The sequence below is a fragment of the Ursus americanus genome, chromosome 15 (assembly GCF_024610735.1).
Source record: "Ursus americanus isolate L20-20 chromosome 15, mUrsAme1.1.p, whole genome shotgun sequence".
Classification (NCBI taxonomy): Eukaryota; Metazoa; Chordata; class Mammalia; order Carnivora; family Ursidae; genus Ursus; species Ursus americanus.
The window spans coordinates 5,789,120-5,911,015 of NC_142141.1; the positions used below are offsets into that span (position 1 = coordinate 5,789,120).

Consider the following 121,896-nt stretch of genomic DNA (forward strand, 5'->3'; position numbering starts at 1 on the left):
AGGCAGCGTGGTTCCCTTATGATGAGAGCTGCCAACACTGACCACGTGCTCACTGTGCGTCATGCACTGTCCTGTTGTAGGGGCGTTCCCCAAACTAACTCACTTAACCCTCATGATACCCCCTGAAGTAAATGCTACTTGTATTCCCAGTGTATGTGAGAGGCACGGGGGGTTAAGGAAACTACCCAGGGTCACACAGAGATAAGCCTGTGCATGTAACCTGCTTACTCGGCTGCCTCTCGCTGCCACGTTCAACCATGCTGGGGCCACAGCTCCTGACTCCCATTCCAGAGATGAATCTGTGGACAGGAGGGTTCGCGCACCTTTCTTCACTCTCCCTGCTCCCTCATGCTCTGATCCAAGCCTTTAGCCAGCCCCGCTGCCTCCACTGGAATTCAGTTCCTTTCAGAAGGTGACAGCCGAGCCCCAGCCAGAGCCAGGGTGGGGCGGGCTGGGTCCATGAGCCAGCTCTGGACCTGAAGGTTCCCCCTTTCCCTCCATCCCCCCAGGACGCATCTTCAACGAGGCACCCCCATCCTGTCTTGAACAATGGCACTTCCTCCTTGCCAGTCTCCTTAGCACCTCTTGCCCCACTCTGGCCTGCTTTCCATCCCACAGCTGCAGAAAGGCAGAACTAAGTATGCCTCCCTGCACAGCGCCCTCGGGGGCCCACGGCGGCCTTGGGTTGCGGCTCGCGCCGCTTCAGCGGCCCCCGCAAGCCTCACGGTCCCTCGTTCTCATGCTCTGGCCAGGCTGGACATCCCTCACGGTTAGCAGGCAGGCTGCACTTTGCATCCAGACAGCACGGCGGCTAAGAGTGCAGTTCTAAGCCAGACCACCCCCTTCAAGTCCCAGCTCTGCCACTTACCAGCTGTGTGACCTTAGCCCAGTTATCGAACCTTCCTGGGCCTCATTGTCCTCATCTTTAAAATAAGGACAACAGTGCATTGGTCACAGGGTTGTTTAGGATGATACGTGCCCAACACTTAGTATAAGGCCTGGCTCCTGGAAGATGCTAGGGAAATGCTAGTTATTGTTATTTTAATTAAATTTCAGTTCCACTGTTACTGGTTATGGTGAAGATAGGATGACTCATCAAACATTCCATTTGCTTCCTTATATTCCTCAGCCCCCTGCCGTGAGGCAGAGTCACATGACCAGTCTGGCCTGCAACATATGAATGGAAATGTCAGAGGTAACCTTCAGACCAAAGCAGTGAAAAGCACATAGGCGATTCTCTCGATGCCCCCTTCCCTTCCAGGGCCACCAACGAAGCCTCACGTGGGCATTAAAAAAAGCCTTAGGATCTAATTTGCTGGATCCCTGAGCCCCCACATGGAGAAGAGCAGCCCTGGAGACTTGCTGAGGTTCACGGCCAGCCTTACGTGAGTGAGAAAGGAATTCTTGTCCGGGAGATCCAGGGTTGATCGTTACCACCGCATCGCTCGGCCCATTCTGACCAGTGCGCTGCTGAGCAGGTGGAATAACCTTTGGGAGTCACTCACCATTCCCTCATCTGTAACAGGGAATCCCGGTCGTTTGCCACGGCCGCGGCAGCAAACCACCACAAACGTGGTGACATGGAACACAGGAACGCTAGGCCGGCCCACCTCGTGGAGCTGAGACCCCGCACACACTGGACGACAGGTACCGGCAGAGAAATTGAGAAGAGCACAGCATTAAACAGTTTGGGGAGATTGTCTTTCCTTCTCCCCCCAGATTTATCGAGATATAATTGACATATAACATGGTGTGAGTTTAGGGTGTATGAAGTGTTGATTTGGTGTATGTGTGTATTGCGAAATGATTACCACGGTAAGGTTAGTTCACACATGGCCTGATGTAGGTACCATTTGTGTGTGTGTGTGTGTGTGTGTGTGTGTGTGTGTGTGCGCGCACGCGCTAAGGACTTTTAAGATCTACTCTCTTAGCAGCTTCCAAGCAGACAAAACAGTACCGTTAACTATAGTCCTGTTAACTAGATAGGCTGTACATTACATCCCCAGAACTTATTCATCTTAGAACTGGAACTGTGTCCCCCTATACCCATCTCCCCCACCTGCAAGCTCCTGGCAATCGCCAATCTATTCTCTGATTCTATGAGTTCGGGTTTTTAGAATCCATGCACAAGTGAGATCATACAGTATTTGTCTTTCTCTGTCTGACTTACTTCACCTAGCATAATGCCCTCAGATTCCATTCACACTATCTCAAAGGGCAAGATTTCCTTCTTTTTTATGGCTTAATGATATTCCTGTTTGTGTGTGTGTGTGTGTGTGTGTGTGTGTGTACCTCATTTGTACACCATATATATATATAGAGAGAGAGAAATATATAATCACATTTTCTTTTTCCACTCATCCATCTCAATAAGCAGGTGGTTTCCATGTCTTGGCTACTGTGAATAATGCCGCAGTAAACACGGGGGTACAGAGATCTCCTCAAGAGAGCGATTACATTTCCTTTGGCTATACGCACAGTAGTGGAATTGCTAGGTCATATGGTTGTTCTAGTTTTAATTTTTTGAGGAACCTCTATACTCTTTCCCAGAGTGGCTGCATGAGTCTGCATTCCCACCAACAGTGCACAAGGGTTTCCTTTTCTCCACATCCTCACCAACACCTGTTATAGCTTGTCTTTTGGATAATGGACATTCTAACAAGTGTGAGGTGATACCTCATTGTGGTTTTGATTTGCATTTCCCTGGTGATCAGTGATGTGAAGCACGTCTTCGTTGGCCATTTGCATGTCTTCTGTGGGAAAATGCCTATTCAGGTCCTTTGCCCATTTTTAAATTGGATTATTTGTTTCTGGCTGTTGAGCTGTATGAGTTCCTTATATATTTTGGATATTAACCCCTTATCAGGGAAATGGTTTGCAAATATTTTCTCCCATTCTGTAGGTTGCTTTTTCATTCTGTTGATTATTTTTTCTGTTATGCAGAAGATTTTTAGTTTGACGTAGCCCCACCTGTTTATTTTTGGTTTTCGTACATATGCTTTTAGTGTCATATCCAAAAGCTTATTGCCAAGACCAATGTCAAAGACGTTTCTCCTTATGTTTTCTTCTAGGAGTTTTACAATTTCAGGTCTTACACATAAGTCTTTAATCTATTTTGAGTAATTTTTGTGGGTGATAAGATAGGCATCCAGTTTCATTCTTTTGCGTGTGACTATCCAGTTTTCCCAACACCTTTTACTGAAGAGACTATCTTTTCTCCATTGAGTATTCTTGGTTCCCTTGTCAAATATTAGCTGACTATATGCATGGATTTACTTCTAAGCTCTCAATTCTGTCCCGTTGGTCTATGTGTCTGTTTTTATGCCAGTACCATACTGTTTCAACTACTATAGCTTTGTCATATAGTTTGAAATCAGGGTGGTGCCTTCAGCTTTGTTCTTCTTTCTCAAGATTGCTTTCGTTATTTGGGGTCGTTTGTGGTTCCACACAAATTTTAGGATTGTCTTTGCTGTTTCTTTAAATAAAAGATCTTGGCTAGACCTAACCAGAGTCCCCAGGCCAAAGTTGCCCAGTGGGGATATCCCACGGAAGGCAAGAAAAGTCCGGTTCTCAGCCCCCCACTGTGTTCTGTCCTGGCTGGTAGCAGCCCAGGTTAAGCGTGGCCTGAGTGGACCAGTGGTGGGTCCGAAGGTGTGGCACCTGAGGCTGTCAGCCAGATATGCCCCCCACAGGGGGTCCTCTTGAAGAGAGATCTGAACAGGGCAAACTCAATGGCTGTCATACTCAGTGAAGGGAATGTCTGCCAGATTGCTCCAGTGTACCCCGTTCCTGTAATTGGTAAGTAACATGTGGAGCAGTGAATATTCTGCTCAACGACCTATTGGTTTTAGTATTCACTCGTGATCTTTGCCTGAATCCATTATCGGTTACAAAATGGTGGCTTTCTACTTCTTTCATCCCTTCTAAATTTATTATGAGACACTCTGTTGTAAAAGAGAACTCTCTTCTTCTTCAGTATCATTATAAACTCATGAACTTTTTAAATTCAATATATTATAAGCCATTCCCATTGATCCTCTTTTGATGTCTAAACCATCCCCAATTGGCCAGTGGGAGCCCCTTCAAGCAGACCCACATGCCCTCCTTGTCCTTCATTTTTGTCCCCATCAGTCCTTGAGCACTTCCCTGTGCCCCAGACTCGCCTCGTACTCTCCCTGCCCCAACCCTGGAATCAGCCATTCCATCCAGGAGCAACTTGTGGTGTATTTAGAAACCAAGGTCTGGGGGATAGTGGTGCTCGCTGCTGCTTTAGTTCAGTGTTAGTTATTAGTTTATGATTGTTCTGATTCAAGTTCAACACCGTAGGTTTCTTTTGCACTTCCCCCACCTCCATATCATATCTTCCTTCTTCCAGAGGGAGAACGCTGGCTTGCAATAACATCAGTATATTAACTTCATTCCACAGTACACACAAATTACCACCCCAATGGTACACACAACACCAACACAGAAGCCCTACTGAGTAAAGTTCGTGATCTGTTTGAGTTCCTTTCATCCTTTCACTGTATCCGACTAAGAGTATGGAGTCACAGCAAGAGAGAGAGAGAGAGAGAGAGAGAGAGAGAGGGAGAACAAGCAGGGGGAGTGGCAGAGGGAGAAGCAGGCTCCCCGCTGAGCAGGGAGCCTGATGCGGGGCTCGATCCCAGGACCCTGGGATCATGACCTGAGCCAAACGCAGACGCTTAACGACTGAGCCACCCAGGCGCCCCTGGAATTGCTTTCATTGTCTGTATGGTTATCACCAATTTGACAGGTTCATTTGCTTCTCTCTGCGTCAGTTTTAAGTTTGCTTTCCCCAACATTGTTATTTAATTTTTTTTTTGATCAGGTAAACTACATACATGGCTGTAAAGTAAGTAACTATAAAAAGATAGTGACTCTTTCATCCTTATCGTCCCTGCCCTATTCACACTTACTCCCAAAGGTGATCATTTTCATTATTTGGGGGGTTTTTCTTTTTTTTTTTCATTTTCATTATTTCTGCTTTAGACTTCCCATGTTCCATTTTTACAAAACAAATAAGTACAAGTACCTATAGATATGTATGCATGCTCTTATTTCTCTTTCTTACAAAAAGATCACATACTGTACGTACTTCTTTGCAATTTGTGTTTTTTTATTCACTTAAAAATACATCTTAGAAACTACTCCATATGAGTTCCTAGAGATCCTCCTCAATCTATTCGAAAAATTAATTTTTAATTAAACAAGCAATAATAGCTCTCTTCTTGTTCTTTAAAAAGCAAAGCCTGGGTGCACCTGGGTGCTCAGTTGGTTAAGCGTCTGCCTTCAGCTCAGGTCATGATCCCAGGGTCCTGGGATGGAGCCCCGAGTTGGGCTCCTTGCTCAGCGGGAGTCTGCTTCTCCCTCTGCCTCTCCCTCCACCACTCATGCTCTCTCTCTCTCTCTCTCTCTTCCTCAAATAAATAAATAAAATCTAGAAAGAAAGAAAGAAAGAAAGAAAGAAAGAAAGAAAGAAAGAAAGAAAGAAAGAAAGAAGGGAAGGAAGGAAGGAAGGAAGGAAGGAAGGAAGGAAGAAAGAAAGAAAGAAAGAAAGAAAGAAAGAAAGAAAGAAAGAAAGAAAGAAAGAAGGGTCAAGAGTCGTCCCTGGACATTTCCCCAGTCTCCCACGCCCTCATGCAGCCGTCCCCAGAGTTTGCTGTTCCTCCCGCCAGACCCTTCCCCGTGCATGCATGCAGCATATGCACACTTGGAAAATGTTTCTTGACATAGACGGTATCGCATTATAAACATGACTCTGTAGACCAACTTTCCTGACTGAACAATGCATGGGTATCCAGCCATGTCTCCAGGTAGCATCCCCCCTTCCCAGCTGAAGAAATCCCTCACCTCCTGAAGGCCCAGCTCAAACGTCACCCCCTCTGAAAGCCTGCCATGGGCATTACAGGACTGAAGTCATCCTTCCTAATCCTGCACTCCCACTGCCAGTGACTTATCCGTAACTATAGCCTTTATCCTGACGTATTAATTATAACAGGAGTACTCTATAAGGTATGTGTGGTGTCTGTGACACACACCAAGCCCTTAGCATAACCCTAGGACGGGCACGTGCTGGGTGAGTATGGGTCCTTTAAGAACAGGGCCCATGTGTTCATTTCACGTTCTTTGAACAAACTTTAACAGCAGACCTACTACAGACCTTAGACTATGCCAGGCTTGGGCGAGACACTGAGCATAGAGCGGAGGAGAAGGCAGCTGTGGCCCGCTGGTCGGTGCTGAATGCAGTGCGGGGTAGTAAATAGCATGAACTCGGCAGCCAGCTGTCTGGTTCAGATCCTCGCTCTGCTTCTTAGGTACTGTGCGACCTTGCGGATCCTGCCTTTATTGAAGATTCTGGTACTTCTGTCATATTTTTTGCATTAATTTTGTTTGTTAATAATACTTCATGAACATATTATTTACCTTTATTACTGAGTGTTTTCGGCACCCCCCTTTCAATTTTGTGGGTGCTTCACTCAGCTCACCATAGTCCTGGCCTCGCCTTGTGAAACTATTTAATCCCTCTGTGCTTCAGTTTTCTCATCTCCAAAACGGGAAGAACAACAGCACCTCCCTCTCACTGTTGCTGCAAGGATTAAATCAACTAATATATGTACGGAGATTAGACCAGAGCTCAGAAGGTGTAAGGTAAGTATTAGCTGTCCTTATGACCGTAGCGCCTGGGACGTGGGGAGCACGCAGTTAATGTTGGCTATTAAATGAATACTACAATAGTCACTGCGTGCTTGGCATTTAATGTGGCACCTCTCACCATCTTCATATCCAGCAGGATTTTTCCACAATCGTCTGGAAAATGTAATGGGCTTGGTGGTGCTCTTTGCCCTGCAATGATTTGTTTTAAATGTATCTCACAGTTCTTTTTCTAAAAAAGATTTTGTTTTTTTATTTGAGAGAGAGAAAACAAGAGAGAGCATGAGTGAGGGAGGGGAACAAGCAGGCTCCCTGCTGAGCAGGGAGCTCGGTCCCAGGACCTCAAGATCATGACCTGAGCCGAAGGCAGACGTTCAACCGACTGGGCCACCCAGGCGCCCCTAATCTCACAATTCTTTTATGAAGGATGAAAAGTTCCTCACTCAGACCATTCTGCCTTCTTGCAAAACTCCGTTCATCTTTGTCCGTGATCACTTCTTACCTTTTCCCCCGGCACACTCGCCAAGGCTCAGGACCCCTCCCTGGACCAGTAACAAATGCATCTCAGTCACCTGTCACCATTGCCTTCATTACCTTGCTTCCTTTTCACATTCAGGCTACTAATTCACGAAGGACATCTACAAAAAACGGTCTTGCATTGTCCAGTCTTCTGTCAGAGCAGAAACCTTAGGAGTGCCGGGAAGATCCACCCCCCCTCCTGACTTAATATCTTCCAACCTAGAGCCATCCGTCTTGGAGCTCTTCCTTCCATTCATTCCAGCCCCTCCCTGCACCAGCTGGCTTTTAAGTACAGCTCGGTTATTAATCTTTCTCTCATCGAATTGTTCCTTTTTCCTTTTTTACTCTGTAACGTATTAATTCTTTTCTTCCATTTCCTGTATTATTTTTATTTGTTTTCCATTCAGGGTCTTGATATTCTATACTCAAGCTTCTTTGCCTGTTTAGTTCAGAGCAACAAATATTGACCTCCATTCCTTGCGGTACTTCCCAATTGTCCCCCATGCCATTTAATGCATCCATTTGTAAATCCCTTGTGATTAACTTCACGCCCAGGGCCATTGCCACAGTCAAAGTCATCATGGGTCCTGGCTCCACTCCCAGGCGGCTCATCTACCCTGGCCTCGGCCCCCAGGTCCTCCCGCACTGCTCAGTGCCTACGGGAACCTCCACACCCTGTCCCCAGCTCTGCTGTGAAAAGAACATGGCCCTGGGGGCTGCCAGACACCAGGAAACTGAGGTACCCCAGGCAGAAACACCAACAGCTTCTCAATCACAGTAAGGGCACATTTCGTTCGTTTTCTCCTGGGTCCGAGATCTATTCAGGAGAACGGCTTTTGTTTTTGTTTTTCCTATTTCTTAGCAGTTTGAGTTTTTTTCTTTTAGCTTATATTAGTGTTCTTTATGTCTTTGTTTTATTGCCTCGTGGGTAAGCAATACGGACAATATGCTTTCTGCCTTTTGTGTTTAACTGTTCTTAGCGGCTTCGGGTAGGATCCATTTTTGCAGTTGGTGCATGGACAGCATAAAGAAGGTATATTCTTTATTTGCAAAGTAGAAAGTTCCATGTATGTCCATGATACCCGTAGTAAGAGTCACCCTCCATTGAGCGCTTGCCATGGGACAGGCTCTGTGCCACGCCCTTTCCACCTGTTTGCTCATGTAAACCCCCCTGCAAGAAATCTCTATTGTGATCTTCAGGTACTGATGGGAAAATTAGGGCTTAGAGGGGTTCAGTAACGTGTTTAAGGTCACACAATGAGAAGCATGGAGCTGATATTCAAATTGAAGTCTGATTGCTAAACTCAGGCTGGTTTATGATTGAAGTCTCCCCTATCAGGGACTCATGGAGCTCCTAGGGGACGTAAAGAGCCCCCAAGTTATGTGAAAAATACTGGCATACCTGCGGAAGCACGTTTTTCTGAAGCAAGCGTTCATTGAGCTCATTAGATTCTCCTAAAAGGTCAAGAATCGCTGCTCTGTGTCCGTATATATCTTTTGTCTATTTGATCTATCAAAGATGGAGATGGGTGTTGTAACACACCCTCCTGTTCTGGGTTTCTTTCTATTTCTTTCTATTCTGCTTTATCTCTTTTGCTGCAATGTTTTCCAGCACATCAAGGCCCAGGACTCATATCATCAATGCAAACTGTACCTCTTTCTCAACATAAAAACCTGTCCACAACTAAATAACTACTTTTTAGAATCCAGGTTTACTACGCCTTGCTGGCTATATACCCTAGACCCCACATTTTCCTTCTCTGAACTTTAGTTCTCTAAAGCACAAGTCCCCTTCCTGACATCAGGACCCTGGTTAGACTCAGTAGAAACCTCAAGCTCATGAGGCCAGAAACACATGTCTACAATGAATTCCTACTTCCTCCCTATAGACATGCTTCCTCTCTCCAATTCAAGCAAGTAGGAGGCTCCGGGTTCCTTGTCTCTTAGGAGATTTGGGACAAGGCGTTTTCCTTCCCAAACCCAAGGAAGAACAGAGTTTCCCTAATGAGAACAGGCTTGAAGAAGAGGATGAAAAAGAAAGAAGTGGTTCTGATGGTCCCCTGCTCCCAGCCAGGCTGTGCTGGTCCACCCTGAACACACACAGCCTCCCAGGACGCCAGTGTCAGATGAGGATGTTCTGTATGGTGATGGAATGGAACCAAAAGGGCCACTTCTTAGTCACACCCAAGCAGAGATAAAAACAGACTCTCAAGCAATCCTTTAAATGAGCAAACATCCCCTCCCACCTCACCTGAGCGACTATTGCCTCCCGGGCACAAAGGATTACCCAATCACCTAATTACTCCACTTTCTGATGGCACCCAATCCAGAACAAATCCCCACAGCCCCTAACACAGACCCCAGGTCTCTAATAAGCCCCCCTAACCTGTCTTACCCAGATGCCACAGCTCCCCATGGTGTGTGTCCCGCTCGATGTACCAGGTGATACATCCAGCTCTGTTTGCCCACAGGTATGTGCCTGGGCTCTCTGGCTGGTGGGCATCACCAAGGGATTTCCCCCAGGACAAAAAGAGCCCTCCTCTCCAGGCTTGGGAGGAGTGAGAGGGTCTGTAGAAGAGATCTGTCCCCTCTCGAGCTGCACCTTGAGGAGGGATGGGTGTTCTGCAGAGAACCTGGGGATGACAAGAGAGGCTGGACCCCGGCCTGCAGCGTCCTCTAAGCGCCCCCAGAGTTCCGGCACCCCTAGCAGAGTGTGGACGTGCTGAGCAGGGGACATGAAAGGACCATGTGGGCTAGAGCTATGGGCAGATTCACAAAAATGGCTGGATACGATGGCTGGAAAGAAGCTGCCCTGTTAGAGCCTAGGGGAGGGGTTGCCTCGAGAGTGGCTGAGATTAATTTCCCCAACAACCCCCCAGGTGAGAGACTGTCAACAATTAGTCGATTTAAGGAAATTAAGAAATCAGTTCTCTCTTGGATACCTACATCTGTGGCCTCAGTTTCATACCTACTACATTGGATTAAGTACAAAGGGGGACTAAGGGAACACTGGGTGTCTTGATCAAGTACAGGACAGAGATAAGTCAGGCCTCCAGAAGACTCTGAACCCAGGCTTGAGAGGAAGCCAGGACTCTGTGTCCACTCCCATCCCTGCTTCTTTCGGGAGGTCTGTCTGACCCTTTTCTGCAATTTCACGTGATCTGCCGATGAGTGCCCCAGCAGGAGAGGCCGCCTCACAGCTCCAGAGTGGACGCCTTTGTCCAGCCTGGGGTCCTAGGAAAGTGGACCTTGAGGCCAAGGAGGCACTTGGCTGGAGACTGAGATTGAGGGAGTAGGAGGGAGGGACAGGAGGGGAGCCGTTCAAAGATGTGTCACCAAGTGGCCAGAGCTTCGGGTGACTGGTTGCTTGATCCCACAGGCCCAACTGAGGAGTCATCCTTCTGGGAGAAGGGAGGGAAAGCATCTCAAACGCCTTCCCACCATTCCTTGAATGTTCCGTCTCTGGACCTGTGGTCTGCCACCCAATCCTCGGATCGGTGAGTCCTACTTATCCATCAGTTCTCCGCTTAAACATGACCTTTTCAGGGCAGCCAGCAGAAGACTGGCCCACCATTGTGGCCACAAATTCACATGCAGCCATGGACATGATCACAGGAACTCTGCAGACAGATGGCTTCAGTTCAAATTCTGGGTCTGCCCCTCATCAGCTGTGAGACCTTGAACAAATCATTGAATCTCTCTGTACTTCAATTTCTTTGTCTGCAATATGGGAACAAAAATAGTATCTATCCCATAGTCCTGCTGTAAGGATTGAGTTGTTATAGAGAGTGCTTAGAAGTGCCTGGCCCAAGGTAAGTGCAATATAATACTTGTGTAAATAAGCAAATTAAGAAAAATACAAATGTGATATTAATGGTAGGTTAATAGTACTGTAAGTTTTTTTAAGCTGGACATATTTTTAAATCTCTCAAAAAACATCAAAGATATAATAATATATGTGTCCTGGGCCAGGAACCCAGATTGGTGACCAAAGAACTCAGGGCCAGTCTTATTCTGGAGGTATTTGCCAATGTGACCAATTGCCCTTTTGTCAGGTTCAAGGTGCTAGCTGGGCACAGCTTAGAATCCCTGCCAGAGGTAGGGACCTTCATAAAGTCCCTACTTTGGGCTGGGACTCTGTAGGCTCCCTTCTAGGAATAAGCATGAATCAGAAGGAAGCCAGCCATGGATTGACTGCAGGCTGACTTGGCAGGACTAAGCCTGGAACCCCAAAATCGTTTATGAAGGAAGCTAATATCATGTTAGGCCTCAAACTATTTCTACAAATACTTTCTCAAATAAAATGTCTAGGGGAAAAAAATTGAAGACATGAGGAGACAAGACAAAAATAAACTAGAAACAGCAGAAACAAAAGACCACAGAAATAGACCCATAGGATTCCAGGTGTTGCAATCCTCAGACACGGACCATGAAATGTTATATTTTATCAACTCCAAAATGCCATTAGTTACTACAGACAGCATTATTTGATGTCTTACCAAAAGGAGAAAATTAGGCTGCCAAGAGGTCACATGAGCCTCTCATTGCTTTGAAATTGATTTCAACCATGTGAAGAGATCAGGCAATTTCTCTTGCCTTCAGTAGCATTGTTTCATGAATGATGGGCAATCCTTTGCATGGTTTCAGTATCAAAATGCAATACAGGGCTTCTGGTCAAGATGAACTAACAGAGACCAGATTTACCCTCCCATCTGCAATAACTAAAAAGTGGGATAAGATGTATGACGCCATGGCAGTTGAGATATTGGACATCAACAACAAAGACAGTGACTCCAGAGAGGGAGGAAACAATTAAGGGGAGCCCTATGATGCCCCAACCACAGCTGACAGAGAAAACTTGGGAGCCTCCCTGAGTTTCAGAGAAGCTGGGAGTGTAGGGAAGCCAAGGCCGCTAGAGTTTACAGGACAAAGTATTAGAAGAAAGATTCTTAGAGAAAATTCCAGAGATCTAGAGGGTCCCCTTTGAGTATTCAGATGATAATTTATCAGCATATGCACATGAGGAAACTACTCAAGCTCAGGCAAAGAACCACCTTTAAAAATAGAGGAAAAGGTACACAGAGCTCACACAGGGGTAGGGAGAGTGACTTTCTCGAACAGCAAGAGCAGCAAACTCCACAATGAGGTTCCCACCCATTTCTAAATGCCCTCAGGATCATTTAGGTACCTAAGAAGGATCTTGCCTCAGTCGTGGAGAAAAATTAACCCTAGATTAAATGCAGCTCATAAAGATCAGAAAGAATCAAACTATTTCCAAATAACGGTGTTTATATGAATATAAAAATATCCAGCACCCAACAGGATAAAATTCACCGTATCCAGAATCCACCATCCTCAGCAACTCCACTGCCAATATTCCGGTCTGAGCTGCCATCATCTCATCTGGATGATTCCAGTAACCTCCTAGCGGGTCTTCCCCATCACTCCTTGCTTCTAGCAGCAGTCAGGATAGACCAAGTTATGCTGCAGTAACAAATAAACCAAAAAGCCCAGCCACTTAACCAGCAATGGTTTTGCTCCACACTCACATTCAGCACAGACCTGGAGAAGGGCTCTGCTCGTCTGTCTTGGCCCATTTGGCTACTATAACAAAACACAATAGATAGGGTGGCTTATAAACAACAGAAATTTATTTCTCACAGTTCTGGAGGCTGAGAGGTCTGAGATCAGCGTGCCAACATGGTTGGAGTCTTCTCATTGTGTCTTCACATGGTGGAAGGGACAAGGGAGCTCTCTCGGGCCTCTTCCGCAAGGGCACTAACCCCATTCATGAAAGCTCTGCTTCCCAAAGGCCCCCGTTCCTAATATCATCACCTTGGGGGCTGGTTTTCAGCCTATGAATGTGGGGGGTGGGGGTCACCTTCAGACCGTAGCATCATCATAATCTCTCCGGGAGCCAGGCTGGCAGAGCAGCCGCCGTCTGGAGCATTGCCAGGCACAGAGTACGGGTGAATTTGCCTATTGGCCCTTCTGCCTGGAAGTGATACACTATGCTTCTGTTCACATTTCAATGCCCAAGCAAGTCTCATAACCCTCTCTGAATAGGGGGTGGAAGACTGCGATCCAAGCATGTGTCCCGGAGAGCTAGAATCTATTCTCATTCTAGCAGACGGAGCCATCAGATACATACATCAGATCGCACTGCCCCTCAGGGTCAAAGCCAGCATTCCATGGTCCCTACAAGGCCCTCTGGAAGTCAGTACCCTATTACCTCTTTGACCCCATGTGTCCTGCTTCTCTTCCCTTTCCCTGCTTCCTTCCAAGCACACTAACTTCCATTCTGTTCCTAGACATGCCAGTCATGCTCCTGCCTTTGCACTGGCTGTTCCCTCCTACTGGAAGGTTCTTCCCCCAGGCACAGGCATGGCTCACTGCCTCACCTTCAAGTCTGTTCTCAAAGTCACCTCCTCAATGAAGCTTACCTGTTCCACCCTATTGAAAATTGCTTCCTGCTCTCCTGACCCTCAGCCTCCGAGTCCCCACTAGCCTGCATTACTTTTATTTTCCTCCTAACACTTTTTACCTTCTAACGTGCTATACAATTTCCCTATTTCTTATGTTTATTGCGAGAATGTGAGTGTTACAAGAAAAAGGATCTTTTCCTGTTTAGTTCAATGAGGTATCCTAAGCACTTCAGGCAATGCCGGGCACATATTAGGAATCCAATAAGTACTGTGTATGCAAGTGATAAATACTTGTATACAAGCGGTAAATAAATACTAGTGAATGCATAACTAGGCTCCCTGGTCTACCTGCACTTCGGGATCATGCTCTGACACACCTCATCTGAAAAGGCAAGGCTGAACTATAACCTCATATTCAATTCCAGAAACTTATAGGGTAACCAAGCAGTTAGACTCACCTGGCAATGTGGGGTGTGGGAAGCACTGGGGATGATCAAACAGTAATTTTTGCACCTGGGGCCAGAGTGTGGGGGAGGGGGTGCCCTGGCAGCAGTGACAAGCTGGCTGCCACCCTGTGGCTGAATGAGGAAACGCACCCAGTCTGATTTGGGGACGCTTTTCAAGGACAGGTGACCTCTACGTTTTAATATCTTTCTGCAAGTTTCTCTAGGCTCTGTGAACAAGACGAGAGTCACCAGGCTTGGTCCCCTCAGAGGTCTCCGGCATAGGTGCCCATTAACCTGAAATGTAGCCCAAACCCTTTCTACGATCAACGTGATTGCTCACACATTCACACATCCATTTGTTCATCCGTCCATTCTCTCAACAAACATTTGCTGAGCAGTTGCCAGAGGTCCAGACACTGTGGGGAAAAAGAGGCCCTGCTTTTCTCGTGGAGAGGAAAGCCATCCATTCATTCAACAGCTATTTACTTACCACGAGCTCATGAGCACTGTGCTGGCGTTGCAGAGAACGACTGAGATGGACCGAACTGACCTCATGAAGCTGACGCTCTGTTGAGAGACCAATAAGAGCACGCAGCAGCCGCCAGTGCCGTGAAGGAAATGCACGTGGGAGAGAGAGGAGGGGGCTACTTTAGGGACGGTCTCCGAAGAGATGACATTTAAACTGAGGCCTGAAGGACAGGAATGGGCCAGTTGAGGGGAAAGCCTTCCAGGAGGAGGGAACAGCGTGTGCTCCGTGGTGGATATTCTAGGAATGGAGAGAAGGCCAGAGCGGCTTGAGGGGAGTGTGTCAGGGGGAGGGGGTGAAATGGGGCCCAGAGGACAGCAGAAGCCAGACCCTGCGGGGGCCTGACTATGATGAGGCCTTGGCCTTTATAGATATTATTGAACTTGCCTTTTCTTTTTTTTTTTTTTAAGATTTTATTTATTTATTCGACAGAGAGAGAGACAGCCAGTGAGAGAGGGAACACAAGCAGGGGGAGTGGGAGAGGAAGAAGCAGGCTCCCAGCGAAGGAGCCTGACGTGGGGCTCGATCCTGGAACGCCGGGATCACACCCTGAGCCGAAGGCAGATGCCTAATGACTAAGCCACCCAGGCGCCCCATGAACCTGCCTTTTCTAAAGACCCATCTAGCTGGAGACAGAGAATGACTTTGGCAGTGTCAGTCCATTTGGGCTACAATAACAATATCGTAGACTGGCTGACTTATAAACAACAGAAAGTTATTTCTCACAGTTCCGGGAGCCTGGAATTCCAAGCCAACGTGCTGATTTGGAGTGTGGTAAAAGCCCACTTCCTAGTTCACAAAACAGCTGCCTTCTCACTGTGTCCTCACATGGCAGAAGGGGTGGGGGAGCTCTCTGGAATCTCTTTTATAAGGATATTAAGTGGGTCTGAGTTCAGATGCCTGCTTCATCACTTTTCTGTGCTATGAGGCCGGGCAACTTCTCTGAGCTTTGCTTTTCTCACTTGAAAATGGGAAAAATAATACTCACTGCAGGTTTCTTGGGCAAATTAGCTAGAGAAATGGATGTGGAATGTCTGGCGCTATACGTAGCACCTGGTAGGTGATCAGACACACACATTCCTTCACAAAGTGGGGAAAAGACAGATATAGGCACAATTTATAAACACAAAGCAGGTAGGGCTGAAAGCAGCATTTAAGGATCCAGATCGCGGAGGCCTTGAATGCCAACCTCTAGCACATGAACATCGATGAGCAGTGGGAGCCAGTGAGGGTTTCTGCGCAGGGGAAGATTATGGGAAGAGCTTCCTTTTAGGAGGAAGATAATTATGGCAGCGAGGCAAAGGGAGAAGATGGAAGGAAGCTGTGCTTTCCTTCTTCCAGCCCCTGAAATGTAACTTTACTCAAGCTTCTCCCCACCCCCAAAGCTCTACCCTGAAGCCTGGGTACCTGGAACTTTGCTCTAAGGCCCACTTCCTTAAGCCCATGATCTATTTCACAGGACCACACGTGCCCGGCCACTGACCATTTATAGGTTCAGCTGTGTTCATCGCGAGCATCTTGCTGTGCCAGTCAATCAGACCACAGTCTTGGAGGGAAGAATCTTTTCAAAGTCCCCTGCCTTTGTTCTGGAAAGAGACCTGATTGCATCTCAGACAGTTGATGAAGAGAGGAAGAAAATGTGCAGGACCTCAGCTCCCTGGGTCTGGCTGTCCATCCTGGGGACTTAGGATTTGGGAGAAGTACAGCCTGACAGTCAGGCAGACATCAAAAATCACAAAAAGACCAGAACCTAATCCAGGCTGATAGACTCAATGCCCCTGGAATGTGTAGCCCCCCTCCCAGATAAACCTGCCATATGGAATTCTGCGGTCTGTCGGCTTCAGCATTGATTTTCTATGGTCTGCAGCTCTCGAGCTTGCAAAATGCACTTCTAGAACAGAAATTCAGAAGAATGAAGTCAGCTAACGCAGCAAATTTACCTTTTTCTCTGCCCTGTTCTCTTCACACCCCGATCAGGGAAAATGCCAGTGTTCCCAGGAGTGTGGACACAGTGAAGCTTGGTGTGAAGAGGTCCCTGGGGAATGGGTAGGGACAAAAGCAAGCCCAGCCCTGGAGAGAACTTAGGTTAGAATTAAGGAGATGGAGATGGATTCATTCATCCCATAGGCATTTCCTCAGGGCCTCTCAATGCTAGTCTGTGCCAGATGCTGGGGGACTTGAGACAAATAAGACTCATTCCAGCTCCTTGGGGGCTCAGAGTCTGGCAAAGGAATCAGATCTATAAGAAGGTAATAATAGCTTTGACAAGGCATGGTGACAGCTGGGCGGGGGGGGGCAATTATATATCTAGGATGGAAGTCTTCCTGGAGGAAGTGACATTCAAGCTGGGCTTTGAAGGCTGAATAAGAGGTTACTGGCAGACAGGGTGGGGAAATGAATCGCTTACCCTAGGATATACGGATAGGATAAAGCAGAATATATTTCCTTCCGGAGATAACAAGTCATTTCTATTTTGGGGATGTGGGAAGAACAGAGGCAACTGGTGGGAGCTGAGACTGGACACAAAATCAGGGGCTAAAAAGAGGATCAGGGTTGGGAAAGAGTGGATGTAGTTCATGGCAGGGTTAGTATTAAAATTAGGTTTGAGATTTGGATGCACTTAAAGGGAGATGTTTAGCTGTCTCAGATCAGCTAATAGCAAAACAACGAAAATACATGTACTCTACACGTATTATCTCATTTAGACTCCAGAACAAGCCAATGAGGCCAGTGGCTATTCCTTTCCCATCTTACACATCAGAAGATAGGGGGAAGTACTGCATCTTCTGCTACGGGCAGGTGAGAGGAAAGTCTGACTTCCGGCCACGCCTGCCACAGCAGAGGAGGTGAGCCCAGCAGGGCTGAGGACCCAACTTTGCCGCTTCGTGTACAACGCGGCCAGGTCGCATTGCCCTTCTGGGAAAACCGAGGAAGCTGGCTGATTCACAGATTTCCTCTGGCGTCTGCCTTCTGTGGTTCTGCCTTATTAGGAAGGCTTGGCTCATTCAGAGGATGAGGTAAAAAGAACAGAAAAGCCAGGCCTTCCACATACTGGACATTTCCAAGTCACTTGACTGGCGATTGCGCTTCAAAAGAATGTGCCTTGCAGAAATGCTATTAGTGAGGGTCCTGGCATGAGACAGATGTCTCCCTCAAACACGGTCACCAGAGAAGTTTACTGAAGAGCCCACTTACAAAGGTGTGGGCAGGGCTTGGGGAACCCAGAGGGCATGGTGCAGTACCCAAGACTTTCAACAGTGAAACTGTTAACACCCTTAATGGAAAAAAGTGGTTCCGGGAACCCTGAGGGAGAAGGTGTGTGGAAGGCCACCTTTGATAAGCACAACCCCGCAGGGAGAGAACTCAGGAAATTATACCTAGACCTCTCTCTTCTTGTGCCCTCAGTCTCCTGCCAGGGCCTCCCACTGGCCAAGCCCAACAAGAAGCTGAGTACAGGGAGCCCATTTGTGAAATCCATACAGGCCATCCTTTGAGGCCAGAGCAGGGTGGTAAAACCTGGCAAGGAAGTTGGAGGGGCAAATGGAGGGGTGGGTCCAAGTGCATCTATCCAGGATCCTGGCCCGGGACGCTGGGAAGCATCGTCCCCTGGATGACTGGGACTGTATTTTGAAGGCTGACCTTGGATCCGGGGTGGGAAGGAGCACGGGGCTCTTTCAGGCCTAGACCGGAGCAATGCAGTTTGTTGGGAAGAGCCCCTGCTTCCTAGCGGGACGACATTGGCCAGGCTCCCATCCATGCGCTGATGTGTACGTTCATTCAGACGTTTGTTCGCCCACCACCTGAAAATGACTCTGAGCCAAGCCAGGGCTAGGAGGCACTAGATGAAGAAGTGTGAAACAGCCCCAGCACCTTAGCTTGTGAAATATGCCTAGAGCCAGACAGCGATGGGTTCTTTCTACCAGTTCTGGGAGTCTGGCGTCTGCTCTCAGTCACCCCTCTGTAGTATGGGCCAACTGCCTTTTCCTCCCAGAGTTGTCTTGAGCATTCAAGAGGAGCATTTCAGAAAAGCAGAAGGCACTGCACCTGGCATGGAGGAAGTGCTCCACATTTGGGAATCAGTGGCCTCTGTTCCAAGCACGCATCTGCCCTACACTCATCTCCACCACCCTAGTACGCCGCTCTGCTACTATTGTTGCAATTATACTGTACTTGCATTTGTTGCGACTTTTATCTCCCTCTCTCCTCATCTCTCAGAGTGTACACCTAGGAAAACAAGCTGCTGGCCTCTCACTACTCCCTGAATCCCCAAGGCTTGGGTCTGGGTTTAAAATTGCCAATACTTTATACCGTGGCCAGACATTGCCAATGGCTTCACATGCATCTTCCCATGAGGAAGACAGCCCTGGTTGGCAGGCGGTCGTAGCAGGCCCATTTTACAGATGAAGGAACTGAGCCCAGAGACGGTAAGCAACTCGCCCAAGGCCACGGGATAGATAGCGGCAGAGTCGGAATTTGAACCCGGGAGCCTGGCCCTCAGATCCCGCGCTGGACCGCGGCTCCTGCGCCGAGCGAGTGCGGGAATGAATTGACCGGTCAGTCAGTGACTGGCCGGCGGATGCGCGCCCGTCCCCTCCCCTGGACGCCGGCGCAGGGCGCCGGGACAAAGGCGCGGCGGAGGCCGGACGTGGGCTAGCCGGGTCCGCGCGCCGGGGGCGGGAACGGGGCCGGGCCCTTTAAGGGGGGCGGGGCGGTGGCGCGGGGGGCGGGCCGGGGGGCGGGCCAGGGGCGGGGGACGGCGGCGGGCCGGGCCCGAGGGCGCGCGGAGCGAAGGGCGGCGGCGGCGGCGGCTCGTGCTCGGCCCGTGATCTGCCGGGGCTCCGGATAGAGCTCGGCACGCCGCTTTCCGCCCGTGGCAGCGCGCCCCCCGCACCCGCGTCCCCCGCACCGGCGCTTGGTCCCGCGGAGGACGGCCATGCCGCCACGGCGCAGCATCGTGGAGGTGAAGGTGCTGGACGTGCAGAAGCGGCGGGTGCCCAACAAGCATTATGTGAGTGCCGCGCGGCCCCCACGCCCCCTCGAGTCCGTGCCCCGCCGGGGGCGACCGAGAGCCCCCAGGCTCTGAAAACTTCCGAACCGTCTGCTCTCTCCCCACCCTCCCCTTCTCTCCCCCCTCTGCCCTGCTGCTGCGTGCCCGGGTCTCTCCCAGCTCCTCCCCCTCCCCCTCCTCTCTTTTGCCCGGTTCTCCTCCCCTCTTTCCCGTCCTCCCGCCTCGCCCCCCTGCTCGCCCCTCTGCAGCTCCTCTCCTCCTTTCCGTCTCCCCCTTGTCTCCCCCCCCCCACTCCTCCTGTCCATCTGTGGAAAAGTCTGGCCCCAGCCAGTGTAAGGGACAGAGAGACAGAAAGAGGGGGAGGGGGAAAAGAGACAGAGAGAGAAGCTCCTGTTCTCTGGCGCCTGCCCTGTTCCTCCTTGTCCGGAGGCACCCAGACCCTCAGTGCCTAGCCACAGGTAGCCCCTCTAGGGATCGCCAGGTTTGGCTCCGTCCTTTTGGAGGATCCGGCCGGAGCCGTCTCTGAGAATGGATCCTTTCAGTGCCTGCACCGTGAAAAGGTTAAAAAAAAAAAAAAGTCCCTGCCCTCTTTCTCCAATAACTTCTGTTTAAAAATGTAGGAAAGTTTTCTCCTGGTACCTCCCTCTGTAAAATGAGAATCTTGTTTAGAGCTGGTGAGGACTTGAGAAAATGGGCCGATAGCGTCATTTTGCAGATGGGAAGGCTGAGGCTCAAAGAAGCTGCAGGTTCTAGAACATGGAGCTGCATTCAGGCCTTCCCTGCCTCTGGAAGGTGTGCCAGGGCAGGCGGTGACCCCCAGATGGGGAATGGATTCTGCAGCAGTCTAGGACCTGAATCTGGGCTCAAGGGGCCCTGGGACCACCTCAGAGGTTTTGGGTGGAGGGGTAATGGGTCTGTGGGAGGTTGGGCCCAGGTAAGGCCTTGGGGAGGCCTTCTTACTGGAGGGAAGGGGGCTGTGGTGTCTCTGGTGGTGAGAAGGGGGCAGTGGCAGCGCCTAGCTGCAGAGAAGTTAACCAGGAAGGAAAAAAGAGCAAGAGGGAGGGAAAAAATCCTAACAAAGAAGTGTAGAACAATGAATAGCAAAGGGCGTTGGCTGGCTAAACTCAGCTCCTTGGCCTCCCTGCAAGTCTTCTCTGGGTCTATTTTCCTAAGAGGCTCTTTCTTATAAAGCAGATCTACATGACCTCCGTGAATAGCCTGTAAAATCCTGAAAGGAGATAGCCGGAATCCACTCTGCACTCTCCACGAGAAAGGGTGTGCTGTGTGAGTCCGTATTGTTATTGGCCGGGCAGCCAGTTATTCAGCCCTTAGCCAGGCGGTGGGAAGCTATTTCCTGGACCTGTGACATCTTTAGAGTGAAGTTTCCTTTGATTCCAGAGCGGAGCTGAATTGTCCTTTTTTTTTTTTCCTTTTTGTTCACTTGTTTCAAATGCTGCCAAATCTTGATTTCTTGTTTGAGCTTGTTGAGTGTGTAACTGAGTTGCCTTTTTGGTATGAAGACAGTGTTCACCAACATGGCAACCAGAGGAAGTCTAAAATTCTCCATGCTCCCACCCCATCCTCCCACCCAATCCGTGAGCTGGCAGAACGAGAATAAATGCAGCCACACTAACGGGGTGTCACCATCCACTCGCCCTCTCCTGTCCGCTCCCAGCACATGCATATGAGGCAGAGGTTCTTGAGCCCATTTGACAGATGAGGAGACTAAGGCTCAGAAAAGTGAGGTCCTAGGCCTGAGGTCACAGACACGGGCAGAGCCAAGATGTCAGTCCAAGTCTGTGGGACCCCAAAAAGTGGTGTTCCACCTAGAACCCACCACTTCCTAGATCCCATAGTTTCAGAGTTTCCTTAAGCACCGTCCCCTTAAGGACCGGGAGGCCTGCCTTCATTTGCGATCCCCCTGTGGCTTTTCCTTCTCTGCTTAGTCAGATCCATCCCCGCCAGCTTTCTGAAGCTTCTGCAGCTTTTAGGGGGCATCCTGCTTAGCTTTCCATCACTTTTTAGGGCCCCTTGGAGACGAGTTAAAATACAGATTTGGGTTCAAATTTTGGCCTCCACTTAGTGGCTGTGTAGCCTGTCTGAGACTCAGTTTTCTCATCTGTACCTGGGGGATGATGGTGCCCACTTCCTAGGGGGAGGGACCACGTGACACCAGGGCTGTCATGCTGTAGCTGTTAGAGCCTGCCTCCCTGCTCCATGGTGTCCATGTCACTCTGATTGGGAATGTGCCAAAGTCATGTGTGGAGGGATTTCACCAAAAACTTGTTTTTCTGCATGTGGGTTTAGTCACTGTTGTGACTCAGGAGGGCCTCCTCCCTTGTATCCAGGCTTTTGGGTTCATCAGATGAAGAGGGGCGATGGGTTAAACTGAAGCCTGAGGCATCCGTAGGAACAGGACAGATGGAGTGCCATGATGGCAGGGGACCTGAACCCACCAGGAACTACCGGCACCTCCCTCTCCTGTTCTCAAGACATGTCCACCCCATCACTCTGGAAGAAATGGGCACAGAGGCTGCTATTGGTATGGGCCTAGACTTTCATCCCATTTGGTATATCCTCCTCTCTGAACCTGACCCAGCCACCCTGAAGAGAAAGCATGGCAAGGGGAGTTGGACAATCCTGAGCTTTGCCATTTCCTGCTGTGTGACCTTAGGCTGGTCGATTTATCTCTCTGAACTCCATCTTCTATAATCTGCAAGTTGTAAATGCTGTTCCTTCCCTCTGGGGCAGAATTTCTCAACCTCAACACCCTTGACAATTTGAGCCAGATCCTTCTTTGTTGGGGGGGGGGGGGCTGGTCCTGAGTATTGTAGTATGTTTAGCAACATCTCTGGCTTCTACCCACTAGGTGCCAGTAGCGTCCCCCTCCCAAATTGTGACAACCCAAAATATCCCCAGACATGTCCCCCAGGAGTTTAAAACCACACCGCCCTACCCCCCACCCCCTGCCTCAACCACTGTGTCAGAATATACAAATCAGTTACGGAGAATTCTGTTAGCCATGCCCCCTCATTTTCCACCACCCCTCTCCCCATTTGCAGCTACCTTGGCCACCACCTCTTCATCACTCAGTTGCCTTAGAAGGAACAGGTCACAGGTACTGTGGATGTCATGGAGAACTGCGCCTGAGCTTAGGGCTGGGTCACCTGTTCCACCTGAAATGACATCTCCGTGATCAGGGCAGCATCCTCTCCATGCCCAGCCCCACCCTCCTTCACTTCTGGGCACAGGCAATCATCAGTGGACCCGGGGCCAGAGCCACAGGCCAGGTCTGGAGAATGCAGGGGCAGAAGCTCCCAGGACCTTTGAGATCCCAACAGTTGGGCAGGGATTATTATGGATGATATCAACGATATTGTGATTTAGAGAGGCTCCCCTGGAGCTGCCCCCCTCTGTCAGAAGCAGGGAGATTGAAGGTTCAGGGAGCTGCCCCCCTTCTGTGCTAGCACCTTTCCTTCCCCAGAGCGCAGGGCTTTCAGAATGAATGGAAAGGGGCTTTCTTTCAAAGGTGATGCCCTGGGGAGACCCTCCCTGGCTGGGTCATCTTCTGGCTTGAGGGGAGGAGGAAGTGCTCCCTGGAGGGTTTACAGGATCACCCCCTTTCCTGCAGTGAAATGGGATATACAGAAACCTTGGGTTCAGAAGAGAGTCCCTGTCTGCAGGAGCCAAGAGATGCTGGCTTGCTCTGTCTTGAGATCTTTAGATGTTAAGAGGAGCAAGATGGTGGTGGTAGCAGTTATAACAGCAGTCATCGTGATCGCTGAAATTCAGTCAGTTGTTGTGGGCCAGGCACTGGATTAGGCTCTGTTTAATTAGTCATCACAACACTATTTCAAATATACAAATGCATAAAATGAAATAACTCTCCACCATGCAGCTCTGTCACAGCTTCGTATTTGGCTATGTTTCAGATCATTATTTTTGGTTTTTAAGAAACATAGCAGATGCAAAACCCCTATGTACCCTCCCTAACTCTCCCCCTCCCCAAAATGAACTGGTGTCCTGCATTTGGTGTTTGTCATCCCCATGTACTTTTTAAAAATAGACTATTAGAGGGGCGCCTGGGTGGCTCAGTCAGTTAAGCATCTGCCTTCGGCTCAGGTCATGATCCCGGGGTCCTGGGATCGAGCCCCGCATCAGGCTCCTTGCTCAGCGGAGAGTCTGCTTCTCCCTCTCCCTCTGCTCGTTCCCCCTGCTCATGCTCTCTCTCTCTCAAATAAATAAATAAAATCTTTTTTTAAAAAATAGACTATTAGATCTATTAGGATTTTCTTCCTCTCACAGCTTTATTGAGGAATAATTTACAAGCCATAAAATTCACTCATTTTAAGTGTGTGGTTTGCTGATTGTTTTAGTGAATTTATAAAGCTGCGTGACCACCACTACAATCCAGTTTTATAACATTTGCATCACCCCCCAAAAAATCCCTGGGACTTGTCTGCAATCAGGCCCCTTCCTGCCCCAGCCCTATGCACCTTTCAGTGTTTTTACCTCTTTAACACTGCCCCAAATCTTTTATTGAATGTTTTAAAACTATATAAAAACATTGCCCTTTTGAGATCTGTGCTGATACATGTGTCCCGGGTCATTTTAACTGCTGTTTAATACTCCATTGGAATGACCACTCTTTCTTCTAGCCCGTGTTGGGAACTTCTGGGGTGTCCCAGCAGTTCAGGTCTGCGCAGCTGCTTCCTGCACGTGTACCTGAGGTGGGGTCGCTGGGTCTAGAGGCTCGTGCATTGTCACCTTTTACATTTCTCTCTCCTGGAGCAGTGTCTGTGCCTCCCTTTGCTGTGTGTCCTTGCCAACACCGCGAATGGTCGGATTTTGTAGTTGGAGCCAGTCCACTGAGTGCAGAACAGGATCGTGCAGTGGCGTTCGCCTCTCCCTGCTCGCTCGCTGGTTGAGCATCTTTTCCTACCTCCATCAGCCATTGACATTTCCTCTTCTGTGAATTACCTGTTGTAGCTTTTGCCCCTTTCTCAGTATATTGAATTATTTGTCTTCTAGTAATTGGTACGATTTCTTTACACAGGCAGGATTCTAATCTTTCTAGTAGTTACCTTAGCATTCCCACTCTCCCCTTGAGACTAGAGGCTCAGAGAGGGGAAGGCGTGTACCTGAGATCACACAGCAAGGAGTGGCAGCATGGGGAGGGTGCCGGATGGATATGTGGTGTGGGCCAGGTGGTAGCACTATGATCCCACCCCTATGCCAGGTGACCTCGGGTGTGTCACCTACCTTCTGGACCCCGGTTACCCCCTCCTGACCCTTCCCTCATCTCACTGCTCCCTCAGCCTGGAGGGATGCAGCACAGGCAGCTGCCAGCCGTCATCATTCTCGCCCCAGGAAGCTTTGGGTTGATTGCGCCCCTGGAGTGATGGGGTGGCAGATCCAATGCCACCAGCCTTGAAACCTCCCTTCTCCATTTGCCAGGTTCTAAGAGCCTGGGGGTCACTGTTCTGAGCTGTTGAGTTTTGCAGGGTAGATCACACCCTAATTAGGTATTACTAGCATTCTGGTCTCAGTCTATAGGAGGCCTCTGGCTGGCGAGCTCAGTGGTCTGGAACAAGGTGTGAGCCTGCCGCCCAAATTAGCTGCATTCTGTGTCCAGCCACCAGTTACGTGGCACCCCTTCTTTTGCAGACACATGCAGGGCAGGGCAGCAAACTTGGGTGTTGGAGATAAACATGGCCTTGGCTGGGGCGCCTGGGTGGCACAGCGGTTAAGCGTCTGCCTTCGGCTCAGGGCGTGATCCCGGTGATCCGGGATCGAGCCCCACATCAGGCTCTTCCGCTATGAGCCTGCTTCTTCCTCTCCCACTCCCCCTGCTTGTATTCCCTCTCTCGCTGGCTGTCTCTATCTCTGTTGAATAAATAAATAAATAAAATCTTTAAAAAAAAAAAAAAAAAAAACATGGCCTTGGCTGACGCAACCGCCAGCCTTAGTTTCTGCATCTGTGGAATGAGCACAGTGTCTTCCTCCTAAGAGGAAGTCATTGTTGTGTGCTTTGTGGGTAATGTATACACTCGATCTATACTCCGTGCCTTCTGCCAGAGGGGTAAATGCCAGCTACTAGCACGTTTCTTTCATGATGAAAACAACTGGCTTTGAGTCCTTCTGAAGCACTTTTGGGCTGGGTGACCTTGTAGACGAGCTACCCGCAGGTTTATAAAATGAGGGCAGGAGGGTGTAATAGGACTTATCTACAAGTATAGGGTGATTGTGAAGAATAGCTTGTGTTGCACAATATTCAGCCTGACGCATCATGTATAAAAGGCACTTAATCAATGGTAGTAGTCATGAAAAATAATATTGACAACCATAATAGCCGGGACCCAAATCTGCGTCTCTTCCTGCCTGCTGCTGCGAGGCCACGCTACGTGTTCTCCATGCTCTTTCATTCAAGAGGCGTATATGGGGTGCCAGCCCCAGACTGGACACCCTGCAGCTGCCGGCATAGGCCCTCAGCAAGACTGAGCCTTCCAACCCACCCTGGAGGTGGGCGCTTGTCATGCGTCCTGGCCGTGTCTCGGAGAGTAGTGCATTAGGTAGGCATTAAGGCCCCTCAAGTATGTTGTTGGTGGTGGTTTTTAACGGCTGTTGCTTTCTTCTGGTTGAAAAACATTGGGCCTCATCAGGTGCATTGCACCACCCTGATCCCTCTGGCCCCTGGATGCAAGGAGATCCCAGCTTGCTCCTTACACTCGGGGCCTCTGCAGTTGGCCCAAGATCAAGGCGGATGGAGCTATCGTATCTTCAGATTACTTACACGCCACTTTAGTTCAGACTTTGAATCTGTGTCCCTCCATGCTTCTGGTGAGCACAGAAAGTACACCAGACAATCTGGGTTCAAATCCCTGCTCTGCCACCTACCAGTAGTATGACGTCAGAGAAATGACGTATCCTCTCTGCACCTCTATAAAATGGGCATAGTAACAGTTCCAATGTCCTAGGACTGATGGGGGGATTAAATGGGCCCAGCATATAGTCAGGGCTCCATCGTTCTGAGCTATATTAGGAACGTACAAACATAGTAACGTTTATGATAGTAAGAAGTCTGTAACCACTTAAACGCCCATCAGTGGAGAACAAGATAAATAAAATGTACTATATCCACATGCGAGGATACCATCAAGATGGTAAAAATGTATTCTGTCTTCCGTCATGGGAATATTAAATAGTAAAAGCTGCTTGCAAAACAACACGCTAGGGCTGATTCCCACCTGATTACAAATGAAGGATGAAAATATGTGTCTGTGTAAGCACAGAAATATAGCTGATAAAATATGTCACTTTTTTTTTTTTGCTCGTCTGCGCTTTTCTGTTTTCCAAATGTTCTGCAGTGAACACATATTCCTGTTTTTAGTGAAAATAAAAAAAACAGCAAATGCTCATTTTCAAAAAGAAGCCGTGCCAAGCTGCGGGTGGCTCCAGCCAGGTTCCCACATCCTGCTGCCCCATCCTGTCCCGAAGCAGTGGGATTCTCCAGCTCCTCAGAGAGCCTGTCCTCCCGAGGTAGGCGTTGGCCTCCGAGCCTCTTCCCCCACTCCCGCTGCAGAGGGGGAGGTCTCTGCATGTGGCTTTCCAGTGCGAGAGCCCACGGAGTGGAAAGAAATGAGTTTAAAATACCTCGAGGGAAGGCCCGAGCAGATGCTTTTCCGAGTTCAAATGCTGCTTGCTCAGCGGGTCCAGATTCTCCTCCCCCAACGCCCGCAGCTGAGGAGGGTTGGAAAGAACGGCAGGCCTGAGTTCTGTGCTCTGCGCCGAGGTCATAGGGCACGAGAAGGTCGTCCAGATTAGAGCTATGCCCCTCACCCTGCTCCCTGGGTGTTCTGGATTCACTGTTAGCCCACCCGCAGGTGCCCGGGGGTCAGCATGGTGTCCAGTTGGCTGTCACACTGCCAGAAAAGTACTAGGGGACCGCACCATTCATGGTACTTCTGAATATCTAGGATACTCATTTCCTGACTGCAAATGGGGCATGCTTTCTCCCTGGGAGAACGGGCTGTGCTAGGGGGAACAGTCTTGCTTTGCATGACTCAGTTTTCTCCTTCCCCTTGGAGATGAAGGCCAGCTGTGGGTCACTGCGGCTGCAAGCAGGAGAGCCACTGGCCGAGTAGCCTGTCAGCCTGGTGGGTGCAGGCAGTGAGTCGTGGGCACCCATCGCTGGCCATAGGAGAGAAGATGAGGCTTAGTAAGAAGGCCATGTGGCTGGAGGGTTGTGAGTGTGGCTTCCGCACTCAGAGACCGAGTTCTAGTCTGATTCTGTCATTCACTCGCTGTTGGCCCTGAGCCTTCTCCTCTGGGAAGCGAGTGGCTTTGGTGGCTTTGCAAATTAAAGGAGCCTTTGTGCAGAATGCCTGAGGACAGTGCTGCTGGGACAGTTGTGCTTGGAGCTTCCCGGCCTGGGGTAATGCCCAGAAACTGGGGCCCTGTGGTCCCTTCCCCACAGCCCTTGTCAGCAGGGTTAGCCGGACGCTGGGTGGAGCAGGCCTCACTGCCCCCTGCTGTGACATGGGGACTGGCTGATGTAATAGGGCTCAGGAAGCTGTGTCTCACAGTGGGGCCCTGTGGGCAGGGGTTAGTGGGGCTCACTCCTCTGGTCCAGCCTTTGTCACGTGTCCTTCGTTCCTCCGCCCCCTTCTCCAAACTCTGGGGTGTTTTCCTCCCGTACTTGCTGGCTCCGATGCAAACCTGCAGGCGGGCCGTGAGCCCAGGGCCTTCTTCGGGAGGTGAAGGGAAAGGGACCTAGTGGCGCATCTCTTGTGTGCAGGTGGGCAGAGCTCCACCCCCTGCTTCTGCAGGCCTGTTTCAGGCCGTCCCAGGGCTTAGGGTTGCCAGATTTACCAAATTTAATAGGATGCCCAGTGAAATTGGAATTTCAGATACACACGTGATATTTGGAACATACTTCGACTACAAAATTATTCATTGTTTATTTGAAATTCGGATCTTACCAGGCACCCTGTACTTTGGCAATTCTACAAAAACCACCACTTTCAAAAAAAAAAAAAAAACTAAGAAGGCTTTGGACTTCATAATAGTGACAGTGTTTGTTGAGAATTCACTGAGCAAATATAAATCCCTCCAGGGGCCAGGCACTTGGAAGTGCAGGGACGATCTACAGACACACAGACCAGGAATTCAGACTTCAGCGAGGCCAGTGTCCTGAGAGAGACAGGCAGACAGGGTGTTTCCGAGCTGGTCTGGAACTTAGGGGGATAAGCGGAAGCCCGTGCACTTGGGTTCTGGGGAAGTTGAGCATGGACAGAGCAGCATGGAGGAGGTGACCCGAGGCTGATCACAAAGCCAGGGAGGGATGCTGCAAGTGGAGAAAGGGAAGGGATTTCAGGCAAAGAACAGGAAGGCAAAGAAGCGGAAACCCGGGTATGTGGTGCGTTTGAAAGAAGCAGGAGAGATTTGAGTGATGGAGATGAAGCCTGACAGGTGGGGGCCGGAAGGACCCAGGGGCTCCTGAGTGGGCCAACAGCCACAAAAGAATAGAAGGTACGAGCCCCGCCCTCAAGAAGGGCACAGCCCTAGTACACACGGGCCAGGGCCAGGGCTTGGGCCCAGAGGGGTCCAGGAGGAAGTAAGTGGAATAGTTGGGGAGCTGATACCCAGGGGCCCTCCCGTGGGCTGGATGGGTAGAAAGGCCTTCCACAGGAGAAGGGAGGGGGCAGAGCAGAGACAAGAACGTGGGAGGCTGCAGGGAGAGAGCACCTGTCCACAGGAGGGCTGTCGGTAGACCACGAAGATGAAGTCGGGCGGGAGGGCCGGGAGGGAAATACTAGAAGGGACTGTGAGCGCCAGTAGGAATTCCGAAGTTTGGGAAGGATTAAATAAGTCCAGACTTGCTTTGTTCTCAAGCCTTAATAATAATTTTTTATCCTTATTACGGAATGGGTGTTACGTATCTGAGTCTTCTTACGTGCTCAAGGCTTTTCATGCTTTATATCACTGAATCCACTCAGCACCTCTGGGAGATGCAAGTAATAGACACGAAGCTGGCTAACTTAGGCTGTAGGGAATGTATGGCAAGATGGCTCTGGCAGAAGGGGGTGGGGGGAGGACCTGGCCAGCTGGAGCCACCCCGGGAGGAGGAGCTGCCAGGGGACATCAGAGCATCACCAGAGGCAGGCAGCTGCTCCATCCCTCAGTCCTTTGGCCACTCAAGAGTCCAGTTCCAGGAAGAGAGAGTCCGACTGGCCCAGCCAGATCACCTGACCATCCTTTGGCCAGGCAAGGGCCAGATATTGGGATAGATAGTCCCCCTGAATTGCAAGTAGCGGGAGAGAGAGTCATTGGAGGAGATTCAGGGTACTGTTCCTGGAGGAAGGGACAGGTGGAAACAATTGATGTCTGCTATGTGGGTACTGTTATTAGCCCATTTCACAAATGTGGAAACTGAGGCTTGGGAAGGTGGGATAGTTTGCCCAGGATCGCATTCAGCTCGGTGCCTATCATTGACTATAAGGGTATAGTCATTTCTCTCCCCAGAGATGAAGGGAAACATTGCCTTAAAGCACATAAGGATAATATTTTCTGGTCTGCTTAATTAAGCAGAATTGCATGGACCCCCTGCCCACTGCATTGGCAAAGAAAGCTAGAAACCCACGCAGTGGCGTCACCATTTCCTCCTCCTCAGCCAAGGTGTGAATCAGCAGCCTTTGGCTTCGGGCCACCCTTGGCCGGCAGTCCGTTGCACAGATGTGGGTTTATTGTCTGCCCTGGGCCAAGCCTGGCCCCAAGCCGGAGAGAGGCTAAGATAGCCAGGCAGCCTTTGTCCCCATGGAGGTCACCATCTCTTTGGAACACATCATCACAGCTTTAGGACGGTGATGGGGCCTGGCGTGGGGCTGTGGGACCAGGAAGGGGTCTGAGGCCTGGGCGGCCCCTTCCTCACTGGGACAGAGAGGTGTGCTCCGGAGGGGGAAGGCTGACTAGCAGAGGAGTTCTCAATGCGGGTAGAATTCAGAGGGTCCTGAACTTGGAAGGGGAAAAGTTCATCTTTATTTTCATCAACCTCTGACCCTAATTTAGCAATGCCTTCCACTGTGAATGAAGGCAACACCCCTCAGTGATATTAGTGGTACCGGGGACTCCGTCACCCGTAGAAATTTCCCTCTGTTGCCGGAGGGGAGAGGAGTGGGCAATGGTCATTAAGGAGGGCACTTGATATAATGAGCACTGGGTGTTATATGCAACTGATGAATCACTGAACTCTGCCTCTGAAACTAATAATACACTATATGTTACCTAAATTGAATTTAAATAAAAAATTAAAGGGGCGCCTGGATGGTGCAGTCATTAAGCGTCTGCCTTCGGCTCAGGGCGTGATCCCGGCGTTCTGGGATCGAGCCCCACATCAGGCTCCTCCACTGGGAGCCTGCTTCTTCCTCTCCCACTCCCCCTGCTTGTGTTCCCTCTCTCGCTGGCTGTCTCTCTCTGTCAAATAAATAAATAAAATCTTTAAAAAAAAATTAAAAAAAAAAAAAAGAAATTCCCCTCTATTTTCATATCACCTTACAGCTGTTGCATGGATCCCAAAGATCATTTATCATCTGCTAGTAGTAAGTAGATCAATTACTAGTTCAGAATTGTGGTGTTTCAACCTACTGCTAGATTTCATTATTACGTTAATAGAAGGGTACATATAGTCACCATTTTGTTTTTTGAAACATTTTTATTAGAATTCAGTATGATGTTTCATTTGGAATCCTGCATTCTTTATTTTATTTTAAATCATTCCGAGAAGTGGCCCATAGGTTTCGTGAGATTGTCAAAGGGGTCTGTGGCACAAAAAAAAAAAAAAAGAAGAAGAAGAGAGAGAGAGAGAGAGAAAGACAAAGACTTCTGGGTAGAAGTTTCCAACTTTGGGTTTGGAAGACAGGTGGCATGGGTTTGACCAGCTCTGCTGGTTACCAGCCGTGTGACCTGGAGTAAGCATCTTAACTTCTCAGTGCCTCAGTTTCTTCATCTATAAAAATGAGAGTAAGAAGAGTACCTACGGTGGGTTGTTTCACGTAAAGGGTTTAGAGCAGAGCCGAGCATGTGAAAATGCTGGGTAGTTACCCATTAGTGTTATCTTTACCGTCGTCCCTATCACCATTGCTAGCCATGATAAGCACCTCACAATGATAGGACTCAGGTGTTCTGGCACGATCACACATCCAGAAACATCCTCTAAATGGACTAGCCCCGGGTGCACCCCCTGTGATTTAAAACACTTTTCCCGGAAGATTGATATATTTGGGTATTTAGCAGTGCGGTAATTAAAACGCTGTTGAAAATAACCTTGATGTTTCTCATGGAGGTGTGATTAGATAAAGGATCCATGGCCTTCAGTGGACTATTAAGGGTCTTCTAAAAATGGCTTTTTCAAAGAATTTTTAATGAATGGGAAATGCTCACCATATAATGTAAGTGAAAAAGACAAGTTATGTGTACAATGTGATCTCGATTTCAGAAAGTACTTCAGTGTATGGAAAAAGGTCTAGGGAAGAGCCCAAAACATCGTTTCTGGTGGTGGACATGTGGACAGTTTTAAGACCTCAGACTCTGCCATCAGCTGGCGTAGTGCCAGCTGGACGGAACTGGCTACTTAACCTCCCTCGGCCTTACTGTTCCGTCCGCTGCAGAGTGGAAACAGCGGTAGAGTGCGGCCTCGTAGGAGGTACCTCGAGACTGTCGGGTGCTGTGAGGAGTTACGGTCTCTTTTATACTGCATTACATTTTTGTGTATTACCCCCCGTTTCTCTAGAGGGGAGAGAACAGTGTAGTATGGTGGACGCAGGAAGGCTCCCAGGAGGGAGGGAGAAGGAGGGGAGCCTGCTTCCCTTGCTGTCTTTTTTCCTATCTCATGGACTTATACGCGAAGCACAGGAAGCCAGCAGAAAAGTCCACAGAGGAGCTCAAATTGAGGCTGGGCGGAATAGTCTCTCCCAGATGAGGAGCCCAGCAGGGCGTGGGCACAGGGTTGGCCAAGGGTACGCTCAGAACCTGACCATTAAGAATCGCATACAGTTTTTGCAGGAAAAGGGGTTCCTTGGCTGTACAAAGCTTGGAACCCCCTTCTGCAGCTGCCCTACTTTACTGGTGCAGGAATCCCTCTCCCTTTATGACACCTTTCATAGGTGGCCGTCCCGAGGGTCTGAGAGCTCAGTCCTTCCACATTCTCATCAAGTTCTTTCCTCCTCCATGGCCCCAAGCCCAGGAGGACGAGATGAGGCTGGACTTAGGGGTAGGGACAGCTGTTGGGGAGGATCCTAGATTAGTTTGCCTCTTTCTGCCTGTCACCCAGCCAGGGCACCCAGCTTTGACGCAGAACCTCCCAGTGGACCAGCCGCATTGCAGTGCCCATATGTGGGGGCTAGTCGTCTGTTGAGACGTCTTCTTTTCTCCCACTAGCTCTGAATCCTTCATAGTCCAGAACCTGACTCAGAACAGGTGCCAAGTGTGTTCCTTGAATGAAGCCATGACTGCCTAAGCCCCCTCAATTCCAAGGTCCCATGATTCTAGGGTGAGGGACACAGACATCGTTGAGCTGACACAGATTCCTCGTGATGACCTCCTGTTGGCACCAGACTGAGCATTGTGTCATAGTTGTTAAGGCACACACTTTGAAGGCAGCCAGACCTGGATGCGAATCTTAGATGTGTCACTTTCTAGTTATGCAATTTTGGGTGGGTTACTTAACTTCTCAGAACCTCCGTATCTTCTTCATCTATAAATGGAAGACTCATCCCAGTACATGACACGTAGTAAACACTCACGAGAAAAGTAACTGTAATTCTTAGTCTCGTGCACTGGAAGCAGAAGGAATCTTCCAGCCCTCTGGGATGCTATCAGGTTGAACCATATGAAATTGTCAATTTTTTACCCATACAAATAAGTTTCACTTGGTTCACCCTGATGATCTGGATTTGATTTTGGCCTCAGGAACCCCACGTGCTTACATGGAAGGAGGTTAATGTCCACCGCTAGACCAAGCGTCTTACGGACATTAGCCCAATCATACATTTCAACAGCCCTGAGAGACAGGAAATACTATTGTTAGCATCCCTGTTTTACAGATGGGGAAAATGAAGCTGCCAGGTAGCTTGCTCGAGGACATGGTATGGCCAGGATTGGAACCCATGTCTGTCAAACTCAGAGTCTGTGAGGTTGACAGTGTTGCTGTCTTGAGTCTGGGCTGCCTGTTCTGTGTGGCATGGCCTTGCCTTGTGGCTGGGAGACTCCCGGCCTTCCCTGGGCCCCCCTGGCCCAGCAGCTGGCAGTTGCAGAGTGAGACTCCCTGGGAGGCTCTTTGGAACCCCACATTTCTGACCCTCATTTAGACAGTCTCAGCTTCTAGAGTTTTCTGCTACCGTGTCTTTGGCTTTGGTTGGGGGACTGGAGGGTGACAGGAATGATTTGTGTCAGTTATCCTTCCAAATTATGGGAGTGTTCTTCCCGAGCCCTCCTGTTCATTTGTTGAATCCAGGGCCTGGTATCTAGACTCTGGATCCGGGCCCAGTGTCCTCTGGTCCAGCTCTTGTCCACAGCCCCACCAAGGCAGAGCCAAAATGGCTGCTAGAAGCAGGAGGTCAGACAGGGAGCTGTTGCAGAAACCCAGGCTGGCGACTGTGTTGGTCTGAACTAAATAAGGCCATTGGCTTCTCCCGACTCAGTTACCCCATCTATAAAATGGGGGTGATAATAAGTCCTTCCTTGTTAGGGAATAAGGACCCGTAGCATGGCCAGGAGGAAGGAAGTGCTCATTAAATGTGAATTGGTGGTGGTGTTCTGCTGTTTTTCATTAAGAGGGAACCACTGAGAGACTCTAAGGAGGAGGGGAATCCAGTCAGATGCTGTGTTCTAGAAATACCCTGCTGGGGTGAGCAGAGAGGCAGGAGGACCTTGCAGGAACAGCCACTGGCATCCAAAGTGAGGTGACCTGGGCCTGAGCTAAGCCTGTGTGGTGGAGGAGATAGCCAGTAAGGAGGCAACATGACCAACAGGGAAGGGAGGACCCAGGACAAGAGCTGGCTACGGGACTCCTTGCCCTGTCCTGTCTCCTATATCTTTCCGGCCACCCTTGCTCCCACCTCCTTCTCTACTGAGCTCCCTCCCATCCTGGAGGTCCCAGGTCCATTTGACCTTGTTTTAGAAAGTCCCAGACTTCCAGGGTCCTCTGATGTCTGCCTGGTGGGATCAAGAATAGCCAGGCTTCTGCATACATTTCATTGTCTTTGTGCCACTGACTCTGGGTTGGGGGAGAAGTAACAGTGACCATTCTTTATTGAGTAGCTACTATGTACCTGGCGCTGTGCTTGGAGCTTTGCATGCATTGAATTGTCTGATCCTTACTGTCACCCCATGAGGTAGGCACCACCATTACCTCCATTTTACAGATGGAGAAGCAGGCTGAGCTAGGACTCGCCCTGGCCCATGCAGCTAGGAAATCACAGGGCCAAGGTTTGAACACAGGCAGTGGGAGGGGCTGGCTAGGGTCAAACTCTGATGTTTTAACAAGCACCCCCAAGCGTACGGTGCAACCAGGTTTGAGAAGCTGTCAGGGACAGTCAGTGTGGTTGGGGCCACGCACTGGTTTACGAGCTCATTTCATCTATACATTAGAGAGGACCTGCTGCTCGCAGCGCTGTCTTTGGCTTCCCACGTGTGGCCTCATTTACTTTTCAGAATGGAGCCTTGTTGCCCGAAGTCACCTGGCTAGTAAGTGGTCGAGGCAGGATTCTCCTCCGCTGTTCTTGGGAGCCAGGGGAGGTGAACACAGCTGCTTGTGGTTCGCATGACTCACTTTTCACCTGCTCTCCCTGGTTAGGAATGGGCATTCTGAAGTAAAACAAATCTGGGTTCCAATCCCGGCATCTGTAACCAGCTGCATGGCTTTGGGCCAGTGACCTAACCTGTCTGAATGTCAGTTTTCTCTGCTGTGACATGGGCTGGAGAGCAGGGTTCACTCCATAGGGTTTCCTGACAGCAGAGTGCCGGGGGTTTAGTAAGTGGTCATTAGGTGTTGGTCCTCATTCAGAAAACTCCTACTCAGCCCTCAAGATCCAGAGCAGTTGTTTTTTTTTCATCTGGGGAGCCTAAGCTCCCCCTGCAGAATGAGTCCTCATCCTCTCTATGCCCCCGCAGTGGCTAGGGAGTGCTTCTTAGGGGGTCTGTGGCCGTGAGAGGTTTCTACTAATGTCTTCTCTGTTGAGACCCCCTATGTGCCAGGCACTGTGCCGGACCCTTTAGGTAAGAGCTGAGACCCATCTGACCACATATGCTGAGCTTTTCCCACCATATCACACAGCTGGGGTTTAGATCTAGGCTCTGTCGCATGGTGGCTCTGCGACCTTGGGTCAGCCAGTTACCCTTTGTTAGTCTCCAGATCTCACGACATAACATAAATGAAGTACTTGGCCTAGTCCCTGATCAGCCCAGTAAGTGTGGCCCTTTTTGATTGTTTTTCATTAGCTGGGCAGCTTTAGCCCTACTGTCGGTATGCCTTGCACATCGTGGGTGCCCCTGTTGGCTGCCCAGTTCTCTTTAGACAGCCCTGTTCACACAGGAGAAGCCCCAGCTTAAAATCTCTCAGCTGTTTCCTGCATGGCCCCGGGCTGCTCTGAGGCCTGGCAGCCGTGGAGATCCCCACAAGCCCTAAGTGCCTGTCCTGGAGGCTTTCCTAGAAAGCCAGCCTTCAGGTTGATTTCAGCAAGCCTGGCTCCAGCTGCCAGCACCTCTGCTTGCCATTGGAAAGTTCCCCGTGCTGCTTCGGGCCAGATGTGTGCGAGGATGTGTGTTGGCAGCCGAGGCCCAGGCTGGAGCTGCGCCCCCGGACCAGCGAGTGTTTCCACCAGTTCCGTGTCTCAGTCGAGAAGAATTGAGGTAGCCTGGCCAGCTTGGAAGTGGTTCCTGCTGCCCACCATCTGGATGAGACTCTGGCAGTGACGGAAAGATAGGCTCCAAGGGTGGGCAGCTCTGTGTGTGGGCACACAAGGAGGGGGCAGTTGATGGGGCTTCACAGCATGACATTCCTGACTTTTCCTTTCAACATAGCTTCCCTCGAAAGAGTGGAGTTGGCCCCGGGGGAGACAGGCTGTCTGAGCCTCCAGTGCCTCATCTCTGTAATGGGGTTATCAGTGGTAGTGCGTGAAGCTGTCTGTAGTCACACAGTGTGCCAAGCACCTGTCACGCATTAGTTCCTGTCATCCTTAGCCAACCTTCAAAAGTGGATACTATCCTCTCCATTTTCCAGATGAGAAAGTGGAGGCTCGGAGCCATGCGTTGACTTACAAAGTCATGCAGCAGCTTCAAGCCAGAGAGCCAAGATTCATACCTGGGTACTCTAAAGCCAGTGCCCGTCTGATTTTTAATAACATTAAGGAGTGATTGATGTGAGTGTATTTATTATTTTTAAATTTTAGTTGTGTGCAGTAAAATTCCCTTTTTTGGTATAGCATTCTGGGTTTTTATGCATGTGTGGGTTCTTGTGACCACCACCACAGACAGGATACAGAACACTTCATCTCCCCTCCCCGCGCCCGCCCCACAGAGAATTCCCTCAGGCTGGCCTGACTCTCAGTGCAGTGGGATGGTGCTTCCCCTTGTAGTTGAACTTGCTCCTGTGGTGTTCTCTTTCTCTCTGTCGCCTGTTGTGAGAGGCCTGGGGCTGAGATGTGGACTTCTCCTCCGGGGCGGGCCCCATGCCTGCATTCTCCCCTGTCACAAAGCTGGTTCTGTTTCCAGTACCCTTGGCAGTTGAACTTTCCATTCAGCCATTTCAAGAGCATTGTTACTCTCCAGACACAGAGAGCCTTGAGTGAGGTCACCTTAATTTATGACTATGTGGCCCTGTCTTGGCTTTTTGTCTCTCTGCCTGCCTGCCTGTCTGTCCGTCTGCCTTTTTGTCTTTCACCAGACATTTCCCAAGAGCCTAATGTCACCAGGCAGTGGCAGAAGCATGGTGCCCCAGACAGACGTGGCCCCTGCCCCTTCAGGGCTCCCAGGGGAGAGGGGGTGACAGAACAGCACATCAGAAGCATGTGTACTGAGAGACGGCAGCCCCAGTGGCTGTGGGAACCCAGAGAATGGGAACAGAGCCAGATCTGGGGTCTCCAAAGGCTTCCCAAGCTGACATATGAGAAATAAAGAGGTGCTAGCCAAGCAAAGGGAGAGACGTTCCTGCCGAAGGCCGTGGCACGTGCAGGACCAGGAAGCAAGGGAGAGCCTGGCTGGGTCAGAACGGGAGGAGGCCCCCTAAGCCCCATAGCATGCTGTTGTTGCCTTCCTTGACAAGGTGGAAAGCTCCAGAAGGGCAGGGGCTTCTGTCTCCTTCATGGCTTCATGGCCATGGCTCTAGCCCTTGGAAGGGAGCCTGGTACACAGTAGGCACTCTGTCTTATTTGCTGAATGCATGAGTGGGTGAATGAACTCAAGTGTTTGAAGCAGAGGAGAGAGACACAAAGAGATTTGCACTTGAGAGAGAGCGCTCCTCTGCCCCGCCTCCCAGCCTGGCCCCCCTCTGCCCACAGGGAGTCAGAGACCCCCGGCTCCATCTGCGCGGCCACAGCTACCCAGTGGACACGGAGCGGTGCGAACAGAGTCCTAAGCCGGAGCCCTTACCTGCAGCCGGTGCCTCCAGCGCTTGTCTTTGGGCCCCTTTCCAAGCATTCACTTAATTGAAAAGATTGAGGAAAAAAGGGAGATTGGCAGCCGGCCACCCCCAGTGCGTCACTTAGCTGTGGAGCCCGAGCTTGGTGCTTCCTGACGCTGATGTGAGGACGGGAAAGTTCTGGCCCGGGGCCAGGACACCTGAGGCCTGGCCTTGGGAAGCTAGGAGGACACGGGACCTCAGAGGCTGAAGGGGCTGGGATTCAGGCTGATGTCACCTGCTCTTCCCAGCTGTGTGACCTCAGGCGGCCACGTCACCACTCTGGGCCTGGGTTTCCTCCTCTGCCCCCACCCTCCCGGCCTGCAGCTGCTGAGGATTGCACACCGTTCATGAAGCACTCAGCACAGGGCCGGGGCGCAGCAGCACCGCCCCCAGCGCGGTCGGTGATCTTGTCTTGGGCCCCCACTCACCCTGGTCCCGCCCCACCGTGACACCCTGCCATCGCCTCCTGGGTCTCTGGGGCATCGCGACACTTGGCAGCATTTCTCCAGGAATAAACTTAATGTACTTTCTCTGAAAAGATAAATACACCGTCTTCAGCCCTTCCGGCGGCGATGCTGCTCTGGGGTGTTGGGCAATCAGACAAACTGCAGGGTGTTGCAATTGCAAAAGGAGGTTGGGAGCGCTGACCTACATAGGCCAGATGTTGGGCAGACAGCTGGGGAGAGCCGACAGCTCGGAACCGGAGGGAACTCGTGGTCTCCACGGGGAGCAGCAGTATCATGTTTCCCATTAGTTAAGCCCTCGGAGCCTGTCCAACTGCCTGTGCTCCCTCCCTCCCTCCTCCGCCCTTCTCTTTCTCCCTCCCTGCCTCCCACCCCCCTCCCACTCGGCTCCTCCACCTCAGGCGGGGCAGCATATTGCCAGAGGTGGATCTGGGACCCAGCCAGTCATTACCAGGCTGTCCCCAGGACCCGCCAACCCAGAAGCCCAGTTAGCGTGGGAGCTTAAGGGGGGACAGGGTGGCACCCATCTTTTAAAGTTGGTTTCTTTTTTTTTTTTTTTTAAAGATTTTATTTATTTATTTGACAGAGATAGAGACGGCCAACGAGAGAGGGAACACAAGCAGGGGGAGTGGGAGAGGAAGAAGCAGGCTCATAGCAGAGGAGCCCGATGTGGGGCTCGATCCCAGAACGCCGGGATCACGCTCTGAGCCTAAGGCAGACGCTCAGCCACTGTGCCACCCAGGCGCCCCTAAAGCTGGTTTCTTAAACCAGGGTCTGCTGTCTCCTGGGTGCCCTTAGATGTGTTCCCGGGAGCCTTCTCCACAGGAAGTGGGTTCATCTGGATCTAGAAACTAACGCCGCTGCTTGATGTCAGGGTTGCACGTGCTTTTGTATTTAAGGTTGCGGCACAGGACTGCTTCCATTATCCCAGGCTAAGGCCTCGCTGCAGAAACTACGTGGCCCGTGAGCAGAAGCCCGAGCCCCTCAGTATGCTGCATAAGAGATGGGTTTTCTTCCCTTCATCTAAAAAGCAGCTCTGCTGCTCTTCAGATCTGAGAAATAGCATTTTGGAACAGAACTCCTGCATCCTCAGCACCTCCCAAGAGGACCTCTGGGTCTGGGTCCAACCCTCCTGTCTGCTCTCTGCGTGGTCTGGGCAAGTCCCTTCCCCCCTCTGACCTCATAACCCCAACTATAAAATAAGGGATGGTCTGGAGTGAAGTTTTCAAATATTTTCAAGTCTTAGGACCCCCTGCTGTCAGCCTGAAGCAGGCAAAGGAGGGCTGTGGGCAGCAGGAGAGCCCAGGCCCTGTTGGAACCTGCACCAGTGGTTGTCTGGTGGTCGCGTGGACCCCCAGGTTCTGGCAGCTGGGCCGGCCGGCTGCTGGGTTCCACCCTGCTCCATATGTAGAAGAGCTTGGTGCTGCCTAATGGAAACCAGGGTGGAGAGCCCAGAGACCCAGCCACCTTACCAGAATCCAGGGACTTCTTACAGGCCCATCTAACCACTAGCTTAATCAGTTCTAGAGTTCTCTGGACAAGTCATTGTGCAGGAGGCCTAGAGGGGCCAGAGGATCTTGCATAGAAATTTGGACACTGTCATGGAAGTGGAAAGAGTGCACGGCTGAGAGTGTAACCCTTGGCAGGTTGCTGTACCTCTTGGCCCATCCATATCCCCATTTGTAAATGGAGGGGTTGATCCAGATTAGGTACGCTGAGTATGCAGTACGCATCCTACAATCCCCGTGCCCATGGCAGACATTGCTAATGGATCACAGATCTCTGTCTTGCTAATGTGCCTCTTGTCACAGCCTCTGCGGGAAAACAGCCTCAGTCCCCTCTGCCCCACTGGCGCCCTCTCTTCAGGTATTTTCTTCCGTCTCCCAGGTCATTCTGGACAGCCCACCCGCATTGTGGAGCCAGGAGAGGGCTTCCCACTTGAGAAGTGTAGGCTCATTGGCCTGCAAACAACAGAAGTCTAGGTAGAGTGAGAATGGCAGGGGATTCCACTGAAACAGTGCTGCCCTCCTTCTCCGTCCTGCGGGCACCGTCACCGTGTCCAACATATCCACAGACCCCTGTGCTACGTGTTCTTAATTCGGTAGTCTTCTCCATTTTTTAACTTAAATTATTTTTAAAGGTGACGTTTTCGCTGTCTCCCATAAATGGAAAACCAGTAGCACTTGCTAGAAATAGAAGGAAACTAAATAGAAAGGAAAAGGAAAATCAATGTGTTCAAATTCTTCCTGGCTAGTGTTGCCTGCCCTGAGGTCTTCTGTCTCTTCCTTAAGAAAAGAGACCAGCAAATGTTGGAGAGAGTGTTCAAAAGCCATTACTGCCCAGCTTCCAAAGGGAAGGGAATGGCAGAGACTAACTTACTGGGATTCCCTGCAGTTTAGTGCTGAGATCGTGTATTCGCTAACACCAGCTTGCGTACCCCGAATTCCTGTGTACCTTGAGACACAGTGATCTTAGGAAAGACTGTCACTTTGAAAAGCCCACCGACACCCGCAGTCGTTCCTCCAAAATTAAAGCTCTGGCCATTGCAACCCGGACCAAAATGTAATCCCTTTGTCTTGACTAGTGCAGGAGCCCCACCCGTTCTAAATAGTATCAGCTGGGACTCTTCAGCTGGGTTCTTTGCCAACTCTAGAAAACCCCACTAAATAGATTTGCAAAGCAAAGTGGTATTGAAGGACATTCCCCTGTGCCTCAGAGATTTTATTCACAGGGCAGAAACACCTTCTCGTGTTTTCGAGTTCATACGATGAGAATGTATGAGATCACAGCACTCGTGAGGCGGGGCGGCAGCTGTCTCATATCCTGCTGCGCCGGGGACGGCATACGCTTAACGGATGGAGCGCTGGGGCCCCTCCAGGAGCTGCGGCCCTGGGCAGAGGTCTGGCCAGTGGGTCTGCAGGGATAGGGATGTCAGTTTACCAGGGCTGCTGGGGGCTACGGAGGTGCTTGGCCTGTTCAGGCCCACCACTTAGCTTTGCCCAGACCCAGCTCCTGGCATGTTTCAGGGGCCTCTAAGCTTTGTTCCGATTTAAATCTTTATTCACGGACAAACTGACCCCTTGGCTGTTGTCACTTGGAAATGAGACCTAAATTTCTGCGTGCTAGATGGGGCCCTCCAGGCACTGGGAGCCTCCGCCCCCATGGGCCAGCGGTGCCAGGGGAGGTGAGGGCGGAGGGCTTAGGAAGCACACATCGAACACCCTCCCTCAAGCGCCGGCCACAGCTGAGATTCCAACCAACATAGATTCCATTTCTGGAACTGAAAAAAAAAAAAACTCATTCGCTCTTACAGTGCCCATAAGGTTGGAAAGAGAAGCATTTTTATCCCCATTTTTCAGAGAACAAAGGCTCAAAGAGGCAGAGGACTTACCCTAACTCACAGAGCTAAGGCCCCATTTGCCAAGTCCCAGCTTCCTCCCACCCCACACTCCCACCTGGGCCATCAGCTGTACCTGGACCCAGAGAAGATGCTGTCCTAGGGCCTGAGACTCTTAGAACATGGGCCACAGACCCTTTTCTTCTGTTCTCCTGGGATAATGGCATCTTTTTTTCTGATTATGAAAGAAAATCTGAAAAATACAAGAAGGCCTCAAAAACAGAATTTAAGAAGTCCTACATATTCCTGCCAACCCAAAGCAAACCCTATGTATGATATATATTCTGTCTATCTCACTGGTTTCTACACGCAACACACACATTTATACACTGTACAGCGAGTCTGCAATATTTATAAATTCCGTATTTGGGCATTCGCCTGCTTGCTAAAGTTTATCTGTGATCCAACTTCGATACTCGTGGAGGTCCATGGTCACTGGTAGACACGGGCGTGTGCAGAGCAGCAAAATGCATATGTCCCCCGCTGTGTGCATTACAGCTGAGGCTGGGCAAGGCCATACTCTGCCTTCTGCTTTCAGCTCTGATACTCAGAACAAGTGTCTTTTTCATGATCCCTTCAATGCCACTTTTCTCTTTCTCTTTTTTCTTTTTTTTGTTTTTACACGTTTGTAATTTCTGTTGGTTCTTTCACTGTTTGAAATGACCCCACACATCGTGCCGAAGTGCCGTCTGGCGTTGCTAAGCTCAGGAAGGCCGTGATGTGTCTTCATGGGGAAAACACGTAGATAAGCTCCGTTTAGGCGTGAGGTACAGTGTCCCTGGCCCGGAGTTCAGTGTTAATGCATTTACAATACGCATCGAATAAGGTGTCTTTAAACAGAAGCAACCAAGCTATGTATGGGTCCATTCATGAAAATGTCGTGACCAGAGGCTTGCAGGACCCTGACCCTGTGTTTCCCCCAGGAGCAGTGGTTCGGTATTTCCTAAATCTGCTCACAGAGACCTTCTAGAGCATAACTATCAGAAATGACGTATGTGCATCACGCACGTACATTTAGATACAGAATAACTTTTTTGAGATTGAGATTACATTTTTTCCAGCCTATTCTTTTTACCTAAAATAGTGCCCAAACTTTCCTCTCTATATCATAGAATTGTTTTGGTTGCGTTAAAACCCTCTATGCCAAGAAGGCCCAGGTCCCTGTCACGCATCATAAAAGCCACGGGTGGGCAGCCACGGGTCCTGGAAGCAGGAATCGGAGTGCGGGCAGGAGCCAAGCAGGGCTCTCTGTGCCTCTCCTTCATTTGTCCCTTTCTGCACACCAGATGTCTGTCACAGAGCGTGGAAGTGGCTCTGGCTGGAGCTGACAGCTGGTCTGATTCCGGATTCCTGAGAGAAGCTGATTGGGCCGCCCTGAGCAGTCAGTTGTGGCCGTGCGACAGGGAGGACAGGTGGCACTTCTCAAGTAGGGGGTCCAAGAAGGACTCAGCATCTGCCAGAGGGCTTTTTTTCCCCTTCTCTGTCCTCTGAAAGCAGTCCAAGTTGAGGAAAAGTTGCTTCTGGAGGCCTCAGGACAGGGTAGTTGTCAGAGGACGCGGTCACTGTGGCCGAGGCCACACCCCACCCGTCCGTAAGTAGCTTGGTTCTTTGTCCTTTGTGGGGCACCTCCGGGCGAAGGTCACACTGACCTAGGACTCGAAGAATCTTCAGCCCTTGATAGAGGAGGAAAGGCCAGCAGAGGTGAAGCCCCAGCACCAAGCAGACTCCCGGGTATGCGGTGACATTCATGCAGAGGGACAGGGCCCTGACTCCTCTGACAGCTAGGAGATGAGTGCCCCAGGCTCAGGTGGGCTGGGGCTGTGTTCCCGGGCCATGCAGGGGCAGTCTCTCTGACCCCCTCGGGGCCTGGAGAAGCCCATGAAAGAGGCAGGGCCCTGGGGATGGGGGAATGGGGGCAGGTGAGTGGGCTGTGGGAGGAGCGTCTACACAGGCAGTGAGCAGAGACCATGTCTCCGTCAGCTTTCCGCCCGTGTTCTGCTCAGAGTGATGATGGTAATGATCGCTTTTACCCCATGCAGGCCCCGTGCGAGGCGCTCCGCATGCACATTCTCATGTGATCGTCACCCCAGCTCTGAGGTTGATACTAGTATGATCCCTGTTTTTCACAGGGAGGAAGCTGAGTCACAGAGGGTTTAAACCACTTTCCCGAGACCAGGCAGCTAGTTGAGACGAAAGCAGAGGTGAATCAAGGCCGTCTGGAGCCCTGAGGTTAACTCCTCAGCCTCCTGGTGGGCTCTCGAAGACAGGAGAATGCGCGTGCCTCGGCCTGCAGCCCCGCAGGCCAGCTGTAACGCAGCTGCTGGGGTGGAGGCAGGGTTCCCTGCTGCAGCAAGGCCGTCGGGGTCGGAGGGGGCCTGGAGCAGAGTCCGCATTCTGAGCTTCAGAGCTTGTGACCTCAGGCGGGTCACTGCACTTCTGCGCCAACATTCCTGGCTAGGAGAATGTGAGCTGTGTTAGCCTCGCCCGCAGGCTCCTGGAAATTTGGGAGACAGCACAGCCCAGCCATCTGCCCACCTCTACCCCGAGCACCCTGGTCATAGTAAACCCCACCCCACAGCCCTTCCGTCCACCCATTCATCTCTGTACTGATTTAGAGGAAGTGAGGAAATGCAGTACTTCTGGCCCTGATGACACAGCCTGAGGGGAAGCCAGGCCTTGGGAGTCTGGGCTTCGCAAGCAAATCCCGCAGGCCTGGCTGCCGAGGTTGAGTAAGAAGGGATTTCCATGGTGGCTAATTCCAGTTCAAGGCCTCCTGTGAGGGAGCAGGAGGAAACCCTCCAGGGCCTTCAGACACCAGTGTAGTCTCTGTTTCCTCATTCCCAGAGGGAAGGAGTCCCAGCTGCTCTCTGAGACTGTCTGCTTCCAGCGGACATGCCGGTGGGAGGGGTTGCAAAGCAGGGCATGGAGCAGAGAGGAGAGGCAAGCCTGTGGGACCATCTGAGAGATACAACTGAGCTAGGCACCCCTCCCATAGACCTCAGACCTGCCTGGGATAGGCATTGCCATCTGTGAGGGCTTGACCTCCTAGCATCTCAGTTTTTTTCTAATTTTTTCACGAAGCATAGATTTTCCATCGTGCTCAGCACTGGACATACAGCACTCAGTGAACAAGATAGGCACTGTCCCTCCTCTCGTGAAACTTAGAACCTAGTGGGAAAGCAGATACCTAGCAATTGCAGTAAAGTATAATTGACTTTGTGATGGGGAAGTGGGTACCAAGGAGACCTGCAGCTGGAGACCCAACCTAGTATTGGTAGGAAGGGAGCAGTCAGAGAGGACTTTCTGGAAGAAGTAGCATTTGAACTATGCCGTTAGTAGACTAATAGAATATCCCACATTCTGAATTCATCTGATTGTTTCCTTATGGTGTCATTTAGCTTGTTCCTCTTCCTCCTTTACTTTCCACAGGTTGGAACTTAGGTCAAGAGGTTAAACATTTTTGGCAACAATACGCGACAGAAGATTTTGTATATTTCATATTGTATCACCTCGGGGTGTCTGCGTGTCCCTCTATTGGTAATACTAGGTTTGATCGCCTCATTACAGTTTAACCACCAGACCTGCATTGAAAAGGTGCGTTTCTCCCTTTGCTGGGAAAGTAATCCATAGGGTGATACTCTCACACTGTGTGACTCTCCTTATCCACAACCTTTCACCTGGTAGTTCCGCATCCCTCCAGAGTGACAGTGCCATCTTGCTTTTCCACCGATGGATGAGAGTTCCGGTGAGCCCACATTTTTGTCAGCACTTGTTTTTGTTGGTTTGGCAGTATTTTCTGTTCTAGCAGTTCTAATAGATATGTGGTGATACCTCATTGCGGCTTCAGTTTGTCTTTCTCTAATGGCTGATGATGTCAGATGTCCGTCTGTCCTCTTTGGTGAAGAGTCTCTTCACATCTCTTGTCCATCTTGCGATCATGTTGGTTGTTTCCTTACTGTTGAGTTTTGAGAGGTTTTTTTTTAAAAAAAAATGCGTTCTGGATAGAAGTCTTTTCTTGGATGTGCGGCACGAGTTTTGAGGGCTATTCCATGGACAAGGTCACAGTGTCATTTCCAGGAGAACATGATATGGCCTACATCGACCTCTGCAGGAAAGCTACTTTTGCTAAAAATTATTTTTTTAACTGTGATAAAATATACATAACATAAGTGTTACCATTGCCACCATTTTTAAGGGTACAGGTCAGTGGCATTAAGTACCTTCACACTGTTGTGCAGTCACCACCAACTGTCTCCACCACTTTCATTATCTTTTCAGACTGAAACCCCATACCCGTTAAACACTAACTCCCCATCCCCCTCGCCATCCCCTGGTAACCACCCCTTGACTTTCTGTTCCTATGAGTTTGACTCTTTTAGGTACCTCATATAAGTGGACTCATACAGTATTTGTTCTTTGTGACTGGCTTATTTCACTTAGCCTCATATCCTCCGGGTTCATCCATGTCATAGCATGAGTCAGAAAGCCCTTCCTTTTTAAGGCTGTGTAATATTCCGTTGTGTGCCTACAGCACATTTTGTCCATCATTTGGCTGTTGTGAATGATGTTGCCATGAAGAAGTCTGCTTTTAACTCCTTAACAGCAGGACACTGAGTATTAACTGGGTTTGGGATAAAATCTAAAAGTCAAGGTCAGATGTGTTCAGACAGCATTGGTTGCAAGCAACAGAAACTAAAACTGGCTTAAACAAGATTGGGGAGGTTTTGGCTTGTGGCCGTGAAATGTCCAGGATGCTGGATCTGGGGGTTCAAATGATGTCATAGGACTCGGGCCCTCTCTCTTCCTCTTGGTTGCTTGCTTCTCTGTGACAGATGCTTTCCACACAGTTCTCCTTGCAGTTAGCCATCGCGGTGGGGAAAAGGGGCTCTTCCGTGACCATGCCATCCCAGACTGTCCCAGAATTGAGTCTCCTTGGCCTGGCTTGGGTCACCTGCCTGTCCCTGAACCATCGTTGTGGCCAGGGACAGGCAACAGTCTGGTTGGCCAGGCCCGGGAGGCACACCTACTCCCTATGACAAAGACTAGGGAAGGGAGAGGGGTGACATTCCAAAGAAATGTAGGTGCTGTTACCAAGACAAGAAAGGGAATACCAGATAAGCAAGCGTATTGGACAATTGCTGTGCGGGGAAAGCTGGCTTTGCACACTTCCCGTGTGCCAGGCATTGGGCAAGACCCCACATACATTAGCGATTGCAGTGAATCCTCAAGGGAAAGTACTCACCCTGTTTTAGAGAGAAGGACACTGTAGCCAGAGAGGTTGGTGCCTGTGGGTGTCCCCCAGCAGCAGGGCTGGCGTCAGAACCCAGTGGGTGTGCCCTTTCACCCGCCCCTAAACCCTGCGCAAGGCCAAAGTCCTGCGTTGGGACAATTCTCATTAAAAAGTTTGATCTGTGCCTAAAAATTTAGGCATCAAATTGTGTTCAGAGGTTGATTCCAATAAACTAATTAGGACTGCTGCAGAGTCCTTGTACCATATGTACAGAACTTTAAAAACTGTAAACAAGAGATCGAGAATGAATTGTGTAAGCAGAATTTTTTTTTTCCATTTATGGCAATGCTTTTTTTGTTGGTTTTAGGAAAACAATGGAACTTTGACGATCAGTCATTTTTTTTCTTTGTTTCTTAATCCACATTAGCATTGTTCCTGACAGGCGATCATCCAAACTTCGCTTGAGCATCCACCAGTGACAGGACTGCTGTTCTGGTCTTCTCTGGGCCTCAGTTTACCCATCTGGAGGTTGGGGCCATTGGATTGGCCGAGTCCCTTTCAGTGACGGAAATGCCTCCTTAGTGGTGTCCCTGCTCCTTGTCAAACCATTTTTCACACAGTGGCCAGAAGGATGTATAGGAAAAATTTGAAACACATACATTAAATTGTGTCCCACACCTCCACCCCTTGAAACTCTTTAATAGAACAAAATCCCATCTCCTCCCTGTGGCCTGCAAGCCCCCCGTAATGCCACCACTGCCTGCCTCCCAGCTCCTGCCTCCCTCCTCCCCCGGCGCTGCTTGCCATGACGGTCTTCCTGCACATCAGACATGTCTGGCATTTCCTGGCCTCTGTATCCTTACTCGTCCTTCTCTCTCTGCCTGGAGTACTCTGTTCTCAGCTCTTCTCCTGGCCAGCTCCTCATCCTTCAGGTCTCTGTTCACTGCTTGCTTCCTCAGATAGGCCTTCCCGTCCAAGGACACCCCACTGCCCCGTCTTACCGCTCGTGCGCTCCCAACAGGCACTGGGGCCTTCCTAAGCACTGAGTGTAACTTACAATTACATACATACTTGCTTGTCTGCTGGTCTACTGCCCATCTTCCCACTCTCCAAGGCCAAGGTCTTGGTCTCTCCTGCTCCTCACTGTGTCCCAGCACCCAGCAGAGCACCTGGCACACAAGAGGTACTTAATAAATGTACAGTGAATGAATGAATGACAAATGGGAGAATTCTCTCATTCAGAATCTCTATGCTGGAGTCTTGATGAAGCAGAATTGAAGTCTTTTTAATAAAACTGACTACTCCGGTGGCTTTCGAGACAGAGATCTTTTTTGTCAGAAAATCATCTTTCCAAGGTGATTCCTAAAGGATGCCTTGACCTGTTCTTTGGCTGCATGAGGGCCCCGGGATTGGGAGCACAAACAAGGGAGGGGGTGGGCCAGGATGCCCAAATCTGTGATGCTGAATTAGCCTGTTTTTATGAACGGGGGTGGGGCAGGCATTGGAGAAGCAGCACGCAGGGCACTAAAAGTTCTTGACCTTTTCCTTTCTGCCAGGCAAAGAGCTCAGAGCTTGACCTCTAATAATCATCACAACTCTGTGTGAGATAGACTTGCTGACCCCGTTTTACAGTTAAGGAAGCTGTGGCTCTGAAGGTTAGGAAACTGTGTGAGTCTAAAGCTTGACTCTAGAGCCCGCGTTTCTTCCTCTCTGTCACGCTTCTTTGAAATTAAATGTGTGTTGGATTTGGAAAGGTCATTCCTGGTGGACTTAGTTTGGCACTCAAGGGCACTTTGCATCTTGTCCTGATTTATCTTTCCATTATTCATCTGTTCTCACCTGGAGAACCTTCTTCTGCAAGTCCCTGGCGTTCACACTGGTCTCTGGCCCCAGCCCCCCACAGTTGCTCCACCTTGTCGCATTTCAAATGAAAATTTCCTAGCAAAGTTTCCAGGTCCTTCAAAGTGCACCATGATGACTCCAGGCTTCAGAGAGCTCTCTCCTGCCTCCCATCCTGCATCAGTCAAGACTAGATTACATGTGTCAGAAACCCAACTTAAAGTGGCTTCAGAAATAATTTGAGAAGGCAGGTTTGGCCCAAGGTGTATTGGCTCAGGAAACTTGACAGACCAGCAGTAGATAGAGCTTCGAGCAGAGCTGGGTCTCAGGATCGGACCGTGTTACAGGAATCTACGGATGCTGGCCTCATTCTCAGGCTCCTTCCAAGCAGTGTTGAGATGGCCCCCCGGCAGCCCCAGGTCCATGTCCTAATAGCCCAGCAACTTCGAAGTAAAGAGAGCTTGACTTTCTCAAGGGTTGGAGCAAAAGTCCCAGAGCTGACTCTTTTTAAGAATGCCTGGAAAAATAGGCAGCTCTGGGACTCTCTGGATTGAGTGGAAAGCAAGAAATCCCAAGAGTGCTGAAAAGAACACCATCTCCTGAGATGAGCTGGGTGCTAACGCTTTCCCATTCTTGATTTCACTTAGTCCTTTGTCGCGCTCTCAGAGGTGGGGGTTATACCCCTATTATTGTGGAGGAAGCTGAGGCCCAGAGACAGCGAGTGACTTGTCCAAAGCCATACGGTTTGGCTGGCGGCAGAGCCGAGGTTCAAACCCGGGTCTTTCTGACTCGGTGCTGTGCTTTGCTCCAGAGCCCTGGAGCTGGAACGGCTCCCTCGGTGTTAACGCCCGTCTTCTCTGTCCCTCTCTGTAGGTCTATATCATCCGGGTTACGTGGTCCAGCGGCAACACGGAGGCCATTTACCGGCGCTACAGCAAGTTCTTTGACCTCCAGGTAAGGATTTGGAGTGTGCAGTGAGCCGCGGTGTAGGAAGAAGTTCAGCTGAACTAACTTTCCATTTTGACATCAGAGCCTAGACCCTCCCCCGTAACGGACGCATAGTGTTCTTTGTTATTTCCTAGACTTAAAAATGTCCATGTGCTTACTTGAGCAGCACGGGTACTGAAATTAAAATGATACAGAAGTTAACGTGGTCCCTATGTAAGAATGACACACAAATCTGTGGAGCACACGTTTGACTCTCCCAGGAGGAAAAAAACCTTCCTGGTTTCAGGCACAGCTTGATCCAGGGTTTTCATGGTACCATCTCACCCAGCTGCTTTCTCTCCTCCTGCATTCCTACTTTCATGGTGTTGGCTTTATCCTCAGATCCCACAGGGTTACAAAATGCTCTGGGCTCATACTCAGCAGTAAAGAGTGAAAGGTCACTTCCCAGAAGTCGCAGTGAACACAGTGTCCTCTGCATACCATCCCCGTGTCTTGACCTCACACGTTCTCTCGGAAGGTTGGGTGATGTTAACCACAGGCAGCCTGGGTCGTATGGACCTAATCCATTCCTAAAAATGTTGAATAAAGGATTTTCAGAATCTGTATTTCATTATTTTAAAGGGGGAGGCGAGATACTAACGTGCTCCTAACCAGTTTCCCCAGTATCACTAAAACAATCTCCAGCGCCTACAGAACAAGCTGCCAGGAGTCATTGCGTAATGTAAACCAACTGAGACACCAGTTACCTAATTATTAAAATGCACTGAACTCGTTAGTGGTATTTTGTGTTCGCAAAATGCAACCAAATCAAACAGTACCATCTGTAAACTATACTTTCCTTCTGGTCCGCAGCAAACATGTAAATACACAAAGAGGCTATCTAGAACAGACTTGGCAGGAGCAGCATGGGGGCCAGGAAGGGGCTGAACCCTGGCGGAAAGGCAAGGAAGGTGACCCCCAGTACCTTTGAACGCCATGAGCAGGAGGTGTAGTCCTGTCTGAGAATGACCGAGACCCACACCCTCTTACCCAGATGCGGGGTGATCTGTGTGGATCTATTAGGGCAGGTCTTCAGTTCAGAGACTGAATGTTGGGTAAACACTTTTGCAAGTTGCTAGACCATCCACACACAGCAGGTCTGTGTAGGGAGGACTACCCGTACTTTGCTTCCAGAAGTCTTTTGCCTGCCTAATACCTCCAAAAGGATAACAGGGGGCAGAGAACAGCGAAACGATAGAACTGTTGCGGTGAGGATCGCTCTCCTGGGGATTTTGGACATCCACAGAGCAAACACCCGCTGAGCAGCTTAGGTGGGAAGAGAGGAGTTGGGTAGATTTACGGGAGGAGGCAGCTGTGCCCCACGGAGCCCAGAGCAGGAAATGCAGCTGGCCTCCCAGGGCCCCAGCACCAGCAACTGAATGGCCCTCGGAGGCCTAGCAGCTCCCTGGCCATCTGTCACTGTGGCTACAGGGCCTCCCATCGAGCCTACTTGGTTTTCCTGCTAGCCTCTCTGGACCAGCTTCCTCCCCGGACGCATTGGCCCATGTACCCCAGGCAGCACCGCAGTCCCCCAGGTGAAATGTCCTTCCCTTTTGTCAGCACACTGGCATTTCTAGATGCTGAGTCCCGTGTCCAGGAGAGAGAGAATCTGATTGTCCCGAGGGTGCTGGGCCCGCCTGTGAGCCTGTTGGCTGTGGCCAGAGAGGTCGGGGCATTTGGTACGGCATTGTCTGGAGGAGGAGGTTGGGTGAGGACGGGGTGGGGGACAAGCCCTGGAAGCACACATGGAGACGTCACAGGCTGCCAGCGAGGCAGCATCCCCAGGGCTTTAGACCTTCACTTCTGGGACTAGACAGACTGGGTTCAAATCTCAGCTCTGCCTGTCAGATCTCAGCTTGGTGTCACCTCTCTATGTTTCTGAGACTCCCTCTCCCCACCTGCATGGTAAGAGTGGAAGCACGGTCCTCGTGCATTCATCGTGACAGTTCATCGAGGTGTGCCTCGTTCAGTAAGCACATTAGCTGTCATTAGCTGTCCCTTGGTTCCAATGAGACTTGCCCGACGTGACATCATTTGGGAATGCTTGAGCCAGGGTGGGATCACGAGTCTCCCTGGACCAAAGCCTGTCCTCCCTCAACTCTCCTGTTCTGACTCAACTTTCTTATTTCTACCAGAACTTCAAAGTGAGGTTTTCTTCCCCACTCAGCATAATTGGCAATAATTGGGGGTTTGCTATAACATAAACAGCTGCCTCAGATCCCCTCCCTGGTAGTCTAAAGGCAGTGCTTGAGCCAGCTTTAAAGAGTCCCAGATGGGTGGCTGGAGTGGGAAAGTCATGGAATTCCCGAGGGTCCTGCTGCCCTAGAAATGGCCTGCTCCCCACCCCTCACATCCCAAAAGGGGAAAGTAGAGGAGAGTAGGGTAGGACCCCACCAGCCAAAGTCAGCTGTTCCCAAGGACCAGACAAGGAGGCCAGCCTGCATGGGGCTGTGACCCCCTAAAGTAAGATGATTTCATGATCCCACCCTCCCCTTCCTCCTGTCTGGCGAGTAGCCTTGGCTTTTTCAAAAGTAACTTGGCACAAAAGAGTATGGGGAGGGCCAAGCTTTCGTGAAGGAACAGCTAGGCCAGTGTGGCGTAATGGAAAACGCAGAGGACTCAGTCAGGAGACTTGGGGCCCAGCCACCTGTGCTGTGTGGCCTTCAGCACACCCCTTAACCCCTTTGTTGCCTGAATGTCCTCATCAGTAACATGAGGTAATGACAATAGAGATAGCTGGCATTTCTGGAGCACTGACTGCTAAGCATCTAGATATAATGACTCATTTAATCCTCATGTTAAGCTTATTAAATTACATAGATGAAGAATCTTAGGCTCAGAGAGGTTAAGTCATTTGCACAAGGTCACACAGCTAGTGAACATCAGAACTTGGATTTGAAACTGGGCAGGTGACACTGGATACCACACTCTTAGCCACGGTGCTTCTAGCACCCCTCTCCCGTGACTGCTTCACAGGGTTTACATGGAGTTACAAGTGGTGATGTGTGTCCAGAAGACGTAGATCTGCAGAGATGGCAGATTAGTGGTTGCCAGGAGCTGGGGGGAGGGGGGAGGGAGAAGAGGCTGTTTGTGGGTACTGGGTTTCTTTTGGGGGTGATGAAAATGTTCTGGAACTGGGTGATGGTCGTGGTTGCACAGCCTTGTGGATATACTAAAAACCACTGAATTGTACACTTTAAAAAGGGTGAATTTTATCGTATATGAAATATATCTCAATTGCTTTTTTTAAAAAGTGATGATATGTGTGAGCAGTTTCTGGGCTGTCAAGCCCTGAGCAAATGTCAGCTGTTGGGATTATTGATGGGCGTGGGTTGCTGCTAGGAACTGGCGTAAAGATTAGAGGGAGAGACGATGCCAGTTTAATAGAGTGGTTAAGATCCTGGGCTTCGACCCAAATGCTGCCACTTACTGGCTGTGAGATTTTGTTTTAGTCAGAACTGTCTTAGTTGCAGATGACAGAACCCCAGTCAAAATGGATTACTCAAAAAGAACATTGATTAGTTAAATGTAGCTGAGACGTGAAAGCATTCTTGGCTTCAGGTGTGGCTGGATCCAGGGGCAAAAATGTCAGTGAGGACCTGCCTTTCTCCAGTTCTTAGCGTTCTTCGTGCCCAAGCATGGTGGTGTGTGGTACAGTGGCGGCCACAGCTCCCAGCTGTATCCAACAGGTCAGCTCAGTGGCTTCAGGAAAAAGAACATCCCCAACAATTAAAGCAAAAGTCTCATTGGTTCATCTTGGGTCGGTGGCTGGACCAGTCAGGGCCAGTCGAGGGACTGGAGTAGAATGAGTGTAGACTAACCAAGGAGTAGAAGATTCCCCAGAAGGAATCAGACAACTGCCACCAGAGAGGGGGAAGTAGCCTGTAGATGACAGAAAACGGCAAATGCTTCTCCTGGTTGGGGCAGGACATTCAGGCAGAGAAAATAGTCTGCAGAGAGGCTGCCTGGGGTAGAAAGGAGGAACATGCCTCAGGCTCCTTTGTGGGATAAGAGACTCACAGTCACCAGCGAGAAGGTCCCCTTTGACAGTTCACCTTCCAGTGTGATTTCGTAGCCCTCTTATGCTTAGAACAGCCAGACCCTGGTCATCAGTCCTGCCACTTTTGGCGCACATCTGACCACGTGTCTCATTCACACAAGGGTGCAGGCGATAGAGCCCTGGGCTTGGAATGGGAAGACCTGGTGTCAGGTTCCAGCTCTGTGTTACCAGCTGTGTGGCCTTGGGCAGGCCACTCAGCCTCTCTGAACCTCCCTTTCTGCCCTCGCCAGAGCCCATGCTGGAGAGTCCATCTCAGTGTGCCAGAGGGAGCTGGCCTCTGAGCAGGGCTTGGGGATCGCCAGAATGCGAGAGCGTCGAGGGCAGTGCCTAGAGGAAAGGGGGTTTGGTTGAGTGATGCAGTGACGGGGTCAGCGAGCGTTTACTGAAATATGCCAGATGCCCACTTTCTGTGCCGTCTCATTTCATCCTCACTTACAAGCTGGAAGTCACAGGCAGGGAAGCGGAAGCTCAAGAGACACAGAGTCATGTGCCCAGAAACAGCACGGCTGGGATTCAGGCTGTGCTGCTAGCCACTGAGCCCCCCAGCCTCCCTGAGGCCCAGCACTGCTTTCACATGTCTGTTCGAAGATAGATTTGCCTCAGAGTTCTGCCCAGAGCTGGCCTTCAGAGGCCCATTGGGCGCTCCCACTCAGAGCAGTCCTGCAGAGAGCTGCTCCGAGCACAACACAGGCCCTTTGCAAACAGGCCTCAGACGTGTGAGGGGTCTTTACGCCGGGCCGTGCGACCTTTGCCCTCTAGTTTTCCCACTGGCTCAGTGTGTCCCCAGGCTGGCGTCATCTTCAACGGAGCCAGGGCTTCCCCTAGGGAAGGCACGCTTAAATATGTGCTGAGCCAGACCCCAGGTGTTCAGAGAAGACCTCTGTCCCAGCCCAGGAGCCTAGGCAGAGCTTGCTTCCAGAAGGAGCTGACATCTGAGCAGGGCCTTGACAAGAAGTAAGGAGTTGACCCACCAGCGGGATAGGGGAGGGCTTTCCTGAAGAGGGAATTAGTGTGCAAAGGTGTAGAGGCAGGATTTTTGGCTGGGCATCTGGCAGAATGCCAGTGGCAGGGGACATAGAGTGACCCAGAGCAAGCTGGGTCACTCTGTCCGGCAGGGAGCTCGTGGGAGAAGTGCCATCACACGTGTCCTGTACACAGGAACACTCCATCTGTGGGGACCCAGAGAGGGCTGTTCTACGGACAGGGGCTTGCAGGGAGAGCTCTTTCCTAGACAGAGCACATCCCAGAGCCAAAGGCAAACCGGAGGCAGCATCTGGTCTGCACCTTCGTTTCTCCCCAGAGAAACTAAGATCCAGAGACGGGAGAGGCTATCTCAGTGCACACAGCAAAAGTCATTTGCTTCCAATCACAATTGAGACCAGACCGACCTGTCCCTTCTCTGGGAGTTTGACAGCCCCAGGTGCATTTCTGAGCTTTGGCGCGTGTTTGCCCAAAGCCCCCGTGCTCCACCCCAGAGGCCAAAGGGAAGGGAATGTCTTCTCATCTTTCCTGGGGGCAGGTATAGGGGTGGCAGAACCGAAGGATTCCCACTCCGCAGGCGGGCCTGGCCCAGCCGGGACGGCTGCCCGGCGAGATCCTAGTCAACAGCTGGCCTCGGAGTCCTCTGGCCGTATTTACCCAAGCACTGCCTTTGCTGGGTCCTCAGACACAGACACGATCTTCTGAAATTGCGGTGCCTCCCACATGGTATATACGCTTGATGGAGTCTTCTTCCCTTCCATCTGAAAAGCTCTGGGCGTCTCGGTGGTGTGTAGCTGAGACAGTACCGTAGCTGCCCTTTCCCACACAGTCAGCAGTTCTCGATTTCTAGAGAAAGGAGCAAGATCGCGTTGGTCAGTTGCCTCTGAATCCCAGTCTAGGTCCTGTTGCTGCCGCCTAGAACCTAATTTCTCCTCTCCTAGACAGCAGAATAGGGGAGGGCTTTCCATGGCTGACCAAACCAGATAACCACTTTTTTTTTTTTTTATTCATTCATTCATTCATTGCACAATTGTATGCCAGGGACCTAGCACATACTGGTGAGGAGGTGCTGGGGCAGGCCAGAGGGCAGGCAGACCAGTAAGGAAGTCAGACTGAGGACATGCTGACCTGGACTGGAGGGGCAGCAGGAAGAAGAGCAAGGTGGATAGATGGGAGGGGAGGCAGGCCCCACGTGGCATGTCCACCAGGACAGCAGAGCGTGCTAACATTCAGCCAGACCAGCTCCTCGAAGGGACAGAATCTCCAAAGACAGCAAGCCATGTCAAGCGGGTCTAGGTATGTCGTTGTGTCCTGCTCTGAAAACCGTGAGGCTTCCCAGCGACCCTGTTGGCAGCTGCGCGTGACGGTCTCCACGGCCTGCTCCGGCACTTCTGGGACGTAAGGTTTTATGATACTGAGGGAGTAAGCCCCTCCAAGTCCAGTCTGCCACTAACACAAACCACGTGTGGCCCTCCACGCCAGCTTCCACACTGTTTTCCTTGGACAGCATGTCTCCTTTCTCTCTACCACAAGCTGATGTCTTGAAAACTGCTGATGGAGTGTTCTCTTATTCCCCTTGGAGGCCTGCAATGTGGCCACTTGACGTGGCTCACCCTCTCCCTTCCCGCCCCCCAGACTGACTCACTTTCCTCCTCGGTTTCCAGTCCTCCTCACCCCGAGCACCACTTCCTTTTATTATCTGGGGGGAAGGGTATGGCTTTCCTAGTTTCCAAGGAGAGCAGTCTACAGTTGGTCTTAGCCCGGCATGCCTCTGGTCTTGCTGCTGCAGACAGCCTGGGTCCGGGGGTCCCCACAGAGTGTCTGGAATGTGGCCTGTGGGTGCCAAGCATGACGGCTCTCTGGTTAGAAGCAGCTTGTGGCCTGTGAACCTGGACACACTCAGACCAAAAGCAAACCAGCTCATAGGCCTCTGATCTCCTGTCCTTACAAATAGTCATCTTAGATTGTTGTTACCAATGGCGGGGTGATAAAGAAAGCGAAATAAAACTGGATACAGCTAAATGAGGAGACTGGGTGTTATAGTCCAGCCCTGCACTGTCTGTGATGATAGCACTAGTCATGTGAGGCTATTTAAATGAATAAGAATTAAATAAAAATAAAAGTTCCATTCTTCAGTCTCCCGAGCCATGTTTCAAGTGCTCAGCCTTGGAGCCCCGTCTAGGGCTAGTGGCTACAGTAAGGGACCACGCAGATAGAGAAAGTGGCCATTATTGCAGAAAGTTCTGTTGGACAACCAAGCTCTGGCTCCTGAGGGGACTTGGATAGTCTGAGGAGTTCTGCTGACCTTAAAACACGGCCCTGTGGGGCGCCAGGGGGGCTCAGTCGGTGAAGCGTCTGCCTTTGGCTCAGGTCATGATCCCAGGATCCTGGGATCGAGCCCCACGTCAGGCTCCCTGCTCAGCAGAGGAGTCTGCTTCTCCCTCTCCCTCTGCTACTCCCCCTGCTTGTGCTCTTTCTCTCTCTGTCAAATAAATAAGTAAAATCTTTAAAACCAAAAACAAACACAGCCTTGCGATGGACTGTTATTCGGCCTTCAGAAGGAAGGACGTTCTGACAGCTGCTGCAACACGGATGGACCTCGAGGACGTGGTGCCGAGCAGAATGAGCCAGACACCAAAGGACAAATACCGTACGATTCCCTGACATGCAGAACCTAGAACCAGGAGATTTGTACAGATGGAAGGTGGAACGGTGGTTGCCAGGGGCTCGGAGAGGAGAATAAGGAGTTCGTGTTCCATGGGGACAGAGTTTCGGCTTATGATGAAGAGGTTCTGGAGATGGTTGGCAGTGATGGTTGTACGGCCGTGCGAATGTGCTTAATGCCACTCATTCTATGTTCAGAACGGTCAAGATGGTCAAGTTTATGTGTGGTATATTTAACACGATTTCTAAAAACACACAGCCTCACAAACTGCTAAAAATCATTCCCAGATAACTTTCAGAATCACGTCTTCTTTATGGGCAGAGTGCCAGGAGAGGGGATCCGTTGTTGAGCGCCTGTATGTCCCCAAAGGGCTCATGTTCAGTGTCTGCAGACACAGAGACCCTGCCAGGCAGGCTGTGGTCCTCATTCCCCGGATGGTAACTCAGGCTCCCTGGACGAGGAGTCCGGCCCCCGACACACAGTGGGGCTAGGGAAGCATCAGGATGTAACCCCGGGACTGTCCGGTTAGGCTTCGCGGCATGAAACCCGGGTCTGCTGCCTCAAATGAATAAGTAACATTTGGGGAGACACTTTGGCTCTCCGGGCCACGCAAAAGCAAGTCAGGACAAAGGCCTAAGACACAGTGTCGGAGACCACAGGCAGCTCTGGGGGAGGCCTGTTCCGCTGGCCTCCTTCAGGCAGGGCTCAGGAGGAAGCCAGGAGACTGGAGAATGGGCATGGTCGGGTGGATGGATTACTGGTGCATACCTTTTTTTTTTCTCCTGAGTTCCCTTTAGCAGTGTTCCAGCATTATCCTAACAAATAAAATTGAGAAGGACCAAGAAAGACGGTGTTAGGCAAAACCTATCCTCTCTAAAAGGCTCTGTAGCTGAGACTGATCGATCACCCCGCTTTTCAAAAGAAAGCATGCTGTTCACCTGTGCAGAGAATATAAACTTACTTCATCTCACACTGATTTTTCACGCTTGCATGACACTCCAAAGCCACCTTTGAGAGTGATCTTAGGGAAGGAGTGTGGGAATTCGATTAAGGTACTTGAACTGGCTGGACCACCACTCAGCTGGGTGACCTCTGGCAGCTGTCCCTCTCTGCCCCCAAGTTTCTCCATCTGGGGACATGGTTGGGGGGGGCATACATTTGTATCACAGAGTCACTGTGAAGGTCATATCAAACCACGCACGGAAAGGCTTGCTAAGCGTAAACTGCCAAACAACTGTTGGTGGTGGTGACTGTTGTTTAGTATTAATGCTATGAAGAGTATTAACTAGGGCACTTAGCGAACACGTGAAGCTGTCTCCCGTAGTGTTCCACTTAGTGGCCTTTGTTGCTTTGGTCAGTTTTTGTGGAGTGCCTGCTTTGTGCCAGCATCGAAAAGCTCCTGGATTCAAAGAAAGCAGCCTGCCTTTGCCAGCAGGCCTGCTGTGGGCTCTCCAGTTGCCGAATGACGGTGGACCAAGCATGTCACGTCGCCATGCAGCACAGAGTAGGGCCAACGGGAAACCAGAGATCAGACTGTGGCCTCTGCAAGCCCTTCCGGGTGCCGGCCAAGCGGAGGCGGACCCGCCTACCCACGGGCATCACAGAAGACAGCCCCAACAGGGCAGGGAGCCCCAGCCTGTTTCCCAGGCCCGTGCAGCAATCCGTTCTCGTTGTCCCCGCTGCTTCGTCGAGGCAGGCGCAGTGACGGCAGAGAAGCCACGGGCTTCCATCTCTGGCCGCGTCGCTGGCTGGCTGCAGGCCCGTGGCTGACTTCTTCCGTCTCTGGGCTCCAGTTTCCTGGCTAATCGTGTCCACCTCGGAGTATTCGGGAGATTGAGGGGGAGCACGTGTCTAAAGAATCTAGCCCGTGCTTGGCACGGATAACCTGTTTCTCTTGCCTCTCCAGCCTCCCCTCTCTCCCCCCAGGCATCAGCCATGCTTATTGCCCCAAGGTTCTTCAGACCTGCTTTCCTTCTACCAGACGGGCATCTTTAATGCCAGGGTGACTTTCTCCTGGAGGAGAAATGATGAGCAGCTTTTCACATTCCAGCCCTCACGTGGGAGGCTCGAGACTGCCTTCGCCTCTGTTTGAATCCTGCCCAGGTGCCAGTAGGGTGGCTCCGCTGCTAGGACAGAGAGTCTCTGTACGACAAGGGTTCGTCTCTCACTCGGGCTGCGTGTCGCTCGGAGGTTGCTGGGAGCTCTGGGCCCTCAGTGGCAGAGAAGCCACTGTCTGCAGTGTGGCCGGTCACACGGCAGAAAGAAGTGGGGGTGAATCACAGACCACTCATAACTCTCCCACCCCAGAGTGACACGTGTCTTCCGCTCCCCTTTAAGTGGCCACACCCCACTGCAAGGGGGTGGGGACATCTACCGCGCGCTCAGCAGAAGAGCAGAAGTCTGATGACGGCCTCAGTCACTACCACGGCCCTGCTTTACTCCATCAAGTAACGCTGCACGTTGGTATCATTATGGCCAACTTAAAGATGAGACCCCAGGTCTGTCACTTCCCCAGGACCACAAGCAACAGGTCCTTGGGATTTTGTACATCAAATCAGAGAGGCGTTTATCACAGTAGTAAAGGTTTCTGGTTTGGGGACTCTGCCCTGTTCGTTCTCAGCCCCACAGCAGCCTACGCCTGCCTCTGAAGGCGCTTTCCTCACCACCCTGTGATGATCGGTTTCCTTTCCGGGCTCTCTAGACCACAAGTCTTTTCATCTCCGAACCCCAGGCGCCTAGCACAGAGTTGGGCCCACCTGGGGAATCCTAGTGTGGCAGGGGAGCATATGTGTCTATGCTCACAGGCAGAGACATAAGCAGATGAATTGAGTCTGAGGGGTTTGTTACCTGACAAAACCTACAATTCGTAGGAAACAGATTGGCCTGCTGTCAAGGAATTCTGGTGGCTCTGGGGGTAGTGTTCACATTTCTGGTCCTGTGGCTAGAGGCCCCCAGGACAACCGAGAGTGCTCCCACCCAGCTCTGAGCCTTTGCTGACATGGCGGCTGTGGACAGAGAGAGCTGTTTTCATGGAGATTCTTGGTCCAATTGACATTGCCTTCACCGTTAGTCTGGGTTTCTGAAAAGCTGGACACAGTGAGCCTTTATATATCAAATCGCATATTTTACATAATTCCCTTAAAGCGTCAGAGATGCATTCATCATATTAAAGGCTTCTGTTTTCGCTCTTCTCCCCCTGTTTAGATGCAGATGTTGGACAAATTTCCCATGGAAGGAGGACAGAAGGATCCCAAACAGCGGATCATTCCCTTTCTGCCAGGTGGGTGAGACACATGCTGTCAGAGGGGGCTCTGGGGACCCCAGGACAGCCCCCACATCTCTCAGCTCAGCTTCCTGGGGCATGGTCCTAATGACCAGAGTCCCAGTCCTTTGTAGAAAGTAGTGCCTAAGAATATGGGCTTTGGGTGAGATGCTACAGCATCGACTCAGGCAGGGTACTTCACCTCCAGGACCCTCCGTTTCTTCCGTCTCTACAATGGGAATAATTAGCGCTCATAAAGTTTTTGTAGTGGGCGGCATCTTTGTTATGGCTGCAGGGTTACTTTGCTCTTGCCCTGTAATGAATTCACACCAATTTAGCAGCTTAAAACCACCCCCATTTATCGTCTCACAGTTCAGTTGGTTGGAGTCCAGGGAGGTGCTGCTGGGTCCTCTGGTTAGAGTCGCCTAAGGCAGAAGTCATCATCTTGGCCAGGCGGGGCTCTTATCTGGAGGATTAGGGAAGAATCCACTTCCAGCCTCATTCAGGTTGTTGGCAGAATTCAATTCCTTGTGGCTAGGTAAGGAGAATATGTGTTTCTTTGGTGGCTCTCAGCCAGGGACCCCTCAGCTTCCAGAGGCTGCCTGCATTCCTTATGCATCTTCAAGCTGGCAATGGGGCATTGAATCTTGCCTGTGCTTTGAATCTCTCTGACTTCCACTTCTGCCACCTGTCGGAGAAAGCTGTTTGCTTTTAAGGACCCATGCGATTACGTTATACCTACCGAACTAATCCAGAATAATTTCCCTCTCTTAAAGTGAACTGTGGCCTGTGTTATAACATGATCCCAAGAGTGAGATCTCATCATATGCATAGGCTCTGGGGCTCTGGGGATAAGGATGGGACTTCTGTGGGGGTCCATTTTAGAAATTCTTTTTTTTTTTTTTTAAGATTTTATTTATTTATTCCACAGAGATAGAGACAGCCAGCGAGAGAGGGAACACAAGCAGGGGAGTGGGAGAGGAAGAAGCAGGCTCATAGCGGAGGAGCCTGATGTGGGGCTCAATCCCATAATGCCAGGATCATGCCCTGAGCCGAAGGCAGACGCTTAACTGCTGTGCCACCCAGGCGCCCCCCGTTTTAGAAATTCTGCCTGCCTATGTGCCACAGCTACCAAGCACCTGCTGAGGGCCAGGCGCTCCTCCAGGCACTTGGAGGAGTTAATACCCAGGCTGATCCCTGCCCTTAAGACCTTAAGTGTTCCTTTTCCCCCAAAACAATTCTTTACCAAAGGAATAGTATTAAGACTTACAGCTCAAAAAAAATGGGCTACCCAAACCAGAGTTATTGCTTCAAGTAATAATATTGGATGTCTACTGTAGGCCAGTCATGGGGCTAAGTGCTTTACATTCATTACCTTATTTCGTCAACCCTGTGCCCATTTTATAGATGAGGAAATTGAGGCTCAGAGAAATTAGAATCATTTGCACAAATAGCAGAGCTGGGCTTCAAACACAGCTTTGACTGGCTCCAAAATTCATGCCTGAAGTCAAACAGCCCAAGTTCAAATCCCAGTGCCCCCGCTCATCCACTGTTACCTTCGGTAAATTATTTAAGCACACAGAGTTTCATTCTGCATTTGCAAATCGGAGTTAATAGTCATCCTTAAATGGTAGCATTGTTGTGAGGGCTAACTAAGCGGCACATAACTAGCAGGAGTCAAGCACTTAACTATTATTTCTATGTACAGATAATCAGCAAACTGACAGTTGCCCTAAATCACGAATATTTAGAGCTGGAAGGACCCTTTAGATCTTTTCCATTTTGCCGACAAGGGAGCAGGCCCAGAGAGGAGGGGGACTCCAGGGAGCCTACTCTCCTCCCCGCCCTACTCCAGGACTCTGCAGCCGGCAGGTCGAGTGGTCCTTCCAGATATCAGCATCACTGAGTGGGGTTAGAGACAGGGTAGACGTATTTGCCAGGCCCCATCGACTGGGAGAATCATTTGCCTAAAAAAGCTAATGTTTTTAGTTCTTCCATGGAGAAAGTGTGCAGTCACACTGGAATGTGTTTCCTATTGGCGAAAACCCAGCGTACCAACGCAACACCAGAGCGCGTGCTTCGGACTCCAACAGACCCGGTCCTGTGACCTCAAGCAGATGACAGTCCCCTGCCCCCAAGCCTCACTTTCTCCATCTGTGAAACGGGACAATGACTCCTGCTTCACAAAGCTGCTCTCCCTGGCACATAGTGGGTTCTTTGCCAAAGTCAAAAACAGAATCCTGGGACATTCCGTGGGAATTTCTTGGTGTTCGTATCTTAGAGTCATACTTAAATGATCAATCTGAATATTCAGGTTGAACTGGGCTCCAAATGTAGGTGTTTTTCTTCTTCAAGGAAGAAAAGGAAAGTAGTGAGTTATAGCTCTTTACTGGATGAAACGCAGAAGCCAGCTGTGAAAAAACTTCCCAGGACAGGGAAGAACTTGAGCTGACCCTCGCCCAAGTCCCTGAAAGCTTTCATGGTTACGGAATCCTTCCACCCACGAATTTATGAAAATGCTGTTCTCGGAGACTCAGCCCCATTTTCCCTGTGCAGGGCACCCACTTGCTGCTCGGAGGGGTGTGCTTGGGCCCCAGGACCCCAGAGCATCCCTTTGTGTCCCACCTCTTAGCTCGTCTTTGAGGCCTTGGCCAAGGCCAAAGGCAGGGATACGCGGGAGGCACATCCCCTCTCCTAGGGGTCCGTTTTCTGCCAAGACTGCCGCGTCAGCAGGACAAAAGCAAGTCTCTTGTTAGCACAAAGGCAGGGGGAGGGGAAGCAGCCCTGTGCAATTTTCCATCCCAGCAAGAGCTGGGAAGCCACTTGGCAGAGGCTGTGGCTCGAAAAAGAAGACTTACAGTTTGGCCTTCCACCACTGTGGAAAACAAAGGCCTGCCCGTTCCCACCAAAGGCTGTGCTCTCCGCCGAGCACCCTTTCCACTCCAGGAAGGCTGGCCTGCCGGGGCAGGCTCACCCTCCTTCCCCACAACTCACACACAAACCCTTTCGGCGCAGGTAAGCGGCCATTGCCCCATTGGCCTTTCACTCAGAGCCCCCAGCCAAGGAGGCACTGGCCACATGGTTCTGCCCCACAGCCCAGGGCCTGTGCCGGGTTCCAGGTCTGCTGCGGCTGGAGGATGGCTTAGCCTCTCAGAGGTCTTAAGAAACCAAGCTGCAGGTTGAGGAAAGAACATGTCCTCTTAATTGCAGAGTATGAGACAGTATCATCTAACCCGTTTAAAAAAAAAAAAAAAAGTGATTACCCTTTTGTGAGCACCTAGAAAGGGCCAAGCCCCGTACTGGGTGTGTCATGGAGGTTACTACTTAGAAATAAGGGCTGCTCTCCCATTTTACAGATGAGGAGACTGAGGCTCTGGGAGGTAAATGCATTTCCCAAGGCAGCACAGTCACCCTCGCCGGCAGGTGCCACCACTGCACAGGGCTTCCTGTCCCCCTTGCTGGCAGGGCACCTGCCATATGCCCAGAGACTCCCATCCCACTGAGGCCACACGGGGGAGGAGTGGTACTTTTGTTGTTGGGTCACACCCCCAGGAGACACTGGAGGTGCTTCTCTCTCGGCCCCTGTAGGCTGGGCCTTGAGTGAATTCTCTTCGTAGGTGGTAACTCCAGGACCAGCCTGTGCTGTTCCCACGGGCCGGTGCTTGCCCCGTGCCTATTGTGAATTGTTTCAGTTGGGTCACAGCCTCCCCAGTAAGAGGCCTGAACACCCCACTCCCCACCCTTCCTCTGATTTATAGAAGGGGACATTATATCAAAATAGGTCCAAAATGGTTTTGGTAGGGACTCCTCTGCAATTCCGAGAAACGGATTAGAGGCAGGAAGCATAGACTGTGGGAGACTTCTCTTCAGGCAAGGCATTCCTTATTTTTCCTAAAGGCTCCAGATTCTCCTAGGGGTTCTTAACTGCTAACGGTCCCACCCTCGAGGGTGGTAATTTGATTATCAAAATGACTGGGGGTGGAATGGGGATGGGCCAGGGATGCTAAAACATCCTGCAGGGTGGGGGACACTCCCACACAGGGAAGGACTGCCCCACCCGGAATGTCAACAGGGTCCCTCCCTGTTGGGAAACACTCACTGTCAGTGCCAAGAGGGCAGGCCCCCTGCGCTGGCCTGTCAAGGGCTCATAGAGAGACTCTACCTATCGACTGAATAAAAGCAGGAACACTGGGTTGTAGATCCTCCCCACTTGGCTGCATAATTTGCTTTTTTATGGTAAACAACACGAAAATTTTCTGATTTCAGAAACAATCCATGTTTATGGTAGGAAATTTGGGGAATGTGAAAGAAGAAAACAAAAAGGCTCTGTCTTCCACCCCTTGGAGACAAGCACTTTGAACCCTGTGATGCATTTTGTTCTAGATCTTTCTTTTCTAATAAACGTGGTATGTCAACGTTGACTGACTCATAAGCAGAATTAAAATGATCACCGTAATAAACAAGGAGACTCCCTGTTATTAAAGAACATGAGGAATGTGTATTTTATCTCACTGTTCGTTATTGTTTTCTTTTTAAGTGGTTGAAATTAAGCAGGAAAAAAAAAACTTCACCATTAGATTGACCATATCTACCTAATTTCCTAATTGTACCCTTTTGACCAAGAGCTGGTGGTATGATTATTTTAAATGTTAGATTAACCACATTGGCTTTTTGGGTGCAAATCTCCCTTACTGGCTTGCATTGCAAATCTTGGAGTCAGTAGGCTGTTTCCCATCATTCCTTTCAATTCTATCCTAGGAAAACTCCTTTAGACCTTTCCTACCATCCTGTTCCTGCTCACCTCAGCTCGATCTGTGGACATTGCAGCCTCACCAGAGCCATTTTAGAGCACTGGTTGATCTCTCATTGCCCTGCCAGCCTTGTGACCCAGATTCCCCTCCTTGACCTGCCTCCTCTGACCAGAAGTCGGTGAAGCTCTCCATAGCTCTCCGTACTCTGCTGTTGGAAAAGCTGTGGTCTCCCTGTGCCCTCCTCTTTAACCTCCCCCTGGAGACCTCCTGGCACTCTGCAAAAGCTTGGCAGAGGGGCTTGTCTCCCTCCCCCACCTTTTGGGCCCCCCCCCCCCAGTGTCTTATTGCTGATTTTGCCTGCTCCTGCCAGTGTGACAGGTCCAGAATGGTGAGGCCAAGCCGTCTTAATGGTCAGTGCATGCCCTTGGCCACCATCTCCCCATGACTCTCCCCTATTAGACTCATGGAAACTCAACAGTTCGCTTTAAACAAACCTCACCCATAGCATTTTAGTATCTTGGATGCTTCCAGACGCCCTCGGTGGCATCATTTATATACTTGTCTTTGCCTGTGACCTGCCCACGCATCACACTGGGAGCTCTGGTACCACATCCGGTGCTCAGGATAAAGTAGGAGATTGATTCTCAGTTGGCTTTGGGTGAGGTAGGAACACTTGGAACCCTTCCATTACAAACAGCTGTTTGGGGAAGCAATTGGAAGGATTTGTCACCTTGGCAAGTGGAATCCACCTTTATACATTCATCGAGTATGAGTGCCATGTGGTGAGGGTACAAAATTGATCAAGGTCAGTCAAATCCTATGTGTGCAGAGCCCCGTGATTAGGAGGAAAGAAGAAGATACAAATCGACAATGTGTGCTATCAGAAAGAGACAGGAACTCTTAATCCATTTGAACTACGTAAAAGTTTCTCAGCTGGTTTGGTGGGTGAGGTTGGATGGGGAAGGTATTCCAGCCAGAGGGAAAGGCACAGAATAATGAAAGAGTGTGGAGTATTCGCAGAACCTAAGACTACATTAGGTGTAGGTGGACAGAGGAGGAAAGGAGGCTGAGCTGTTAGGTTGGGCATGTCAGGAGTGCTCTACTGCTCATCCCATCTGAGAACCCAAGAGTTTGATCATCAGATCTGGCCTTCTTCATCTGGTAGGAGCCTCTTCTTTCCCTGGGATTGATCGGCCTCCCTTATCTCACCAGAACTTGCCTCCTGGGCCCCACTCCCTCAAGCCCTTGCACTTGAGCTGTGAACAAGGCTTTGGAGGACCATGCATGGGGTCATGCAGGCCCTGTGGACATCCAGCAGGGGATATAAATGGAAGCCAGGAATTTGGGTACCACTCACGCCTACCAGAGGCAGCCACATCCACCCCCTCCAGGTTTGGTGAGGACTTGTCATTGCCCCCTTATAATGCCACACGTGCTCTCCTCTCCTGCAGGCAAAATTCTCTTCCGACGGAGCCACATCCGGGACGTGGCCGTCAAACGCCTCATACCGATTGATGAGTACTGTAAGGTGAGTCTAAGAAACGCTAACACTTCCCTGTGTCTTGTGTCTTCCCTTTGGATTGTTTCTTTTCTTCTTTTCCCTTTCTGGCTACAAAATAGTCATTGCGAGCAATCTGCAGTTGAAAGAAATGTAAAACCAGAAAATCAACCACCCATGAGTCCTCAGAGGCGATAGTTATTAAGGTTTCTACGTGTCTTCTTTCTCGTTTTTCTGTCTACATGCATTTCTTTATGGTGTTGGCACCATCCCATATGTGTTAATTTAGTTGTGTTTCTTTTTTCTTTAATGTTGTGATATAAGAATTTCCCCAGGCTATAAAAACCATTTCTTGAGTCTACTTTAAATGGCTGCATAGTATTTCACTGAGTGTGAATGTTCCAGAAATTAGTCAGTCCCTGTCATTGGACAGTGCAGCTGGCTTCCAATCCCTTGAATGTTCTAAACCACAAGGGGCCTGCCTTTTGGCTAGATCTTTGATTTGTGGCTATGGTTGGGAAAGAAGCATGCTATTCCTTGTTATCTTTAGTATTTATTTCTCTAACTTAAAATCACTAGCAGCTCTGATCAGAGAAGGGTGGGAATAGCAAGAAACGCCTTAACGATGGAGCAGCAAATGCTGTCTCTCCCAAAGAGCAGAAACAAAGCAAGTATATCTGTTCTTCTCACTTCTCTCCTACATTTTCCTGGAGGTTCTAGCCAGTGTAAGCAGGCAAAAAAAAAAAATAAAAATAAAAGGCATACAGTTCAGAAAGGAAGAAATAAAACTGCCTTGATTCACAGATGACATGATTCTGTGGTAGAAAATCATAAGGGATCCACGAGGAAAAAAAACTACTAGAACTAATAAACGAGTTTAATAAGATCACAGGGTACAAAATCAATATAAAAAATCAATTGTAGAGGCACATGGCTGGCTCAGTCGGTGGAGTGTGAGACTCTTGATCTCAGGGTTGTGAGTTCAAGCACCACATTGGGAATGGAGCCTACCTGAAAAAAAATAAAAGATAAAAATCTTTCCTTATAAAAAAAAATCAGTTGTACCTCTAAACACTAAGCATGAACAATCCAAGAATGAAATTAAGAAAATAATTCCACTCACAATAACATCAAAAAGAATAAAATACATAGGAATAAATTTAATAAAAGAAGTACAAGTTTTGTACGTTGAAACTACTAAACACTGTTGAGAGAAATTAAATCAGCTCTAAATTAATGGAGAGACATTCCATACTCATGGATTAGAAGACTCAGTAGTGTTAAAATGGCAATTCTTATTACTCAGCCATTAAAAAGAACAAAGTCTTGCCATTTGCAATGACATGGATGGAACTAGAGAGTATTATGCTAAGTGAAATAAGTCAGAGAAAGACAAATACCATATGATTTCACTCATATGTGGAATTTAAGAAACAAAACAAACAAGCAAAGGGGGGGATAAAAAGAGGCAAACCAAGAAACAGACTTTTAACTATAGAGAACAAACTGATGGTTGCCAGAGGTGAAGGGGTGGGGGGATGGGTGAAATAGTGATGAGGATTAAGGAGTGCACTTGCTGTGGTGAAGTATGGAAGTGCTGAATCACTGTATTGTACACTAAAACTAATATTACACTGAATGTTAACTACTGGAATTTAAATGAAAACTTTAAAAAATCTAGAATAAATTAGACTTTGGGGGTCAGGATGAATTTCTTAATGAGAACATGTTGTGTGTGTGTGTGTGTGTGTGTGTGTGTGTGTGTATTTTATATATGTGGAATTTGTAGAAATTGATCTGAGAAAGACAAACAACCATACGGGGGAAATGGACAAAGGACAGGATTGGAAATACCAAAAAACAAACAAACAAAAAAACCCCACAAATCCCAGTGACAAACAAATAATAACAAAAAGATATAAAATAAAATAAAATGGCAGTTCTTCCCCAATTGATCTATATATTCAATATAATCTCTCTGTCAAAATCCTGGTAAGCTTTTTTATAGAAATTAACAAGCTGATCCTAAATTGTATGGAGAAATGCAAGAAACCCCAAATAGCCAAAACAATTATGAAAAAGAAGAACAAAATTAGAGGCTTGTAGTACCCATTTCAAAACTTCCTGCAAAAGCTACAATAATCAAGAACAGTGTGGTACTGGCATAAAGATAGGCATGCAGATCAGTGGAACAAAAGTGAGAGCCTAGAAATAAACTTCTGTGAAATTTATGGTCAATTGATTTTCAGCAATGGTGCCAAGAAATTCAGTAGGAAAAGAATAATCTTTTTAACAGTGTGGGATAATAGAACATCCATATGCCAAAAAAAAGGAAAAAAATTAAGTCGGATCCCTACCTCACACCATGCACAAAAATCAACTCAAAATGGATCACATTCCTAAATATAAGCTCTAAAATTATAAAACTTTTAGAAGAAAACGTAGGAGAAAATCTTCATGAGCATGATTTAGGCAGAGAGTTCCTAGATATGACACCAAAAGAAAAAAAATTGATAAATTGGACTTCATTAAACTTCCAAACTCTGTACTTCAAAAAGATCTCATGAAGAAAATGAACAGATACGTCACAGATTAGGAGAAAATATTTGTAAATCATATCTCTGACAAGGGACTTACATTGAATCTATATAAAGAACTCTTACAACTCAACCCATAAACATGACCCAGTTTAAAAACACAAAAGATTTGAATAGAAATTTCACCCAAGAAGATGCATGATCGTTAATAAGCACATGAAAAAGGTGTTCAGCTTCATTAATCATTAGGCAATGCAAAATAAAACCGTAATGAGAAAACGACACAGCCACTGGAATGGCTATAATCCACAGAATAGACAAAACCAAGTGCTGGTGGGGATATGGAGAAATGGGAGTCTTTGTTCGGGTGGGGACACATGATGGAAAGTCACTTTGGAAAATAGTTCGGCACTTTCTTCCACAAGTGAAATTTACCATATGACCACTCTTAGGTATCTGCTCTAGAGAATTGAAAACTTACGTCCACACAAAGACTTGGATGTACATGTTCATAGCCGTACTAATTCATAATAGCCAAAAACTGGAAGCAATCCAAATGTCCATCATCAGGTTCACAGATGAAGAAAATGTGGAATACCCATACAATGGAATATTTTCCGACAATAAAATGCAGTGAAATCCTCATAAATGCTGCAACTTGGATGAATCTCAAACACGTCATGCTAAAAGAAGCCAGATGCAAAAGACTACGTGTTGCATGATTCCATCTACATGAAATGTGCAGAAAAGGCAACTTTATAGAGACAGAGAGCAGATCAGTGGTTTCTGAGGCCTGAGGACAGTGCAGGCAGAGATGGACCACACAATAGGTGGGGGAAATTTTTGAGGTGATGGAAAAGTTCTAAAACTAGGTTGTGGTGATGGTTGCACAACTCTATAATTTACTAAATATCATTGAATTGTGTACTTATAATGGGTGGATTTTATGGTATATAAATTATACTTCAATACATCTGTAAAAAAATGTAAAGGGGGGTAGTGTGGGGATAGATGACCCTTGTCTTGACAGGAGACATCATGGAAGGGCAGAAAATCACTCCTGATCACTCCTGTCTTCTCTTTGCTGGACATGACCTCGTTTCATCCCTCCAACAACCTTAAGAAATAGGTTTTATTGTTCCCATTGTGTAGACGAGGAAACAGAGGCCCAACAAAGTTACTTACAACCATAGTACTGGAGGATTTGATGGTTGAATGCTGGCCTTTTAGGACTTGGGACTCATATACCACTTACGGCCTCTCTCTCTCTTTCTCTCCTAAGGATATCCTTAAAAGGGGATTGGGGCGTGAAGGGCAGGGAAGGTCACTGAGACACAAAGATACTACTACTGCCTCCCAGGTCTCAGAGGAAAGTTCAGATCTTTTCCTCTTTGTGTCTTTTTAAACCTTTAGAGCCTAAACCGTCCTTTGTCCAGGCCTTGCTGGCAAGAACTTTGGACCTCTGGGGTCACCTTGGCCAGCTGGGGATTTCCAGCTGGTACCTTCCCTAGCAGCTATTGTCTCTCAGCCCAAAGTGTGCTATCCTGCTTCTACCCCAGCCCACCCAGCTTCTCCCCAGAGTGACACTTTCCTCACACCCAGGGCTTCACGAATCCACAAATATTTGATTTGGAAAAGGAGATTCAAGATCCCGAAATGAGGGGCACCTGTGTGGCTCAGGCGGTTGGGCATCCAGCTCTTGCTTTTAGCTCAGGTCGTGATGTCAGGGGTCGTGGAATGGAGCCCCGTGTTGGGCTCCATGCTCAGCAGAGGGTCTGCTTGAGGTTCTCTCTCTCTCTCCCTCTCTTTCCCTCTCCCTCTGCCCCCAAAATAAATAAATGAATCTTTTTTAAAAAACCGTGAAATAAAAAGAGATAGCAGCAGCTGCCAGCATCTGGCTGGTGCTTGGAATGGTATAGAGATCATGAATTCACCTGGATTCGCCATAGGGAAGAAACAGCTTATGTCATATGAGCCACATGGAAGTTACCACTCCTGCTATTAATGCATCATGAGCAGAGCAGATATTTTGGGGTTTGGTTTGGCCAAATTCCCTGGCTTGGCTTCAAGGGAACTGCCCTCCTGGAAGGAGATGAAACTATTTATTCACAAAGTCTGCAAAATCTTTTACAGACTACACAGACTTTCACTTAACATTTGAGTATGTTATTGACGTTGTGAGCTGACTTAAGCCAATTTAATCTATAACTATTAGCTTTATTTTAGTAGAAATTGGTAGTCTCCAGTAGGTAAAGATAGACAAAGGCTGTAGGTATCCCAAACCTAATTCCAACTAGGAAGAAACTTTCTGCTCTACTAGACCTATTATAGTTACAGTAATTTACATAGTGTGGTGTTGGCACAAGGATAGGCAGACCATTGGAACAAAATAGAGAAGCCAGAAACAGACCCGTGTGTATTTGGCCACTTTAATACTGGCAAAGGCAGCCTTGCAGGTCATTGAGGAAACGTTGGATTCCTCACTAAGTGGGAATCCTTATGGGAAACAAACAAACAAGCAAACAAACAGTAACTAACCCCTTCCTCACACCACACAGGTAATCATTTCCAAGGAAATTAGAGACCTAAATGTAAGAGGCAATAGTATAAAAGGTTTTAGAAGATAAAAATAGGGGGAAAAAACTTTATAATCTCTAGGTATAGAGGGCTTTTTAAAGACACAAAGTACCGACCATAAAAAGATTGATTTATTTGACTACATTAAATTTAAGAACTTCTGTTCATTGAAGAACACAGTGAAAACAAGACTTGGCCAAATTCTGCCACATATACAAGCATTTATTATCAAGCAGCTTCCTGAACAGCCTCTCAACTTGTTCTGTAAGCTTACTGAAATACCAGCTGTCAGTCTGGTATTCACCACTTTGCATGGACATTTCCTCGAGACAAATGGAATGATATCCCAGTGCCAGGATCAGCTAATCCCACCCTGGTCTGACAGTAAAATCCCCTAGAAGAGACAGAACACAGAGGATTCAGAATCCTAGACCCAGTGCACCATTTTGGAGGATGGACTTGCCACGTTCTTTTCAGGCAAGCGCCAGAGAATCTGAGAATATTTCTAGAACATCCCTCATTTCGCCGGTAAAGAGTACGATTTCTAACAACTGTCATGCTGGTGAATAAAGGCTATGGTGTTGGTCAGAGGTCAAGATCACGGAAGCCACGAAGTAGCCTTTTCTAGACTGAGGACTTGTGATTAGAGTTCTTTACTTGCCAAAGTGTTCATTTCCGATGAAGATACTTCAGGTTTTAACTGACTGTCTTTGGGGTGTAGCTTAAATCTAACACACGCACACGCACACACACACACGCGAGCATGTTTGCACATACTGTAGTATTTTTAAGTAAATGATAGGCAGTCTAATAGCAGTGTTTATCAGACTCCAGCCGTTTGAGAACTCCTGTCAAGATTTTTACTGTGTGCTACCACCTGTGCTATTATTATTATTAAAATTAATTAACTTTTTTAACTTCTTAAAAATATATATTTTAGAGAAAATTGCATAATATACCATAATATAAAACTGCTAAAACTTGCCATAAAAATAAAAGTAAGAGCAATGAAACAATAGCAACAAAGAATATATCTTTAAAATCTAGCCCACTGTTGCTGCCTGCCAACCTGAGGCCCCACACTGCCTGTCCTGCTCTTTTTCTTTTTTCTTTTTTAAGGTTTATTTATTTATTTTAAGAGAGTGTGCCTGTGAGGCCTGGGGGAGGGGCAGAGGGAGAGACTCTTCAAGCAGATCCCCCGCTGAGCAGGGAGCCCCATGATCCATAACGTCATGACCTGAGCCAAAACCAAGAGTTGGATGCTCAACTGACTGAGCCACCCAGGCGCCCCAACTGGTCCTGCTCTTAAGAGGCAAGTTAAAGGGGCGCCTGGGTGGCACAGCGGTTAAGCGTCTGCCTTCGGCTCAGGGCGTGATCCCGGCGTTGTGGGATCGAGCCCCACATCAGGCTCCTCCGCTAGGAGCCTGCTTCTTCCTCTCCATTCCCCCTGCTTGTGTTCCCTCTCTCACTGGCTGTCTCTACCTCTGTCAAATAAATAAATAAAATCTTTAAAAAAAAAAAAAAAAGAGGCAAGTTAGAAAAGCTTTTTCTTCCAGGAATTCCCAGTTTTAGGTCTTATGTTTAAGTCTTCAGTCCATTTGGAGTGGATTTTTGCATGCGGTATAAGATAAGGGCCCAGTGTCATTCTTTTGCACGTGGATATTGTTCTCGCGGCACCGTTTGTTGAAGAGACTGTCCCTTCCCCACTGTATGTTCTCGGTGCCTTTGTCAAAGACCAGTTGCCCATATGTGCGGATTTATTTGAGGGCTCTTGGCAGTGATTTCATGGATATACCAAAAGCAGAGGCAACAGAAATAAAAATAAGCAAGCGGGACTACATCAAACTAAAAGGCTGCAAAACAAGGGATATAACAGAGTAAAAAAGCAACAAACAAAATGGGAGAAAATATTTGCAAGTCATATATCTGTCAAGGGGCCAATGTCCAAATATATAAAGAACCCATATATCTCAATCGTAAAAAAAAAAAAAAAAAGCCAATAACCTGATTTAAAAATGGGCTAAGACCTTGAATAGACATTTCTCCAAAGAAGATACACAAATGATCAGCTGGTATATGAAAAACTGCTTAACGTCCCTCATCATCAGGGAAATGCAAATCAAAGCCACAATGTGATATCACCTCACACCTGTCGGGATGGCTGTTATTAAAAAAAAACAAAAACAAAAAACAAGCATTGGTAAGAATATGGAGAAATTGGAATGCTTGCGCACTGTTGGTGGGAATACGAAATGCAGCCGCTATGAAAAACAGTATGGAAGTTCTTAAAAAAAATTAAAAATAGTGCTACCATGTGATCCAGCAATCCCACTTCTGGGTATACATCCAGAGAAACCGAAGTCAGGATCTGGAGGAGAGATAGCACTCCCATGCTGGTGGCAGCACTGTTCCTCATAGCCAAGACGTAGAAACAACCTGATCGTTGTGTATACACACGACACAATATTATCCCGCCTTTAAAAAGGGTATTCAGCAATACTCGCAATGTGGACGGACCTTAAGGATGGTGCGCGAAGTGAAATAAACCAGTCACAGAAAGATAAAATACTACGTGATTCCACTTACGTGATCCAAGATAGTCAAACTCAGAATCACAGAGCAGCATGGTGGTTGCGGGGGGCTGGAGGGACAGAAAGATGGGGACTTACTAATCGACAGGCATAAAGTTTCAGTCAAGCAAGAGGAGTGAGCTCTAGAGATAGACTGTATGACACCCAACAATACTGTGGCTCGCTTAAAATTTGTCACAAGGGTAGATCTCGTGCTGAGTGTTCTTATCACACTAAAATAAAATTTTAAAAATATAAAGGGAGAGACGTGGTGATTCTCTGGGGCATAATTTTGAAGTTCAAGAGGATTGAAAGAACTGAGAAAACTCCCTCACTAGGCGAGGCATTGTCACTTAACAGAGCCATCTTGCCGGTTCTGTGATCACCTCCGGGAACCACCACACTACTGTACTTGATTGATACAGTCCCAGGAGACAAGGAGTTAATGTTGTCAGGCAGCTAGTGTATGATGGAAATCTTAAAGCCACTTCCTCACTTATTCTGTAGCACAACCTTCCAAGGTGGGTGTTCGCGATTTTCATTTCACAGGTGAGCAGACTGAGGCTCGGAGAGGTGGTGGGACATGGCCAGAGCCAGAATCGGGAGCTGGGTCTATCTGACCTTTTCTCATGACTCTCAACAAACAGGACGTGTTCTGCTCACCTCTCCTCTTGTCCCTGCATCACCAGCCACATCTATCCAAAGGGCCAGGATTCTCTCCGGGACAGAACTGAGTTTTCCTGGAACTGTGGTTCTTTGTTTTTACTGACCGGACACAAGACAGTTCTGGAGTGTTTCAGAAGCAGAATTATTTCTCTGCCCCAGGTCATGTTTTTACTGTTAGCCTGTCCTTCCAAAATGAAAGGGGCAAACATCAAAGCATTCAGTGCCGCCTTTTATTAGTAACTTGGCTGTATTTTATGGTTTGGGGTTTGGCTTTTACTTCCTAGGAATTGCTCAAAACCAAAAGGGAACTTGGCATGGCCAGGAGGTTTCCATGGGCCTTGTTGTCCCTTCCCTCACGGGTCCTTTCAGAGCCTCTGCTTATTTCAGCAGGGAGCACCCTGGGAAGCCCCCCATAGGTGGAGGCTGTGGCCACGTCAGGGCCCACCCTGCCCTCCCCATACGGGGCCAGGTGGCCACATCCAGGCCTTTCCCTCATGGCATTGATCCAGTGAATACTTTCAACCAGGTATCAGGGGCTCCCCAGCACTATCTAGCTAGACCCGTAGGGAAGGTGCAGGAAGAACAGCCTCATACCCTTGTCCTCTGTGGGTTCCGGGTAGAGGAGCTGGAGTCGGCCAGTGTGGGCTCTCCAGCCCTACCTGCTTCTCCAGGGCTGCCATTGCCCCATCTCTGAAATGGGCCAGCCCTCCCAGGATGACATGGAATGTCGTCCTGTCAGACGAGTGCGTTTTGGGAGCTGTCGAGAGCTGAGCTGACATGAGGAAACGGTGTTATCGCAGTCTGCGGGCGGCCACAAAATTTCTGCACACACAGCAGCCAGGACACACCACGGCCCAGCATATAATCAGCTCCTTCATTATGTGGTTCTAACTGTACGAACTGCAGGACTTCAGAGGACAGAGAGACCCACGGCCCGCCCCCCCCCCCCCCCCCAGACAGCAGCTCATCCCAGGCGGAATGAATCCTCCAAACCAGAAAGAGAAGGAGGTCAGAAGCCAGAGGCAGGGGAGAGAAGTGCCTGCTCTCTCCCTCTTGGCCTCTCTGCCTCTGGCCTGGAAAAGATCAGTCCCTGGGGATTTGCTGCAGAGCAATACTACTTCAGTAAAATCAATGAGCCACAAATAGCAGGCCCTGCACCCCAGAAGGCAGAGCTGGGACAATGACTAGGAAAATCACCCTCCTAAAACACGTCCACTGACCTCACGCGTTCATCCACCTTAGGTCTGAGACAGCTCGGACCTGGGGGTTTGGCTTCAAGTCAGAGCCAGTCTCAAATGCTGTATAGGTCAGCTACCCAGGTGACCATCAGTGGGTGAATGAATAAACAGAATGTGGCCTTTCCGTACAGTGGAATAATATTCAGCCTTGAAAAGGAAGGAAATTCCAGCACCTGCTACAGCATAGATGAACCTTGAGGCTATTAGCTAAATAAAAGCAGCCCGTCACAAAAGGACAAATATTGTATGATTCCACTTATACGAGGTACTGAGAGTCGTCAAATCCATACAGACAGAAGGTAGAATGGTTGCCAGAAGCTTGGGGGAGGGGGAATTATTTCATAGGTACAGGGCTTCGGTTTTGCAAAATAGAAGACTTTCTGGGGATGGATGGTGGGGATGGCTGCACAACAAAACGAATGCACTTAATGCCACTGGACTGTGTGCTTAAAAATGCTCGAGATGATAGGGTGTCTGGCTGGCTTAGTCAGTACAGCATGTGACTCTTGGTGTCCGGGTCATGAGTTTGAGCCCCACATCGGGTGTGAAGCCTTACTTAAAAAAAAACGATTAAGTGGCAAATTTTATGTGTGTTTTACCACGATTAAAACTTTTTAAAAATCAGAAAAATAAATCAAAATGCCCCTGAAGCCCAGAGCAAGGTACCCTTGGAGACCCCCATCCGTCTCTCCATCAGTCCATCGTAGCCCAGTAGTAGGGTCGGAGCATCACTTTGCAGGGGGTGGATGGGAGGTGAGCTTTGAGAGGCTTGTTATAGAAAATACAAGACGTGTTTTTTTCCACTCCCAACTCACTCAGCATTTGCAGGAGGCACCTGAGAGGCACCCAGGAACTGAGGCCTTCTGTGGAGAGGAGCCGAGTCCTGGCTGCCTCTGGTGCATGCACTGGTGGGCTGAAAGGGCTGGCAGAATTGCCCGTGAAATTTACATCTGTGCGTGTGCGCAGGAGCGCTCCCTGCAGGAGAATGTGTGCATGACGCAGCTCTCCTGCACCGCGATCTGCATCCTCAGGACCTGGGCCAGAAGGGGCTTAAATAAAGATCTGAGCTGTTCATTCATGATGGAGCTTCCTCTTAGTTTCATACCCTTTCAGGATCAGGATGCACCCCATCCTTCTCTCGTATCGGGCACAGACACCAGTGCGGAGCTGGGCCCAGAGAGCATGTCCATCCTCCCCCCGCTCCTTATCCAGCCTGCTGGCAGGCATCTGAGGCTCCTTTAACTGATGAGCCAGGATGGCAAATTAGTATGGACTGGGGTGGTGACAGATACCAGATGTTTCAACCCCTCGATAACTCGGGAACTCGTAACCTCTACCCAAATCATAAAGCAGTGCCTTCACTGTAACACTGCAGATCCATGAGTTAAGACATGCTTGCGGGCGTGCTGGAAACCAGCCGAGTGTTCACCAGTAGGCAGCTGGGTCAATAACGTATGATACATTTGTGCAATGGACACACTCAATATCCAGTAGACATGAAGTCACAGAAGAATAATGACATGCACGAAGTCCCCAGTTTAGTGTTTTAGGTAAATGTGTACATATTATTCGCTCAGATATGCCCATAACATGTGCGTGTGTGTGTATACACAGTGTGTGTGCACGCATGCATGTGTGTGTGGTCTCCAAACCAGCACATTCTCAGGCCCTGCCCCAGACCTACTGAATCAGAAAATCTGGGGGTGGGACCCAGCCGTCTGTTTTCACAGTCTCCCCCACTTCGGGTGATTCTGATCATACCCAAGTTTGAGAAGCCCTGACTCATGGCATTCCTGACACCCCTTTCCTTCCTTTGGACTCATTTGTGTCTCTTCTCCAGGCCCTGATCCAGCTGCCCCCCTATATCTCTCAGTGCGATGAGGTGCTGCAGTTCTTTGAGACAAGACCCGAGGACCTGAATCCCCCCAAAGAGTAAGTTGGTGTGTGGACGTCCCCAGAGTGTGCCCTCATGGCTGTCTCGGCTCCCAGGCCGGCCCCAAGAGGAATTGGAGTAGAGCAAAGTAAAACATTAAACTTGACCACCCTGATTGAGCCCTTGTGAGGCCTTGCTTCATGTGGCCGTCACAGGGGAAGGAAGCTGGCCTAGGGTCGCTCCTGGAATCCCCTACACGCCTGCACCTACCAGGCACGCATGGAGAGTGGTGGAAGCAGGAGGCTGGGCGTCCTTGGGGTGAGGCCTGTGCAGGAGATGAATCTTGGTGCCTTGCCCACAAGGGCCAATGTGCTCATGACCTTGAGGGATACGAATGAATGAGTGACAAGACCTGCACGAGCTCTCAGCAGTCGTGAGTGACGGGGCCAGGGCCAAGATTTGATCCTGGTCATCCAGGGTCTAACACTGTCCAAAAGGTTCACCGCAGGCCCTACAGCAGACAGAAAACACTCCCAGGTGCCTGTCTGTGTGTAGCTGCTGGTCCCGGTGGCCCACGCACGCTGCAGAGACTCTCACCCCCCTGCCTGCTGGCTTTACACACCAGGAGTTGATGGCACCAATGGCCCTGCCAGCCTGAAACACTGACATACACTTAGTGCTTTTTAAAAAGTTTAATTGTGGGGGAACCACCATGCGTATCTGCAGAAAGAAGAGTTCTCTCTAATGGAGCAATTGCAGAGCGGGAGGGGAGACCAGCCCACAGGTGCGGGGCGGTCGTGGGGTCACAGTAGCAATAGTCAGCACCTGTCAGGAAGGGCTGAGACGTGCCAGCCAGGCTCTTTGACCAGAGGGGGGATGGGGGCTGGTGCAGGCATTCCCGCGCGCACACACACACACACACACACACACAAATAGAACAGCCACTAAAAATACGAAACGTAGCCTAGACTACACCAAAGAAAGCACACGGTACCAGCTGCGGTAAGCTACCAGCATCCTGCTGGAGTGTATGTATGTAGTTCCAAGAGGCTTCCTGTAAAGAAGGGAAAGGTCCCAACGTCTCTGTCCCTTCCCTGCTGTATGACCTTGAACAAGTGTCTTGACTTCTCTGAGCTTCTGTTCCCTCATCAGTAAAGTGGTCTTGGCTAACTTCGATCACATCTTGGTTGTGAGGATTAAACACCATCCTGACTATAAAGGAGAGTCCGGTGCACGGCAGGTACTTACCTGGTGATACCTTCCTGTCTTCAAGCCAGGCTTTGACGTGGAAGGAAGGTGGGAAGGTTGCCAAGGGCTCAGTGAATGGCTCAGTGAATGGCTCTGGGGCCACAGCGGGCAATCCGTCCCAGATGGGCCTTGGTTGTTGGTTGAGGGAGTAATGAAAACAGCAGCAGAACAGCTGGTCCGTTGGTCAGGATCCTGAAGCTCATACCCGAGTTAGGGCCGAAGCTGGAAACTGGGGGTCATTCCCAGCAGTCTTTAGGGAGACGGAAGATGGATTCCAAATGGTGCTGTTAGAGGAAGGTTCTTTGCTGCCATGCACAGGAAAGCTTGGGACCGTCCCAAGCATGTCACACAGAGGAGATGATGTGCCTGTGGGAGCCCCCACATGCTGCTGCTGCTTGAACCCAAGAGCCCCCTGCTGCCCCTAACTCCGGGCTCCAGCCAGGACAGCAAGACCACCAGCAGGACTACACGGCAGGCAGGAGCCCAGGACCTCAAGGAGCCTGGCCGGTGGCTCAGGTCACAGGCCTTGACAGCAACACGGGCAGATGGTGCTTTACACAGAGGCAGCCTCGAGGGACCTCTGTGGTGTGTCCTGGAGCTGGCTGCTAAGAAGGAGACTTCACCTACAGGCCAGGCCAGCGTTTGGTCAGGAGAGCAGGCCCCAGCCGGGCTCCCTTGGTTCTGATGTTGGGTGAGGTGCGTCCCCTCTCCGGGCCTCCGTGTCTGCATCTGTGAAATGGAGTAACTCTCAAGGATTATTGTTGAGGGTTCATCGGGTGGGTCCGGATACAGCACTCTGACCAGCACCCTGTACCCAGCGAGTGCCAGCAAACATGAGCTAGATTATTCTGCTGTTGCTCTCTCCCTCCCCCGCAAAGGGACGATGAGGTAACACATGGCCAGGGGACATCACGACCGGCCAGCACAGCCCAGCACGGGGGCCAGCCTGCTCCTCCTCCCAGGGGCACAGGAGTGCAGCCCCAGGCTCGGGGGATTGGCTTAGCCCCCTCACCCTCTCCCACCATGCTCGCGGTGACAGGGACAGGGTCATTATGTAGTGGTGAAAAAGCCAGACTTGAAAGTCAGACTGAATTTGACATTTCTCCAGAGACGATACACAAATGGCCAATAAGCAGAGATGAGAAGATGCTCGGCTTCGTTGGCCATCAGGAAACGCGAATCCAAACCACGGTGAGCCACCACTTCACACCCACTAGAGTGGCGGCAATCAAAACGCAGAGAGCAGCGAGGGTTGTGGAAGATGTGAGGAAACTGGCGCCCTCCAGCGCTGCGGGCCGGCCCGTAAGGTGGCTCAGCTGCTGGGGGAGACGGCCTGGCAGGTCCTCAGAAAGGGAAACCTGGCGTTACCGTGGGACCTAGCATTCCATTCCAGCCTAGAACCAAGAGAAATACAAATATATGTCCACACAAAAACCTGTGTACAAATGTTCATAGAAGCCTGACTCGCAAGAGCCAAAAATGTGGATGATGAACGCATCAGCCAAGTGTGCTTTACCCACACAACGGGATTTGATTCAGCCGTAAGAAGGAATAAGACACTCAATCCGTGGTACGCTGTGGATGGCCCTTGATAACATGCCGCCTGAAAGTAGCCAATCACAAAAAGCCTCATACTGTATGATCCCATTCATGTAAAACGTCCAGAATAGACAGATCGTTAGAGACAGCAAACAAATTAGTATCTGCCACCGGTTGGGAGGGGTGGGAGCAGCAAGTGACTGTTTATAGGTACAGGGTTTCTCTTTGGAATGATGAATATTTTCTGGAATTAGGTAATGGTGATGATTACATAACCTTATGGATATGCTAAAAACCAGTGAACTCTACACTTTAAAAGAATGAAATTTATAGTGTGTGAATTACAGCTCCATTTTTAAAAATTAGGTAGATCTGGGTTCAGCTTGCTGCTTGCTAGCTGTGTGGTCTGAGGCAAGTTACCTAACCTCTCTGGGCCTCCTTTTCCTCATCTAGAAAATGGGCATTAAAAGAGTACTTATTTCCGGGGCGCCTGGGTGGCACAGCGGTTAAGCATCTGCCTTTGGCTCAGGGCGTGATCCCGGCGTTATGGGATCGAGCCCCACATCAGGCTCTTCCGCTATGAGCCTGCTTTTTCCTCTCCCACTCCCCTTGCTTGTGTTCCCTCTCTCGCTGGCTGTCTCTGTCTCTGTCGAATAAATAAATAAAATCTTTAAAAAAAAAAAAGAGTACTTATTTCCAAGGGTTATTATGACTATTAAATGAGTGAACGAGAAGTACCTAGCAGGATAGTGGCACGGGGTAATAACATTTAGTAATTATTAGCTAATGTTACTGCTGCCACAGTATCTATCTCAACCCAACCATCCTGTCACCTCCCTTGTCCCTTTATAACATAGGAAACCTTTTTCCTAATGGGATAATTCACTTCAAAGTATTTTGTGATCCTCCATTTGTAATATTGTGCGGGTAATGCAGCTGCATGTAGTCCGTACTCATCATTCTGTATGAATTCTAGCCCACAGTAGTACTCTCTATGTCATGGCAAGAGAGATGTGTTTTATTCACTGATGTCCAGACTTCTACACAGTTTTCATGCGTTCCGCTTACCACTTACCCCCAAGAGCTTTCTGCTCCAGGAGTACAGCTCAGGGCAGCCCCAAGAAGTGAGGCAGGGCCTCTGCTGTGCCTGGCGGGGTGCACATCAGGCTAGTGCAACATGGGGGCCTGATGTTGTTTTCATACTGCGTGCCCCCACATTAACCCCTCCCTAGGGCCCCCTGCTTTGCAAATAGAGTAGAGATGCTGGTCCCCAGGGCGCCAGAGCACTCACCAGGGCAAAGGGAGAAAATTAAGAGGAATTCTTTCTTTTTCAAAGAGTCTGGGTCCCTGGGGCTGCCTCTGTTGGTGTTCATTCACGGGAAATGTTGCGGGATGGAGAATCTCAGCTTCCTAATGAAATAACTCATGTCGCCATGTATGTAACGGTACTGACTCATTACTCTCTCCCACCCTCTTCTTTCCTGTGCAGGGAACATGTTGGGAAAAAGAAATCTGGTAAGAATATTTTCCATTTTCATTAATTCAATGTTCAGCATACCCCTGCTGAGCCCCTATGATCGCCAGGCCCTGGGCACTGCCTGAGGGATACAGCATGTGACTGGGTGGGTAGGTGGTTGGATGAATGCGTGCATGCTTGGTTGATCGGTTGATACTCCAGCCTGTTTCCCAAAAAAAGAATTGGAGGTTGTTGCTTTTCCTATACCAAAAAGTTACAGACTGGATAAGACCTGCTGTCTTTTCCTGAGAATGCCTCAGAGGAGTAGGGGAGCCCGACATCTCTGACCAGCCACAGGGGGTTACGTACCTCTACGCTGCTGTAGACAGAGGAATGTGGTGCCTCACAGCTGAGAGCGTTCTTCCCAGGTGTTGGAAGGGGTCAAAAAAGAAGGGACGCTGGGTCTTGAAGAGTGAGCGGGAGCTTTCCACAGGGCAAAGGGCAGTTGGGGTTGAGAAGAGGTGCATGGGGGGAGCCTAGCCTCTGTGCTTCTGTTAGTCGGCCACTGTTCTGGGCAATAACGGCCGCTCTTTCCAGCACCTCTGGCACTCACTCCCTTCTCCTGAGCATCCGTTCTCTCCCTTCCCAGCCTTCCTTCTCCTCCGTGGAAGGCACAGAGCAATGATGGAAAAAGAGAAGGTGGGGATTCAAGTATGCCCAAAGGAATGATTCAGTCTTTGAAGGCCTGGGGTTGATAACTCTAGATTCACAACAGTCCGACCTTTTCCTCCAGCGACCCAGGATTATCCTACCCCCCCCCCACATCTACGAAATCCCCTGCCCGCACCACCACACCTGGAGCCAGCGTGGTCTTCAGAGCTTCCAGAATCCCAGAGCTTGTATGCATCTAGGACTCCAGGAAGATTGAGGGCATTGGTAATGATGTGGGGGCAGGAGGGGCTAAGCAGAGATCCTGGACATGAAAAAGGATGCCTTCTCTCAGGGCCCTCAGTTGCCTCATCTGTAAAATGGGGATAATAATAATCTATCTTGGCAGATTATTATAAGATTTATAGTGATATGTATAAATTACTTAGAACAATGCCTGGCATATTTTAAGTGCTACGTGTTTACTGCTGTCTTTATACTGCTACCATTAATTCAAAGCACATGGGTGTCCATGTCTGAAATTCAATGGCTCTGGTCCCTTTACAGCCCCCTGGGTGCAAGGCCTGTGGTCAGCTTTACAGGGCCCAGGCCATTCTTGCAAGGAAGAGTGGAGAGGAGCTGGGTCTCTTTCCCTCAAGGTCTGGCGTCTGGAATGAACGCCTGCCTTTTCCCACCCAGTCTGTTTATAGCTCCACTTTTGGGTTTAATAGGTACTGGCCGGAGCCATGGCATCCTGTTAAAGCTGCAAATGGTCCTTGAGCTCTGAGCATAATGATATGTTTCTTAGAAAAGAACAGAGAGGAGAAGAGGAACAGCCACTCTTGGGCTGGTCACAGAGTTTCTGGCTTTGAGTGTGCAGAGACCTTCTTGGAGGGAACGGCTAACGGAGTAGAGGAAAGAGACAGCTCTGGTTTGCAAAAACCAAAGTGTCCGGTCAGAACAGGCTTGATGAGGGGACTGGTCTGGAAGAGAGAAGAGGCTCTAATTTGTGGTGACGACTATTACATCATTCATCTGCAATGATGGGGGATGGATTTATTTATAGTTCAGCTGGTTGGAAAATAGCATCTTTCTTCTTTCAGGCTAAAGACCCATGCTGGGATTAGCCTTAGTTTCTTATCTGACCTTTGAACACTACCTTTATGTTAGAACTAGCCTTCTTGATTGCCTCTGAAAGGGATTTAAGGTTGACAGCCCAAACCCTGAGATTTCTGTGCCAGAACTCTAATTGGAGAAAGCTCATCTGTCTCCAGAGTTTGCTAGTCATGGCTGGCTGCCTGGCTCCTGTAGACTTGGGCTAATGTGGACTCAACTTCTACTCATTCTTCAGGAAAAAAAATCCTCCCACCAAATTTAAGAGGTCATGTGATTATTTAAAGAGCATCTTTCTTCTTGATTTTTCTACCCTTGGCTTATTGCAGTATTCTCTGATTTACTGGCTCTTTCAGCAAGACTGGCAGTATAGTGAATTTCTGGAAAGAAAATCCCACTTTATCATTACTCACTGTATTAGTCTGGCTTGGTCTGCCATAATGAAAATACTATTGACTGAGTGGCTTAAACTACAGAAACTTATTTCCCAACCTAGACTGCTGCCTTCTCACTGTGTCCTCCCATGGCAGAGGGAGAGCAAGAACCAGCTCTCTGTTGTCTCTTCTAGTAAGGGTACTGCCCCTGTCGTGGGGGCGCCAGCTCATGACGTCATCTGAACCTAACTACCTCCCAGAGCCCCACCTCCAAAGGCCGTCCTTTGAGAGTTAAGTCTTAACATATGAATTTTGGAGGGACAAAATGCTGTCCATGGCAGTTATCTTTAAAATTCAAGACATGTCGTCACGAATAAAAACATTCCAGTTAGAAAATTCTATGGTACCTGGGGCACTATACCTCTTGAGACTATATTATAGCACTTCCTCAGCATTAAAATCACCCTTCCACTGTGGAATCTCTCTGCTGACCTGTTCCTTCTCTGATTCCCGCTGGACCACAAGAATGACGTTCCTTACACAGGAATACTTAGATTTCAAGCTTGCAACTCCTCGTACTTAGCCACCTGCGTGAACTTCTAGGTATTGCCGTTACTATGCCTTATAGAGCTTGGGCGCAATATCACTGTCCACCAGTAGGTGTCCCCACCTAGCGCCTAGCTGGCCTGAAGCCTAGTTTGAGAATCCTGGCCCATCAAACGAATGACGTTCTCATAAACTGAGTGCTCTGGGTAAAAGGAAGGCAGAAGAACTGGTGCAGGAAAAGCAGCCCCAAGCACTCTTTTCCAAACCACTTAAGGGCAGGAAGTTCAGTGTAAAAGCTGCTGTCCTAGAACAAGGAGAGGTAAGACACAGGTGTGGCCCCTAGCGAGTTTTGGAGGAAGTATGGGCTCCAGCCCTGTGCCAGTAGCAGATGTGCTCACGCCAGCCCAGAGTCCTAAACCCTGCTCCCTGACCTCCCTGTTTCCTGGATTGGTGTCTCGTTTGCAGTGAGTCCCGTGATTTTCTGATTCCGTCACTGCTTTTCATTCTCCCAAACCCCCTTGGCAGCCTTGTTGGGAGAGTTAGTGCAGAAATGAATAGATCAGTCCATTGATCGGAATCCTGAAAACTGTATGTGGTACAAACGTACCATCAGTTGTTCAGACTGGGTGGCAACAATGAATTTTTGGACCGAGTAGCTGGACTTAACCGGACCCTGACTTCATCAAAGCTCTGTCCTTGCTTATAGGCAGGGAGTCATCTTTGGTTGTCCATGAGATGGGACAGGTGCCTGCTATAACTGTCAGCATTGTGTGCTCCTAGGAGGAGGCCTGGGGCCATGCAAAGCAGAAGAGTTTCTAGAAGTTTCCCTATGTCCTTTGTTCACTCCACAAATATCCATTCAGTGTCTGTGCTAAGTGCTGAGTGAACAAGACAGACACAGTTATTTATTAAATGATTATTAAGTACCTACTGTGCGCCTGGGAGTGCTCTAAGCCCCTGGGGAATGCAAAGGTAAACAAGATGTGGGAAGTATTCTTACAGTCTGGTAGGAAAAATAGATGGGTAAACAAAATGTTGTAAGAGCTCTAAAAGAAGGCATTTTAATTTATTTCTGGGGTAGGAAGTCCTTTAAAGGTGAGTTTTAGAATATTCTTTTTTTTTTTCCTTAAGGTATTTATTGATCCTGATAGGTGCCATCCACATTCTAGGCCAGGGGCTGCCAAACTTTTTCTCTAATGGGCCAGATAGTAAATATTCAGGGTTTGCAGGCCACATACAGGCCCTGTCAATAATAATAATAATAATAATAATAATTTTTTCCTCTTCCTCTCATTCTCCTTTACAACCCTTTAAAAATGCAAAAACTGGGGCGCCTGGGTGGCACAGCGGTTAAGCGTCTGCCTTCGGCTCAGGGCGTGATCCCAGCGTTATGGGATCGAGCCCCACATCAGGCCCCTCTGCTAGGAGCCTGCTTCTTCCTCTCCCACTCCCCCTGCTTGTGTTCCCTCTCTCACTAGCTGTCTCTATCTCTGTCAAATAAATAAAACCTTTAAAATAATGGGGCGCCTGGGTGGCACAGCGGTTAAGCGTCTGCCTTCGGCTCAGGGCGTGATCCCGGCGTTATGGGATCAAGCCCCACATCAGGCTCCTCCACTGTGAGCCTGCTTCTTCCTCTCCCACTCCACCTGCTGTGTTCCCTCTCGCACTGGCTGTCTCTATCTCTGTTAAATAAATTTAAAAAGGGGCGCCTGGGTGGCACAGCGGTTAAGCGTCTGCCTTCGGCTCAGGGCGTGATTCTGGAGTTCTGGGATCGAGCCCCACATCAGGCTCCTCCGCTATGAGCCTGCTTCTTCCTCTCCCACTACCCCTGCTTGTGTTCCCTCTCTCGCTGGCTGGCTCTATCTCTGTCAAATAAATAAAAATAAATAAATAAATAAAAATAAAAAATAAAAAAATAAAAATAAATAAAATTAAATTAAATTAAAATTAAAAAATAAAATAAAAATGCAAAAACTTTCCTGGAGTGCCTGGGTGGCTCCGTCAGTTAGGCATCTGACTCTTCATCTCAGGGTCATGAGTTGAAGCCCCACATTGGGCTCCACACTGGGTGTGGAGCCTACTTTAAAACACACACACACACACACACACACACACACACACACACACACACACACTCTCTTTACTAATTCCCCTCGCACCACAACAGACCATGGGCCTGTGAACCTTTAGACGGGGAATCCAACAGTTAACAGGAGACTGAGTCCCTGCACTCATGGGGCTTATGTTCCAGAGGGAAAAACAGACAACAAGGAAACAAGTAAATATATAGAATCTATGATTTTTTAAACACTGTGGTGAAATAAAAACAGGTGAGGCACTCAGCCCCACCATATGAATTGCACAGAATATCGCTCTTGAATTCGGGACTTTATATGCATTAAACACGGGAATCTTAAAACTAGGTGCGGCAGTGCAGGGTGGTCAGAGAAGGTCTCGTTGATGCGGTGCCACTTGAGCAGGAATCTAAACCATGCAGTGACCTGTGCCACATTGGGGAGCGTGGAAAAGAAATGAACAGAGGGGTTGGGCAGGGCCTGATAGGCTACGGGGCTTTCTCCTGAGGGAGGTGGAGGCCACTGTGGGCTCGTGACTGTTGAGGAACACGATCTTACCCATCTTTTAAAAGGACCACTGTAGCTGCTGTGTCAAGAACAGATTGTAGCAGTCAAGGCTGGGGAAGACCAGTTAGGAGGCTAGGATTAGGTGGTTCCCGTGTGAATGCAGGGGAGAGGAGAAGGCATCCTGAGCAGAGAAAACAGCCCGTCCAACGGCACCGTCATGCTTTCTGGTTTTATAGGTACACCACGAATCAGGTAGCCAAAACGCAAGGCCATAAAGGCCAGCAAAGTCCAGTGAACCTGAGGACAATGGGGAGCCATAGCAGGTGCTGAGCAGTGAGCAGCATGATCAGAGTAGCGTTTTGGGAGCAAGCACTCTGCCGTGTGGAAGACAGACCAGAGGGACAGGATAGAGGCCAGTTACACGTGTCGTTCCCCCACCACTACCATCCCAAACAATCCTCACTCAGACCCTGGTGCAGAGGATGGGGCTCCGTGAGGATGTGAATGAAGACAGGTGACAGGGTGCTAAAAAAGAAAGTCCACCCGCATCAAACCTGTGGCTGGGTGAGAAAGAATCCAGACCTGCCTCCAGGTGGCAGCAGAGAACCTCCAGGCGGGAATCCAGGCTGTCCCTGACCCTCCCAGCCCCCTGGCCTCCTGCAGGGAAGACCTGGGCGCATCTCTGAGAATTCACCTGAGCGGTGGGCACACGTTCCAACCTGACTGTGTGGTGGCTGCTTCTCTCCTGTCTCTCCAGTTCTTTCTGTCAGGTTGAGAGACAGGGAAGCACAGGTGCCTGGCTACAGCCCACCTGAGTGCCAAATCAGAAGGGTAGCTGCATTCCTGGGGTTGTGATCCCGAAGGCACACTGTATCCTGGGACAGAAGCTATAGACTCTGGTCTCTACTTGTTGCATCCCCTGGGGAAATTGTCCCCAGCTCGCAGTGGCCAGGAGCCTCCAGCGAGCCAGCGTCTGCCTCCACCTGCTCACATGTGAGCACAGCACCCGGTGGTCCAGGGCACTGTCGAGACTTCTGCTGTCAAGAGCTTCCGATCTAATGGGGGCAGTCGGGGGGCCGTAACAAGCCTGTTCGAAGGCTATTACAGAAAGGCTTGAGTGGCTGGGCTGGCTGGGGTGCACTGGCGTGCTGGAGGCCAGGAGGACATCAGCCCTGCATCCTGACCTTGGGGGAGGTGCTAGAGGAGAGAAGATAGCCCAGAGAGACACAAGGAAATCAGACCCTGGCTAACTGGTCCTGGGGGCGGGGGGGAGGCTCGTGGGGACCCACAGGGAAGGAAAGCAATCGGGCCTCTACCACCCTTCCTTCCCTAGCATCTTTTCTTTCCTCACCTACCCCCACCATGCCCCCCACCACACTGGAGAGCCTCTGAGCCAGGTGGACCTGGTTCAAGTCCGGCTTTGTCACCATCCAGCTGTGGGACCCAAGGCAAGGCACTCGATATCTCGGAGCCTCTTTTCTTGTCTATAGAAGGGGGGTGGCCGTACCCGCCTTCCAAGGTGGTCGTGTTGACATAGTTTATGTATGATGTGTAGCCTGCGGTGGGCGTTATGCGAGGCCCCTTCCTCCCAACCTGCTTCCGAACCTTCAGTCTACATCTCCATCTCTCTCCTCTGCTCTCTTTCTCTGTTCCCATGTTTTCTGCACCCAGGGTGGTCCTGGGACCCTCCCCGGCTTCTGTTTCCCTCCATTACCCTCAGCTGGGAAGAGCCAGGAAGCAGTGACACTTCACCCTGCTTCAATGCCCTATTCTGGTTTTCCACATCGGAAATTCAGAGCACATGGTTCTAACAAAGGGCTTTTGTGCTGCTTCTGGATGCCAGAGGCTGGGGTGCACTGGCGTGCTGGGAAATAACTTCACAACCAGCTTTCTGATCGAGAGCCCTGCTTTGTAGCATTTGCCAATATCCATGGTGTAAATACTCCCACTATGGCCAATTCCAAGCTACCAGCAAGGCGCCACCCGATAGAGCTGGGAAAGCACGCACAAAATCGGCCAGGGGGGCTGGCCCTTGCACAGCACTCCATTACTGGGTGTGTTAGGACACAGAAATGTGGGATTTCCTGGATATTTCAGTTGTTTATGGAAACAGTAGGAGGGAATACTGTGAATCAGGACTGTCGCAAAACCAGGGCCCTGTGGCCACAAATGTCAGGCTGCCCTTCAGTGGCTTTCTACTTGAGGATTAAAAAAAAAAAAAACCCAAACTTCTTACCTGCCTGTTCTGACCCGTGCCTACCTGTGTGTCCTCATACAGGACTGGTCCCCTTGCTCACTGTACTCAGCCCCCTGGCCTCCTCCCAGGCCCCTTCCTGGGAAATCTGAGTCTGTCTGCACTGTTCTTTCCCCATGCTCTCATGTCTCCTATTCATGTCCCCTCCTAAGGGAGGTCTTGCTGACCACCCCACTGAATGTGGCATACCCTTTCCCAGTCATTCTGGTCCAGCATGCTGGTTTCCTCCAGCAATGCAGCTCAAAAACTGATACTTATATTATCCCATGTGCTTATGGTTATATAGATCTGTTCGTGTGTCTGTCTCCCCACCTCGATGAAGTTACTGGAGACCAAGAGTCCTATCTGTTTCATTCACTTTCATCCCCCACACCTAATAGAGTGTCTGGGACATCACTGATGACTTCACGAATTAGTGGATGAGTGATTTTGGATGGGTGGGTGTTTGGTTGGATGGATGGCTAATGGCAGAGGGACGAACGAAGGGAAGGAAAGACTGATATGAGTGAATGCACTTTCCCGCTAGACGGTCAGCTTCTTCAGGGCAAGTACCATATCTTGACCGACTCTGAATCCCCAGTGGCTCGCACAGTGTCTGCATTGAACAGGTACTTGGTAAATTTTGGTGGTTGCATGAACAAATGAAGGAAAGCGTGAATAGATAAGGTGACCTTTGAGATACGTTCTACAGTAGCTTCTTTCTGTCTTTGAAATGTTCTCCTGACCCACCCTACTCCCCTGGCTCCCGCTCCTTCGTGCGTGGGTGGTGGCTAGAGGTGACATCTGATAAGGTTTTCTATCCGCAGGGGGCGACCTGACCTCGGTGGACCCCATGGTCCTGGAGCAGTATGTGGTGGTGGCAGACTACCAGAAGCAGGAGAGCTCGGAGATCAGCCTCAGCGTGGGGCAGGTGGTGGACATCATCGAGAAGAATGAGTCAGGTAGGGAACCGAGCCACCTCCCTCCTTGCCTTACCCTGTCGCCAACCCCCTAGGACAGGAGATATGTGGAAGCACAGAAACTGCAATGCCTGGTCTGAGCTGGGCGGTTCCCACAGACCCAGCTGACGCCCTCTCAGAAAGCTACCCGTGTTTGATCACTGTACTCACATATCCCACTTGGTCACAACTCACCGGCATCCTGTTGGGTCAGTTGTTACTGCTTTATTCCAAGGGTCGCATTTCATGAATGTGTCTTCTGGTTTCAAAGCACTTAGAGACATGGAGTCCAGCATTCCACTGGAAATTTGCCTTTGGTTACCGCGGGAGTCTTCCTGAAGGCTCCATCAGCTGCAGGCTCTGGTGGGACGGACACACTCCCTGTCTCCTCGGCCCACCTGTCATCACAGGGACCCCTGGGCCTGTACACTGGCCAGGTCTGGGACAGAAGGTGGTATGATCAGACACTTAGTCTGAGTTTCCATCTGAACTCCGCATTTCAGGGTTCGGAGACTGCTTGCTGCTTCCCTCTGACCATCAATTCTCTCATATGCAAAATAGAAAAGGCTTCAGATGGATGGTGCAGTCGGTGGAACGTCTGATTCTTGGTCTCGGCTCAGATCTCCGTCTCGGGGGTCATGGGATCAAGCTCAGCCCAGAGTCTGCCTGGGACTGTTTCTCCTTCTCTCTCTGCCTCTCCACCCCCCCTCCAAAATAAATAAATAAATCTTTTTTAAAAAAAATAGAAAACGCTTCTACTTCAAATAGCTGTTACCAGAATTAAACAAGATCCTACCTAGAGAGTGCCTGCCCCTGGGCCTGGCACACAGTAGGTACTCAGAGATGTGGGTTTGCTTTCCTCTTGCCTGCCTTAGCCAAGAACAGCCATGGGCATCACTGAAGGCAAAGAGCAAGGAGTAAAGGATGAGCGGATCCTCTCCAGGAAAAAGTGGCGTAAACCCACGGGCTTTGTTGTGCCTACAATGTGACGTTGCCTAATATCATTAGCAGGCCCATCTCTGTGACACCCCAGTGGCTAGTTATGGGCCAACAAACAGAGAGGAAAGACTGTTTGCAGCAGCATCTGGCTCACGTTACCATTAGTCATGAGATCAGCATTGGCCAACCCGTTCTTTAATTAATACAGCAACTGCCCTCCCCACATCACAGCTGAAGAAACAAGACTCCAAGTACCGTGCTCACTCACCCAAGATCTCAGGACAGGTTCTGGAGCTGGAATTCCAAACCAGTTCCAGCTGGCTCCAAGGCCATGTGACTCTCTCATTCCTGGGAATGAATATATGCAGATGATCTAATTCTTGGGAATGAGCGTATGCAGATTATGGGTGTGGCTAGGATGCCTCGCAGGGACTGAGGAAGGCAGCCCCCACCCCCCTGAGCAGCCTGTGTGCCGAAAGTCAGGAAGAATACATTGCCGGGGGAAGAGTAGGAGCCAGGAGGGGTGCTGAGGATAAGCCTGGCATGTCCAGAGGCAGTGGGGGAAAGGGGGCCGGCAGGAGGTCACATCTTCCAGTGGCCAACAAGCCAGCAGCATTTATGTTTAATTCTATTTTACTGACCCATGTAATATGTGGATACATTCTTCTTAAAACATTAATAATAAAATCTGTTTTTTCCACTGGCTTCATTCAACCTTAATCCCCTTCCCAAGCCCCACAGAGACCTTCTGTCAGTTTACTATGAATCCTTGATAAGGTACGTGTGTGTCTTCATGCATATGTGTGTACACACGTATGTATGTGGGTGGGTGTATGTGGTCTGCATGTCCACATGTGCGCACGTGTGCCCGTACATAAATAACCATATGCGCGCGACGATGTTTTGTGTGTGTTGATATAATTTTGTAGGTGTTCTTACCTCCAGTGCTATCGTTCTGTGTACATTTTGACCATTTCGATCTGCAACACGCTCTTGAGTCAACATTTCGCTCTTTTTAGTCCTTCACCATCTGCGTACTATTTGATCTGAATAAACCATGTTTTTCTCCGGCGTGAACAGTATACGCATGCACGTTGGTGGGTGTTTCCTAGGTTAGATATGAGATACGGTATGGAACCGTAGGGACACATATTTTGAATTTTAAGATCCTGCCAAATGACCTGCCTGCCAACTGGCCGTGACAGTTTCCTCTCCCCTAGCAATGATGAGAGCTGAGACTTGGAGGCAAGGACTGCCTAGGGCTGAATCCTGGCTCTGCTGCTTTGTGACCTTAGTCAAGTCACTGCCTCTTTCTGAGCCTTGGCTTCCTCATCTGTAGAATGGGTTGGTCCCATGCAGCTCCTAGGGCTAGTGTGACAAGCCAGCCTGTCAGTAGTAGATGTGAAGTGCTGACCCAGTCTGGCACACATTGTTGTCATTGTGTTGTGACAGTTTGCTTAACCCCCACACAAATACCTACAAATAGGAGTTCTTAGGAAGACATATGACATACCTTCTAATTTCTGGATTTGCATAGATTTGTTCACCCTGTTCACTCATTCACATGCGTGCACACTTCCCAGCCACCAAAACTTGTATTTTTTTTTAAAGATTTATTTATTTGAAAGGGGGGGGAGGGGCAGAGGCGGAGAGAGAATCCCAGGCAGACTCCCTGCCGAGGATGAAGCCCAATGCAGGGCTCTATCCCATGAGCCTGAGGTCAGGCAGATCCCATGACCTGAGCTGAAACCAACAGTCTGATGCTTAACCAACTGAGCCACCCCAGATGCCCTTCCTAAACTTATATTTTAAAAGGAGTGTCCAGTTGAGTAAAGCAGCTGATTTCCACTCCAGGGAGGTCAAAAACAAAGGCTTCCCTGTAAGACCAGCAAGGCGGCTCCATTAGTCTGCTCCTTCCTTCTCTTCTTTTTTGAGGTGTCCAAGGCTTGGAGGTGTGTGATCTTGGGGAGCAGATCCTATTTTTCTTTGTCTTTTTTTTTTTTAAGATTGATTTATTTATTTGAGAGAGCGAGAGAGAGCACGCATGTGAGCTAGGTGAGGGGCCGAGGGAGAAGAGAGAGAATCGCAAGCAGACTCCCCGCTGAGCATGGAGCCCAACATGGGGCTCGATCCCAGGACCCTGGTATCATGACCTGAGCCAAAACCAGGGGTCGGATGCTTAACCAATTGACCCACCCAGATGCCCCCAGATCCTGTTTTTCCATTTATATTGTGCAGAGCCCGTTGGGCCATGTGTTAATTTACCATTGCCGTTGTGACCAGTTACCACAAACTTAGTGGCTTCAAACAACATAAGTTAATTATCCTACAGTTCTGTAGGTCAGAAGTCCAAATGGGCCCGCAGTAGGCTAAAATCAAGGCACTGGCAAGGCTGCGTTCCCATCTGCAGGTTCTAGAGAGGACCTGCTTCTTTGCCTTTTCCAGCGTTTAGAGGCCACCCCTTTCCTTGGCTCACGGTCCCGCCTCCGTTTTCAGAGCCCACCATGCTGCACCTCTCTTGTCTTTTCCTCCACAGCCACATCTCCCCCAACTCTTCTTCTGCCCTCCCTGTGATTACACGGGGCCCACCCAGATCATCCCGGATAGCCCCCCTATTTTAGCTTGGCTGCTTTGCGGCCTTAATCCCACTGCCTGCAACCTTAATTCCTCTGTGCCACGTAATTTACCATATTCACAGGCTCCGAGGATTAGGACACGGACATCTTTGGCAAGTCACGGTTCTGCCTACCACAGGGTACGAGCTCGTTCTCTAAAGAAGGAGGGCCTGTGGGTCTGGGTGAGAGGCCTCAGGCAGTTACACTGCAGCCAGATCGACCCTGACAAGAGCCAGTGCAAGATCAGCGTCTCGGGGGCGCCTGGGTAGCGCAGTCGTTGAGCGTCTGCCTTTAGCTCAGGGCGTGATCCTGGCGTTCCAGGATCGAGTCCCACATCGGGCTCCTCCGCTGGGAGCCTGCTTCTTCCTCTCCCACTCCCCTGCTGTGTTCCCTCTCTCGCTGGCTGTGTCTCTGTCAAATAAATAAATAAATAATCTTTGGGGAAAAAAAAAAAAAAGGTCAGCGTCTCGGCTAGGTCAATAGGACAGTGGCTTCAGCATCAGACAGCCCTGGGTGCGCCTGGCAGCTCTTGCCTAAGTCGTGTGAACTTGGACAAGTGTACTCACTTCTTGGAGCCTCGGTTTCCTCATCTGTGTCATGGGGGTGATAATGTGAAGATTAGATAAAATAGTGCAAGTCAAATGGCCTTGCATACCTTAGAGCCGATAGCTACATTCCTTACTCTCGTCATTCAGGACGACCTTTCTGTCCCCTGTCCCAGACTGTGGAGTGGGTTTCCTGTTAGGCTGCCCTGAGCAATTAACAGAGAGCTAACATGGGGAGTTGTGTTCCACAGTAAAATAGTGACTTTCTCACCCTATTCCGAGCATTGACTCATGGCCGTGGCTGAACGTGTTACTATATTCTGACCCCCCAGGCTTCGCACCCGACCCGACTAATCTCAGTCTGCACTCTTGTTTTCCCAGGTTGGTGGTTCGTCAGCACTGCCGAAGAGCAAGGCTGGGTCCCCGCAACCTGCCTGGAAGGGCAGGACGGTATGCAGGATGAGTTTTCCCTACAGCCCGAAGAAGGTAGGAAGGAGCTGGAGCCTCGCGCTTGCCGGAGAGACCTGTGCTGGTCATCACCCATGTGGGGACCTCCTTACCCAGCCCCTCCCTGCCCTTCAGCCTCTGCCTCCAAGTCTCAGTGGCTCGCTGGCTCAGGACATGAAGCCAAGGCCAAGGGGGTTGGGGCTGATGACAAGGCTGCCCTTTCTTAGGGGCTTTTGGGAGCGAACCCAGGTGAGCCTGGCCGGAGCTGGGGTCCTGACACCTCTATGGGACCCCAGGAGGGCCCCTGCCTGATCACCGTCAGCACCTCACTATTCTTTCCTTGAACTATTCTGATGGCCAGGATGCTGGGGCTCCTTCCAGCTCATTTGTGAGACGTCTGAAGCTTTCTATAAACGTCTGTGTTTTCTCAGTGACCCGGACTGGGCATCAGGATTAGGGCTGACCCTTTCCACTTACCCACACGCTACTTCCGTTACCAGGAGAACTTACCCACCAGGTGTCCCGAAGGGTGGTTCCTGCAATGCCAGAAATACTACCCCCAACTGACTCCGATTGCCCCACTAGCAGCAGTCCTGAAACTACAGGACGAGTTCATCTTAGCTAATAAACAGAAGGCTTTGAGAGCCAGACAGACCTGAACGTGAATCGGCTGCACCATTGCGGGCAGAGTTGGGCCAGCAGCGTAACTGCTCCCTGCCTTGGCCTCCTCCTCTAAAAATGGAAATGATGATGTCTATATCATGGGATTTTTTTTTTCTTAATTAAATGAGATTCCATATGCAAAGCATTTCGCAGAGAACCTAAAATATATAGCTATGCCTTACCCAGGGTTAAACATTGGGGCTTTTATCTGACTGTTTTTGGGGAAAGCACAAAACCACTTTCTGTGTTTATCAGAAAAGAGGGTGAGAAGAAGGGAGATATTTCTGTGCCCAGAGGTGAACAAACAAATGTGTATATGGTTTTGCATTTAGTTTTATTACGGCCAGCACCCCTCAGAGTACAACGTCTGTTGGTTTGCTCTGTTTTGTGGGGCCCTCTAGGCACTAGGGGCTGGGCCAGCTTAAAGAATCAACTCAGGTTCAGGGGTTGTGATATACCACATGGAAATTAGCTCCCTCTGACAGTTAATGATGACCATTATGGGCAGCCCTCTGTAAGGGATTGATTATTAACCCATTTTACAGATGGGGAGACGGGCTCAGAAAGGTAGAGACACCTGCCTGGGGTCACACAGCTAGAAGATGGGAGAGATACCACATTTTCCTAAGTCTGTACATTTTTCTTCCCCCTGTCACAAGGGCTTCTCTTAGTGCCTCTTTATAAGTCACGATAGGAATCGAATTATGTCTACCGGTGGCCTCTGCACCCAAGTCCAAGGTTAATACTCAGGAACTTGGTCCTCTTCAGACACCTGGGGTTTGGCACAGGCTCAGAAATAATTACTCCTAAATGGGAACATGCACTTGGTGTCCCCTTTGCCTCCAGACACTGGAAGTGTTTTCTCCTCACCTCTGCCTTCTGCCCTTCACCTCCACATGCTGCCTGTCCAGTCTCATGGAGGTACTGGTCTTTGCCCCGGCCCGCGGGCCGCCGCCGGACTCTGGGGGACTTGTATGCCATCAGCTGGCGTCAAGGTGCCTGCCTTGGGGTTTTCTTCAGTGTTTGGAGCCACGTCCCTGCATCCGCATGTGCCTTCCTGCTCGGGGACTGCCCGTGCCTGTTGCATGTGAGAAACGGTGACCTTGTCTGTACCCTGTGTGTGTTGGCATGTAGGTCGGGGCAGTGTTTCTCGGCCCGGGGCTCTAAAGTTTCCCAGGTGAAAAAATAATGCCCGGGGCCTCTCTAATGCTGAGCCAGTGACCTGTCTTTCATCAGACACATTATAAGGGAAAAAGAAACCCACGTCAAACTGTCTTAAGCAAGAAGGGAAGTGTACTAGCTCCTCACTGAAAAGTCTGGGGAAGAACTAGCTTCAAGCTTGGCTGGATCCGGGGGCTTGAAAATGTTGTCGGGACCTAGGACTCACTTTCCCCACCTCTGCTCTGCTGTCTGCCTTGCTGACACCATTTGCTCGTGACAGCAATTCTGGGTGCTTTTCAGGGATACCCACCGAAGGAAGAGCTTCTCCTTCAACACAAGTCCTAGGACTGGGGCTGAGTGACCCGCTTGGGTCACATGCTGTCCCCGAACCCATCACAGTGGGCAGGCGAATACAGCACTTTGGCAGGGCAGGGTCATGCACCCCCCTCCCCCCAGGCAGTGGTGAGGTCAGCCTCACCCACACCGTGTGGATGGAGGCTGGTAGCACCAGCAGAGGCTGAGCGGGCGGATACGAAGCAGGCATCCGCCAGCAGTCTGCGTGGTCTCCACCTTAGGCTTTGTTAGGCATCGCTGAGTGTTTCATGGAGCCCAGGGAGAGCCTCTGGGTGCCGGAGACTCTCCCTGTGTGATTTAGCTGAAGGACGGGGCCCCACGGGAGTCCAGGACCCACAGGACTGACTGCATTTCATCTAGGACCCAGGCAGCACCCCTTCTCACCCAACCAAATAGAACTTCCATGCATCTATGGGCTTGAATGACCCCCCTGCACCCCTCGCAGCGCCCACACCCCACCGTGCAGCCAGCATGAGTGAGGGGAACAGCTGACTTCGCCATGCACAGGATCTGTGTAACTCGAGTCAGCTCAGCCCCACAGAGCAGGTCAGTGGGCTAGATCAATCAATAAATAACCTCCCTGTGTGGCTGCCGCCTCCCTGACACCAGCTGGGCAGGCCACAGACAGCCTGTGGTGTTTTCCCAAAGAGAGAGAGTCAGCCCCAACACACTGGCCATCAACACCAGCCCACAGCTGGCTCAGTCACTCCCTGGGGGCCGGAATGTAACCAAAACAGGAAGGCCCTTTCCTCTCCTCACCAGGGTCCCCTGGGACACTCATCCGTCTGTCTCAGCAGTCACTGCTGACAGTGTGGAGCCCGGAAGCTCTTCTCTTGTTCTCTGGAAGGCCCTGCCAGAGTGTGACAATGAGCAGTCTCCCAGCGGAGCCTGAGCAGTGGTCCCGTGGCTTTGAGGGGAAAGAGTGGGGAGCCACGGAGAGTGAGGTGGAAGGCACCCCAGTTACGTTAATGAAAATTAAAGCAGGCAGTGATTTTACCATATGTGTGTGTGTTTATACATAAAATCATGATGTGGCACACTTAGAACTAAGAGAGTGTTAAACGTAATTATATCTCAATTTAAACAAACCAAAACATTAAAAATAAAATTGGGGGCGCCTGGGTGGCACAGCGGTTAAGCGTCTGCCTTCGGCTCAGGGCGTGATCCCGGCGTTATGGGATCGAGCCCCACATCAGGCTCCTCCACTATGAGCCTGCTTCTTCCTCTCCCACTCCCCCTGCTTGTGTTCCCTCTCTCGCTGGCTGTCTCTATCTCTGTCGAATAAAAAATAAAATAAATAAAATAAAAATAAAAAATAAAATTGAAGCTTCAGGCATGGTTGGATCCAGGAGCTTGAAAATAATTAATGAAAAATGAAGCTGTTACTAGCTAGGTAACAAAAATTGCTTTAAAAATTAAACAAGAAAGTTGGGGCACCTGTGTGGCTCAGTGGGTTAAGCGTCCGCCTTCCGCTCAGGTCATGATCCCAGAGTCCTGGGATCGAGTCCCACATCAGGCTCCCTACTCAGCAGGGAGTCTGCTACTCCCTCCCCCTGCTCATTCTCTCTCTCTCTCTCTTTCTTTCTCATTCTCTCTCAAATAAATAAAATCTTTTTAAAATTTTAAAGAAAAAAGGAAGGGAGGGAGGGAGGAAGGAAGGAAATTGCTAGCTGTCACCTCTTTGATAGTGATTTCAGCCTGAAACAATCTGCTGCCAGAAATCAGCTCATCCCTGACCCCTCTACCAGCAGGAGCTGTAGAGGAGCCACAGATGGGTTAACCCCCTCTGGCATGAGCAAGGTGGCTCCCACCAGGCCCTTCATTTACTAAACATTGACTAATTTACTAAATGCCAAGTGCTAGAGACAGAGGAATGAACGAGACAGACACAGCTCCCTACCCTCATGGTGTTTGTATTCTGGCAAGGAACACAGACACAAAACACGATAAATAAGTAAATTATGTGCTGTGTTAGAAGGCAGTTACTGGTATGGGGGAAATAATAAACCTGGGTAAGGGGGCTGGGGATGCCATGGGTCTGAATACTACATAAAACAATGTCAATGAAGGTGACCTTGAAGGACAACTTTTAGGAAGGTGAGGAAGAATGTGTGACACAGGGATTTCAGAGGGATTGGGACCTGACCTTTGTCCTGCATCCTGTTCCTGCTTGCACAGGGTCATCCAGAGCTAAATGAGGGCCTAGAGGGTCCCCAGAAATATTTGGAAGAAATCCTTCCCTCTGCTGGGCAAGGGCATCTCATGGATCACAGCCTTGGCCATCAGCATCCCAGGACTGTCACTGGCCTTGAGTTAACCCCGCATCCCTTTGTTCCCGCAGAGGAGAAGTACACAGTCATCTACCCGTACACAGCTCGCGACCAGGATGAGATGAATCTAGAGAGAGGGGCCGTGGTGGAGGTCATCCAGAAAAACCTGGAAGGCTGGTGGAAGATCAGGTACCAGCTGCAGCTGGGTGGGCTTCAGGTCACGTGGTCTCTGGGTGCCCAGAGGTCTGTAAGTGATTGCACATGGATGGGGTAAGGTTTTCATCTGAGCCACAGAAGGATTCTTCCCCTCGGTGCCCTTTGGCCTCCCTCCCTACCCAGATCCTTCTCTAAAAATCCATAATAAGCAAAACCTCCGAACACACGGATGGCAGGAACCCCGTTGAGCAAGACTGCTTTCCACCTCCACATGTCTCTCGTAAGGAGAAGCCGGGCTGGCCTATGTGGGTGATTTCCCACCCCAGCCCTGCTCTGAGACCAGTACAACGCATAACAGCACAGGGACTGTAACTCGTCCTCGAGCTGATCATGTGCCCTCATCTCGCAGAGTCCAGTAGTAAAAGCAGGAGACTGGTTTTCAAGCTCTCTGTCACAGCTCTTTCACCTGCGTGATGAATCAGCTCCCCAGGAGTATGTGGGGTGGCCAACTCATTCTGGCCTGCCCGGCATTTTCCTAGTTTTGGTAATGAAAGTCCTGGGCACCCCTCCCTGGTTACCCTAGTAGGCAGGCTGTGGCCACAAGAAACTAGGGCAAGGAAAGAAGCCTGAGGTCCCTGGGACCTGGTGTCTGTGCAGCGATGTGAGGCAGGGCATTAGGGTCACTCATAGGGGGCCAGGCTTGTGGCACTTTGTTCATTCACTCGACATACACACACACACACACACACACCAAGAATGTGTTCCCGGCCAAGCCCTATTCTGGGAGTTCATGGCTTTGTGACACAGTCCTTCACAGCAGAGGCACAGAAGTCAGGCTTAGTTACGGGGCAGGGTGGTGATGTGTTGGTATCAAGAGCACCGAAGAGAAACTCCCCAGCCCAGGGTTCAGGAAGACTTTCTGAGAGAGGGGACTGTGAAACTGAGGTTTGAAGCAGGAGTGGGGACAGTGACACCTAACATATGTATAGATGGTATAAGCGACATAACAAATTATCCCAAAATTTAGTGGCTCTAGAATTCAGGAGTGGCTTCATTGGGTCCCTCATGAGGTTACTGTAGGACATCAGCGAGGCATGCCACCATCTGAAGGTTCCACTGAAGCTGGAAAGAGACAGAGCCGGGATTTAAACTTGTACCTTTCTCACCCCAGAGCCACTCACCTCTGCACGTGTTGCTCTGCTTATGGCTTCGTGACCGCAGTCAGCTGTCTCATACCGAGGGCCTGGATCGGATGTAGCATGGTGTTTTCCAGTGAGGACAAGATTTACTCCCTCTCAGAGGGTATTTTAAGATTGAAATACATCAAATTCTGCAGATTTCTCTCTCCTAGAAATTGGCCTCTGGTTATAAAAGACCTTTTATAAATGGCACTGAAACACAGCGCCATTTAGTTCTTAAAGTGATTCCTGACAAGAGATTTGGCCTTGCTGTATGTCATCTCTAGTCACGAAGGTCTATTCAACTGTTCCCAAAAGGGTGGCACCTGTTCTGTGGGCCAGACCAGCGGGGTGCTCGTAAACAGTTAACATCCAGTTCTCCAAGGGAGATTGCCCTTGAGTTGTGGTGTTTGCCAATTTCCATAGTGTAAAAACTCCCATTGGGTGATTTCAAGCCACCCATGCAGTGTCAGTAACTGTGGGGTTTGGAAGAGAGGGACACAGTTCACTCTCGAGCTGGTGCGAGCGGGCTCCAGCACTCTTCTGGTCCAGATTGACCGCTCTGGTCGTGCTGTTAAACTGAACTCCATTGTGCAGAGAATTAAGTCATCGTCTCACTCATTGAGTCCCTTTGGAATTCAGTGAGCTGTCTGTCAGGGTCTCTGTCACTGCAGTTCAGGGACCACCAGCTAATTCTTAGCAAGCCCTGGATCCAGCCCGACTGGCTTCGTTCCCCTCTGAAGGGAACACATTTAATCTACGTGTTAACCAGTGTGACCGGAGCCCACCCTGCCCGTGCCAGGCTTTGTGCCGGAAGCTGGGGCCGCTGGGAAGAGGCAGCAACGCACAGAGGATCGGAGCACAGACTAGACTGGTACCTGCTGCCTAGGTCTGAATCCATTTCTGCCGCCTCCCACGGTTGGATGGATGAAATGTCTCCACAGCCGTAAAGTGGTTAGGACAGACTGGCACACAGGAGGTACCCACTAAGTGCCAGTTATCATCGTCATCCTTGTCATCGCTGTGATGACGGTAACAGGACAGTGAGCGTAGCAGGTGTTTTGTGGCTGCTCGCCTTTGCCAGGCCCATGGGCACTTTGTCCGCTTGTCCTTTTATTTCTTCATTCAGTTCACTCGCCCCAAGGCTCTCGCCACACAGAGATCCATCAAGTGCCATCTCTACCCCAGGCGCTGTGTTCTCACTGGGGAGACAGAACCGCCATAGCCAAGTGTCACCGTGTGTCATAGGTGCTGGGGTGGTGGCGTGGGAGGGAGACAGTGGGGCACTGTGGAGGGAGGCTTTTCTCTGTGAGGCTCAGGAAAGGCTTGAGAAAGGAAACGACATTAATTAAGCAGAGCTGGGAAAGAAGAGCAGGGAGGAGAGTGGGAAGGGGCTTTCCTGACACAGGGTTTCCGAGAGCAGAGGCTGGGGGAGCGAAAGATGGTGGCGTATTTGGGAGACTTCAAGCCTTATGGGATGGGAAGGACATGGAGAGATAAGGCTGGGGAGGCCAACAGAGGCCGGGTTGGAAAGGCCTCAGATGCCAAGTTGAGGGGAACAAAGGGTGTGCCAGCCTCTGGCCTGTCGTTCCTGCCATCTGGGACTTGAAGCACAGCCTCTTCCCAGGGGCCCGGCTGAGCAGCCTGTCCAGCATCCTTCCTCCTCCCAGGTACCAGGGCAAAGAGGGCTGGGCCCCAGCCTCCTACCTGAAGAAGAGCAGTGGGGAGCCCTTACCCCCGAAGCCGGGCCCCGGCTCGTCCGCCCACACCGGCGTCCTCGACCTGGACGGAGTTTCCCGGCAGCAGAGCTCAGTGGGCCGGGACAGGGAGCTGCCCAACAACCAGAGGGACGGCCGCCTTGAAGGCCGCCCGGCGCCCGACAGCGACATCAAGCAGAGTGAGTGACCGCCCCCCCCAACCCCATCAAGCTCTGGGGGGCTGCGTGCCTACTGTGTGCCAGGCTCCTTGCTCAGAGCTTCTCACATGTCCCTCATCCTCACAACAGCCCTGCTGCCCCACATCCTGTAGACAGGAAAACAGGCACAGAAATCCTAGGTAGCTTATTCTAGACCATGCTTTTTCTACCATCTCATGGTGATTACGAGAGCTGCTGTTTCTCAAGCCGTACTGTGTCCCAGGAATCTTATAATTAGTCTCATTAGCTCCTTGTAACAGCTTTTGAGGGTCTAAATTACTTTTGTTTTACAGATTAGGACCCAGAGACATAAGGTGGTTTGTCCAGGGCCACCCAGCTAGTAAATGGTGGGGCTGGGACCTGAACCCAGGCCCACCTGACTCCAGGCTCCTGTGCCCTCTCTGGGTGGCCTCATTTCTGAGCCAGAAGTTGACCTTGTGTTGAGTTTTCTCTAACCACAGTTCTTTATCCATCTTCCTTTACAAAGCCTCCCATGTATATGTTTCTGTTTAATGTTCCCAACACACCTAAGAGTAGGCTCCTTATTATTGTCTGCGACCTGCACCGGACCCCAGCCTCGGGCACACGGCCCTGTCCTGGCTGCGGGGGGAGGGGGGAGAGGAAGCCGACTGCTGGGAAAGTCCCCTGCCCTCCCCCGGGCTAGGCTTCACCAACTATTTATAGTGGTTCAGCAAACTTCTAGAAGTCAGTGAATTCTTGAAACTCAAGAATTTCTCAATCCTCTGCCCAGCTGATTTCTCAGAAGAAAACATTGATATGCCGTGAGGGGGAGGGGGGGTTCTGGCTAGCCCCTGCTTTCTGTGGTTCTATCATGGACAAGAGCCCAGGAGGATTCCCATTAACGCTAGCGCCAATGAGAGTCTGAAACCCCACGTCTTCATGAGGACATACATTTGGATGCTCAAGCAAAGATACTCCCCCTCCCCCGCCACACATACACCCCCAATAACAGGGGCACAAATACATTTACATGTTTGTTTCTTTCTCCTGAAGTGGTCCAGCTCTGTGTCCAGAGCTCCTGTGGCAGCTTCATGAGTCAGGGGTCTTGTTACATGGTATCTGTCTTGTGTTGCCCTCATCTTTCTGGTCCAAGATGGCACCCCACTCGTCCAGCCAATGAAGAAGGTGGGGGAAAGTAGAGGACTTGACCTGGAAGCTACACACTTTGCCCTCTGTCATGTCCCACTGGCCAGAACTAAGTCACAGGGCAATACCTAGCTGCAAGGGAGTCTGAGAAATGCAGTCTTTATGTAGCCGCTAAGTATCTGGCTAAAACTCTATTGCTGTTGAATTCCAACAGAAGACAGAGGAGATGGGTATTTAAGAAATTAGCAGTCCTCTCCACATCCCAGCTGCCAAACTAGAGCTGAGCCAGCTCAGGGGGTGACACTCACTCTGCCTTGAACCAGGAGCCCGGACCCCTGCAGTCATCCTCTTGACCCTGAGACCCAGAGCGAGGGCAACCCAATTCCAGAGCAAAAACCCCTGATGTCAGCAGTCCGAGTTTGTTTGGTTCTGTTTATGTATTGTTCAATACTGCACGCCCTCCAGGTGCCAAGCGCCTGGTACGTACCGTTGACTTTCATCTCTGCCACTGCTCCTGGGAGGCCAACATTATCCCCCTTCTACCTATGGGGCCTGTGGGTCAGAGTCAGATGACTGGTGGCAAGCCAACCCCCGTGTTCTACTGAAGCCCACCCTTTCCGGCCTCTGTGGAAAGCTTCACGTTGCTCCAGCACATGGGCAGTCCTGAGGGTCCCGAGCCAAGTCTGAGCAGCCCCTTCCCGGTCAGGCTGTTCCTTCCCACGAGAAGGGTCTCAGCGGCTCACTAATACCTGCCCGGAGCGTGATGCTGGATCCCGAGCAGGACAGAACAGATCTTTCCTGGGCTCCCCCTCAGGAATCGCGTCTGTAGCATTCCGCACGTGTGCGCCATAAGATCTCGTCTCTTTATAGGATCACCCAAGATGAGGCAGAGACCGCCTCCTCGCCGGGATATGACCATAGTAAGTGGACCGGTGCTGCCGGGAAGCCAGCCCCTGACCTGAAGCGGGCCCCTCACACCCACCTTGCCCTTTCCAGAAACGCTGTCTTTCCTCTCCACACAGCTGCCTCGGGAAGCAGGCTGTAGGAGTGCTGGTCCCAGCAACGGGGCAAAGCCTAGGGTCCCTGGGGGGAAGCAAGCTACCTATGGCTTTGGGACAGTTACGTCTCTGACATACTCTCTGCCTCCCGAGCCCACTTTGCTTTATCTTCCATCAGTCTTCTCAGAGAAGGTTAACTTGAAACCAAAGCTGGGATGAGGCACAAATATTGTTTGTGATGCCATTCTGGTAATTTATTGTCAAACTCTGTTTTTCATTCTTCAGGTACCTTTCTAACCAATACTTTGAAAAATGAGCCTTCTGCCATTTATTGAGCACCAGTTGGGTGCCGTGCAATGTGCAGCTTCATGACATTAACTTAGTGAATGCTTGCAGTGACCCACCAGGTAGATCCCCATTCTACAGGAGATGAAACTGAGGCTCCAGAAGGGAAGTGATTTGCCCAAAGGCGCACAGCACACATAAGCAGTATTTCCAGCCCAGATGGGTCTGACCTGCAAATCTGTGTTCTTTCCCCAACTCTCGCTGCCTGTTGAGTTCAGAGACTATTGTCCTGTCCCAGATTTTCCTGATCGTAGGTAAATGTCCAATGTTTCTCCTTGCTCTGAAGCTGATGGCCCAGTGACGCATCTAGGAGATAAGGATCTGAGCGGTCTTCTGTTTTGTCGCTTAGAATCCAAATGGGTCCAGCAGCACCCCTCGAGGGTGATTGTGTGCCCCAGTCCCTTAGCGCCTCCCCCCTTCAGCCAATGGTAACGGATTTACCCTGGATTTAGCGCTGTGTTTAATTGTGCCAGCCTCGAGGTCTCAACCTGCCCAAGCCTCCCATTCCACCCCAAGTGGAGGAAGAGTATTACACCATTGCCGAATTCCAGACAACCATCCCTGATGGCATCAGCTTCCAGGCGGGTCTGAAGGTCGAGGTGAGTGGACCTGGTGTCCTTTTCCCTACTTGTGATTCTTGTGCCATGGTACCATCTCCTGCTTCTCTCATTTCTCTCCTCTCACCTCTTACTTCTCTCTCTTTCTTTTTTCCTTTTTTCTTCGCTTTCTTTTCTTTTCTTTCTTTTTTCCCTTCCTTCCTTCCTTCCTTCCTTCCTTCCTTCCTTCCTTCCTTCCTTCCTTCGTCCCTCCCCCCCTTCCTTCTTGCCCTTCTTTGTGACAGCTTTACTGAATTATAATTCACACTGTACAATTCACTGGTTTAAATTATACAATCCAATGGTTTCTAGTATATTTACAGAGTTGTGCAACCATCACCACATTCAGTGTTAGAACATTTTCATCACCCGAAAAAGAAACCCTGTACACATTTACTGTCACTCCCTGTCTCCCCTCAATCCCTCCCCTGCCGCCAGCCCTAGGCAATCACTAATCTGCTTTCTGTCTCTATAGCTTTGTCTGTTTTGGACATTTCATGTAAGTGGAATCATACACTATGGGATCTTTTGTGACTGCCTTGTATTCTGTTTTTGTCACCACCTACTTCCCTTCTTGCCTCTCTCTCCTTTTCTTCCTACTCCTTTGCATGTCTGCTCCGTTTCTGCACAAAGGCCAACATAAACCCTTTCTCTCCTTCCATTTCCTTTCTTTCCTCGTAGAGTTAGAGCTTGAGGCTGTTTCCGATGTTTCCCGGAGAGCCTGTAAGTAATGGTGGAGCAGTTAGGTGCCAGGCACTGAACTCAGCACTTCCCCTTCAGTGTCTCTCCTAACCCTTTACTCTTGCAAGGCAGGACCATTCACAGTCCCCGTTTTTCAGATGAGGAAGCTTTGGCTCACGAAGAAAGGTGCTGTCTAAAATCACACAGCTAAAATGTGACAGAGCCAGGATTTGGACCCCTGTCTGTCTCCAGATTTGAACCAGGGCTGTTAACACCCCATTGTTATGGGCCTGCTGGGCATTTGGGAACTTCAGGAGGGTAGTAGAGACCATATCTGTTTTTCACTCCTGGATCCTTACAGCTGGCACGGTGCTTGGCACGGGGTAGGTTTGCAAGAAATGTTGTTGAACCGATGAAAATCTGTCTCCCCACTAGCCTCCTGCTTACCATTCAGGCGGCCAGGGAGTGTCTTCTTCATTCTTACCCATAGCCCCGGCATCGGGGCTGGTCCACAGTGGGGGCTCAGTAAGCCGTTGCTGTAGGAGTGAATGTGGGGACGATTGAAGGAAGTAGGAGTAAATGGATGACTGTGGCATCGGGCGTAAGTGTGGTATGCCCTGCGGGTCTTCAGTCACTCTCTAAGAGATCTGCAAAGCCCCCACTGCTTTCCCTCTAGCCCTGACACCTCCCGCCTCTTTCCCCTCGCCCTGGGGCAGCTGCCCAGTCAGCTCTGCAGAAGGTGGCTTCCTAAAGGTGTGTCCTGGGCCTCAGCACCAGTGATTCAGCCCAGCCTCTCCAGAAGCTTGTCGGCGTCAAGCCAAATGTCTTTCAGTCCATTCAAGGAGGGCTGTCTTCGGGGAGGTTTAAAGAGCTTGAGCTAAATAAAGTTCTCAAACTAATTTTTATAAAATGCAAATCCCAGTCTGTGTCGACAGTCTGAGGGGCAAGCAGAAATGCCCACAGAGTTCTAAAAGGCTGCTTATCTGTTTCTCCTGCCCCTTTTCCCCCCAATTCTGACCTTCCCAACTTGAGATCTTCAGGGAGGACTCACAAGGCATCTTGCCTGTGCTACAAGATCATTCGACACCCAGTGACCCCATTTTGCTGCCGTGAAACTTACACATCCAATTCTCACGTGAAACATGTCCCTTCTCTCCAACATCTTTTCACCTCCAGGGTTTTCCTCCAAACAAAGCCTGTGCCTGCTGCTTTTCTACGATCCCCGCTGGCCAAGCTGGCCCTTCCCCAGCTCTCTTACTTTCTCTGCCAGGGATGACCTTGCTTTAATCCACCTCCCAGCGCCCCACCTGCCTTCTCACAGAAGGCACGCCCGGTCATTTTTTGAACTGAACTTGGCATCTCAAAATCCAGCTCATTCTTCAAATCCTTGCTTCCTCTGGGAAGCCTCCCCTGATTCACACTGGTTTCCCTTCCCTGCCCTGTATGGCTTCTCTGGGGCCATATGTCTCAGCCTTTAGCTGAGGGTAGTCCTTCACTTCTGTACATACTTGCTTTTTTTTTTTTTTTTTTAAGATTTTATTTATTTGAGAGAGAGAGTGAGAGAGCACAAATAGAGGGGAGGGACAGAGGGAGAGGGAGACACAGACTCCCCGCTGAGCAGGGAGCCCGATGTGGGCCTCGATCCCAGGGCACTGGGATCATGACCTGATCATGAGGCAGATGCTTAACTGACTGGGCCACCCAAGTGCCCCTGTACTGCTTTCTTGACATCATGGAAAACCATCATGTGGTTTTCCCCTCTTTCTTCAGTGACTGTTTGGGTTTTGTCTTCCAAATTGAAAGTCCTCTTCCCTCAGCGGTTTGTTTTTTGTGTTTTTTGGTTTTTTTGTTTTTATTTATTTTTAAAGATTTTATTTATTTATTTGACGGAGAGAGAGAGAAAGAGCCAGCGAGAGAGGGAACACAAGCAGGGGGAGTGGGAGAGGAGGAAGCAGGCTCCCAGCGGAGGAGCTCGATGTGGGGCTCGATCCCAGAACGCAGGGATCACGCCCTGAGCCGAAGGCAGATGCTTAATGACTGAGCCACCCAGGCGCCCCTCCCTCAGCACTTTGAACAGAGCACTGAGTTCTCTTCCACATCTCGTACTACCAGTCAGAAGCTGCTACCTACCTAAGTCTCGTTCTCGTGTTCGGTATCTGCCATTTCTCCAGTTCTCTCAGGAGTTCCTCATTGTCTTTAATATGCTGGAATTTCACTGAAGTGTGTCTCGGTGTGACTTTCTTTATTTTTACCCTGCTCAGCACGTGGTGGGCCTTTTCGATCTAGGCCTCAGGAGAGCTTCCCCGAGAATTCCCCACTTTTCCTTTTGCAAATATTGCATCCCTCCACTCTCTTTATTCTTTCCTCCCGTGGCAGTTATTATTACACAGCTATGCAAGCTTCTGGCCCTATTCTCCACATCTCTTAACTTTTCTTTCACATGTTCCATCTTTGTGCCTTTATGCTGCATTCTGCTTCAGCTTCTGGCTCGTTTGCTCCTTAACAGTTGAGTTCACCGCTGATTTCATCTCAGCTGTTGTGATTTCCACGTCCGAGAGCTCTTACCGATTCCTCTTCTGGGTCTCCTGTTCTTGTTTCAGCGTAGCCTGTTCTTTTATGAACGTGGTGCCCTTCCGCACCTCTCTAAGGATACTAAATATGTTGACTTTAAGGTCCCATTATAATGGTGCATTATCTCTTTTCTCAGTTGTATGTCCTTTGCCGTGGTGTTTGGTGTTCATTTCAGTTCTTCTCACGGTGTTAGTACTCGCCTTGGGCTGCGCAAGACGAGGCAGCAGACGGTCAGACAGCCCAGCTGGGACGTGTACCCAAGGTGCTGGACACCTGCCGTGGGTTTCAGCGCCAGGTGGGGGACTTCTGAGCCAGCCACTGAACAGTGCTGGGTGTCTCTGATCCAAGCTCTCGCATTCACTGCATGCACTTGTGAGCAATTACCTTCTTTATTCTGCCCGCCCTATAAGGGTGGGATAAGGGGCCTGAGAGGTCACCCAGCCTGGCTGCTTCTGCCACGGTATGTCAGTTAATTCCCTGTCACCTTCTCCTGCACCTCCCTATACCCCAGTTCCACCACCTTGAAGTCCGGGGCGGGGGGCCTCAGCCCTCCTCCACCTTTTGTAGCAGGCACCCCTGCAGCAGTCCTGGGCCACAGCCTCCCTCTGCTGCTTCTGTCTATCTGTGAGTCCTCACAATTCCTGGTCCACTACCTTTCCCCCACCCCACGTCCTCCTTCTGAGCTGGGCTTTGTATTCATTTATTTCCCTGGATTTGTTGCATAAAGGGGAAGCTGCTATTCACTCTCTCTCTCATGTGGAAACCAGAAGTCCAACTTACATAGTGTAAACTTTTGTGCTTCTTTTCTTCTCAGAGCACTGAAAAACACAATAAAACCACCTTCTCCTTTAAGACAATGAGTTTCCAGCATTTTGTACAAACACACACCATTGTTCCAAGCATGCTGGCAATCTGAACATTTGCCGATAGGCACCACTGCTCCCTGGCTCAGAATGTTCTGAAATCAGCCAAGGGCAGCTCGGGGTGTCGTGGACAATGCACTGAAGCCGAGGGCTGACTCTGCGTGCAGCAGAGAGCTCATGGGTCCCTGGGGCTTTCTGCGGGCGTTGGGAGCCTCCCTCCTGGCCCCATCCCCACTTCAACTAGAACCAGTCCCCTTTTTTATTTCTGGCTTTATCCTGTCTCTCTTTGCTAAAGCTGATCCAATAAAGAGCTCACATACCCAACATTCTTTGAACCGAACCTTGAAACTTCTCTGCGGATTGTTCTATGATGTCAGCGTTTGGCTTTACCAAGTATTCTTTTCTCATGAGCAATTCTGTACTTGCTCATAGTTTCCTCTTTCCACTTTTGCTCCCTGGTTCATTTCAATGTCGTCTTAGCCTGCAGAGTTCATTAATGGAGCAATGGAACTACTGGGAACACCCTAGTTCCCTACCTGGTCTGTATATGTTCAAAACACGTGTCGATGAGAATGATGATGGTGGTGCTGGTATAGATACCCTCTAGTACGATACTTACGTGGTAACTTGTCTTCACAGAAGTCCCGAGAGGTTGAGATCTTCAGCCCATTTTACAGAGGTACCTGAGACAAAGAGAGGTTAGGCCGATAGCCCCAGGTTCTATAGTGAGTGAGGGGTGGAGCTGGAATTTGAACCCAAGTGTCTCTGGTTTTAAAGCCCAGGCTCTTTTCCTTCCTCTCCATTCTTGTGATTTGGCATTTGCTTTTATTCATAATAGTTCTTGGCTTCTCTCTAGTAAATGAAAACTCCCATAAATCGTGATCAAGAACACAAGTGTTTAGAGCTTCTGCCGTAGTATTTGCATAGAGTGTAAGCTTTGCAAACCCTCTTTCATATATTTCACTGTGATTTTTGTCCTATTTTCATTTTCTCACATACACACTTAGAATTGTTGAATTCATGGACGTGTCGACAGTGACTTGTATGCCCAGAATCACTTTGTTACCAGAACTACTGAGTGTTTTTGAGACACTGGTCACCATCACGTAAAAGGCTGGCGTTTACCAGTGGGACATGTCATATGCATCCTGCCCCGTCAGTGAGCTGCACTGTAATTTAATAATAGGGAACATTTACCTTTCAGCATCCATCGAGGGCTATTGTCTGCATTAGCTTATGTGGTCATCATGAAATTCCTGCAAGTGGGTGTTACTGTTCTCGCCAGCCTCCGCATCTGGGGCTGTGGAATCTCAGGCATGCAGCTTACGCAGGGCCATGCAGGCAGCAAAAGGTGGAGGCAGAGCGAGAACCCAGCCTGCGGGCCCAGAGCCCAGCCTCTGCCTCCTGCACCCGGCCTGTGGCTGCTGTTCCTCTCCAGCTGGGCTGGGCGGAGGGGGGCGGTGGCAGGACCTCACCCACGGCCCCCTCTGCCCCCAGCACCTTCCCTCCTCAAGCACGGCTCCTCCCGAGGCAGGTCCCCTTGCCCAGGCATGGTCGAGTAATGGTAAAGGCTCGGACCCTGGAACCCACCGACCTGCCTTTGACTCGCGCCTCCACCGTTAACTTTCCACATGACCCCCTGCCAGTTCCTCAGTTGCGCTGAGGCTCGGTTCTGCATCTGTAAAATGGGACGATAATCCCCATCTCATAACGTGGTTGCAAGCCATTCATCAGATCTCCTACACACAGGGCCTGCCAGGGAATCGCAGTGTGTTAGTTTGCTGGGGCTGCCGTCACACAATGTCACAGGCTGGGTGGTTTAAACAACAGATTTATTTCCTCACAGTTTTGCAGGTGGGAGTCCAAGATCAAAGTGTCAGCAGGTTTGGTGTCTCGAGAGGCCTTTCACCTTGGCTGAGAGACAGCTGCGTTCTTGCTGTGTTCCCACGTGGTCGTCCCTCATTCTGTATGTTCTGTGTGTCCTAATCTCCTCTTACAAGCACACCAGTCTTGTTAGCTCAGGGCCTACCCACAGGACCTCAATGTGATTTAATCACCTCTTAAAAGGTTCTATCTCCACATACAATCACATTCTAAGATATGGGAGTTAGGGCTTCAACATATGAATTTGAAGGGGACACAGTTCAGCCTCTAACATGCAACAGGCACAGCTTTCAGTCGACTCAGCCATACAGTACCGAACAGAGAGGAGATGGGAACCATACGATTTTAAATTTCGTGGGTGATTCCATCCGATGGGTGTATATCCCAGAGGGAGAAGCAGAGAAGATGAAAGTTTCTTTCGCCTTCGTCGGCAGGGGTTCCCCTCTATCTAAACACGAGCTGAGTGTGAGTCCCATGTTTAAGGGTATGCATTTTTCATACTTCGTGGCCTCTAAACACCAGCCAACTGCATTGTCTGGCGCTCAACCAAAAGAGCCACGATCAAGGCTAGCTTTGGCTGTGTGGATTTTGCCATGTACTTCTTCAGAGAAATAGCAGACACTGCTGGTGGCCTGCCCTGCATCCCGACCCACCCGAGTTGACCGGCAGCTACACCCAGGTCCTTGCATCTGACAGCCTCCCATCTCCTCCACCTGCCTGAGGGCACCTGCCCGGAAAGGCCAGGGGGATTCATGCCCCAGGGGGCCAAGGACTAGGAATCCAGAGGTAAATGTCCCCATCCCCCAGTTGGGATGAGTCTGCATGGTCTCGGAGGGTCCCTGGCCAGTTAAATCCCAGTGGCCCAGAACAATAACCTCATAATTGGCTCTTTTCCCATTTCCTTGTTTGTGCTTCTTGAAATCACCTTTCAGATTAATTACCTGTACCCAAGTCCCTGTCCCCAGGATTGCTTTGGGGGACATCCAGAACTAGACAAGAACCTACCCCCACGTAAGATGTCTCTGATACACAGTTAAGTCTCCATAGATGGTTCACCCCAGCCCTGGTCTGCGAATCTGCTGAGTGAAAAATCTCGGCTTCTAGGTTCTAGAAGGATTCTAGACTGTAGGTGCTCCCAGACTATTCTGGTCAGCTGGCCCCGAGACCTTACCTAGTAAGTGCTCTCCTCTCTCCTCCTCTCCAGGTGATCGAGAAGAACTTGAGTGGCTGGTGGTACATTCAGATTGAAGATAAGGAAGGGTGGGCCCCAGCAACCTTCATTGACAAGTATAAGAAGACCAGCAGTGCCTCAAGACCCAATTTTCTGGCTCCCTTGCCCAACGAGGTGACCCAGCTCCATCTGGGGGACGCAGCAGCCATGGAGAACAACACGGGCAGTGAGGCCATCGGCCCCTCCCGGCCCCTGCCGGATGCACCACACGGTGCCGTGGACTCCGGGATTCCGTGGTCCAAAGACTGGAAGGGTGGCAAGGAGGCCCTGAGGAAGGCCTCTTCCGACATGTCCTCCTGTGCCGGCTACGAAGAGATCTCAAGCCCCGACCTGGAGGAGAAGCCCAGCCTCCCTCCCCGGAAAGAATCCATCATCAAGTCGGAGGGGGAGCTGCAGGAGAGGGAACGGCAGAGGATGGAGCAGCTCAGGGGCTCCTCACCCAAACCTCCGGGCATGATTTTGCCAATGATTCCGACCAAACACACCCCCCCGGCCCGGGACAGCAGGAAACCAGAGCCCAAACCTGACAAGAGCAAGTTGTTCCAGCTGAAAAACGAGATGGGGCTGGAGTGTGGCCACAAGGTATTGGCCAAGGAGGTGAAGAAGCCCAACCTCCGACCCATTGCCAAATCCAAAGCCGACCCACCAGAGGAGAAGCCAGAAGTTATTCCCCAAAATCCCTTCCTGAAGTCCAAACCTCAGGTTAGGCCCAAACCAGCTCCTTCTCCCAGGACAGAGCCACCTCAGGGCGAAGATCAAGTGGACATCTGCAACCTTAGGAGCAAGCTGAGGCCTGCCAAGTCCCAAGAGAAGCCCTTACTGGATGGAGAGAGCAGCCACCAGGCTGCGGTGGGCCAGGATGTGGCCTTCAGCCGGAGTTTCCTCCCAGGTGACGGGCCTGGCCACTCCCAGGACAGGACGGGCAAACAGGAAGGGCTCAGCCCAAAGGAGATGTCCTGCAGAGCCCCTCCGAGGCCAGCCAAGACCACAGATCCTGTGCCTAAGAGCGTGCCCGCCCCTCTCCAAGAGGCTCCCCCGCAGAGACCTGTGGTCCTGCCCCGGAGACCACCACCCCCCAAGAAAACCTCCTCATCCTCCAGGCCCCTCCCAGAGGTCAGAGGGCCACAGCGGGAAGCCAGTGAAGGCAAGGCAGCTCCTGCCCCAGGCCGGGCCCTGCTGGTCCCACCTAAAGCCAAACCTTTTCTTTCCAGCTCCTCAGGCGGCCAAGATGACATGCGAGGCAAAGGTGGTCTAGGACCACGGATGGTAGGCAAGATCGGAGAAAACAGGGAGAAAGTAGGGGCGGCCCCCTTCCCCAACGCTGATGGCCCGAAGGACTCTTTATACGTGGCGGTGGCCAACTTTGAAGGAGACGGAGATACCAGCAGCTTCCAGGAGGGGACGGTGTTCGAGGTCCGGGAAAAGAACAGCAGCGGCTGGTGGTTCTGCCAGGTCCTGAGCGGGGCCCCTTCCTGGGAAGGGTGGATTCCTTCCAACTATCTCAAAAAGAAGCCGTAGCCGCCTCCTTCCCTGCCTGGAGGTCCCGTGCACCCCTGCTGGCTCTACCCACATATTTAATAAGCCTCTTAATTTATCATCCTTCATGCAGCTTCAAAGGAAGGAAGACTCTGGAGTTCTGTGGTTTCTTCCCTCCCTCGGGTGGAGAGGAGCCCCTCCCATCACAGCATGCCCTGGAGGCTTGGAGGCCGCAGCCCCTGCTTCCTCTCCAAGTCAGCATCCCTGCCTTAAGGCCAGTGGCATTACCACCCTCTGTAGGCCACCTAGCAGCAGGACCATGACTCCCCAAGGCCTCCAAGATCAGAACCCATTGTCTGGAAACTGCAGAAACAGTCTCATTGTTGGCACCCCACCCAGTCGGTGACAACTGGCTCCAACTTCTCCATGTTTCTAAAAGTCCAGGGACTTCATTTACTCCGTTTCCAAAATGCTTGGTACCAGAAAGAATTCCATGCCCTGGCAGTTGGCTCCATTGCCAGTCCCAGAGAGATGTCCTCCTCGAGGCTCTGGGCCCATGAGCCTCTCAGGTTCAACCAGATGCAGCTGCCCCGGGAGTGGGCCTGAAGGTCCACTGAGCCATTCTGCCTCCCGTCTTCTGTCTTGGGACCCCGACAGATCCTAAAGGGCTGCTTCCAGCCCCAGCATGCTTCACTTTCCTGTGTAGGGCTTTTTAAATGGGAATCTCCACCCCACCTTGGGCCATTTCCCTTTTGTCTCCATAGAGCAAGAATCTCAAAGTTTGTTTGAAAGGAGCCATTCACAATCCCTGCCCCTTGTGAGCACCCCTTTACTCAGTAGCTAATAGGTGCCAGACTCTGTCCTTGGCACTTGACGTTCCCGTTTTAACCCTCACATCAGCCCTTTCTTGGGATATTACACCTATTTGATGGACAAAGAACCTCGGACTCTGTGCCCAAGGGCACACTAGCTAGGAAGAAGAGGAAAGAGGACTTGAATCGAGCTGGCCTGACTTTGATGCCTGGGCCCTTCCCCCAGTAGGAAGCTACCCAGGCAGGGAAGAGGAAGCAGGTGGCCACGTGGCTTGCCTGTGGTGTGGCTGAGGGGGCGTTGGTGGCTACTCCCCCACCCAGCACCCCTTCGACCCGCTGCAGCTTACACCAAAGGCTGCCCCGCACCCTCCACAGCTCCTCCTCTGGGGTGGGGGGTGGGGGGGACGCCCAGAGCTCTGGCGGTTGCCACAGGGCCCTGGTTCCTGCTGCTGTGCGGGTGCCCCCTCTGGGGGATAGAGCTTGTGGAGCTGAGGTTCCCATGCCAACCTCGACAGGCCCTGACGTCTCAAGGACCAGCAGCTGGGTGGCCACAGACAGACTGCCGCTTCTTCCCGCTCCTCTCTGGCTTTCGTGGAGTACTTTTCTCTATTTCTTTTTTGTGCGTGCACTCTCGCTCTCTGTCCTCTCACTTCCATTTGGACAGATACGGTTCACCGAGGCACACAGAGGCACAGCGACGTGGCAGAATTAGAATCAGGACCCAGGGTTTGTGGCTCCCAGCCCAGAGTTCTTGCCCATGGACCTGGCTGCGAGGTGGGTGAGAGGGCAGAAGCCCTCTTCATCCCACCCTGCCCTGCCGATGGGGATCCGGCTCAGAGATCTCCAGTTCAGTGTTCATCTGCTGGGATGCTTTGGGGACCGCAGGGCCAGCTTTCCCAGGGACACCCACTGTCCGCCTGCAGTGCCAAAGATTTCTGTGCAGACAGCGCTCTTCTGCTCTCCCCTCCCCCCACGGCCACACGGACCCTGGATGCTTCTACAGGAAAAGGAGCATTCTCTGATTCACAGTAGCATCTTTATTCCTTCTTCGGTCAGTCTGTGAACCCCATCCCCGAGGATCTTGGGGGCAGAGCCCTGAGGTGCTTCTGGCAATGCCCATTTGCCCCTTGGCCCTGTGCCCAGAACCGTGGGGGAGGATGGCAGTCAGGGGAAGCAGGGAGGCTGGGAGAGGGCCACCCACGTCTTCGAGGTCCCCTCACTCGGAAGGAAGCGCATAGCATGTTTTTCCAGAGTTTTTGACCCTCTTTGGCTTAAACAGCTTTTATGAAACTGTTATGCAGGATTTGACTACATTTCAGAAGACAGAACTCAGCCTTTTTTTTTTTTTTTTTTTTTCTGATTCACTCTCTGCTTTCTGTGACCTTTTCAAGCATTTTGTGAGCGCCTACCACGTGCTAGGCGCCGGGTAGACCAGGATCCATGTGGCTCCCTGCCTGGCTCTGAGAACCATGGTTTTTGTTTGCTGCTTCCACACAAAGGGTTTATCTTTGGCCTCGTTCCTTCCTCCTGAAGGTCAGCTGGGTGGGAATAGACTGGTTCCACCTTTCTGTGGGCAGAAGTGTTCCTGCAAATGAAAGAACTTGGCTTTTTATCATTATTATTATTATTATTTTATTCTGATGTGAACTGAAGGTACTGAAGCCACATTCCTCTCTGTTCACCGTTCTTTGCTCAGGACACATCTATGGCCTGAGGACTCCTCTCTCGGGCTCCGTGTGCCACAGTGGTGGGCACTCGCATGGGCAACCCGAAGTGGAGGGGCTGGTGGCTGGTGGCTCTCCCTGGCTGTCCTTGCCTGACCACTTAGCTTTACAGCGTCCAGCCCCGGGGCCGCCATTCTGTGAGCGACTGATGGAGGCTGTGCAAGACTCCCCTGAGCCTCCGCCCACAGAAAATGTCCCAGACCGCAGATACGACTCCCCTGCCGAGCTCCAGGCGGGTTCCTGGTGCTTCAGCTCCCCTTCTCACTTAACCCTCACGACAACCCCGTGAGGTGTATAGGATCAGGCCTGAGCTGTGGGGAGAAAGTTGAGGTTCACGGGGTGAAGTCACATGCCCAGTTTCATCCAAATCATGACCATGCTGAGACTTGAATCCAGGGGTGACTTTTCCTCTGCCAACGGCAGCAGAAGGTGCGGGGCACTTCCAGGGAAGCAGGCGACCCTCCCTCATTAACTTAGGTTACTACTCCCTTCACCCCATGATCACCCATGGCAGTAGGTCACAGGCCAAATGCCAGCCCAAAAGGCGGGCATGTAAAAACCACCGTGCCGCTACATCTTTGGAAAATCTGAGTTTTAGGATCACCACTTGGCAAAATAGGCCTTCGCAAAAATGTTTCACTCACAATCTCTGCCATTTGGTGGGTTTACGTCATTGTCCCAGGCTGAGATGGGGGAGCTGGGCTCCGTCATGAACCACTTTTAATGCCTACCTCACCGAGGAATTGCTGGAGCCCTTACCGTGTTTCCAATAGTCACTTTAAGCCTCTACCACAAGGCCTCCCCACGTCACCAATTCCTCAGGCAAAGTTCTTGGCCTTAGAACATTGCTGAGCCCACTGGGGATCTCTTCACCAGGTGGAGTATAGGACACCAAACTTGCCACAGGAGAGGGCAGGTGCCGAATCTCCCCAAGTTTTGGAAGGTCCTTAGGCTGAGGCATGGACAGTCTAGTGTGTATACAGCCTGTATCAAGTACAAAGCCCTGAGTTGGATAGAGAAGAAGTTGTTCCTGCCCTCAAATAGCTGGTAACTCGGCATCAAGAATAGGAACATTTGTGGCTTGGCTCCCGTCTTTTCATTGTGCCCCAGTTTCTAAGGGTTGGGTCAGGCTGCTCCCTGGGAGGCCTCGCCCTTCTCTTCGGACTGTGGTGGTGGGTACATAACAGCCTGAGCCATGCTTGGCAGTCTTGTCCCTCCCCTTTGGTTGTCCAGGCCCTTCTGCCAGAGCTTTTGGTGCAAACCAGCCATACCGTACGATAGACCAAAGATTACCTAATGTCAAACTTGGTGGCCTGGAGGAGTGGGAACTTGGCTCGCATTGAGGCCTGAGGGTGTAAGATGCCCTCTGTTAGCCTGGAGGAATTGCTCCTAACTTGACTGAGGTTCTGACCTTTAGACGGACCACAGCCTGTGACAATCCCGCAGTTGCAGAGCTAAAACCCAGAGGCTCCACAGTCTTCACCTGCTCACAAACTACCTGCTGAGGACCCTTCCCGCAGACTCACGGCCAGCTCTGTGGGGGGATGTCTGGTTTCTGGTGCTACCCTCATGATGTGTCAGCATTCCTTCTTTCCTTCCCATCTCTACCCTCTACTCCAAAGTAGGCTTCTCAGCGCCAATCAGGACAAGTGACTCAACTTCTGTTGTCCTTGAAGAGGCCAAACCCAGTGCCACAGCCAGTAGCCTTCACTTTCAGGCCTTCTGTAAACGTACAAAAGGAGGTGCACCCCACCAGGCTTGTTACAGCAATAAGCAATTCTAACGCAACTACGGTGTCCATAGTTTATCCCCGTGTGTGCCCGTCTATGCCTCTGTGCCCGTGTAACTGTTAATAAGGCCCCTTTCACCCGTACAGGGGAGATGGTAAACCACGGTCACCTTAGCTGTCCCCACATTTCCTGCTTCTGATCACCACCGAGTCACTAGGCCATTTCGTGCATCCCTTCAGGAACAGTGGGGCTCTGACAGCCCCACCACCTCATGTCTGCTCATAGAGTGACGCTGGAGATCCCTGATTGTCACGGCGCTCCTCAAACCCTCTTGGCAAACTGACAAATTCTGGTGGTGGTTTTGTTTCCTGTTAACACACAAAAACACATGAGGATATATAATGTGAGGGGGAGGGGCGGCGAACAATTAGCTGTAGCTTGTATAGACTATATACCATTAGACTTTCTCTTTTGTTCCTTCTTTTTTTTTAATAAAAATGCTTGACTGGTTTCAAGCCTCATTGTGAAGATGCAGCGTCTATGGATCTCATTTGGCTAAAGAAGAGGCGCATAGCTTTGTGCCCTGGCCTTTGGGGCTTGAGTTTGAGGATCGAAGAACAGAAGCCTGGGTGAGCTGTTCGGACAATAGGGGGTGACTCCTCTGTCCGGGTCCTAGTGCATCTTGATTCTTTGAATTACGGTGTCCAGGAACTACGGGAAAGTGTCCTTGTGTTCGCTGGGTATCTCCCACACATTCTCAGGTCTGTGCCTAAAGATGAGAGACGTCACACACGGAGGTGTCTTGAACCTCTCACGGTGTTGCCTACTGCCGGGCAGGAGCATGTGGTAGCGGTGCCGTCATGGTTGGGCTGCAGGGACTGCTCAAGCCATCTGTTTCTGGGAGGTGGAGGGCATGGCCTGATGTGTTATTACTTTCCCAAGGACAGGCAAGGCCAAACCAGCCCCCAACGTGGAGCTTCCTTGGCCTCAGGTGAATCATTAAACAAAACGACAGCACTGCCCACCTGGCTAGGGGGAGAAGACTAGAAGCAGCAGAGTCCCTGGACAGGAGGACCTCAAAGGGGGAAATTTACATTCAGTAGTCATCGTCACTTGGAGGAAAGATTTCAAAGAACACAATGACCTTCTGACCGACCTTGCTTAAGAATAATGGTCATTCCTGTATTAATCTCTGTTGCCCTAAGAAGGAAGAATCATGATGTGCTTCGCCCCCCCCCCACCTGCTTAGGAGCATTTTCTCCCAAATCTTTCAAACTTAACTGTGGTCGTTCATAAGAATACAACTGGTAACGGCATGGGATTCCTGGAGCAGGTATGCAAGGGCACCTGACCGTCCCCTCACGGGATGGGATGGGATGGGATGGGATGGGATGGGATGGGATGGGATGGGATGGGATGGGATAGGGACTGGACCATGGTCAGGAACTAAACCTGACTGACTCTGAGGGGGTGCTTACCCATTGCCTTCAGGTCTCAGTTGGAACTGGCACATTTGCCATTCTCTTAATACTTTATACTGTTTCGGAAATGCCAGGCCAAACACAATCCAGCTGTCACACACACCTTTATACACGTTCCCTCCCACTCTCCTAACCATGACCTCTAGGGGGTCACGGTATATCTGTGTGTCCAAGACTCAGGTTGTGTCCAAATCCACGGTGTTTAATGTCCATCTCTTCTCCAGTTGGTATCCATCTGGTCCAGCTGTGGTTCCTCACCATCTTGCAGCCTGTGCCTCCCAATCAATGGTTCTCAAATTTTAGTGACTGTACAACTTAGCAGGGAGCTTGTCGAAGTCCACACTCCGGGGCTGCAGCCCCTGAAATTCAGAATCAGCAAAAATCTGCATCCTTTAAAAAAAGTACCTTGTGAGGAAGTGGTCTGCATGCTCCACTCTTGAGAAATGGCCAGATATGGGGTTTGATTAGCATTTGGGAGGGACCTAGTATGGGATAAATGAGTCCTATCTCATCCTGATACAGTCAGTTCCTAGATTCAAAATCTTATTCAAAAAATACTTCCCCTTCCAAACACCTAAGTCTATAATTAAGG

The 121,896-nt window shown here is 50.1% G+C and overlaps 1 protein-coding gene across 2 annotated transcripts; it reads left to right on the top strand.

Moving 5' to 3' along the window:
* Positions 1–19,362: 19,362 nt before the first annotated feature.
* SH3PXD2B (SH3 and PX domains 2B) lies at positions 19,363–120,351 on the top strand. Of its 2 annotated transcripts, XM_087867808.1 has the most exons (14): positions 19,363–19,596; positions 50,073–50,153; positions 61,097–61,172; positions 67,357–67,433; positions 78,832–78,923; positions 83,141–83,166; positions 91,431–91,565; positions 96,043–96,147; positions 97,683–97,766; positions 100,628–100,745; positions 103,561–103,787; positions 105,783–105,832; positions 106,729–106,854; positions 114,055–120,351. In XM_087867808.1, the coding sequence occupies exons 1-14, from the start codon at positions 19,522–19,524 to the stop codon at positions 115,597–115,599; spliced, it is 2,817 nt and encodes a 938-aa protein (XP_087723934.1). In that variant the 5' UTR covers positions 19,363–19,521; the 3' UTR covers positions 115,600–120,351. The 2 variants fall into 2 exon arrangements, with proteins under 2 accessions (XP_087723934.1, XP_045648069.2); XM_045792113.2 differs by lacking the exon at positions 97,683–97,766.
* The last annotated feature ends 1,545 nt before the right edge of the window (positions 120,352–121,896 follow it).

What these genes read in the sequence shown, in the direction of transcription:
- SH3PXD2B (XM_087867808.1), top strand. Translation starts at nt 19,522, where the DNA reads ATGCCGCCACGGCGCAGCATCGTGGAGGTGAAGGTGCTGGACGTGCAG. An exon ending in CGATTGATGAGTACTGTAAG is followed by an intron (nt 67,434 to 78,831) that starts GTGAGTCTAAGA and finishes TCTCTTCTCCAG; the next exon opens with GCCCTGATCCAGCTGCCCCC. An exon ending in CGACAGCGACATCAAGCAGA is followed by an intron (nt 103,788 to 105,782) that starts GTGAGTGACCGC and finishes GTCTCTTTATAG; the next exon opens with GATCACCCAAGATGAGGCAG.